The sequence below is a fragment of the Clytia hemisphaerica genome, unplaced genomic scaffold (assembly GCF_902728285.1).
Source record: "Clytia hemisphaerica strain Z4C2 unplaced genomic scaffold, Clytia hemisphaerica genome assembly, whole genome shotgun sequence".
Classification (NCBI taxonomy): Eukaryota; Metazoa; Cnidaria; class Hydrozoa; order Leptothecata; family Clytiidae; genus Clytia; species Clytia hemisphaerica.
Genome location: NW_027104101.1, coordinates 3,770,508 through 3,914,686, shown reverse-complemented (window position 1 = coordinate 3,914,686; position 144,179 = coordinate 3,770,508). Strand labels below are relative to the sequence as shown.

Here is a 144,179-nt window from a genome sequence, read left to right as displayed (position 1 = left end):
ATTGTGCATAGTTTGGACACAGGTTCTAGGTACACCTCTTCCCCTCCCAGCATTTAGGCGACACCTTGTTGCAAAATATTTTAGACCGCTACAAGATGTGAACACGAATTTGCATGAAAGTATCCTTATAGTTTTACTCTACTCTTTTATATACTAAAATTCCTTAATACTGTACTATAAAAAACTAGGTGATATCTGCGTCAGTACGCCCCCTTGTTGTGAGGCTAGAGTCGGGGACAATTGTCGCTTAACCTTTTTCTCGGGTCAGCTTGGGATAAATGGGATAAATCTGACATTGGCACTCACTGGGCTAAGAGGGGGTAGCTGCCATTGACTTTTAAGCCCGAAGGGCTAGAGGCAAAACTTTAACCCTTCTCAGACAAGAGAAATTGAAATCCAAAACGCGAATAGAACGCGCCATAATCACGACGTCGGATTGTATCTAGCGGTTCCTTTGTTTTGGAGGACTACATTTTTTGAAACCAGCGATAGATTTTAATTTCAATCCGGCGTCCTGGATGGGAAATAAGTGGTTTCATTTCCCATCCAGGAGTCTCACCTCTAGCTCTTGAAACTCAATGGTAGTTGCCAATGACAAACAATAGAATAATGACGAAAGAACTTACAACCCATATTGAAGGTAAAAGAAAAATCATTTTCAAATCTTTTGGATATATTCTTTGTATTTGAACCTAAAAGAAATAGATTGGTGATGAATGAATGAAAACTTAACCAAAAGAACCAACCAAATCATATATACTTCGAACTAATCACATGCAGTTGCGTCCCAACGAAAGATGTCATGGATCTTATGGGAATCATATAACAAGTGCATTGAATGAAAATGACACGGTTAAGTAAAAATCATCAGGAAGAGGCAGGGAGTGGGGTAATCAGGATTTCAGTGTTTACCGCTAAAGAGCCAACTCAGCTCACTATCCAATTTCGGTCGGTAAACGAGTGCAATTAGTGGATCAAGTGAAAAAATCCTACTACAGGCCCTTGGATTAGCAACTGTAGCTTTTATATTTAAGTTAGGGAAATGGCTAATCGATTGATTTCATTGCTTACCGCTAGTGATGTGCCGAGGATACCACCGGAGAAGGTGCACGTGCCCCACAACCCGAACATCGTTGTCTTCTGTGATGGGAGGTACCATCCTGATAGCGCTTTGATGCAATTTCCCCATAGTAAAGCCTTTGAAAAGAAAGAAAACTCGTCAGTTCAGTAAAATTATGTCAATTAGTTTGGCAATGTCAATGAACTATCTCTCTAACTATTAATGATCTAGAATTCATGTTTTGAATTTCGAGATTGTAGTAGGGGGGAATTTGTTCGTTTTTTTGAGGTACAGAAATCACCTATACTTGCAATATATCTCTAATCTTAATTTTTTTGAGAGCTTTCCAAAAATATACAAGAGGTCTTCGTTTTCTCAAGCTAAAATAAATGTTCATTAATTTTTGACCCTATAATTTTTGCCTGAGACGGTCATATTTCTCCGAAAATCACACCAAAGTGTCCGAAAAAAATTGGAACCTAAGTTATTTTGATTCCCCTACCCCTTAGCTTTCCAAAAAGTATAACAAGTGCTTTGACTAAAACAATCGAGCGATTTTACAAATTGCCCTCTACTAGAGAGTAACCAATAAAATTAGGGAATTCGTTGTAGTGGAAGGACTTTGTGAAGTTAACCAGTATTGCGTTTCCTAACCAGGTAGATATTCAATTGACATTGGTATAGGCTTTAATTCACATCTCTTATAAGCCACATGTCTTATAAGCAGTGGCAGACGACAAAATCAAATTTTCGAATCAAGCCTTACTTTGGGTAAAACGGGGGTAATACATGAGCATTAAAGTTATATATGACATAGTTTATGAAGGTGTTCACAAGCTAAAACCCAGTTTACAGGCTGAAATATTTACAGTTTGGACTTATAGATCCTACTTTGACAAGAAAAGACCAGGGCTGTAAGGTAAAATTATATTATCGATTTTAACAGACTCATGCTTGACAACGTGGATTTTCTTTTTAAAAAAACTAGAGCGTAGAGGTTCATTCGAAATAATAAATCCAAGAGTAATCTGGTATGAAATAGAAATAGAAATGAACTTCTAACCTGGAAAGCGCCATTCATGAACAATAGAACGCCATAAGTAATCGGTGAAGACCACCATCCAAAACTCATCTGATGAAAAAAGAAGAAAAAGCTTTAAGGCTAGATCGTCAGGTTAGTGATAGATGCTTTTTATTTGTAAGGTAGAAAAAAAACAAAACGGCAATCCAGAGGAAGGGTTGTGTAACGTCACGCTCATTTTTGACTGGATAACGCCAGGAAGGAAGTAGGAGCGCCGTGACCCATGCACCACCGCCCATAGAGGCGGTTCAATCGGGCATAGACTTTTTGGAGCTTTAAGGCTATAAGTCTCCAGGTTTATGATAGAGTCTTTCTTATTTGTAAGGTAGAAAAACTACTTGTTTGCTACGAAACAGATATGTGGCTACTTACAAATAAAGAGGAATGAAAGACAACTTTCGCACACACTTTACGCATCAAAGGTGATTTCTGACAGAAAGGCTATAATCCAAAACAATGTTTTAACCTCAGGATTGACAGCAATCCTCCAAGAATTATTTGTATAAATGCTTAGGAAGGTTCGAAATTTCTAACGAAGAGTAGTGTATCTTTATAAGGAAATAAGGTGTACTAAATGTAGATGTAGATTATATATATAAGGAATAAATTTTGAAACCCCAACACAGATCCACCACTGACAGGATATCAAGAGTTCTTACCACTGATCTTTATGATCCCTGGACCAAGGTATACCTACCATCTTTGATCGGAGTTATTTTGAAAGTGATATCCGCAAAAAAAACCATTGTAGTATTAAACTTTCGCCTAACTACAAAGGCGTTACAGCTACTATGGAAGCAAAGTAGATTTAGCGCTCTCGATGCGGATACCACTTTCAAAAAAACTCCGATCAAAATATTTTGCTTGGCTGGCATTGAGTAACTGCCTCCAGTGTCTAAATAAAGCTTATTGGTTCTTACCATGGAGATGCCGAGACCAATCATGGACGTTGTCAGTACCAATCGGCTACCGTATTTATCGCCCAAATTCCCCAGTAACATCTATGGAAAGAAAAAATGGCTTTCTGTGTATATTGATGACTTCATAGCATGCAAATTTTTATAATTTTCTTTGAAATTTTGCCATTCCAAAAGTTAAATTTAAAGAAAAAAACAACAAAGTTTTATTTTAAAATCTTTATTTTTATAATTTGTTTTAAATATCTCGAAATAATAATTAGAGCACAAAATCTTGACAAAATCAGAATAAATGATAATTAATGATAAACCGGTAGGCCAATATGCAACCAACAAGACCTATGAGGCCACGTCATTATCATTCGAAAACGAACGAAAAAAAATTCGGAGGCGATACTTTTTTCTTAGTTTCAATAAACATAATATAACCTTTGACTTTGAAGTTACGTAATGAAACTACCTAATGTCACCCCTGTCTCAGTGACCCAGTGGAACTTTCTTCCACATAAGGTTAAAAAACAAACTCACCGATACCAATGCATATGGTAGAAGGAAACACGAGTCAAGCCATCCAAGATCTGCTTTCGTCAAACCATTTAATGCTTCTAAATCAGACTTGATCTAGAGCGAGAGGAGATGAGACAATATAACAGACAATAGCGAAACTTAAAGGAAGTTGGCTGATCTAAGAAAATTTCGGAAATTACTCCGAAGCAGCAGCGTGGTGGGTTGACCAAAGTTGGGGTAAACTGGGGAGGTTGATCTTTCAAAAATAGGTATTTTGGCGCCCTTATATTGAGAAAAATATTTTTTTTAATTATGGAAGATTTTTCCTTTTTTGGGTAAAACACCTAATTTGGGTGAAAAATATCTGAAAGCAGGACGCCAAAATTAGAGGCCCAGAGGCGCCTTTGAGTGCTCTTTTCTTCCAACGTCATTCACGAATCACCTCCCTTGCCATCAACCTACTGAGCGATGGGTATGGTATTGTATTGCTACAGCCTTCCTTTCCCCGATAGTACAGACACGTTCAAAAATGGTGTACAATAAATATGTAGAACAAAAGCAAACTTTGTAAAATTTCTTACCACTCCGAGGGGTTTACGTAGCAGATACGCAGACGCGTACACAACCCACGTGACAGAGAAGATGAGGATTTGCTTATTTGTATTGATGTTGGTTGCCATGGTAACACGAAACGGCAGACGACGACATTGAACCAACCTTAGCAACCGTGACAATCCTGTAAAATGTGAAAACATTACACCATTATCTTAAAATTCATAATATTTACCACTTTTATCATATTCCTTTATATACTGCTTACTAAAGTGTATCCAGTTTTAAAATCCACTAGCCCGCCATGATGCTTTCGGTTTTACGTTTGAATTTCGAACGTTTGAATTTCAAAACATTTGAATCCCGTTATTGATACAGAAGCGAAAGCAAAATGGCGGATTATTTGGCTCTAAAATTATTCGCGGTTCTTTTTACTGTTTTCCAATTGCTGATAACTAGTTAAAACCTGGTAAATAGAATATGCTGATATATAATTTAAGGTTTTATTTTTACATAATAATGTTTCATATCAGACACGTATTTCATATCAGGACAGTGCCTGTCTATTATTATATTATGCTGATAATAATTCCCTTTTTCTGACCAATCTTGCTCCACATCCGTGACAATCCAATGGGAAAAAGCTTATGAATTAAAATTGATGAGGAAGCAAACGATATCACTCTTATTTAAAAACAAAACCGTTAACTTTTTGCTTTTGAGAGATGCTCATCAAAAATGAACCCCTGTTTTGTGACATTTTTGATACCATCCACTATTTTGCTCATAGAATGAGGCCATCATGCGGCTTACATGTCAAAATACATCCATGATTAGTTGAATAATTTATCTGCCTGTTTCAAAAAGCACGGAAAGGCCGAAAAGACCAGTATAGATTATCAGCTCCCCGTGCGTGTTCGAGTTCCTTCCTACATGTAAGTGTTCGAGATCACGAGCTAAAGAACTCTCGACTTAAGTAAAATTCCAATGAAGTATAGTGTCCTTCAGGGTCTCTCCCCCCGTGCCTAGAATGAGAATTTCCCATTCCCCCTACCTCCAAAAATTTCCCTATCAAGCATAAAAAGCTGTAATTTGATGAATTTAACGCTTATTGTTTTCCCTAAAGGCCGGTGTCCACTTTCGCGCGAAGCGCGCGAAACTTTTCATGTTATTTGTAACGTCATTGGTTGAATGAAAAAAGAAGCAATTCCATTGGTCAAAATTGACGTAACGGTTGAAAAAAGTTAAACTTCCTTCAACTTTTTTTTTGTTCGCGCGAAACTTTTTTATGACGTAATCTTTTCTTCAGGCAAAAACGGTTAAGAAAAACTTCTTTCGCGCGCTTCACACGAAAGTGGACACCGGCCTTAAGGTAGTTTTAATTCAAGAATAAATGGAAAGGATGGTGGTCTTTAAACCGTGATACTGCTGGTTGAAATAATTGAAAGACCAGCTTTTTTCAATTTTTAATTGATTTTGGCGAGTTCCCCACAATGCCCCTACAATCAAAATATTCTATCCCCCCCCCCCTTCTTCGTCTTTCCCCACCCTCGCTTCAAAAAAAGTTTTCTCTCTCTCCCCATTCGTCCTTTTTGGACTCAAAACCCACCCCCCTGAATCCAGGGGGACTTTTTTTAAGCTTCGATGAGACGAAAATCCTAAATTGAAAGAATTTTGAGCATTCTATGCAAGTGCACAAAGTAGTGCACTATTTGTTAAGCACACAATTTAGTTTAGTATTGGACTAGTGGTGCCAGGTTAGGGGCGAAATGAAGGTGGACGAGGTTAAAATAAGATGTTTCTTCGAACATATTTCCTTACCATGTTGAGTCTCATTTTGATCCGGCTCCTTTTTACACATCACTTTTTTTATAAAGGTAGAATTAGAATTAGAATGTCCAGTAAAGGGAAATGATTTGAGTAAAGTATGTAGAATCAAATTAGATTCTTCGCAGCGAGGTTAACTAAACTTGAAATTTTCCAGCAACCTGACTAAAAGATTCGAATAACAAGAGTTCGGGATAGCGAAAGTCACCTGTAACTTAAGAGAATTTTTAATCTTAAATGTTATTCCGTTTTTGTCCAGACACACTGAATTTCCACTAGCCTGCTATTTTCAGTTCGCCACGTTGGTTTTACTCTATTTAGTTATCCTCCCCTGGAAAATGTTTGTCTCCATTATCTTATCTTCAATTGTATTTTACAAAACAACCAAAAATATTCACCACTTGCGTATTAAAAAACTTGGAACATCAAAACAAAGTCACTATGAATTAACGAGAAAAGCGGTCAAAAAAAATTTTTTTTTATGTTATGGCTCTTTTAAAAGATTATTGCAACACGAGCGAAATTTTTATTTGTAAGAATTCAGTAAAAGTAATGTTTTTCAATGTAGGAATTCGATCTGTTAGGCCTCTTATGCAATGTTTGACCTGAACAGACACATTGTTGACGCAATATAAGTTTGTAAAAGTTGATGAAAGCTTTTATAAAAAACTGGTAAAGTTCTGTAAAGAAAATCATGAAAGATAAAGGTAACAAGAGCCGGTATATTAATCAAAAACACGCCAAATAAACATTTCTAGGGTATTACAGCATTTTAAATCTAAATGACTTAATAGACTAATCTTAGAGCAGAAGTTTATTGTATCTCTCACTTCGACATTGAGTTCGTTCATCAAAAAATATTAACATAAAACGTCTACCATTTGTGTGACAGAGAAGCAGACTAATCCGGACTGATTCGATTTAATGTTGCCATTGTTTTGGTTCACTCAATCACAAAGCCGTATTTACTGTTGATACAAACTTCAGAGGAAAACTTTCTTCAAAAATTATAAATTATGACAGATTCTCTTGCAGAGGCATGCATGAGATTACCAACATTTTATACAATAATTCTTGCAAAGACCAATGGGGACCCCCTACCGAACTTATCGAAAAGAAATTCATCGCCAGTGAAAAAAGACGCCGAAATTTTATTCATACTGAACTCTCATTTCCGCACTGACCCACTAAAATTCAATGCTGTAATCAAGAACATTTGATACCAATATGCATTTACATTGAACATTTTGATCCTTCCCACTGGACTAAAAGTCTGCACGGATATCGAGAAACAGTGGTCAAAAAAATTCTGAACACTAAGTGTATTCATAAAATACATCAGCCTCGATAAACTGATTCAAAAATCCCAGCAAAACTTTCAAATTTTTACAATGGTTCTGTTCCTTCGAGATTTTCAAAGAATTTCAAGAATTACTCAACTTACTCATTAAAAAAAATCTTCAATGTCTTGAAAAGAAAGGAGGATTCTAAAGATTAAAGACAATATTTGGCGATAAGACTGAGAAAAGTAGTTCCGATTGTAAGTAAGATTATTTTTTATCTGCTGATTCAAAATTCTCATACTTATCCAGTGTTTATGTTTAGGGCCTGAAAAAAGTCTTCATCAAGATCACGAATCACGAGTTTTTGACCACACAAATAGAGAGAGTCACATGGCAAAGCAAACAGAGATTCGTTTACTGTTCTTATAAAACATTTTTGGATCGGATTTGATTGACATGATATGAAAAATAGGTCCAACGTAAACAAGATAGAAGACGCGAGACTTTTTTTTAAGTGAAGTAAACAACATATATTACTACAATCAAGGTCATAATATTTGAGAAAAAAGGGAAATCCACCGGGAAGTTTTTGAACCACAATCGATTTGTAAGTGCTCTAAAGTAGGTTGGAAGTGTAGAGTTTTAACTCTGAGTTTTAACATGAGACTTAAGACTTAGGACCTTAGGATCTCAGGATCCAAAAGTTCAAAACTAGTCCAATAAGATTCAGAATATAGCCTGGAAGTCTGCCAACCCCTCCCAAATTGAAATATTCGATTAAATTAAAAAGATAGCCAAAAATCGACTTTCTCGCCAGAACTTTAAATCTTGAAAAACGTTAAAATAGCCAAAATTCTCAATATATTATGACCTTGATTGTAGATTTATACACTTCCACAAATCTTGTCTTACACAGTTTCTTATAGAAATAAAATATAAAAGAACAAGTCAAGAACAAATCAAGAACAACTCAAGAACTTAAAGCATTTTTATAAAGTTTATTTTTTTCCGTAGCATTTTAATCACTTTTTCATAAAACATGGTCTTTCAATTCCCAAAAGAGAATCAAAGTTTTCCTTAGAGAGACAAACGCATCAAAATAATTATGTGTCGTTATGGCGTTTCAAGTTGCAAGAAAGAAGCGAAAAACATCCTATGTATGAAAAATTGAATGTTGACACCAGAAATTTTCAACTTTTAACCTTAATGAAACCACCGATCCACAACGGGCCTCCAAAAGATTTTTATACCAATGTGAGGTCGAGACTCTCAAGTCTAATATATTTCAATTTTAGCACTTCTCAGAAAATTGTCAGAAAGATATTTTCAACTTAAATTTCAGTATCACTTTAGGCCTTTTGTTTAATTCTTCTTGTCTAATGTTTTTTTGTCACAACAGATTCAATACATGTATCCGTTAAGTATTTTCGCTTTTATTTTCAAATTTTCGACGAGTAAAAGTACAAAAGGATAAAGGTAAAGGACTTTTTAGAAATGAGATTATTAATCATTTTTTCAAAATCAGAGATTCTCATGGGGCGGCCGGCATGACAGTTGTCCTTTGCGTACATAGCTTGTTCCACGATTGTTTCCTTAAACAATGGGAAGACAATACTTCGCATAAACAACTTCGTTCTCCACCGTTTCATGCGTTGTTCATCCAGTATATATAATAAATTCATGGTCCAACAATGTAAATTTGGAACTGCAAAAATAGCTCAAAAAGTGAAGAATTCTTGATGAATATTATTGAGCCATTCCATTTTATATCCATACAAGGGATGGACAAACATTTCAAGGGGGTAAGCCGAAGAGAATTTCCAGGGGGTCTAAGGAAGGGTTTTTTCGTTTTTCCAGGGGGTATAAAAACGTTAAATATTTCCGAGGGCTTTTTTTCCAAATTTTGCTATTTTCCAAAGGGTATATACACATTTTCAAGAATTCGTTTTTGGTTTGAAAGGGTTCGTCCGACCCCCTCCCTAGATGGATATTAAATGAAACAACCCATTTGACTTCTTCTAAGCTTTCTTTTCAAAATAGTTATGCTTATCAAAACTCGAGTAGACATTGAAGATCTGTTACGACCAAAACGTAACAAATTTCTTAAGGGAAGAAACTTAACACTTACTAAAAGGGTTCATCTTCTTAATGAAAACCAAAAACGCTGACATAAGCATAATTCAATATCCTAATTAAGAACGTTCACAAAAATACAGCTCTTTAAATTCAATAAAATGGATCACAAACAGCTTCTGTTCTTGATTTGTCACGTGAAATGTAAGGTAAGTTTGAGTTATTCAAAAATACAACTACTTCATTTCAACTTTAAAGCATGAGAGCACATCATTGAATAAATCTACACAACTTTCTGCAAAACAAGCAATCATCTTTCAGTCTAAGGCTATAATTACTAAAGAAGTTTAATGCAGTTAAAGCTAATTGTCTTCAAGATAGCATAGATTATGATTATGATTTGCTAATGTTTTAATTTCGTAACGAGTGACTTCATTTACTTAGTAATTAGAGACAATCTATGCACTGACTCCATGAGGCTCTTAGCTGATCCGAATAATATTTCGTCAATTCGTTTCGATGCACTTTAACGTCATAGCAGGTCATAGTGTTTGAAAGGGAAATATTGAGTTGTAAAGAGGACTCTCAAACAGATTGAACTCCTTTGATACACACTGAAACAAACGTTGATGCCAGTGTCGGTTTTAATTGGTTGGAAAATATTAGAAAGAGACAGCAAAAGTTTTTTTTGGCTAATGAAAACAATTTCAAACGTATAAGGTAGATAACTTTGTATTTTCAATGAACGAAGGTACTTGTTTGTACTTGTTTCAAAGGTTTAGTTGAAAAATTCAACACTGATAACAATGTTGCAGCGTTTTCACATCAATGCTTTGCTTCATTGAACAGAGGACGTTGCAAATTTAAACTCCTTTCCCTTGTTTTTTTTTTTTTGTTTATTAGAATAATTCCATAAGAACTGTGAAGCTTAGAAACGCCAAAAAGTAGGAACAACTTGAGAACAATGCTGGGTATGGACGAGCGAAGTTTTACAGGTCAAACTGGAAACAACCAGGAATAAAGTCTTGAACACCACATGTTTACCCTAAAGTAAGAACACGTTTTTTTTTTATTAGAACTCCTAAAATTTGGCTGAGCCTGGAGGTGCTTATTTTGTTAGCAATTTTCAGCCTAAAATGTTCTTAAATCCGTTCTTAATTTTTCAGACTACTTTAAATCGACAATACCATGCAAAATAAAGAGGTATTGGTAAAATTTGGACAATATTTGACTCTCGATTTTATAAAATCCATCCCTAAGTTCGGTTAAAGCTGCTTGAAAAGAGGAAAAAATTGTAGTTTCTTGTAATTTTTTTCCAAACTGAGGCTGGGCATGTTCTTACAATGTTCTTAGTTTTTCGACGAATTTCAGCCTCAATGTTCTTATAAATTGGGTTCTAATAAAAAAAAAAAACGTGAATATGATAAGAACAATTTGAGGCTCAAAGTGCCAATAAGAGAAGAACAGTCGTTGCTCAACAAAGATTTTTTGGTTCTTATAAAAAAAACGGAACAGGTCAGCACCATATTATTCAATGGGAACCAAACAAAACGAACACCCATCGATACGCTCAGAAGAGATACATACAGAATTGGTAACACTGATGTCGGATAGATTCGTTTGGTGAAGAAGATGGTTGGCCGGCTACGGTAAATAGTAAAAACAAAAAATGAATATCCAGCTCTTCCCTAGTAAGGTGTAGCTTTAGTTTGTAAGTTTGAAACAGTGAGAAGATATTATAAATATTTATAAAATGTAAAATATAGTAACATCAGGAAGAAAGAGTCAAACTAAAGATAGTGTTAACTTAACAACCAGAAAATTCTTGATATTGCAAATACATACTCGTTTCTGATAAACTCATATTAATGCTTTTTGGCACTTCCATTTTGTAGTGGCAAAATGTGAATGAAACCGTGAGAATTAGTGAAAAATTATTAAGGAACTAATTTACTGAGTAGGTGCGAAAGAATTATTGAACCTCTTTTAGTAAGTGCCATGGAAACTATTGTTTGTCCGAGGCAAATGAAACCCTTTTATAACAAAATAATATAGGTATGATGATACAGTTTTTTTATAAAAACAAACTATATAAGAACATAAGGCTTCGATGCCCCAAATGTTAAGAACATTTTAAGGCTTAAAGCTCAAAAAGTTAAGAACATCCTAAGGTTTCAAAAATTTTGGATGTTCTTATAAAAAAAACGTGTAGGCTAATCTTTATTTAGATTTTAAGTTTCGAGATTGAGCCACATCAACTTTCGTAATTATGTAACAACCCTTTTTATTCAACATCATTTTAAGATTTGAAAGTCTTTTAATTAATCTAAACTTATCTATAAAACTGCTACTTGTTTCTGCTCTGAAAGCAGTCAAAATAAGAAGTCAGTTGCAATAGATTTTTTCTTAATTTTGAACATTTATATAAATATCGATAGGTCGATTTTTAACGTTTTTGAGCACTTTTAGATTCAAGTAACTTTTTTATTTAATTGAGCATAACTTTTGATCTAATGAATCGAATTTAATAAATGATTCATCAAAATTTAAGTTTATCTTTCTTCTTTCCAATGAAATGGGAACGGTTTTTTAAACATTTTTAGATTTCGAGAAAATTAATCTTAAAGAGAAAAACTTTTTTGTGGCGCACCCGGTATGTTAGCTATTGAAATGAGTTTTGAATTGTGATTTCGAATGTGATGAGCGTAAAATAATTTGATAAATTCTTACTAATATACTAATGGTCTTTAGAATGGAGTTTTTTGGCACCTAGAATGGAGGTTTTGTTGAAAGAAGCTCACTGACTAAAGAGAAGTCAAAAATAGAAACTATTGACATTTTCTCAATGGCTGATAAATATAGTAGCTGATTGTAATGAAAATTTTAATTTTTATGATTTTTTAAGATGCAAAGTTAAAATTGAAAATTCAGAAATTTAATAAAACCGATTATTTACATATTGACGCCATTATAATCAATATTTAAAGAATTTTTTTTCCAAAAAAGCCTATGAAATTTAGCTATGGAGTATGATGTGAAAACTTTCAGACGAATGCTCAAGTCAATTCAAAGTAGTACGAGTTTAAAGTACATAGTTTTCCCCTCATCTTTTACACTGAAATAGGTAAGTTTTGCCGTTTCTGTTGACTCTGCAAAGATTTATTGATTTCTTGATGATTTTCTTCGTCAAACTAGCCAACTTGGATGGTACGAAGAGATTTCAGTGATAATTTTAAGAGTTCATAGCTATATTTTTCATTCAAAAGATTGGAAGATTGAAATATTTGGTTTTCCTGTTAGCTGTTGAGTGTAGAAAGTTAACCCAATCTTTAGGACTTATTTTCAATAATAAAGGTGCTTGAGCTAGATGATTGAGATTTTTGGTTGATTTTTGTGGTCGATTTTTTAGTGAAACGCAAATAATTAACCAAATATATATATCATATGCCACAAAAAACATATTCTATGATAAAAAAGAATCATCAAATGAAACAAAAATTATCATATTAAAACAAATCTACAGGTCAGAATCCTCGTTTAATTGACGACCTCCGTTCTTTTATCAGTGATTTAGAGAATTAAAACATAAAATTTCATCTAACAAAATAAAAAATAAAATACCTTTTCTGGAACCAGGGAGAATCTCAATTTTTTATTCTTTCCAGGAAACAAGAAGATGAAGAAGGATATTTTTACTCTTTATTTTTTGTCTCTTTTGTCTAAAAAGAAGTAAATAATTTGTGATAGAACATGTTTATTAGACAGATCAACCTAGCTAGTTACTAGCAAATTCCTAGAAAACTTACCATAATCTTACAAATGGATTTCCAGGCTTCAAGATTGTAATAAATATTGGTTCGCCTGCAAATAACGGTATTATACAACCAAATTCAAAAGGACCCTACACCTTCCTAGTGAATGAGTCTATAATTTCTCCATAGCGTCAGCCCCCCCTGCTGGTTTGGGGGGTTACACCCTAAATTTTTCCCAAAAGAGGAGGGGGCTGGAAGTACACCACTTTTTTGGGGCGACCTATGTACTTGGGGGGAGCTAAAATCTCATCACTTAACGTGGGGGCTAAAATAATTCAGCTTAATAGTTGGCTTCAATTACTCAAATTGAAGCTCATGAATCTGAAAAATTTTTGCCTGCGGCCCAATATTTTTGTAGAAAGTGTGCAAAATTATTTATCTTAAACTTAGAACTGAACGCAATTTACATTGGAATAACCTTTTTTTACTGGATCAATTTTTTGAAAGTGTCTAGGGTCAAAAGTCCTGGGGGCTAACGAAAAATTCATAAATCTTTGGGGGGACTTAAAATTCAGGGGGGGCCTAGTTTTTGCCTGGGACCTAAACCCAGGCTGACGCTATGTTCTCTCAGTTATTACACCACATTAAAAGTTGTGCTTATTAAAGAATGAAGGGAATATCATTTATGCCAATGCATTGGTTGTAAAATACCTTATCAGTAGAAAATTTGTCAGTAAAAAGTTACCAAAAAATCGATTTAGAAAATCGATTTATTACAGACAAATATTTTAACAGCAAATCTTTTGTCGACCAATATTATTCTACTTAACCAGATTATATGTTCTTTCACCACTTTGAAATCTAAGAGTTCATGTCAAACTTGGATTTTGAAAATCTAAAATTTTGTGGCCCTAACTTGGCCAGAACATATTCGGGCCAAAAGAATGTTTTGCTATTTTGGCCTGAACATGAACTGAAAATATATAATGTATTATTATTGTGCCATAAACTGGCTTGTTTGCAGCGTCCAAGGTCATAGGGTCCCCTGCCAAGTTAGCAACCAATCCTACTTTGCGACCGAGTGTCTTTAAACCCAGAAATATTATACAAACAGATATAAACACAAATTTCTGAAGAGTTTCTTTTAGTAAGTTGGTCTAATGTGGACATCCCTCTACTTCTAATTCCGACACCCATCTTTAGAGATGGGATTATAGGGGAGGTCTAAATCTCTGATTGAAACTTTGTTCCTTCAATTAGTGGGGGAAAAACACCTTTTTCAATCAGTGATTTTGACCTTCCTATTTTGCTACTTCTGAAAAGGGTGTCAGAATTAAATAAGGGATGTTAAACCAACTTATGGTATCTTCCTTGACCTATACCATGTGTGAAAACATTTTAAGGTAGCCTGTGGACATAAAAATGCGGTTGGTTTGAAACGCAGGGCACAGGATGCAGGACACAGGACCCAGGAGACACGAGACAAGACGCAGGTCAGTGCTGACAGGTCAGGTTTAATTGCTATAAAACATAAAGAAAATGTTTGAAAAACACTTGTAATCGTTAGAAATATCATTCTGAAGGTAATTTATTGATCTAGTAGAACCTTTTTAGAGCTCAAAATCTATCCACATGCTAACCACCATGCTAACCGTGTGCTTTTCCCTTCCGTGCCGTGTATAACACGGACCTGTAATACTTGAATATACATCAATCACACATTGAAGACCTCACATTGTGATCAAAACATTTGAGTCAATTAAAGGCACAGTCTGCTTAAACTTACTTTGTTTGCTACATCTTCTAGGCAAAAACAGTAAAAAAAGACACAAACATATTTTTTTATGAGCAATGCTGTAATGATTTTTTCTTACTGAGGCTGCGCACAGGAACTCGCCATGCAGACTGCCACTTTCAAAAAAAAACAAAAGAAACTTTGGAAAAATATGGCTTTTCTCTTTCAAGCACAATCGCCTTACAGTCTAATACTGAGGGTAGATACAACGGTTGGGAATGATCTAGGCACTTGTCACTTTGCAAAGTTTTTATTCTAAGGAAAACCATTCAAACTCAGACTTGTCACGGAAAGACGTTTCGTTTATGAACCCCCACCCTCTTCAAATAACGTTGATGTGGCAATCAAACTTACTCTCGAGATACTCAACCCTTCTTCATCACTTGCTGTAAATATTCCATTGCTCTTTCGTCAGCCATCTTAATTTTTGCTACCGCTTGCATAGTTTACATTTAAACAAGTGATACTTTTATGGACCTACCTGGTTATGCATTTAACACATATTTATAATTGATATCTACTTGACGTGACCATTAAACAATCATTCAGAACACAAACAGTGACGATCTATTAAAATTAGTCATTTGTTTCTTATAAAAAAAACATTTAGAAACTAAAATTTCATGCTCTTGAAATATCTTTCATATTCAAGGCTTCGTGAGCAAAAAGACATCCATCTCGTCAAAAAATTGACCAATTTGGCTAAGAACATTAATTTATGCTTATTAATAGTGATTCTTCTATAGATAAAGATGCGTTTTTTGAGCTGAAAAATCCTCTTTTTACAAAAATCTGCTTGAGCCATCTTTTACCTAATTTCATGCAAAAAATCAGAAACAAGTGATACTTTGATAGACCTACCTGGATTATGCATTTAACACGTTTATAATTGATATCTACGTGACGTGACCATTAAACAATCATTCAGAACACACATAGTGACGATCTATTAAAATTAGTCGTTTGTTTCTTATAAAAAAACGTTTGGAAACCAAAATTTCATGCTCTTGAAATGTTCTTTCATATTCAAGACTTCGTGAGCAAAAAAACATCTCCAAAAAATTGAGTAATTTGGCTAAGAACATTGATATATGTTTATTAATAGTGATTCTTATTGATAAAGATGCTTCTTTGAGCTGAAAAATTCGTTTTTATCAAAAGTCTGCTTGAGCCATCTTTTATCTACTTTCATACAAAAAATCAGAAAAAAAACAATGGTCCAATATTTCACTAAGTCCAAAAAACCCTTTTATGGCCGTTTTTTAGCTGAACTATACCCCAAAATTTTTTTCTCCAAAAATCGGGCTCCGTCACATTGAGGGTTTATAATTATGCATCTTTATGCAAAAAATCGTAGAAAATGAAAGAGCCAATCAATCTAATACCTAAGTAATTGATAATGTGCTTATAAAAAAATATCAAATTTGGCCAGTTTTTCAATAAAAACATGCCAAACAACCAAAATTTCCTGTCTAAACACTCGTGAGAAAAGAAAAACATCTATCTCATAAAAAAATTGAGTAATTTGACTAAGAACATTGATGTATGCTTATTAATAGTGATTCTTATAGATAAACATGCGTTTCTTGAGCCATCAAAATTTTTTTGCAAAAATCTGCTCAAGCCATCTTTTACCTATGATGGTACCCTACTTTTATGCAAAAAATTTGAAAAAATTAATGATCTAATTTTTCACAAAGTCCAAAAAACCTGTTTTTTAACCGTTTTTTGGCCCAAATTTGCCCAAAAACATTTTTTTTCGAAAATCGGGTTCTGTCACATTCAAGGGTTTATAGTTATGCATCTTTGTGTAACAAATCATAAAGAATGAAAGAGCCAATCTCGAGAAAAGCCAATACCTAAGTAATTGATAATGTGCTTATAAAAAAATATCGAATTCGGCCAGTTTTTCTATAAAAACACGCCAAGCAACCCAAATTTCCTGTCTAAACACACATATTCTTCAAAAGTAAGTCCTCTTGAGCAGAAAAAACATCTATCTCATAAAAAAATTGAGTAATTTGACTAAGAACATTGATGTATGCTTATTAATAGTGATTCTTATAGATAAACATGCGTTTTTTGAGCCAACAAAATTATTTTGCAAAAATCTGCTTGAGCCATCTTATACCTATGATGGTACCCTACTTTCGTGCAAAAAATCAGAAAAAATTAATGATCCAATTTTTCACAAAGTCCAAAAAACCCGTTTTTTAGCCGTTTTTTGGCCCAAATTTGCCCCAAAACATTTTTTTTCGAAAATCGGGCTCTGTCACATTCAAGGGTTTATAGTTATGCATCTTTGTGTAAAAAATCATAAAGAATGAAAGAGCCAATCTCGAGAAAAGCCAATACCTAAGTAATTGATAATGTGCTTATAAAAAAATATCGAATTTGGCCAGTTTTTCTATAAAAACACGCCAAGCAACCCAAATTTCCTGACTAAACACACATATTCTTCAAAAGTAAGCCCTCTTAAGCAGAAAAAACATCTATCTCATAAAAAAATTGAGTAATTTGACTAAGAACATCGATGTATGCTTATTAATAGCGATTCTTATAGATAAACATGCGTTTTTTGGGCCAACAAAATTTTTTTGCAAAAATCTGCTTGAACCATCTTATACCTATGATGGTACCCTACTTTTGTGCAAAAAATCAGAAAAAATTAATGATCCAATTTTTCACAAAGTCCAATAAACCCGTTTTTTAGCCGTTTTTTGGCCCAAATTTGCCCCCCAAAATTTTTTTTCGAAAATCGGGCTCCGTCACATTTTGGGCATTGCCATTTTGCATCATTGTGCAAAAAATCAGAAAAAACTAATGAGCCAATCTCGAGAAAAGCTGGTAACTAACGGACGGACAGACGGACAAAGGTTAATTTATAGGACCTCCACCGGGGTAGGTCCAAAAATAACGGAGATAATATCTAAACTTTTTCACTCAAATTCCTTTTTCACTCAAAGTTATTTTCTCCATAATATGAAGCATTTAGAAAAAACTGGCCGTCTGCAAAAATTAGTGGACTGTGCAGGCCGTCAAACAAAGAGAACCCGAGGCATAAACTTTTGGCCGTTTGTTGACATTTTTCGTGGCAAGTTTGAGTTTTGATGGCTCCCTTAAGAAGGTGTTGCCTCAAACAAAAAAACAAATCAAACATGAAGAGCGTGTTAATAAAAGTTGTCTAAACATTGGTCGAAAAGGATTTAGCAATGTTCGTAGCAATGTAGTGTATCTGATTTCTTGTCCGCGATGTCATTCGCGCTATGTTGGACAAACTGTCCAGCATTTAACTACACACTTCAACATAAAAGGAGCCCAGTGGGAAAACACTTCCAAAATTGTAATGAGGAGCTAACAATTGATAACATTTCAATCATTGCTACGTCATCAAAGGACTAACATCATCTAATGACCCTTGAGGCGCTAATAATCAAAGACCTCAAACACAAAAGACGGCTAGTTCGAAACGCAGGTTCAGGTTTCAGGTTACAGGTTCAGGTTTCAGGTTACAGGTTAAGTCTTTTTTATGGAAATTTCAAAAATAAAATATCCTAACGTGTAGAGTGGAGTTTTGCTGTTTCGACAAATATAGATTATTCTATAATTGTTAGTTACTACCCAGGGTAGTTAAATACTAAAAAGGGTGGTATCTATGTGTTAAATGTTGAAAAAAGTTTAGTACCTGGGTACCGCCAACTGCTCCAACTTGGGACGAGGGTAAGCAACATGGGACTTGTTGATATCTGGTCTGTATTTTCACTTACTATAAAATCGAAAGAGAAATCGTGTATTTTCTAATACGTAGTTCATTAATTAAACTCAAATCTGGAATGGAATGGCCATCCAATGTTGCGTAAGATAGTATTGAATTATCATACAAAGTAAAATGTCTGTTTTTATTTTGAAACGCATTCAATTTACTGACTTAATATTCATTTTACAGACTGGTGTTTCTAATCCGAAGTTCACGCACTGTGGATCCCCTGATCGAATCCGACCCGGTTCGGGTCAAAGTCCCAATTTTTTACCAGGTTTTGATATTTTATGTTTTTTTGGGTGTAGATTCCAAAAAAAGTGGTCCGAAGTCCTGAAAAGTTCATGGGAAGGCTTTACAGGGGGGTCAGAACTCGTACCAGACCAGCTTGGAGTCCCCGGTGGGATGGAAAGCAGTGAGACGTTTCTACAACTCGTGAACCACTTGTTACTGACATACCCCTTCAGCCAATTGAAAAAAATACTCTTAGGGGTCCCTATTGAGCTCTGCGCCAAGCCAAGCTAGCAAAGGAATGACATTGCTGAGAATTAACTCTAGTACATGGCTTGAAGTTGGCCCAGTGGTACAAGGTGTTGGGTTCACGCACCAGGGATCCCCGGATCGAATCGGGTTAAGGTCACCTTTAAAATTTTTATCCAGCTTTTGATATTTCATGTTTTTTGGGTGTAGATTCTGAAAAAATAGGTCCAAAGTCCTGAAAAATTGACAGAAGGGCGCTACGGGACCGTAAAGGACCTGTACGAGACAGTAAATGACCCCCTCGGCAAGGGGGAAAGCATGCCAAATTTCATCACTCCACTGTCACCGGTCGCCGGGCTGCGCAAGGTACACTGCAGGACGTCCCGTACGAAAGATTGCTGGGCCGCGTACAGCGTTTTTAGCCGGTCAATTTTCTCTTTTATCACCCACAAGAGGTATACCAGAAATATATACAGAAGAAAACTATATAGTAGGGGGAATTTTGTTCGATTTTTTGGAATCGCTTGACTGTTTTGTTAGAAGCACTTGTTATACATTTTTGGAAAGCTAAGGGGTAGGGGAATCGAAATTACTATGTTTCCAATTTTTTTTCGGACATTTTGGTGTGATTTTCGGACAAATATGACGGTCTCAGGCAAAAATCATAGGGCTAAAAATTAATGAAAATTTTAGCTCGAGAAAACAGAGACCTGTTGTATATTTTTGGAAAGCTCTCAAAAAATTAAGATTAGAGATTTATTGCAAGTATAGGTGATTTCTGTACCTAACTCAAGATATTTACCCTTGAAAACCGTGTTTTTCAGCCAGAAACAGCTATTTTGTCCAGTTTTTGCGCTTTTTGAAGCTCAATATCTTGAGTTAGGTACTGAAATCACCTATACTTGCAATATATCTCTAATCCTAATATTTTGAGAGCTTTCCAAAAATATACAACAGGTCTCCGTGTTCTCGAGCTAAAATTTTCATTTTTTTTTAGCCCTATGATTTTTGCCTGAGACCGTCATATTTGTCCGAAAATCACACCAAAGTGTCCGAAAAAAAATTGGAAACATAGTAATTTCGATTCCCCTACCCCTTAGCTTTCCAAAAATGTATAACAAGTGCTTCTAACAAAACAGTCGAGCGATTTTACAAAATGCCCTCTACTAATATACATGTTAGAAAAAAAACATACACAGAAAAGAGAAAAATAAATAAGAATTTTTTTTTATCTGTTCTGCAAATTTCAAGTCGAAATGATATATCTGGTCTGGCAATTATTCCGTTTTAACCTGTAACCTGAAAACTGAACCTGTAACCTGAAAACTGAACCTGTAACCTGAAACCTGAACCTGCGTTTCGAACTAGCCGCACAAAAGATGAATATAAAAGTTGTACTGTTAACTGCTCTAACTTGGGACTATCTGACAAAACATGGGGCGGCAATTCAACCACCATTTCACCAAACCTCCAAAGTCATTTGATTTGAGTTAATGAACCATGGCTCCGACTGGGGTTCTAGGTCCCCCCCCCCCGCCAAATTTAGGTCTCCCCTGAGAACAAGGTCCCCCCAGTCTGATAAAATTTTAGGTCCCAGTATAGGGGAAAAATTTTATGGCATTCACAAAGCTCTATTTACATGTGTGCGCACTCTTAGAGAATCCAATAGAATGTCTTCATTTTTGCATTTTATGGATCAGATCACACTTTTAAATGAAAACATAAAGGTTTAGAGAAATTAAAAACCAACAGTAAAGAAAAATATTTAAGAAGTATTATTTAGCCCCCAGAGTTACATAAACTAATGCAGGTCCCCCACAAGATAGAGGTCCCCCATAAGATAGAGCTCCCCCCACCTGTCGGGAAAAACAAGCAGCTCCCACCTCTTATATGGCAAATTTTAGGTGTAGCTCCCCCCGCTCAGGCGGGGGGGGGGGTTATGCGAGCCATGTGAACAGCTTATTAATAAAGATTACACGATTTCTCTTTTGCACCAAAACCGAATAGGCTTTGAAATCGAAATATGAAAAAAATCCGTAGTGGAACACTCACACGTATGTCTGGAATGAAGAAGAACAAATTATTGGCAAAACGATGGAGCATTTTGACGTCACTTGCATGGCAAGTTACACACTTGTTATTTATTATTATTAATCCCATCGGGCGATATAGGCGGTTAGGCGGTTAGGCGGCGGGCGTTCTCTAAATCTCCAATCAGCGTTCGGTCGTTTTGAATGAAAACAAAAAGTTAAAAAGGGCGTCATATCCGTGAAAGTGTTATCGTGACATGTTATGACAGAAAAAGTATGATTGATAAACTTGGTGGAGTTGACGGTAAGAAATTTTATGTTCTCAACCTCAAAACAAAAACCAAGATACCGTAAGTTGGTCTATAAAATATAGACATCCCTCGTCTAAGGGGTCACTCACAAATCCATTTTAGGTTAGAAGAAAGTCAATAGACGTTATACGGGTGGGTGGGTTAAAGGTCTTTGACGTTTTTCAGAAACATCAATTTTTCATTCCATGCCAAATATTGCTTCTTGCCATGTTTTTGTTTGATCGCTCCGTTTGTTTTGAAAACCAAAACAAACGGCCCGATGTTTATGTCTTTTCTTTGTTTGACGGCCCGAACTGCCCTTGAACTTTTGCAGATGGCCGTTCTTTCTGTTGCTACATACTACGGAGATAATTAATTACGGGAATTTTGTGAACAAGTTCAGAAATTATCTCTGTTTCTTTTTTTTTCAAATATAAACTATGCGAGCCGTAGTGAAAATCAAGATGGCTGACGAAACAGCGATGAAGGCAGTTTTTATCGATTTTCGGGGATATCAAGATGTTTGACGTTTTTGGGTGTGGGTGGGTGGGTCAGCTTTTAAAACGTCACTTGACATTCTTCTAACCTAAAATCGATTTGTGAGTGACCCCTAATTCGACGGTTAACCTAACAGTCAGGCACATCCTGGCAAATGAACGGGGTATTTTTCACTTGCGATTGGTGGCAAATGCAAGGGGTTGAAAACAAAAGTGATGTAATACCACTGAATAACCCCACGCAATTGAACCGGGTTGGAAATATTTTGCTTCATTTCAAAGAACTGCATAGATGAAATTTTTTTTCCATGGGTCAATTTTGTCTTTGAAGATTGAAGAAACTTATAACGAAAAAATAAAGTTCCCAGTTTTCTTCCTTTTTTCCCATTTTCAGTTTGAAATTCATTTTTATTCATTTTCACGCTTTTACCTGAGACGTCCTATCTCATTTACACTGGGTGACGAATACCCCATGCAAATGCTCACCCCGTTCATTTGCCAGGATGTGCCTGACTGCCTAATCCGACACCCTTCTTTAGAGAAAGGAATGATATGAAAGCTTGAATCACTGATTGAAAAAGAATTATTCCTCTCTGACCACTAAGCAAAGAAAAACAGTTTCAACCTTTATATCAATTTCAGCTGATAAAAAGGGTGTCGGAATTAGAGGAGGGGTGTCGAGGGTTGGTCTAAAAAGCAGGGTAGCCAATTGGGGTAGCCAATTGGGCTAGGTTGTGGGGTACCTAAATATTTTACAGACCAGAATAGAAATACCGAAAATGAATGCATAGAACCACATTTTACTGACCAGGGAGCACGAATCTGATTGATACTTAGATTGATCATGTATGATTACAAAGATAAACAAAGATATAAATTACCACGTGTTAATGCACGAGGAGTAAGAAATAGAGCTTCATTATAATAGAGCTATTTCAAAAGACTTTTTGTACCTATTATAAGCTGCCATATTAAAAAATTTTGAAATGAATTAATTGTTTGAAACATCTAAACATGATATAAATTAAACAATAGATTCAATAACAAAGGATTGTTAAGATATGACAAGATTAGAGATCATATGGCCCAAAGGCGATTCCAAAAATATTATCATCGAATTACAGCTTCACGGAAATAACAATTAAAAACATAAATAAAATCTGAATCTAAAACATTAAAAACTGTTTTGTATATATTTTTTATTCGGGTCTGTAAATTTTCAAACAAAGCCACGAAGGAAGACAAAATGGCGCCAGGTCTCTTGAGAAGTAACGAAGTTCAGTACCTTTGGAAAAAAGGCTATTGTGGCTGAAGTTCGAAAGGAATCTTAAATTTTATTACATGGAATCATTAACAAGATGTTGTATAGTTATTTCCACATGAAAACAGGTTTCAGATTTCAAAAGTTTAGGCAAAAAGAGGTACCCCATAACCTAGCCCAATTGGCTACCCCATTGGCTACCCTCCTTTTTAGACCAACCCGGGTGTCGACATTAGACTAGCTAGGCCGTCATCGAAAAATTGTTCTATTCGCGTCACCCGCCCGCATCAAATTTTCCGCTCGGAAAAAAATCTGGGAAAAGCAATTTGTTCTTTTAAAGTATAGATTTTTTCTCAATTGCTCTGACGACCATCGAAAAATTGTTTTGCTCGCGTTACCACCCGCCCCTGAGTTACTTGGATGATGTAAAAAACCTGGGAATGTTTTTGACCGCCCGTCCGCCCTGCATGCATTTTTAACACCCGTTGCACAGCCCCTTACCTGTCTTTTTAATCATGACAGATTCAAAAACATTAAGTAAAGAGTTGTTAACATTCCTTCATTTTACTATCTAATCTGTCTAATGACTGGTCACTGCCCAGAGATCACCACACCAGCGAACCCAGCAGCAGAACATATCACACCATTTTTCGTTCATTACATTTGGATAGTCGGGCTCGACTGTAAAACATCATATAAATAAGTAGAGGAAATACCTTATGTACTATATTTTGCCATATTTAGTTACAATCAGAGCCGACATCAAAGGATTGATATTTTGCTGACTAAGCAGTAATTTTTGTTCGGACCATTGACAAGAAGCCCGACGAGCTAGAGTCATGGAGGTATAAAGAAACAGGAGAAGTATGCTACACGTTTTTTTTTTTATTAGAACCTAGTTTATAAGAACATATAGGCTGAAATTCGTCGAAAAATTAAGAACATCTTAAGAACATGCCCAGCCTCAGTTTGGAAAAAAATTACAAGAAACTAAAATTTTTTCCTCTTTTTAAGCAGTTTTAACCGAATTTAGGGGTGGATCTTCAAAAGTCGAGAGTCGAATATTGTCCAAATTTTGCTACATTTAAGTCCTCTTTATTTTGTATCATATTGTCGATTTAGAGTAGTCTGAAAAATTAAGAACGCATTTAAGAACATTTTAGGCTGAAAATTGCTAAAGAAAATAAGCACATCCAGGCTCAGCCAAATTTTAGGTGTTCTAATAAAAAAAAAACGTGTATTGTAACCAAGCTCGCCCTACGATTAAAAAAATTACGATGTATGCATGCTCATAATCTCATATATCGTGCATTCTTAATGAGCTCTTTTATCCATAGGTGAAATCCTATTGGCTCATTTAAGCTTTAGAAATTAGATGAGACGAGATTCATTGTTTCTGACATCAGTGTAAGAAAATATTTGGACTAAAAAAAGGCCTGTAAACTTGGCAATCCTTCATCAAATGATAAGATTTTTCGATCAATGTTTTCCTTAAGGTGAACTCTATTGCTTGATACTTTCCTCCAAAATTCTCCAGCGACTTTATGTCTACACATTGAGTCTGAAATCGTGTGTGCTTATAAAGAACTTTTCATTTTCTGGCTTGAGAAAATATCTTTTCAAAACAAAATTGAACGGATAGCGAAATGGAACATAAACTTGCTTCGTGGACGAATTTTTATCTAATTTTCGTATATTAAAACACGAGAATCTTCAATACTGATTATTAGAATGTTCATAGCAAACTTGAGTTCTACTAAAAAGTCTTATTTCATCGGGCGAGCTTAGAATTTCTTTTGATACATTTTATAAAAGAAATCAAAAGACTTTAACGACCAATTACCGACACATTCAACTCCTGTTTTTCTTTATACCTCTATGCTAGAGTTAAGAATCTCTAATCTTTTATTTCCCGGGCAAGAAAAAGTGAAGCCACTTTATTTCCCATACGGTAGTCTCGAGTCTAGCCCTACGGGCTTGGAAGTTGATGGTTCGGACCGGAAGAAATCCGACTCGACGCTTTGTTGGTTAAATGTTTACTTTTCCTGTAAGCGCAACGTTTATAATTAAGCATATACAGGCTCAGTTTTTGATACCTAAACAATGGCGCTCTATTGTTTAAGAACAATGCATTGAATAATGCTGAGCATACTTTAGGTTAGACGATCCTATCGTCTACACAAGATCACTAAAAAGGGAATAGTTTAGGAGAGGCGTGATAAATTCGGGTGGAGTAAGCAGTGGCGGAGATGTTTACAGTTATCCAAAACTCTACCGCCACTTTTTTCCCGTAAACCGCCCTGACGACCTAACTCTTTCTCGCATTTACTTTAAACGGACGATAGCATCGTCTAACTTTAGGTGTACAAACTTTCGCGAGCAGAAACTTTCGCTAGGAGAAAAATCGCGAAATTCACGACATTTACTTTCGCGAATTTAACGGATTTTCGCGAGCATAAATTTTCGCGAATTAAGACGTAAAATTGAGAATTTTCACATGAAAAAATGGCTTAGAGTTAGAAGGACAAAAATATTTGAGTTGGCTTGAAACATTTTCCCATTTGATTTATTAGTCTTTTAGCCGACTGAAAAGTGCCATAAAAGTTACATTTTATTCAAAGTTTGAAGTTTTACAGATTTTCTATTTTCTCAAGAATTTTTCGCGAGCATAAACTTTTGCGAATGGCTCTTCCGAGAATTTTTAAAGACATTTACTTTCCCGAAAAGGGCCAAAATTCGCGAAAATCGTAGTAATCAACGTATAAAATCGCGTCAAATAAGTTTCTACTCGCAAAAGTTTGTACGCCTAAAGAAGTATAAGCCCGAAGGGCTAGAATCGAATCTTACCAAAGCTTATACTTCACTTCATTGCGCGAGCCTGATTTGACCCCCTCCAGCGGACTTCGAAATTAGATTGCAAAACATCTGGATATGCAATAATAAGCAGATATTCAATAGGTAAAAGTTGGTTATTGAGATTTATTAACCCGAGGTGATGAATATTCAACGAGGCGAAGCCGAGTTGAATATCAACACCGAGGATAGCAAGAGTAAAAACATGCAAAAATTAATGACATCAAAAAAATTTGAATAATAAAAAAGTTGCCATGTGATATCGTTAATTATCAAACGGCTGTTTTTGCATACAGGTATAATAAAGAGCGACGGGTATGTCGGGTTTTCTGTGGTTTGTCAATTGAAACTCGTTAAATGAACAGAGCCATTAAAATTAACGCTGTTTTAAAATCAGATTTAAGGTTCAGATAGGTTTCTTACAAACAAAAGAAAATCAGTTACGAAGTACATTTCTTGAAATACACCTTGTCTTTTTGGCCCAGCGCTATAGCGAAGGGGCCTTTCAAGAGGAACTTTCCGTGTGTCTGTCCTGTCCTGTCTGTCCGCAGTCCGTGCCGTGTTCTGTTTTTCTGTCCTCTCTCACTCCTGTCCGTGCCATGGTTGCTCTTTTGGTGCGATTCAATCGGGGGCATTCGCATAAAATTTAATCGATTTGCTCGGGTCGTCTTAGGCTGCGTGCTGTAAAGAATACCGAGTTTATCGATTCTACTGCGGCCGTGGGTTTATTTGCTCCGAACGGAATCCAAGATGGCGCCTGAGAATCACATTTTGGTTGTCGGTCAATGTTTTGATTTCTTTATGGACCTTGAGACTTATAAAGGAAAGTTTACTGTTTCAAATGTTTTTCAATTAGTTAAGTGTAGCTCTGACTTGCACCCACAGAAGTGGATGCTAATACTTATTGACCTAAAAGCTTTTAAAGACTATTTTGAAAGTTGCATTTTTTACACTGATTTTGCTTGAGGGTTTTCATCGATGTTTTCTCATTATTGTTCAAAATGAAGGTTCAAACACCAACCAGACTATTACAGGTATGTTCTCTTATGTAATGTTTACTACTCTTTTGCTATCTCCTTGATGATTAAGAGGAATCAGGCATTTTATCAGAATAATTATTTAACTTTTAACGTGTGCGAAATGTGTGTTCAGGCTTTTATATTCGACAAAAAAATTTATTCAAACAGCAAGAGGTTGACTAGAATAGCCTCTATTTGTATTGTATTGGATATTTTGATACTTTTTCTGCATAAAATTATTGTGAAATTTTATATTTGTTGAGCTTTTTTAAAGGAGTCTCGATCATGCTCAGTTTTTTTAGTTTACATCACCAGACAGTGTCAATCGAACGAATTGAACGCAATCGAATAATTGCAATTCGATTGTCGATCGCAATCAAACTCATCGTACATAATCGTAATCGAACGAAATCGAAGATTAATCCAATGTCATTGACAATCAATCGAAACCAATCGAACATAGTCAACAATCAATCATACTAATTTAACCTTACTCGAACGCAATCGAATACCATGAGATTTGGTAACTTGCATCAGTGGAGGCTAACATGCATGGCCCTCAAATGAAAGACCTGGCTGGTCATTAAAATACAACTACGCAGCTCCGCTCGCAGCTCTACTCTACCATTTTTGTTTTGATTTAACTTTGTATTTTGATGACCAGTCAGGTGTTTCATTTGAGAGCTATGCATGTTAGCCTCCACTGATGCAAGTTACCCAATCGCACGGCATTACCCAGGAATCTGCCGTTCGATTCAGATTCGATTACGTTCGACAATCGAACCGCAATTATTCGATCGCGTTCGATTACGTTTGATTGGTTTGATTGCGATTTTTGTTCGAAGTTGTTCGATTGACACCGTCTGGACATTAGTACATACCAGAGGACATAATTAATCAAAATTTTCAAAGGTTGCTGCACTAAAATTGTGAGTATTCGATTAAGTTCCACTTAAACTTTGACAACAGGAAATGTTCGACAAATTCGACCAAAACTCTGTTCAACAAAGTTTGACAACAAGAAATGTTTGACAAATTCGACAAAAATTCCGTTCAACAAAGTTGAAAACCAAACAAATTCTTTCAACGGTCACACTCTTTAAGAGAAAACGCAAGTTCAGTAATATGGTTTTTATATTAGTAAGTGAGGACAGCGATAAATTCAAATTTCCCACAGTAAATTTTTTGTACAATACTGTATACCGTGAAGTCGGGTAACTTGCATCAGTGGAGGCTAACATGCATAGCAAAGTGAAATCAAAACAAAAATGGTAGAGTAGAGCTGTGAGCGAAGCTGCATAGTTCATTTGTTTTGAAATTTTGCTGCTTTGATTGGTCAGTCATTTGAGGGCTATGCATGACCATGTTAGCCTTCACTGATGCAAGTTACCCGATCTCACGGTAGGGGTAGGAGTTTGTAATTTCAAATTTTTGCAGCGGCTTGGTAGCACATGCCGGGCTCAGAATCACTGACAATTAACTTTGGTTTTCGAGCCGGGCTCAAATCTACTGTTTTGAAAAAGTTGTCGCAAGGCATTTTGAGCATTCTCCATGTTGCAGCTTGTATTGCGGTTTTGTCTGATTTTGCAAGTTTCTTTTGCCTGTTTCTCCTGGTAAAATTGAACTAAAAAGCTCAAATTTTGTACCAGCATATCATAATGATTAAAAAAATAAACAATAAGGACATTTTAGATACATTTATCTAAGAAAATTAAGCCATTTCAGTCCAAAACAGTCAAAAGGGCTTATCAGCACCACCCTGTCAGACACCATCTTGAAATAGCCTCATTTTGGGAAAAACACTTAATGAATTATGATCTGCATCTCAAAGTGAGTCACTGTATAAAATTTCAGCCAATAACTCCAAATTGTTCAGTTTTTATGGACATTTTTATGTACAAATTTTGCATTTTTTGAGTGCTGCTGTTGAGGTTGCAGCCGCTGTGGTTGCAGGAAAAATTTTTCGAGGCTAGTTTCTTTTTAATTTTACTTTTTATCATTTGTTTTTGCTCCCTTTAGTTAGAGCTTTAACACAATCATGTTTGTTAAAGATTTTTCAAAAGTTTTATTTTTACATAAATAAGTGTTCCCGTTTCATGTTAGACACATGTTTCATATCAGTTTGTTATATTGTGCTAATATAAGCAAAGAAATGTTTTTCTCTTCCTCTTTCTGACCAATCTTGCTCCACATTCGTGCCAATTCAATATAAAAAAGCTTGTAAATTAAAATTGATGATTTTAAGCAAACTTTATCACTCTTATTTAGAAACAAAACTTTTAATGCTGGGCCTTCACGCCCTTGGGCTTCTTGTTTCTTTATAATGAGGTGCTGACAAAATATTTTTTCTTTACATCTATTTTTCAAAGTCATAAAATACCTTCAAATCACAGAAAATGAAAAAGAAACACCGCTGAAGAAAATATATTGATCCTACAAAGTCTTTTCTAAAAAGTGCCAAATCAGCCGCACTCGAATAAGTGGAACTTAAAGAAGATTTGAAGATTTGAATTTGCTGAAAACTTTAATCGAGTCCAATAACATTGAATGTATCTCGTAAAAATGGCCTCAAAACAATAGATTGAAAAAAGATTTTTCATGATGCATTCTTCAGAACGTAAGTAAAAGAACATAAAATTTAATTAATTAATTATCCTAAGTGACACAAATCGTAATTATAAGTAGAATATTTCAAAATACATCTGTATATCATTAAAAACTTGCAAAACAACCATATGGTCAACCATCAGGCATCGAACGACCAGTTTAGAAACAAGTTGACATTCGTACCATCATTCGAGCGCACGGGCGGGCGAGCGCTCAGTAACCATGATATGGAAGTTTCAAGGCTAGAAGGGTTTATCCCCACTATCATCTAGTGCAAACATAACTTAAGAGAGATAACGATATCTCTTTAATAACATAGCAAAGGTTCCAAACAAAATCGGCTTTCTCGTGATTCATTAACCCATTGTTAAAAGTGGAAGAAAAAGGAACAAATTGCTATGCTATGTTTGCACTTCTAGATGACAGCGGGCTTAACCTCAGCAGCCTGTGACGGCAGGGTCCTCAGCCTTTGTTTTGTCCAAAGTTGTGAAGATCTAGATAAGGAAATCAAATGAATAAAATCAATTGCAAAGATTCGTTAGGAATGACCTTTTATCGCGTCAAGGCGGGACAACGATCATTCATAAACAATAACCACCTGTATAACTGTGACGTGAGAAGGATGAAATAATTGTATAAGTTCCCTTAAGGTATCTACTTTAAGTTTAAGAAAAATAAGGAAGAAAATCCATTACACCGAACTCCGATTCACTAGAGAAAATTAACGTCTCAAAAACTTTTCTCTGGTCAAAAGAGCCGAAATGAATGGCCAGGTTGAAATAAAGGAAGATACTGACCTCAGCATTTGTTGGATGTATTCCAATCAGGTCATCAAAATGTTCTTTTGTTGCACCTAAAAAAGAAGGGAAATGAGGTAATTAATAAAGATTCAGATATCATAGACAGCTCCAGGATTTTCAGGCTTTACTCTTGATCTATAGGCACTGCTATAGGCGGCCACTAGAAGCCCCCACCGGGAATCGCATATTATTAGGTTTAAACATAATAGAAAACTTTCACAAAATATGTTTATCAATAGCTTAGGTTTCGAGCAGTGCTCATATCCCGAAGAGTACGAGTTTTACGCTCGAAACGAAGAAAGATATGATGTAGCCTATGTCGACTTTTGAGCATATTACACCTCCACTTCTAATGTTCATAAAGTTAATAAAGATTTACCTGTTTTGAAAGCCAGTGCGAATCCTTGAATCATTTCACCAGCGTTGGGGCCAACTACGTGCATACCAATAACACGTTCCTATGGTTACAAAAAGAAATTTGTCAAAATAAGAAATTCAAAGAAAGATTATATAACTCTATAAAAGTCTACTCGCTATAAGTGTGTACACTCTCTTTTGCTAACATCTTGAAACCAGGTCAACGTAATTAGGAAATTTACCTAGAGAGTGGTTTGCACACGGTAACAAGAAAGAATTCACACTTTAAAGAGAATGGGTTTTACGAGTCTTTGCTTTTGATCCATACTAACCATAGAGTTACAATTGGTATTTTCTATTTCTGTTTCAATTTGTTGGTAAAGCACAAGAAGTATTTTAACTTTTGTTTTAGTAAGAGTAACCTCTCAGGTGCTTAATAAACACCCTCCTCCCGTTTATTAGACCTCATCCCGTTTATTATCTGAAAAAGCTAATTAAAATTCAGAAAACGCGTGTCAAACTAAAAATCAAAAACATTCAAACAGAGCGAGAAATCATTTTCACCAACTTAACGCAACAAGGACAAAAGTTGAACCAACAAAACAAAACAGCGACAAACCTTAAAACCAACAACAATAACAAAATAAAAACAAAGAACCAAAAAGTAACAACCCACAAAAAAACAATCTTACAATAGACAAACAATCAATATAAATCTACAAATTTAGCGGAGAGAAAACCGGTAAGTGAATTTAAAGAAAGTTGAGAAATAAATGGAAAGCGGATAGATGAAGACCAAAGTCTGGCATCAGGTGTGGCCATGAGTAAGCTTGCCCTGCTACTCTAGAGTCACCTCATCCCGTTTATTAGACCCCCGTCCGTTTATTAGGTATTAAGTACCTGAATGAGTTAGGACATTTCGATTTGAAAATCTAGCTTCCGAAAACTTGCGTCTTATCTGGCACCTACATAAAGACTACGGTTGTTATTAAACAAATGTCTGAGTATAGGAGCAGAGCAATTTTAATTTCACAACAAATTTTACATCATCTGTTTTGTTGCAGATCAGCTTTGCATAACATCCATTATCAAGTCTGTGTGCTACTGTTGCTTCAAGAGGGGTGAAGTTGGAATGGTAGGTGGTGACGTTCTCGTCTCCGTATTTCTTGATGGCATCTTCTTCTGAAAGACCGCAAGCTCCGTATTCCAAAGGTGTGAAAACTGTCGTTGCTACGTTCTCGTAGTCACACTGAAAAGAAAAAGTGATGAGAAAAGCTGTTTTATATTTTTTTGTGTCAGGGATTCGTAAGCTTTCTACGCAATTATCCAAACAAATTACTAATTTTGTGGAAGGTGCATGATTTCTTAAACAGAAGTATCGAAGTATTCTGCCAAAACAAAACAAACAAGCAACATGCTGAATGGACCTACCTGATGATGAAAGCTAGATAATAGGGCAATAAGGAGAAAAATGAAAACAATCATTCAGATGATATAGCGTTTTGCGAAAATGCATAAAACATTAAATTTATCATTGATTGTTGATGGGGGAAGAGGAAAGGGGAGTACGGAAAATAGAAATAGAAAGTTCATCTTTCATCAGTGCTCAAAATTTCATAAAAAAATATTAAGAACAGCTTGAGAAATTCAAGAAATACTGTCTTTCCGGCGAAAATAGGTTGTTCCGGCGATTTTTGAATAGTTCCAGCTTTTCAAAGATCAATTTTTTTGAAAATTGAAACATGCTTGATGGTGGGCATTGCTATTAATAATGTTTTTGAATGAAAAAACAACCAATTATAAGAAAAAATTCAATGAAAATCCAGAAAAACGGCGATTTCCGGCATATTTCCGGCATTTTCGCCCGAAAAAAAAATGTTTTTCGAAAATCGGGCTCCGTCACATTTTAGGCATTGCCATTTTGCATCATTGTATAAAATCAGAAAAGAATAATGAGTCAACATTGAGAAAAGCTATATTTTCTTATTTGGTTAAAGGGAATTTCCCCAAAATACGAAAATCCGTTTTTAAGGAGAATAAGAATTTTCCGGGAAAAACCACTTCAGCCATTCTTTAGAGAATCATGCCCTCCATCTTTGTACAAAAAATCAGAAAAAAGTAATAACAGGATTTTGCACAAAGTCCAAAAAACCCTATTTTTAAGGAGTTTTTGGGCCAAATTTGCCCAAACATATTTTTTTTTTGAAAATCGAGCTCCGTCACATTTTAGGCATTGCCAATTTGCATCATTGTGTAAAAAATCAGAAAAAACTAATGGGTTAACATTGAGAAAAGCTATATTTTCTTATTTGGTTAAAGGGAATTTCCCCAAAATACGAAAATCCGTTTTTTAAGCCGAATAAGAATTTTCCGGGAAAAACCACTTCAGCCATTCTTTAGAGAATCTTGCCCTCCATTTTTGTACAAAAAATCAGAATAAAGTAATGACAGGATTTTGCACAAAGTCCAAAAAACCCTATTTTTAGGTAGTTTTTGGCCCAAATTTGCCCAAATAAATTTTTTCGCAAAAATCGGGCTCCGTCACATTTTGGACATTACCATTTTGCATCAATGTGCCAAAAATCAAGAAAAACTAATGAGCCAATCCTGAGAAAAGCTGGTAACAGACGGACGAACAAACGGACGAACGAACGGACATCGGTTAATTTATACACCGGGGTAGGTCCAAAAAGGGATAGAGAACTCAGGAGAATTAAATTATATGTAAATCAAATTCTATCACCTTTTTTTTTAAACAAAACACCGAAATCGAAAGATACCCCTCCCTCTAATGATGAAAAAGAGCGGTACCCATACCTTCTTCTGAGCACCAGCGAAGATTCTTTTAGCAAGCAATCGGCCAGCTTGGATAGCAACTGGTGTCAGTTCAGGCTTTCCTTCAGCCAAATCACCAATACAATAAATGTTGTCCACATTCGTTCGATCGGCGTTGTCCGTGATGACAAAGCCACTCCTGGAGATCAAAATCAGAATATCTTTAGTTCATACAGAAATCTCTATACACACGTCTCAAAATCATGAATAAGGGTTGCTCGTTTTGGTCAGCAGATTACCTCACTCGACAGTCCTCAAGACTCATGTTTATGATATGCTTAAGAAGGGTGTGGGCTAAACCATTGATGTATGTTTATTTTTGTAATTTGAGTGACTTATTTGAAGTTCCGTGAAATAAGACATTTAAAGATTTGAGGCAGGTTAGTTTAAAATGCGCCTAGCATACTTTACAAGCTTGTAATACAAACTTTATTTAATGAAAATAAAGACTTGAACGCATGAATAATTCGAACAAGAAAAAACTAAATGCAATTTCATGTCTAATAATAATATTAAAACGTTTAAATCCTTACTTTTCGTGCAACTGTACACCAGCATTTTGTACACCGACGTCATCAATGAGGGGTTTTCTACCCACAGCCAGAACAACAGAATCGTATTCAGCACTTTCGATTTTGTCTTCAGCATTTTTGTAAGTCACACGAACTTTGCCTGGAGTACCTTCTTCCAGTTTCTCAAACTAAAAGAAATAATAAGTATACAAGAGATACTCAGAATCAAACAATCATAGATAATAGGTATTACTATGCATATACTTATCTTTTGTCAAATAAGTTCCCTATTTTTTTATCAATTTTAAGCTAAGGTTTTGTGCAACTGAAAGAAATTTGAAGTGAAACAAATGTTGCGTTTTCAGCGTTTTCTTTTTTTTGAAGTTTGTGGTAAAGCGATCTTTACTTAACCAGACCTTGTTCTTATTCTGTTTCTGTCTCTTTTCATGTTTTCAGGACCTTTTTCTCTTTGTTTTTCCCAATCAACCTTAGCAGAGTCTTTCTTTACCCCTTCATTTTTTCCATAGTTTAGAGGCAATAATTACCTTAACGATGTTATAACCTTTGAGGAACTTGATTCCTTCTTGTTCCATATAGTCACCAATACGGTTGGCCATTTCTTGGTCAAAACCTGAAAGGGAGAATAGCAAAATGAAGCACAATTAGTTCAAAGAATTCTTTTTCAAACTCATTAAATTTAATTGAAACTACACCTCTGGTCACTGAGCATCTTGCTAGAATTTTTCGCAGTATACAGGATGAAATTTTCTGTTTACCTCTAAGTAAGATTGATCTGACCATGACAGTTGTGTCGTAACCCAAGCCATGCAAGAAACCCGCACACTCCAATGAGATGTATGAAGCTCCAATGAATAGAGTTTTCCCGGGTGCATAAGGAAGTGAGAAGATATCATCACTGAAAAGAGAAAAAGGAAAAAAGTAGGTTTCTAGCTTTTGAATGCTTAGTGCGTAGAGCTGTCTCTAACTTTCCCACAAAGCTGTCTGCTGTAATCATCTTTAAAAGAATATTAGTATTGTGTTAAAGTTTTATTGGTCAATCTCCTTCTCCTGCTCTTACTCCTGCTCTTGCTCTTGCTCCTGCTCCTGCTCCTGCTCCTGCTCCTGCTCCTGCTCCTGCTCCTGCCCCTGCTCCTGCCCCTGCTCCTGCCCCTGCTCCTGCCCCTGCTCCTGCCCCTGCTCCTGCCCCTGCCATGTTCTTAGACAGCCATCCAGGTTGCGTATAGACCCCATGAAAACAATTGAAAGACTTGCTAGATTACTGCAGGGTCTGTTCCCATTAAAATATAAACAAGATTGATAAAATAATTAGTAAAAAGCGCATACCTAGTGATACAACACTCTTTAGCTCCAGGAACATCAGGGTAGATAGGTCGCCCACCAGTAGCTAGAACAATATTTCGTGCAGTAACTGTCTCCTCCTTTCCTGAGCGGTCAACAAGTTTCAATGTGTTTTTGTCCACTAAGGATGCATACTTATTGTAATATTTGACGTTTTGCTGACGTAGTTGAACTTTATAGCCCCAATTCAAGCTTCTGATATGGTCTTGGATAGCTTGGACCATGGTTTCCCAGTTGTGTGTATTTTTCTCTGGTGTACTCCAGCCATAAGCTTTTGCGTCTGTCAAAGATTCGCCTGCAAATAGAAAAGAAAATTGTCTCGTTTTACGTTGGCACTCTTTATCTTTGCAAGGCTGGGCTTAAAAAATTGTTGGTTTGCCGTCACCCGACCCTAGGTGGGTCGGTCGGAATTTTTTTTTATTTTGGCGATTTATGAAATTTTCGTCCATGGAGAGGTTAACAGTTTGTTTACATTTAGGTAATTTTGAATAAAAAACAGAAGTGCTAGCAGGGAATTTACGATTCTTATGCTTGAGACAAACAAGATACGAATTTTGATTTTTTATTGTTTGAAGTTTTTGAAGGAAAAAAAATCTTTTTTAAAATGGCTATAAAATTTTTTGGGTCGGCAGGTTTCGAGGTAGGGTCGGTCGGGTGACGGCAAACCAACAATTTAGTCCAGCCCAATACTATTATTATTGTGATGTTAACTTTGAAGTCTTAAAAATATATTTAGAAAATATCGGAAATGGCTTCTTTACATGCCTGAATTTACTCTAACTATGTATATTTACTTTGAAGAAATACAAGTTTAGGTCGTCCTTTGCAAGGCAAAATAGTTTTTTTCCATAGATTTTAAAAGAAAACAGAAACATTATTTACAATTACTCACCTAAAAGAGCAGCTTGATGCATTAATTTCTTTGGGATGCATCCAACATTTACACATGTTCCACCGATGCCCCATTGACTTCCTTTTGGTGTTGGTTTCACAAAATCTGCTACTGCTACTTTGGCACCATATTTGACAGCTTCCTGAAAGTGCAATGAAAAAATTGAAATATCTTTAAAAAATTGAGGAAAATGCACCTAAACCATTGTGTCATCAATCTATGAAGAGAAAAACAAATGATGTAACTCAAAAGCTTTGCAAATTAGTTCAACTATCCGATCCTGGCTTTTCTTATAATGAATTTGCACTCAGTTAAGGATGTATTCACAAACATAATATAGACCACTACCATCTCTAGACCAACAAAATTTGATTTAAAACAACTCTAAATTTTCTAAGAGGGTTTCCCAAAATTATGATCAACAGTAGGACTTCTAAAGACTTTTGCTCTGATACTTTAGGTGGAAAAGGTAACCTTTGAACAAGCGAGACCACCAGATCCACCACCAACAACAAACAAGTCATAATCATATTCTTTGTCGTCACCAGAAAGAAGTTGTGTCAATCGACCTTCTTTGAATGCTGCTTCAGTGTCACTGGCACCTCCAAGATGTTTGTTGGCGACGAAAACATTTGGTACTGTTTTTTGTCCTGTTTTGGCCAGTAAGGCTTCTTGAATCTCTGCACCATTAGCTGAAAAGAAATAAAATGGATTTGTTTAGCTCCATTTTGGATAGCAGAAGTCGATATTTTCTGTTTAACACATCAAGCAAAAAAAAGCAGTTTCTCTAAACAAGATGTTGAAAAATGTAAAATAAAAGTCCAAACTATGTAAAGAGAAAGTATTGCCTACTTTCTGTGAATCTATTTTTCCAGAAAGTTGAACTTAAAAAGGTTGAATTGATTTTAGTAATTAGTCTCAAACTGTACCTTCCAAATCCAGTTCATAAGCTTTGTATGGTTGGTTTATATTATTGAAAATTTCTTTGACTTTTTTACAAAATGGGCAGTAAGATTTGGACCAAATCATAACTTTATTCTCTTTGTTATGACTTTCCACCAACTGATTTATGGAATCAATTGGCGCCATTTTTATGCCAGTTGTGTGTAAACAGCCAACTAAAACAGCTCTTTTATCTAAAAAATAAAATTATCAAGATAAACATTCCAATTGGAACAATAAAGATGCCTTATTTTTAACAATGTTTTTTCTAATAATGTAGCAATAACAGTAAAAATATTTGTTCTTCAAGTATACAATATTTTAGCAGCATTATATCTACAATAAATCCATAGTGAATATTGCTAATTATAGTATGATTTGATGGAAAATAAGAATAGTGAAAGACAGTTAAGAAGCTCCAATATTCAAGAGTGTCTGAGAAGCATTAATTCGCAAAACATTTTCAACCTTTTCTTTATATTTTGCCAAACATTTTTACAGGGTTCCTTCTTTCACCTTTGTTCTTCTGTTTTCTACTAAGGGCAGTGATTATATCACGTTCTGGATATAAGATGTTATCTCCTACCCCTGGATACTTAAGATCTGCTATTTTTATTAGTTGCCCAGAGAGTAGCATGGGGAAAAAATTTAAGATGCTTGAAATTACTGAAAAACATTTTGCCCTTGAAGCAGGTTGAAAAATAATTTTAGTAAGAGATAGTGACTCTTTTGAGTCTTAAAATAAATTGGGAAAAGCAAAACACTCTTGTTTGTCTGCTCCTTGTTAAAATCGTTTATTTGTTAGTATTGAAAGTTATATTTTTTAAATTATGATTAGTCTTTTATAAACAACACCGCAAAAGAAATATTTCAAACAATATTTACCTAAGAAGTTTCTTCTTGTAGGAAGAGTTTCAAAACATTTGTTGCTACTAGCTTGTAAGCTTGAGAAATGTCGACTTTTTGTGAAAATAGATGGTGAAAGTCTTTGACTGTTGAAAAGACGAAGACTGCTCTTTGCTTCTCTTACTAGGAAAGAGTATTTTATCATTCAAGATATCTTGTATCTACAAAAACAATATATGTGAAATAATAAGTTCTTTGTTTCCAACTTTTCAGACTTGAAAAGATTTCTCAAACAATACCACTATTGTATACGAATAAAATTTGCAAAGCAATCCAAATCTCTATTTGCAAGTTGCGAGCCAAATTCACGAAAAGAGACTAAACACAATAAATCCAATTTTTTTATAATTTCAATTAGAAGAGGCAAAGGTAAAATACCAGCCCACCTTAAAGTTCTAACACAGGCTTATGATTTTGAACCTTAGAATCTCAGGATCTAAAAGCTCAAAAATGTTCCGATAAGGCTGAAGATAAGCTTGGAATCCACTTAACCCCTCCCAAATCAAAAATCTAATGAAACATAGTGAAAGTGCTGAAATCCTAATTCCCCTCCAAGCTTTAAATTCTGAAAACTGTTTAAATACAAAATTGTCAATATATTTTGGCAGTGAAGTGATAAGAAGCATCACAGACTAGTTCAAAAACATACCGTCAGTACGATCAAGACAAGATTTTGACATCAAATCATAGTAGAGCTGACAGTTAGTTGGTCTTAAAGCGGTTGTATTTCTTTGTGTGTTTTAGTCAGAGAGTTGTTGTAATACAATTTTTTGCTCAGAATTTCATGCTCTATCAGATGATACCAATCATTTTCGTTTATTTTGACTTTTGAAAATCAGGTATTTTCTTACCCCTTATTTTCCCTTGCAGTTTTGCCTATGGGGTCACTATTTTGGTCACAAAAAGTTTTCCCGGGCATAATCTGCGTCCTCCCTCTCAAAAATATCTTGTAATATACTGTTCTTTGGAATAGACTAAAAATGATTAGGTTGTAAAAAGATGTCACGGAACCCCAGGCTTGGCCCCCTACTATTTTGTTTATCCCAGGAATTAACAGCATGTGTTTTAAAAGAATGATTTTTGGATTTGCTGGAACATTAGATGAAATAACTAGGGAGGTCAGTTGAAATTTCAAACTCATTTGCAAAATGACAAACCAAGTTTAACGAAAAGCCCTTATCCTCAGAAAAACAAGTTATACATTTATGGACCTACCTGGTTATGTATTTAAAAACACTTATATAATTGATATCTACGTGAGCGTGACCATCAAACAATCATTCAGAACACAAATAGTGATGATCTATTAAAATTAGTCGTTTGTTTCTTATAAAAAGACGTTTAGAAACCAAAATTTTATGCTCTTGAAATATTCTTTCATATTCAAGACTTTGAGAGCAAAAAACATATCCCATCAAAAATTCAGTAATTCTAAGAACATTGATGTATGCTTACTAATAGTGATTCTTATAGATAAAGATGCGTTTTTTGAGCTTTTTTTACAAAAATCTGCTTGAGCCATCTTTTACCTACTTCCATGCAAAAAGTCAGAAAAAAAACAATGATCCAATATCTCAAAGTCCAAAAAACTGTTTTTTAGCCGTTTTTTGGCCCAAATTTGCCCCCCAAATTTTTTTTTCGGAAATTGGGCTCCATCACATTCGAGGGTTTATAGTAATGCATCTTTGTTCAAAAAATCATAAAGAATGAAATACCCAATCTCGAGAAAAGCTAATACCTAAGTAATTGATAATGTGCTTATAAAAAAATATTGAATTTGGCCAGTTTTTCTATAAAAACACGCCAGGCAACCAAAACTTCATGTCTAAACACACAATATTCTTTAAAAGTAAGCCCTCGTGAGCAAAAAAAACATATCTCAAAATTTTTTTGAAAATCGGGCTCTGTCACATTTGAGGGTTCGAGGGTTTATAGTTATGCATCTTTGTGCAAAAAATCAGAAAAAAACTAATGAGCCAACAGGAGTCCATCTCTAGAAGATTGGTAACTAACGAATGGACGAACATACAAGGGTTAATTTATAGGACCTCCACCGGGGTAGGTCCAAAAATGAGGGGTCACTTATCTTTCAACCATTAGTAGTTTTTCAGATATTCAATTTTGAACTTCTATTTTTAAAGATTTCTGTACAAAAGCCTCCTGCCATCTTTCAACATCTCCACGGCACTGAAATCAAAAGTGTTTCACAAAAAAATTCTGCGCTGCAAGTATCGGGCAAGAGTGTTTTTCCATAGCGCGAGCTGTAGACTGGGGTCACCATACCATTAACTCTTCCTTAGCGCTTTCCACCCAAAACTAATTGATTTTTTCAGATTTTAAAAGATATAAAATTTGGAATCGGTGATTGAAAAAAGATTTATCCTCTCTTACCACTAAGCAAAGAAAAATAATTTCAACCTTTTTTTAATATTTCAGCTCTAGAAAAGGGTATCGATTTTAGACGAGGGATGTCGACATTTGACCAAGTTACGGTAGTTGTCCCCGGTGGCTAGCGCTTTTGATTTTTAAAAAAATTTTCAGTTCCATAAACAAGAAGTTTGAAAAAGCGCACCTTTGAGTGCTCATTTTTAAATTTTGAAATTGAAAGACAGTTGGGGAAACCATCCAGGATCCTGCCATTCTATAAGCCTGATAAAACTAAATTACACTTGTAAACTTAAGTTTCTTACTATTTTCTTTCAAAAACAACCAAAAACATTGCTACTTCCCAAAGCTGGAGGCCAAAACGAATTATCTTCCAAGATTATGGCGCCCTTTTGGATCTATTGTTATGGCCATCCATCTAAAATGGTGGAAAGAGTTGCGGAAAGACAAAGGCGCCTGCTGCTTCGAGGGTGGTAACGCCAAAACACCCAATATGATCTTCCAACAAAAGGCGAGTTAGTTACCTTGCGACTTACGTTATACACTCCACCGCAGCGCACAGCGTATGGTGTTTCAGTGAATATCAATAATTATAAGAATATCTTATTCGCTTAAATTCAGTAAACTTTGAGTGCTTCATTGAAGATTAATAAGAAGATAAGAAGATAAAAAATGCGCTGGATAATTTTCATTGTAACAGTTTGAACAATCATTGTTGAAAGTTTGAAAAAGCTTTTCCGACGCAAAAAAAATTTTCAGCCAATTAAAAGCAGTGTGCTCATATTTACTATGTTTGCTACATCGTCTAGGCTAAAAAAAGTGTGAAAAGACACAAACGTCATTTTTTAATGAGTGTTGTTATGATTTTTTTAATTGCGGTCACGTACAGGAACTTGCCAAATGTTCCTAACTGAAGAACGAAACGATATATATGTTGATATTTGTTTTACAAAAGAAAGCTAAATAAATTTTCTTTAAGTTGGAAAAAACACTTATGCTAAACAATGTTTCTTTCCTGGAGTTATGTAAGTTTGAAGATTTTTTTTCAAAAAGAGTTTTGACCTCCCTAAACTAACTCCTTAAAATAAAAAAAGAAACCAGAAAACAAAAGTAAAATCAGCCCGCACTTCAATTCCCGTAATCTTGATACAGGAAGATATAGGACAGTTAGGGAAACCATCCAGGATCCTGCCATTCTATAAGCCAGCAAAAACTAAATGACACTTGTAAACTTAAGCTTCTTACCATTTCCCATCAAAAACAACCAAAAACATTGCTACTTCCCAGAGCCGGAGACCAAAACAAATTATCTTCCAAGATTATGGCTCCCTTTTGGATCTATTGTTAAAAGGCCATCTAAAATGGTGGAAAGAGTTGCGGAAAGACAGACGCTCTCCCTGCTTTGCGGCTGGTAACGCCAAAACGCCCAATATGATCTTCCAACAGAAGGCGAGTTAGTAGCCACGCGAGTTACGTAACGCACTCCACCTCAGAGCACAAGGAAACATTGTTTCAGTGAATATCAATAATTATAAGAATTTCTTAAGGCGGTCATCGAAAAATTGTTCTATTTGCGTCACCCGCCCGCATCAAATTTTCCGCTGATTTTCCGGTGCGTATTTTAAAAAAATCTGGGAAAAGCAATTTGTTCTTTTAAAGTATAGCTTTTTTCTCAATTGCTCTGACGACCATCGAAAAATTGTTTTGCTCGCGTTACCACCCGCCCCTGAGTTACTGGGTGATTAAAAAAACCCGAGAATGTTTTTGACCGCCCGTCCGCCCGCATGCATTTTTAACACCCGTTGTGGCGCGAACAGAGCATTTTTTCGATGACCGCCTAAGTGCTTAACTTCAGTAAACCTCGAGTGGAAGATTAAGAAGGTAAGAAGATAAAAAATGCGCTGGATAATTTTTACTATAAACAGAACACAGAAAACTATGTGCAGGCTAAACAACAGGAATACTTGCTTTAAAACTTAAAACTTAAAACTTATAAAAACATGGTGATAATAAATCATCCTATCCTGTCAGTCTAAACTTAAACTCCTATATCAGGATTAGAAACTAGGCTATTCTTACCTCTTTTATCTTTTCCTTTACAACAATACAATGCTGACAAGTTGACACAGCACATGTGGTGTACATACATGTAGTACATTGACAAGTAATCCCTGAGAGAAGTTTTTATAGAAATCTGCAACAAAAACGAAAGTGGTCTCTTCTACTGATTGCTTCCCAGCGCTCCTTCGCAGCTGTTTATCAAATTTCCACCAATGAGGTTGCCACATTTCAAATGACTCTTCTTTTTGGCACCCGTGGCCTTTCAGTGCCTTGCACGACGGGCGGCTGTAAAATCCCACCCTTCATATATTTGTTTCAATCCATGATCCGTGGCTTACTGTAGGTTTTTTCTCATCTTCAATTTACTGAAGAAAGCGGGAATTTGATGCGAGAGTTGGATTGACAACAAAGTGCCATAAAAAATCATTGAATTAAAAGAAGAACTTAAAATCTTTTAAATATTTTCATTTTGAAGAATAGGTGCAAAAATGTGAAACATAGAAAAGTTTCATTTTTTATTGCATTAATTGAAATGGGGGATTTGGAAAATTTTCTATTTTAGTTTTTTGCACAAACCCCTGTAACTATGGGCGAGGACCCCGTTGCTAAGATGTTGGCTTGAAACCGAAAATGAAACCGCTCAAAACGAAAGTAAAATCAGCCCGTACTCGAAATCCCGTAATCTTGATATACGAGTTTAAGTCTATACTGCCTGTGTACACGTATATATTCTTTCTGCTCTTTCTTAGAAAAATGGCTGATCGTGGATGTAAATGTTGTCACACATAATTGGTCTATTAAAGTGGCGAGAGTCGTCCGGTAGAAATAAAAAAATCACAAGAAGAAGCATAAAAAAGACACAACAACCAATTTATGCAGATTAGAGCACCCTTTTTCCCCTAACATAATGATTCCTATATCTACTTACCTACTATTCTACTAATCTACAAACCTTTTGCCTTAATCCTGCAATCCCATAAGCTGGAGTAAAACTGGATGTCATAACTTAACTCTTTCTTTTTATTGTTGTAAAAGAAAAGCATGATAGCTAGCTATAAACATCTACACATGCATGATGACAATGCAAACAGAACCATGATATATCACACAAAAGAACAATATCAAGATAAGGATAACAGATGATGACACTGCAAAAATGTGAGAGCAATATATGGTGAATCCAGGAAATAAATTTACTTGCTATTCACAAACAAAATGAAAAATGCAGGTGAAGCAATTTTGTGTGTGAAATCACGCTGACAGGACGCCTTGCGCAAAATCAAGAATTTATGGAAAGTTCCTGAAATTACCCGAATATTTCCCCGATTCTTAAGGCGTTACCTGGGCGGTTATGGGCGCCCGAAAAAATTTGCCAAACAAAAAAAGGAAAAAATTGTTCAAATGTTCGCAATATGATGGGGATGGAAATTTTGTGTATATGTAAACTATCCGTAAACTGGATCAGGTCGGGTTAGCGTGGTACATGGATATAACCTCCGGACAGTGAAAGCGACTGTCCCGCTTCACGCCCAACAACAATTTTACAGACCAAAAAATTTTCCGTCACTTTCGACTGTCCCGCTTCATACCCAAGACGGCGATTGTCGACTGTCCCGCTTCGTACCCAAAGTGGAATTATGCCGCACCCTTCCACTGTCCTGCTTCGTACCCAAAGTGGAATTATCCCACACCCTTCCACTGTCCCACTTCGTACCCAAAGCGGGATTGTGCCACACCCTTCCACTGTCCCGCTTCGTACCCAAATTGGAATTGTGCCACACCCTTCCACTGTCCCACTTCGTACCCAAAGCGGGATTGTGCCACACCCTTCCACTGTCCCGCTTCGTACCCAAAGTGGAATTATGCCACACCCTTCCACTGTCCCGCTTCGTACCCTAGCTGGAATAATGCCACACCCTTCCACTGTCCCGCTTCGTACCCAAATTGGAATTGTGCCACATCCCTCCACTGTCCCGCTTCGTACCCAAAGTGGAATTATGCCACACCCTTCCACTGTCCCGCTTCGTACCCAAAGTGGAATTATGCCACACCCCTCCAATGTCCCGCTTCGTACCCAAATTGGAATTGTGCGTCCTGCTTCGTACCCAAAGTGGAATTATCCCACACCCTTCCACTGTCCCACTTCGTACCCAAAGCGGGATTGTGCCACACCCCTCCACTGTCCCGCTTCGTGGCCGAATTAGAATTGGGCCACACCCTTCCATTGTCCCACTTCGTACCCAATCTTGAATCATCATTATTATCATGAACATATAAACGACTGGACTTCTATCTTCCATTGTGTCTTTGAAGCGAGCTTCGTTGCCGTCTGTATTTCAAAATTGGTATAAAAAATCTGACAATATTCCGTCACAATTTCATTTCTTGGAATTACTTAGCTAAAAGGATTCATAGAGTTTTAACATTAATCATGATTCACAAATGAATTATTCTAAATGTTTTAGTAAGTTTGCAATATATTATATCAACATTTTTCAACGCAGAAATGCAAAATTTCAACTACGTGTTTACTTTTTAATCACTTTTGTCACTCCAATAATCAAAAAGATTATGACATGAAAAACATAGTATGCCAAAGTTGAGAGCCTGTGTCACAAGATTATCATTATTTGAATCCCATACTCTCTAAAATTATTCCATACTTTTGAGTCCAAATTTAAGAATATTAGTCGCAATTTCGACAAGCTGATGATGATTTTGCCTCGGTTATCTCATGGTTATCTTTGTCATGATATAGATAAAAGACTTGAGATGAGAAGAACAACAGAGAAGTTTTGACGTTGTTAGCAAGTTATTCCCAAGAGGTATATCATCAAAATTTATTGTTTCATTTTATGACTTTAAAGCTAGCTGTGTTATCTTCAAAAATACAAAGGAGATGGATGTCAAGTAATTTATATGTTCATGTTATTTTAAAGAATACGGTTTCTGATGTTTCTTGACGTTTTGAATTTTGATGTTCACGCAGCTTTTTGAGACGTTTCGTTTCAGAGCGAAACAAACTATAACGTCTGAACATTTCTAAACTTTGTATAGTGGAAGGCCTGTTTCCATCGATCGCGCAAACGTGCACGCTAGGGCAAAATTTCCTAAAATAGCCTATTGACGTCACGAATTAAATTTTCTTGTACACAAAAAGTGTACGCTCTTGTACGCTTTTGTGCTCTTTTCTACGCTGAAAATTTTCAACTTTTTTGAGCGTACAGGAGCGCACATCTCAATTGATAATTTTTCAACCAATCAAGAAAGAGAAAAACTGCTGAGTAAACAAAAAAATGTAAACATACAGATTGTGTATGTTTTTGATGGAAATTAAACATTGATCGCGCGGAGTGTGCGGCCAAATCTATTTTAAGAATTTTGGCCTAGCGTGCACGCTCGCGCGATCGATGGAAACAGGCCTTAAGTCGAATCTCTGTCACTTGAATGTCTCTTAACCTTTCTTCATAACTCGAAATTTCCTTTACTCGAACAAGTTCCCCGCGCATGATCGAGTGATAGGGACTCCATTGTATATCGAAAAAATAGTTGCATTGGACATGGAGGTATAAAGAAAAACAGGAGTTGAATATGTCGGTAATTGGTTGTTAAAGTCTTTTTATTTCTTTTATAAAATGTATCAAAAGAAATTCTAAGCTCACCCGATGAAATAAGACTTTTAAGTAGAACTCAAGTTTGCTCTGAACATTCTAATTATCAGTATTGAAGATTCTAGCCTTTTAATATACGAAAATTAGATAAAACTTCGTCCACGCGAAACAAGTTTCTGTTCCATTTCGTTATCCGTTCAATTTTGTTTTGAAAAGATATTTTTTCAAGCCAGAAAATGAAAAGTCCTTTATAAGCACACACGATTTCAGACTCAATTTGTAGACATAAAGTCGCTGGAGAATTTTGGAGGAAAGTATCAAGCACCTTAAAGAAAACATTGATCAAAAAATCTTATCATTTGATGAAGGATTGCCAAGTTTACAGGTCTTTTTTTAGTACAAATATTTTCTTACTCTGATGTCAGAAACAATGAATCTCGTCTCATTTAATTTCTAAAGCTTAAATGAGCCAATAAAAGATTTCACCTATGGATAAAAGAGCTCATTAAAGATATGAGCATGAATACATCGTAACTTTTTTAATCGTGCGAGCTTGGTTACAATAGTATACTTCTCCTGTTTCTTTTATACCTCCATATAAGGAGTACTCTTTTTGAAAAACGAAAGTTACCATTGCATTGAGGATAATCTAACGTCATTTAGTTGAGGTATTTCGAATTTTAACACGTTCGCTGCCAAATACGAGTATACTCGTATGCTAAAGCTTGGTACTCACTTGTGCGAAAAATCGCGTTAAAGTGCGTCTAAGTGCGCTTAAGTGCGTCGAACACATTTTTGCTTTCTAGTGAGTACGTTTGCTAAACGAAATTAAGCGCACTTAGACACACATATACGCACATGAACGCCTTGATTTTGCTAGGCGCGCTCAAACGCGAATATAAAAAAGTTTCGATATTTCGACGTGATCATCAAAGACACCGCTTGTAAACACTATTCAGTTCTTTTGAATTTGAAGAGAGAGGGGGGTTTTATTGCGTTTAAGTGCGCTTAACTCCTTTTTCACTCTCTTTCATTCAAATCACTTTGCAGTGAGTACATAAATAGCGTTTAAATTAAGTGCGCCTAACTGATAAACGCACTTAGGCGCACTTAGACGCACTTAGATTTTTTGCACAAGTGAGTACTGGGCTTTAAGAGCCTTTGATAAGATAACTTTGATATAAAAACTTTTGCTTTTCTTTCGGATTTTTTTAATCAAAGTGAAATTCTACGTCGATTGGTATAAAATTTCAATTTTAAGGCATTTAAAGCATAATGGAGGCCACAACCCGACTGAGACTTTCGATAAAATTCAAAGAGGACAAATTTTCAATTTCTCAAAAGGTTTAAAATAGCTCTGCGCTCCACCGCAGAGACTTGAAAAACGCACAAAATAACTGCTAACAGTCAACAAAACGTACTCCGCGGTTTTTTACACAAAAAAGGCTACTGAAGCGGATATGAGTAAGTATGCAAGGAGTAAAACGTGCGCAACGCACTCAGTTAAACTTCAGTAGCTTCAAATTATTCAAAGGCCAAATTTTAGCAAATCAAACAAAAAAGCTAGGGCCCAGATCCCAAAAACATTTTTTATAAGAATGAAAAACCCCAGATATTCACCCAAGGAACAAGTGTTCCAAATTTCAGCCAAGTCTGATCGTTTTTGAAGTCTCAAGGCTGCGCCAAGGTTTTTTCTCAGAGAAAGCAGTTTCTCAGTTTCTAGCTCAACTGAAGTTGAGAATTAATATTACTCTAAAGATATCTTCATTTATGACCCATGATCAATTTGCTTACAATTTTCTTTGAGGAGACCCTGCTTCTTCCGTGTTCCATTCAGTTCATAGATAGGTGAATCAGCTAGTCGTAAACTCCGTCAAAAAACCCCCATCGATGTCAGTTGATTATCACCCTGGTGTGTAAGCTGGCTTGTTTTGAATTTTGAGGTTGATATTTTTTTGGCCATCATCTTTGATCACGTGATCAAAATCCACGTCAGAGAATGGTCAATAAAATTGGGAAACTCACTGCGCACTCATTTGGAAGGGCAATGTAACGTTACCCAGCTAAATTAATGTAGACTACTGTAAAAAAAACTGAATTCATAATTCTGCCTGATCAGATCAATCGTCAAAAGTATTAGTTCTCAACTTCAGTTGAGCTAGAATCTCAAAATGTTTGTTTGTGAGTTTGTGAGTTTGTCCACAAACTTTGGGGCAGCGCAGAGAGCGGAATAATTAGTTTAAGGAGCTGAAATTTGGCACACGCACTCCTTATGTTAAAACTTAGGGGCAGTTTTTTCATTTTTTTTAATTTCGCTTTTTTTCGGGAGTTATTCCCATTTTACCGGGATTTTGCGCTTATTTAACGTCATAAAAGTCAAAATAATTTACGTCAAATATTTTTTTTATTTTCTTTTAGATTCATTGACGTAAATGAATTTATTGACGTCAAATATCATTTTTAAATATTTCCCGTTTTCCAAAAGGGAAATATTTGTTAAAACGGGCTTTCTCCATCATAATTTCCCGTGTCAAAACGCCTTCCGTACGCCCTGACTGACGCCCGTTTTTAATTTCACAGCGAAAAATGCATCCAGTGAAGTATAAGTAATGTATCATGATTCAAGTCGACTGATAAACTATATATATAATATATGTTACAAGTTCCTTACGGATTCTCAAGCCCGGTTATAATAAAACTATTACATGTTAGTAGCAGACCCGACTGGCAATTGTTATGTAGCAGGTTGAGTTGAAACATGAGTTTTTTGCTAGAAAGATGCAGTTTGTTTTCAAGTTAAATCTTTAAAATAAATCAAACTGTGTGGGTTTCTTTACTTCCAAACAACCTACCAATAGTTTTGGAACACTCCATAATAAAGGAAGATGGCTGTTCTTGTGGATTGACTTTCTGGTTACCCCATATAAACACGATGTGACATGAAAGTGAAGAGACATGATTTGTTGGTTTTTGTTTGATTTCTTGACTCGTATATCTCATGGCAAATGGGATAGCAAATGACTTTTCATATATTGCTTGGCTCTACATATGATACCTCTAACTTTAAACACCTCCAGAATGTTGAAAAAAGCATTTTATGAGATAAGTTTCGATTGTAATTTTCATGGAAATTTTTAATCGACAGATTTGACTTGGCGTCAGTTTTGTTTGGTTGATAAATCTTTAGTTTCACCATGACCGTTGGATGATTTTCAATAAACTTTTGTTGTTATACACAGTCACTCTACACATGATGACTCCAGCCATGATTGGTATCAGACAGTCAGAATGTTGGAAAAAAAACATTTTACGAGAAATTGTTGATAGAAATTATATTGACTTATTTTTACAATTTTGGTGGTGTGGGTTTTGTTGGTTGATAATGTTTACACCGTGGGATCCTGTTAGGGTATATTGATTGTTGTTTGTTGGAAGATACCGTTTAACAGTCTCGCCATCTCCACCGTAGAGGCGGGAGGTAAAAATGCTCACTTTAGTACTGTGGAAGGTTAGAGAAATGTAAACATTGCCATTTTTTTCCTTCCTTTAAAGAGAATGTTTTAGATGTTTGAACATGATATTAATGACAATTTTATGTATCTCTCCTGAAAATTTCACAAAAATTCACCAAGAGGAAAAGAAGTTATGATGAAAAGGAGTTCTTTACCTACCATTTTTCTCTGCTGGGTTTTCTTATGAGAACTGGCTGTTTACCTACCATTTTTTACGGGGGAGAGTGAAGTTTCTCGTGGTTGCCAAAATCAAAACAATAGAAAATTGTTCATACGCATGCGCAGCCGACACTGTTAAACGGTGTATTGATTACCAAAAAAAAGAGAACCTTTTTTTGATAAATACTTTATTTTTTTCATGAACCGTGTGGATGGTTGACATCTTTCTCTAGTCTTGTAAACCAATGCAGTGTCTGTTTTCAAATCTTGAATTCTCTATACCTACTGAACTAAATAGACCTAAATTATGCATGGCTGTATCATTGTTTTTATGCTGGAGTACATAATTATTCAATATGACTGCCTCTTTAACAAAAGGTCTACTGTTTAAAGCTATTTAAATGCTTTAAAACTTTGAACCACATTTTTTCTTCGTTGCTATTAAAGATAGATGTTTACTTTGTCGTAATGTAAATTTATTGTAAAGTTTTAGTTTTTGAGTTTAGTTCATCTGCAGTAGTATTTTTTCAGTAATCCTTAAATCTTGTGAATAAAGTAACATTTAACCAGACTTATTGCCCTCATTATATTCAAATTTGTATTTTTTTTTAGGACTGATAAGTACATATTTTTAAACACCAAAACAAAGCAAACAACATGCCAGTTCTTTCTGGACAAATATATATGTATACTTTATTATGTGTGCTTTTTTATATATGTCAATAATGACCTTCATTTTTAAGGAAATATTTAGTCGCAATTTTGCGATTCTTGTTTAACTTTTCAAGTGTCAATGCCTTAAATTTTTCTACTTGAATTTTTGCAATTTAGATATTTCATTCCGATTTTTGTTTATTCCTGAAATTGCCTACGACTGAGCCTTCTCTAATCCTGCTAAGTATCCATCTATCTGGGTTTACAATCGAGCCTTCCCTTTGCTGTGAACGATCGCCACGTTGGCTTATCAACCAAGGTTTACAGTTTAGCCCTGCCTTATTCCGAGTAACCATCACTTTTGGATTACAATTTGAAGCCTTCCCTAGTCCTGATTACTCATCACCCTATGGGTTTACGACTTAGCCTTCTCTTATTCCAATCACCATTCACCATGGGTGTAGAATCGGCCTTCTCTTATCCCTAGTACCCATTGCCCTTTTAAAAAAAGTGTTTACAATTGGGCCTTTCACTTTCACACGTATACTGAAGTTGAGCTCAGTGCTTTAGCACGTTACAGTGCCATTATAATAAGAAGTGGAAATTCTAGTTTAGATTTCTAAAATGGTTCTGTGCTATCTCCAACACTAAAATTAGTGGGCTGAAATTTGATAAGTAATTATTAACTGTTTGCATAGCCCTTCGACTTAAAGTTCGAGCATCTTCTCATCACTTCTTTACTAGGGTAAGCATTTATTTTTCTTTGGAGGGGCTGTCTGGTTGGTATTTTACAGACCAGAATGTAAACTTGACTGAAATCATGTTTCGACTGGTTGACTTTTTTCCGCTGAAGGGTGATTTGTCGAAGAAAAGAGATCAGTAACAGAATATATTCGTTCCCGTGAGTATTTGGCACTTTGCAGAACGATCTGTAAAATACACGTTCATCGCCTGCTGGAACTCAGGAAATACTGGAGCTTTTGACTTGAAACTCTTCATAGTCATAAATATTGACCATCTAAGACAGTTTGCAAAATTTTACTGATCGGTCCGTATTCTACCTGAAAGACTCACTCTCAGCATCAACACCAACACCACTCGTCTGATTTTGCTGAAATTTGACCGCAAATGTGTACTATCGATACCTAACACTTGTCAAAATAATAAGTCAATAAAATTTACTAATCAGTCATTGCAGTATCCTAGGGCCGATTTAAGCAAAAAGGGCATATTTGGGCCGTTCTGTAAAATATACGATACCAACAGGTGGCAAAAAATTGATCTTTTGCCCAGAAAAAATATGTCATTTGGAACTACCTTACAAAATTCGAGCAAAAAAAATAAAATGAAACAAGTTAGAGAATACTTTCGGTATTTTCGAGAATGATGACGTCATCAGGTGACAATGGCAATCAATGATGGTAGAATTTTTACCAAAGATGCCAACAACCTCGTTCCCTGCGTATTATCAGCTTTTTGATGCTTACTGATGGCGCAGCGCTACATAATAATATCCTCTGGCGTGTATCAGTAACGTAAATAAAGGTTGGAATACACCGGGACGAGGTTGAGATGCCAAGTCATATTTCGTGCACACTTACAAGATTTAAAGTCAATAGACCTTTTCCTAAATTACGTCACGAACATCACTTGCCTCGTATTCCTCGTATTTCCATGATGATCATATTCCTTGAGACATTAAATGATTTTTTTATGAATAGAAAGTAGTTGTAATAAAATCCGCTGGGGAATAAATTCAAAACGAGGCAAGAGATGTTTGTGACGTAATTTATGAAAATATCTATTGGATAAATATTTCAAAATGTTATCAAAAAATCCACACATGCTCGAAAGGTTAAAACAATGAAAGCAATGTGTTTTTGACGACGGATTGAATTTAGCGTTTTCTTTGTTTTTGAGTGGTATATTTTTTTAAATATACAGGTATATGTACCACAAAACCCACAGGTACCTCAAAACCAACAATTTCATTTCAGGAGTTCTAGAAAAATCTAAAATGTTTTTATCAGCATAACTTTTTAAGATTATGTTGGCATAATAGTTTGTTTATTATTTAAAACAAAATTGAGCATTATTGATTGGGTAAAAGTTTTTTATCAAGATTTAACGCTAGAAATCTAATTTCAAATTTTTGGATTTTTTCCAAAAAATGGTCAGATAAGTCACTTGCTATTGACTAACCTATCAATCTTTCGTTTTCTATTACCTCTAGGCATAACACAAATATAGGAAAAAAGTCCTAAGTGCTGTAAGCAAGTAGCAAAAAAATTTCACTTTCATCCTGGAATTTGTATAAAAACAAGACGAGCCAACTAAGGCCGCACAATTTAGGTAGGATTTAGCAGCATCAAATCCTACGTAGGAAATTCGCTTTTATCCCTTCGGGATTTTACTTCATTTAGTTAAAGGCTTCAACTTTGATTTATGTCAATAAAAACGTTTTTTTATAAGAATACACTTTATAAGAATGTCCATGATAAAAATGGCCAAAAAATTAAGAATAATGCTAAGAATATCACCATCATGGAATTTTGCTACTCAAGCTAAGAATGCCATTTTTAGAGCATTTTCAATTAAAAATTGTCAATTACCCTCAAGTAAGGCTCACTCCTTTCACAAAAATGCCATTTTATGCTTTAGACGTTTGTACTAAATGTTAAATCTAGTCCGAAGTAGGATCCCAACCTAAGAATGCTGTAAGAATATTTTAGGATGATTTTCCCTAAAAAACTAAAAATATCCATGATGAAATGGATTTACACCATTCTTATAAAAAAAAGCGTGTAACCTATTTGCGCATTGACTTTTCTTGGCGTTGAGAAAAAGCCAAATAGTTGACGGGATGTGTTTCGACTATCAGAGAAAGGTCTTGTGATTTGAAAATAACTTGCTCTATCAAAGCAGCTACGAAACCCATTAAATTACAAGTTTGAAAAGCTAGGCACAAGACTCCTGGATGGGAAATAAAGCCAGTTATTTCCCTTTCTATACGCTTGACCCGCGTGGTTTTCACACAAACAAAGGTTTTTTTATCTTTTTTATTCAATTGATACGAAACGGGACAGTGAAAGGGTGTGGCTTAATTCTTGTTTGGGTACGAAGCGGGACAGTGGAAGAGTGTGGCACAATCCCGCTTTGGGTACAAAGTGGGACAGTGGAAGGGTGTGGCATAATTCCACTTTGGGTACGAAGCAGGACAGTGCGGAAGGGTGCGGCATAATTCCACTTTGGGTACGAAGTAGGACAGTGGAAGGGTGTGGGGTAATTCCACTTTGGGTACGAAGTAGGACATTGGAAGGGTGTGGGGTAATTCCACTTTGGGTACGAAGCGGGACAGTGGAAGGGTGTGGCGTAATTCTTGCTTGGGTACGAAGCGGGACAGTGGAAGGGTGTGGCGTAATTCTTGCTTGGGTACGAAGCGGGACAGTGGAGGGGTGTGGCAAAATTCCAATTTGGGTACGTAGCGGGACAGCGGAAGGGTGTGGCATAGTTCAACTTTGGGTACGAAACGGGACAGTGGAAGGGTGTGGCGTAATTCCGATTTGGGTACGAAGCGGGACAGTGGAAGGATGTGGTGTAATTCTTGTTTGGGTACGAAGCGGGACAGTCGACAATCGCCATCTTGGGTATGAAGCGGGACAGTCGAAAGTGACGGAAAATTTTTTGGTCTGTAAAATTGTTGTTGGGTGCGAAGCGGGACAGTCACTTTCACTGTCCGGGTTATACCCATGTACCACGCTAACCCGACCTGATCCACTTTTAAAATTCGTCAGCAAAGTTCCCCTACATTCTAGTTTTCGATATGATATGAAACTAGTGAAATTTGTCTATTTTGTATTTTGAGGCTCGCGCTAGTTAGTACATAGTAGTCATTTTGTATAATAACTATCTGCTGAAAATCGTGTGTTTGCTCACGAAACTGCTTAACTTTCCAAAGCTTTTTTTTTAGCTACCGGCGGTATCGACCCAATCAAGAATCAAAAGAAGAAATGTTGGAGTGTTTGACATATACTTTTCTTGTTTGTTCTCGCTAAAATTGAAAAGTACCAAAAACCTTATTAGCATTTAACAATTCAAGTATCATTGGCACCGCAATTTTAAGTTTTTTAGACTTGTGCAACGTGGTCCAAACTCGAACATACTCCCTTTTTTAAAGATTCTGAATTCTTAATAGAAATTAATAGCACCCAGCAACTCGGGATGAGCTGGAGTTTTTACAAGATACTTCACTAATTGGTCATTCGAAGTGATAGAGATGACGCGTTCTTTAGAAAAAGTAAAAAAATTGTTTTATTACTGGTTAACGACCAACCAAATCAAATAAGAGCTTGTAAAAACTCCAGCTTGTCTCAGCAACTCAGTAAAGGTATATGACGAGTTTGCATCCATTGTCTCGAAAACTCTACTCTTGTCGCGTCGCATCAGTAGAAGTTCGCAGGTTGCAATATTAGGAAGTTGTAGTACTCCCCAAGACAGACTCAAGAGCTCCAAGCAGAAACCAGCAGATTCTAATGGTAATAATTAAAGGATATAACCATGCACGTTGGAGATAAAGAACGTCGTTCAAATTGTGTCAATGTGTCCATCGGAGGGAAGCATAAAATGTTTGACCAAAAATAGAATGGCTATTACTACTAAATAGAACTAATAAACCTAGAAAGTCTTAACAAAAAACCTCAGCTCTCCCTCCTCAAACAAGCACTCTGTAAAAATGCACACTCCTAGCAATCGGTCAGAGTCGTCAGAGTTCAGCAACAAGTTCCATGTATGTATGAGCACGTGGTCTCTAATGATTTCTGTGTTATCAGTTTGTATTAGACAGCAGCGTGGTGAACGATATCAGAATAAAGGATTGAGCGAAGGGACTGGGTTTGAGTTGACACTTTGAGTCTCACAGTTTGTGTTCTCTACTTTGTAACCTGTGAGGACAATCTGAATTGATTTTAACGTGCATTTCTCAAAATGATATGAGAGTATTATCGAAGAGGGGAAGTCATATTATGAAACCCGTTTTCACCTCAAGTGTATCGAAAAATGAAAAAACTATGCAAAAATATGATTATTGTACAATACTAGTGGTCCCAGACATTCCGTCACATGCAGACGACTTTTCTCACTATCCATAATATAAATTCATCCGCTATGATAGAGTAGGAGACATCGTAACATTGCTGGCGAAATAAATGAGCACAGAATAATTCTGTGAAGTGAAGAGAAAATATAAGAATCACTCAAAAGTTGGGCTAAGGTGAGAGATATGCTATTTATTTCTATTCTCTGTTGTTCTTTTCCAAACTATTCCTAAAAATTTACGGCTAAAATCGCTAGCGAAAATCAAAACGCTGCAATAAAAGACTCTAGACACGTACGGTTATTATTATATTATTATATTATTATATAGATTTTTGTTTCCTTGTCCATCAGCTGTTTGTTACCACCTAGTTTATCTCACGAAAAAATCTTAATGCCTAGAATGCCTATACAAAAGAAAGGTAGAACAAATCCTAAAATACCTAACTCTTGTTATCAAATGGTGAAAGTGCAGTTTTTTAGGCCTATGATTTCAAATCAAAGTTTAATTATCTTTTACTATTTCATACCTAATGAAAATAAACAATACTGTTCTTTTTATTGATAATACAACAAAATATTTTAAATTGAATATGCTTAAGATTTTACAGAAAATCAATAAAACCACCATATCAAATTACGATTTACACGTTTTTACTTTCCTTTTAATGGTCATCACCTGAAGGTTGAAAAATAATAGAAATTGATCACAACTTATACCAATATCCTTGTGTGCTGAAGTTGACTTTTATACGAGTATATCTTTGGATTCAAAATAGCCCTTCACAATTAGGCAATTACATAGGATTCGTAGATCTGTTACTTACATGCTATTTTCTAATGCTATTTTCTATTCAACGTACAGTAGGAATGTGCAAAAATAAACAAAAGAACCTAAAGCTTACAGCTTACAGTAACAAAATTGGTGGTATCTAAAGTCAAAACTTCTTATGTACCTCCGTATCCGTAACCTGTCCCATAACCAGAAGTTCTTCGACGCCGTCCACTTCCGGGAGTTCTACGTCTTCGTCGCCTCTGTTTTTCACCTGCTCCTGTGTGACGTCGTCTTCCCGTTCCAGATCGACGGCGTCTTTGCATTGTTGTGCCATCATCTAAACGAACAAAAATATTACGTTTAGGTTTATTAGAATATTTGTGTACACTCACTTAATGTAAGGCCTTGATGATATGATCCTCTTTTGGTTGACTATCGCTAAGTCGAACTCAAACGGGGTAATGTTAAATACAGACAGATTGTACTACCCAGCCGCCACGGACGTTTTTTATATTTTGAAAAAAAATTGCCGTTATCTTTTCAGTCAGCAAAAAGAGTCTGGTACAAAAAAAGAAAAGGTTTTAATACCTGCTGTTGAAAATTGGGCCAGACACGCAAATAAAAGAAGTGCGCAAAGAATGATAGCTGTGATTCTCATCTTGTATCTGTCAGTAGTACTTCCTCCACCAAAATAGTAGCCAAATGACTATGTTTTTGTGCGAGAGTTGAAAATAAAATCTCCTTTTATTGTACAAAACTCAAACCACAAATATCCATTAACCCACAAATAGGTCTTTCACTGACCAAAAATAAATGCGATACTCTTATGATATTTGGATATTAATGGCAGATGTTCTTTTTAGACAAGGCAGAAGAGAATTTCTTTTCATCGGTTCACATTCTCAAATAATGCAGAACGGAGATCCTCCCAATCTCCAAAAACGCTGCTACTTATGTGGCGCGGCCCTTTTTATTTAACTTTTGTTGCCAAGAATAAAGCAAATCTAAGGTCTAGTGTACCATAACTTGCATGGTCACTGAAACCTTTATGACTTTAATGCATTCCACCTCATAAAACAAACTTGCTCTATGTAAGGATAACAGCTCAGTTTTTGACTCGTCAATGTACTCTCTAATGGTCGCTCATACTGAGGATACTTTTGGAGGCTTCATTCGACCAATACGTCTATTTAAAAATGTAGTAATTTTTAATGTTACAAATGCGTAAGGTGGATCTAAAGGACGACCTTTTTTCGATGTCTTCTCGAGAGTAGCGAGTTTATGTATTTGCACTTTTGAGGACGGTAAATTAACTGAAGCAGTTTGGAATAACCCGCAGCCCTGACTCGCAAAATTGAGGATGGTAAGTAAAAGTGTTGATTCAACATCGTCATCAGTCAGGATGTAGAAAAATTACAATTTTACCCTCTCCGTCGCTGAAAAACACACATGCACAAACTTGGTGGTATGTTTCTGCCGGCTGCTTTCGATCTTACACTTTTGTTGCTTGGTATCCATTTGGGTCTGTTTTTAGAAAAATGCTTTCTGAAGTCTGCAATTCCTATTAGAAGAAGAGGCCCCCAAGCGATTTTCGTGATGTTGTGATAGGGACTTTTTTCTAGCATGATTACGTGATTTGGAAATTTCTTTTTCGTGATTGCGTGATCAGAGGTCAAAACGTGATCGTGACTAGAAAGATTTTCTGACCCGTGATGCGTAATTCGGACCCTTCAAAAGTGATGCGTGATTATCCAAATTTTTTGCCGATTATCGTGATCGTGATTAAAGACGAAAAATTGCGTGATAGATATCGTGATTAGACTTACCGATGGGGGGGGGGGCTCCGCCTATAAGGGGAGTAGAAGTATAAAGCCTCTAGTATTTACCCACCCCTATCAAGTTCGTTGTCCCATGCAATCTATGGAATATGGAACATCATAGTCATAGCAAGAGTTGCAAGAAACTTGAAGAAAAAGGGAAAAAAATCGTTGAAAAAAGAAAGAAATGCCCGCGGTGAAAAGTAGTTTCCGCTGTTTTTACTACCCGGTCCAAATTTTTGGATGAAACTGAGGCTAAACAAAAAGAGTAGCACGAGTAGTGAAAGAATTTTTCGATACCTTCCCCTTTGACTGTTTGACTGGCTACAAAATCATATTTTCTGCTCTCGTCATGTCTCATCAAACTGGAATTCAAGGTAAATATTTTATTTGAAAGTTATTCTTTTTTCTATTTATCATTTTTCTGCATTACCCTTGAGAGATTTAAGCCCAAATGAAATCAGAATCGACAGTAGAGAAAAAGATCAAAAGCATGAATGAAAGAAGTGGCAAATAGGCAAATACACAGGAAGCCCTAACCGTAACCAAGAAAGAGATAAATGACTTAGTAAGAAAGCTGAAAAGAAGAAAAGCACCTGATTCTGGAGGATGGAGGAATGAGATGTTGAAAGACAGTTAGGAACATTTGGCGAGTTTCTGTACGCGACCGCGATCTAAAAAATCATAACAACACTCATTAAAAAATGAAGTTCGTGTCTTTTCGCACTTTTTTTAGCCTAGACAATGTAGCAAACATAGTAAATATAAGCACACTGTGCTTTTAATTGGCTGAAGTTTTTTTTTGCGTTGGAAATTTTTTTTCAAACTTTCAGCAATGATTGACCAAACTGTTACAATGGAAATTATCCAGCGCATTTTTTATCTTCTTATCTTCTTAATATTCAATGAAGCACTCAAAGTTTACTGAATTTAAGCACATAAGATATTCTTATAATTATTGATATTCACTAAAAACACCGTTCGTTGTGCGCTGCGGTGGAGTGTATGACGTAACTCGCGCGGTAACTAACTCGCTTTTTGTTGGAAGATCACATTGGGCGTTTTGGCGTTACCATCCTCGAAGCTAGCGGGCGCCCCTGTCTTTCCGCAACTCTTTCCACCATAGACCTTTTTTCAAAGAGGCCACCCTGTTGAATAATTATGTAGTCCAGCAGAAAAACAATGATAAAACCATGCATAATTATTACAATATGCATGATACAGTAATTATGCATGGCTCTATCATTGTTTTTATGGCTGGACTACATAATTATTCAACAGGACGTTCTCTTTGAAAAAAGGTCTATTTTAGATGGCCATAACAATAGATCCAAAAGGGCGCCATAATCTTGGAAGATAATTTGTTTTGGTCTCCAGCTTTGGGAAGTAGCAATGTTTTTGGTTGTTATAGACGGCTTTCCGATCGCTGTTTGTTTACATCCCGCTGCGCATGCGCGAATCTCAAAAACAAATTGGGGGCAAAACATTGCGAGTCGCCGCCATTTTGATAACTCAACACAAGCAAAACGAAGCAAGAAGAAGGACATTTATCTGCAACTTTCAAACTTTAAGATAACAAAAAAACAACAGTTTTATTCAAAACTTGAGTCATGCCTTCATGTTGTGCTTTTGGCTGTACACATAGAAAGTCAACACATCCAGATTTGGTTTTTTATCGTTTTCCAAAAAAAGAAACAACACTCAGACAAAAATGGATACAATCTCTCAAAAGAAAAGATTGGGGAAGTCAAGAGGATTTGGAACATGCAAGACTGTGTAGTGCCCACTTCATTTCAGGTTGGTAAATTACCTTTGCTTATTCTTTTTACTGTTAATTATTTTGGCCATTAAAGTTTCTGCTTGATTTTGACTGAAAATTAGGTGAAAGAAAAAAGACAAATACTGTCTTTTATGCAGTATAATGCTTAATGCTTGCTTAGCATTGTTAGAGTTGAACTAAAATGAAGGCTAGTATAATCAGAATATATCAGCTCATTGAAATATTTCTTTTTTTCTAATCTCAGGGAGAAAATCAAATGACCCAACACATTTTGATTATGTTCCATCAATATTTACCCACACGAAAGTCTCAAATTCTCAACAGCAGATAAAACTTAAACGCCAAGAACGTATCAACAAACGCAGATCTTTGGAAGTACAACCTGAAGAAGAATTTGACAAACACAACACCAATGAAGATCAGTTCCCATCCGAAGAAAATTCAGGTAATTAATTTTTTATTATCGTATCAATGTCCTATTATTATTTATTTGCTCACTCAGCATTTTAAAATTAGAGAATTTTCCTCTCTTTCTCTCACAGCCAGCTGTTTTTCATAATTTTGTTTGTGTTAGGTTTTTGTCTTGTATTGTCTGATTGTATACAAATCTGGAGGGTTCATTTAAGCATATCCTCTTCAATCAAATGAAGTGGCATTGTGGTTTTTATGGTTATACTTATTTGCAAGTTTTAGGGGGATAAAATTGAATTAAAAGAGTGTGTGTTTCATTTTAAAAAGGCTATGATGAGTTTTATACCTACTATAAATATGTTTAAATGATCCTTTTATTTTTAAACTCTTTTTCAGAAATGGAAATGGAACAGTCCCAAGTTGATGTTGCCTCCTTACACGAAAAGATCCGACAGTTAGAAAATGCAAATTTTTTGTTGACTCGAGATAACAACCAATTAAAAGCTGATCTTTCTCACACAAAAGCATCAAAATGACTCCATCCGTAGAATGCAGGAAAGCCAGCGTTTCAAATCCATCATTAAGAAATTAAGAAAGTTATTTTTCAGATATTCGAATATAAAGAATAATCCAAAAATGATTTTATTTTACACTGGCCTTACCAAACCCCTTTTTGAATGGCTCTTAAAGTATGGTCCTAAAAAGATTGTATGTAAGAAGTTGAAGTTGGAGGACCATTTACTATTAATTCTAGTGAAATTGAGAAGAGGGCTAACCAACCAGGATCTTGCATATCGTTTCGGTCTGGGATCGGGAACCGTTTCCAGAATTTTTCGACATTGCATCACCAAACTGGCAGAGTTTTGCGCAACCAACCTGATCTATTGGCCTGAAAAAATGGCTTTGAGAAAAAACCTCCCAAAAGTGTTTAGAGGAAAATTTACCAAATGTGTTGCCATCATTGACTGCACAGAAGTGTTCATTGACCGACCATTTGACTTAAACACAAGAGCAAGGACTTGGTCAAATTACAAAAACACAAACACAATAAAGTACTTTGTGAGTTGTTCACCCACTGGGGCTGTTAATTTTTTATCAAATGGTTGGGGAGGTCGTGTGTCCGACAAAGAAATCACCATAAAATGTGGTTTTTTAGATTATATAGAAAATGGAGACCAAGTCCTTGCTGACAGAGGATTTACCGTTAGTGAGGAAGTTGCCTATCATGGTGGTATATTGATAATTCCGTCCTTTACCAAAGGAAAGAAACAACTTCCAAAAAAGGAGGTTGATTGGGACAGATACATTGCAAGAGTGCGTATTCATATTGAACGTGTTATTGGAAGGATGAGAAAATTTAATCTTATAAATACAAGAATACCACTGACACAGGTTGATTTGCTGGATGAGATAATGGTTTGTATTGCTGGGTTAGTTAATATGAACAAAAAGATAGTTACTTAAAATGTAAATACTGAATCTAAAATGATATAAACTATTATCTATATTGTTTAAAGTCATTGTATATATATAGTATGAATATATATTTACATTTCAATATGTTAGTTTTTCAAAGTTTAAAGTTTTTTATTTTTATTAAATTGTTTTTTAGTGATTTTTATCTTTGGGTTTTTTTTTACCAGCCTTTTTTTCTTGAGACAATCAGGACAAAACCATTTTTTGTCACCACTAGGTTTTCTTGTCAGGTTTACACACGAATAATGAAACCATTCAATTTCACACGAGACTCCATCACACGCAATCATTGGGCAAAAGGTTGGCCTTTTACAAAGGCAAAATAGTTTGTTTAGGTTAACATTATTTGGGTCCATGCTTCTTGTGATCAATTCAGGAAGGATAACTCGAAGGAATACTTGTTCAAGTTTGTTTTTTAATTTTTTGCAAAATTCTTCATCTTTTTTGACACGGATACGTTTAGTCTCAACGCTAGACCATACAAAGAAGTCACAAAAAGATCTTTTCGTTACTAGCATTTGTAATTGCATCTGGAAATAGTAATCATGTTTTTCATTTATTTTTCCATTCTTGATTGGGCCATTTTTTTTCTCAAGATATTTAGTCAGAGTTTGCTTTTCACACATTTTGGGACATTTTATTTCAACGAGACCAGGTCCTTCAGTACAACATTTACACTCAGTCAATCCATCAGGGCTGGCACCTAAATATGGAAATTTTTCATTGATATGCAGACCTGTAGTGGTTGCCTTAAAATCTTCATGTAACAAACTCATCTGCTCAACATAAGATTTGAAAGCTTCAGGCTCAGATTTTTTGCCATATTTAGTGGACTCGTTACCTTCAAATCGGTTGTACTGCATTATTTTGTCAATAGTTGATCTTGCAGGCTTTTCAAACTTGAAGGTGAAAGCCTGATGACAGTTGGAGGATGTAATCCTACCAGCTCGGTACATCTTCCAGGAGTCTGTTTCACTTTGGGTGGTTGTAATATTTTTCAGGTTTTCGTACTGTCTTTTATTTGTAATTTGTACATAGTTTTGATAGGTTTTTTCACATCTTTTTTGTAACTTTTCAGTTGAATAATTTATGCTACAAGGGTCGAAAAAACTTGTTAACAGTTCAGGAATCACATTACCCTCTGACTCGTCAGCAGTATCAGTAGATTCTCCTTCACTTTCTGTCTCAGAATCAAGTTCAATACTAACACATGTAAGAAGAGCTGCCTTTGGAGATATTTGCTTTAGTTCTCGTAGCATATTTTCTTGTGTTTCAGTGCAAAATTTTACTGGGTCAGCTGAAGAAAATCCTGTCAGGGTTCCATTGAAAGGTTCATCAATTTCAGGTGTAGGGTTTGCAATTTTTGGTCTTTTGAACGACATACTTTTCAATGGGGCAGGGTGACATCTCTTTCGTGACTTCTTCCACTGGCATAGGATACTAGTACAGGCTTTTTCTTTGTTAAGATTCAATTCACATCCTTTTTCCAGCTTGAAGAGCATTGCACCGAAATGACTGCATGCACCACCAAGGCTAAAAATTACAAACATTAAAGAATTTAGTTGAATAATTATGTGTATAATGCTTGTCAGAATATTAATTCATTTTGGAGATGCTTCTTCCTTGTGTTAGACTATGAAATGGGGAAAAAGGGGATTTTTTCTAAATTTTATGATAGGCTAAACTTTAACTCACCCGGCCATGCATGTACAGTTTCCAGTTAGAATCCACCCAGTCTTATGAATGACACACCATGTATCATATAATTCTTCCTTTTGCCCTTGGCGTTGACTAGGCAATACCGATGATTTGAGGAAGACGAAGTCAAACGTCTTCTTTTTGGATTTATAGATAAATATATCTTGCACATGTCCGCACACGAAGAAGTTCCAAGCTTCCAATGATTTATAACACCTGATTTTGTCCCTTGTATACTCACTAGGAGTTTCCAATAAGTAAAACACGATGTCTGCATAAGCAATGTCTGGCATTAAAGTTTCATCTTGTTTCCATCGATCATCTTCAATCGAAAAAGGATCAGGCAGCAGTCTCCCGCTATTCAATGTTAGTTTTTTCTTGTATGCTTCTTTGTCTTCGGTTTCAAGATCTTTATAATACGAAGAATAAGACTTTACATCCCATGCAGCCATGTTGATCAGAAGCAGGGATGGAAAGAAATTGAAGATGAAAACATGTGTGTTCATAAAAAAAATTTTCGCGGGGAATCTTTTTAAAGATATATCTATACTACAAGAAAGTATATCACCAAGGTTAAAAAACATGCCCCTACTTGACAGCTTAAATGTTTTGGTTAAGTTGGGTACGAGAAAGCTTCACTGTGTAGATAGACCATTAAGACAAGCAATCTGTCAATCATGGCTAATTCCGCGATTTGATTGGTCTATTATCCAATGTTTACAATCAGAATAGTCTTAACTTCCCATGAATTTTTTTTCCTGTAAACTAAGTTTAGATCTAAAATAGCGAGGCAAATTTTAAAAACAAACTCGTTCGACAGAAAACAGAAAGATGTTAGACATTAGAAGCAGCACACAATAAAATGGTGACTCAATACTTTTGGATTCCTTGAAAGACTTCCTAATTTTTACAGAACTTTACTCTTAGGTGCCAAATAAACGGTCCCCCCCCGCTTGTTAATTTTTCGAAAATTTTCCAACCCCCCCGGACCTTATTAGGACCCCCCCCGTTTATTAATTTTAAATAATATTTTCAGTTGGCTAAAAGAAGTCCCCTTATTTTGCTCCAAAAAGCCTGATTTTAGCCTATATTTACCTTATTTTTGGGTTTTCATAAGTACAATTTCCAACCCCCCCGGCAATTAGGACGGTCCCCCCCGTTTATTGAAATTTCGAAAATTTTCCAACCCCCCCGTTTATTCGAACCCCCCGTTTATTTGGCACCTAAGAGTACCTGGCTCGCGCTGTGATTTGTTTTTATTTTGCCCCCGAAACCGCAAGGGGACTGGTAAGTAAAAACATGTGACGTCACCCCGAACTCGTCTATTGATGGAAAATAGTAAGAAACTTATATTTAAAATTGGCATTTAGTTTGTGCTGGCTTATAGAATGGCAGGATCCTGGATGGTTTCCCTAACTGAAAGAGGGAGAGGTGGTGAGATGATCAAATCACTGAAAATTATATTCAACGAAATCTTCAGGAACATGATTATACCAGAGCAGAGCAGTGGGAAAAAGTAACCGTCAAGTCAATATATAAAAACAAGGGAAAGTAGACAGAAATGAAGAACAGGAGAGGAATTTTTCTGACCAATACGGTCAGCAAAGTGTTTGAGAAAGTACTACTAAGAGCAATTGCACCTAAGAAAATCTGTAAGTGGGATCATTGATGTCTTGGATTTTTTTCTTTTTTAGATATGTTGTGGGGGTTCATGGGTGGAACAAAATTCTAAAATTTGAGCCTCAGAGCTCAAGCCGTTCCTGAGATATCGCATTTTGAAATTTCAAAAATTTTGTCTAAAATACAGACCGGTAATTTACAGACCAGAATTCCAAAATTTTGCACAGATACACAAGACCATAAACATTTTCCAAAAACAAAAACAAAAATTAAAATTGTTTTTCCAAAATAGCGGATATTTGAAGCCAAAGTTTTGAACTGCTTGAAAATACCGGTTGGATTTGATTCTCAGTTATTCCCGGCCCGAGATTCCAAATTGAATTTCTTTTTCAGATCCTGAAAGATTAATCCTTTAACTACCAAATATCAATAAATCAATTTTAAAGATGACCTATATTTTCCGAAAATTCCCTAGCAACACCCTAGCAACAAGGCTTTAACAGGCTACACCATGTACCAGAAGGCTCAAAAACTGGTTTTAATGATTGACAGTCCATTTCTGGACAGTTGTGATCCTAGACTGATCAAATCATTAGAGGATACCTCTATATGCAAAAGATTATTCATAATTTTCACTGCCTGCGATGATATTAAGAGCCATTTTTTTAAGAGTCTTCAGGGTGTGATACCTCATCATCTTGGATTTTGATGAAATTTTGACCAAATGATCTATCACACAAGAAAATAAGACCCTGAAAATTTCACCTTGATATCTCACGTAGTTTTGAAGATACAGCGTCTCAAAGATAGGCTACTAAGCGAAAATTGACCCCTAAATTTCATGAACTCTGGTGACTCCTCAAAATGTCTAAGTCCAAGTGTCGTTATTAGCTTTAGACTGTCCAATATTTCTTGTCCAGAAGATTTAAACATCATTGTTTGCAGTATCTCATAAAATATCACCCTACTAATGTTGCTTAGTTATTTAAGAATCAACAAGTAAGGCTGTTAGTGTACACAAATATAGAGATATTGGACAGTCTAAAAGTTAATCACAACACTGGAACTTAGAAATTTTGCGGTAAAGCGCAAATTATTGTCAAAGTAGGATTTCTGAATGATTCTAAAAAGTTTTTGAATAGGAATTAAGTACTGTTAAACCCATTTAGTTGAAGTAACCTGCTAATATTTAAGAGTAATATTCTCCAAACTGTGAAAGATTGAGGCTTTTCCTGAAAATATAGGCCCTGGAATGGTAGGAAAGGCCAGATGTCAGTCTCGCATTTTTTTACATATTCTGTACTTAAAAATAAAGAAACAGTCATAAAATGTCATCTGTTGATGAAAATGACCTGAAATCTTTTACAGTTGTTCCCTTAATGCCTATGATTAGTTGGCTAGAGAAGATCAACCAATATTTTGACAAAAATTAACCTTTAGAGCCCTTAAGTGGGCCTGATTTAGCATTTTAAGAGGGAAAAAACAACAAAGTTAAGCAAATTTTCAATCAATCATATCTTTAAGAGACTTCAAAAACCCACTGAGATTTTTTGAGGCTATAAACTAGACCTACTAAGGAAGCCTTGCTGAAAGTTTCAAAAATTTTTGTTGTTGCTGCAAAAAGATGCCATCTTGAATTTTGCTCCAGATCTGCCAAAATAGCAATTTTTTCGGCCATTTTTGACAGTTACGCAAATATGGAAATCCTGAAAAATGTTGTTTTTGTGGCCAAAACCCACCAGTAAACCACTCCAGGTCAAAAGTTTGCTTTAAAAAAGTCTTGAGGACTATCAGCAGCCAGCTAAAAGTGCTTCCAAACCCAGATTACGCAGTCTGAAGCCCTCTACAGGAGGTGCTAAAGATTTTCGGGGAAAATTTTGGAGACTCAATTTGATTTTTTCTGATACCCTACAAAAAGTTCTTGAAATCCACTGTATATAAATCAGCTTTCTAATGTATATACTTGAATAAAAATTTTTCTAAATCTGCTCCTCACCAGAGTTCATGAAATTTAGGGGTCAATTTTTGCTTAGTAGCCTATCTTTGAGACGCTGTATCTTCAAAACTAAGTGAGATATCAAGGTGAAATTTTCAGGGTCTTATTTTCTTGTGTGATAGATCATTTGGTCAAAATTTCATCAAAATCCAAGAGGATAAGGTACCACACCCTGAAGACTCTTAAAAAAATGCCTCTTAATATCATCGCAGGCAGTGAAAATTATGAATTTCTTTTGCATATAGAGGCAGGCTGCATCATTTGAAAACTCCAGGTGTGTGGTCAATCACACTCCTAAAGCCTTGATTTTAGTAATTTAGGTGTGTGATAAGGAATGCTATGCACAAATTTCAGTTGTGAAACTAACTTAATGGGGTGTGATTGATCGCACTCCTCAGACATTTTAGGTGTGTGTGGAGGTGTGCGCGTGCTATCGCACGTCTCAAATGATGCAGCCTGTAGAGGAATATCCTCTAATAATTTGATCAGTTTATGATCACAACTGTCCATAAATGGGCTGTCAATCCTTAAAACCAGTTTTTGAGCCTTCCAGTACATGGAGTAGCCTGTTAAAGCCTTGTTGCTAGGGCGTTGCTAGGGAATTTTCGGAAAATATAGGTCATCTTTAAAATTGATTTATTGAGTCAAAAATGAATTCTCTACGACAGATTTTTGATATTTGGTAGTTAAAGGATTGATCTTTCAGGATCTGAAAAAGAAATTCAATTTGGAATCTCGGGCCGGGAATAACTGAGAATCAAATCCAACCGGTATTTTCAAGCAGTTCAAAACTTTGGCTTCAAATATCCGCCATTTTGGAAAAACAATTTTAATTTTTGTTTTTGTTTTTAGAAACTTTTTATGGTCTTGTGTATCTGTGCAAAATTTCATGTCATTTAGACTTACCAATAAGGAGTTATAGCAATTTGGAATTCTGGTCTGTAAATTACCGGTCTGTATTTTAGACAAAATTTTTGAAACTTCAAAATGCTATATCTCGGGAACGGCTTCAACTCTGAGGCTCAAATTTTGGAATTTTGTTCCACCCATGATCCCCCACAACATATCTAAAAAAGAAAAAAATCCAAGACATCAATGATCCCACTTTAGATGATTCAGGGATTTTCTTAGGTGCAATTGCTCTTAACCCTTTGCGTGCCGTTACCTTGTTTTCGTACCCCAATCCATTTGCCGAGGGGTAATTTTTTTTAGTAACCTGATTTGCCGATGTCGTATATATACGACATGCAAATTTTAACTCGTGTTGCCGCATGTCGGATATATACGACAAGGATATTTTATTCCTATTTGCCAATGTTTGACATTTGTATTTGACATTTGTTTTATATATATTTTATGATAGACTAAAATAAACCTGAAATAAATCTTTTGAGCACTTAATATATACTGTCACTATTACTATTTGGATTTTTTTATGTTGGATATATACGACATTGGCAAATAAGAAAACCATTTTCCTAAAAGCTGATTTCTGGGCAATAGAGCTCCCTCTTTTTTAAAGGCCTCGGCAATTAGGTAAAAAAATTTGATGTCGGATATATCCGACAATGGCAAGTAGAGTGAAAATTTGCATGTCGGATGTATACGACATCGGCACGGAAAGGGTTAACAAGGCAGAGTCAAAATTGAATATAAACAAATTCCAGAACGGTGGACAAAAGGAGAGATCAACCAAGGACGACTGGCTAGCACTGATGGTGGTACTAGACAAGAACAGGGAGGTGGGAAGAGACACCTACATTATTTGTGTCGATGCAGAAAAGTGTTTCGACCAACTCTGGCTGGATGATTGTCTAGTAGACCTGAAGGACTGTGGCATGAGAGAGAGAGACCCAACTATTAAAACAGCTAAACCAAAGGGCAAAAATGACGGTTCTGACACCTTGTGGAGAGACCGAAGAATTTCAGGTTGAGGAAGTAGTCAAGCAAGGTACAATATTTGGACCATTGCTGTGCTGCTGCAACACATCAAAGATAGCAGAAATTGGAGAAGACGCAAGAACAGTAGTCAGCCCAAACCTATCTATAGCCCCCTTGACTTACGTAGATGATATTACAGCTGCAGGGACTCCCTCATTGGTTAAGTGTGTTGGGAGAAAGTTGCAAATAATGGAGCATGAACCGCTTCACTTTCAACACGGGAAAAACAAATTACCTGATAATTAAAACCGGAAAGAGGAAAGAGGAGGTTCAAGAGCTGGATATGGATGTCAAAAGAGGAAAAATTGAAAGAGTTACAAGCTACAAAATCTTAGGCAACTGGATCGCAGAAGATGGCAAACTTTCTGAGCAGTTAAAGGAAATTGAAAGACGGAGTTGGGCTATGTTAAATGAGCTGAAAGGAACAGTGAAGGAAGAATGGTTGGGATCAATGTCCACAGATGCAGCACTGCTAGTTTATGAGAGAACAGTCGTCCCAACTCTGATATACAACCTGGAATGCTGGACAAGGATTGACAAAAAAGAGATTGAAGGATTAGAAAAAATCCAAGCGAGAATACTTAAGTCCATACTAAGAATGCCATCATCAACATCTTACTTTGGCATCCTGAAAAAGACTGGGATATGGCCGATTGAAAAGAAGGTGGTCTATCACAGAATGATGCTCTATCAAAACCTTATAACGTCAGCCAAAGACAGATTAGGAAAAGTGGTGATAGAGGACCAGGAATGCAGTGAAACCAGGTGAAACAGCAAAGACCAACAGGGCTCGAAATAACAGTCGGACATCGGACATTGTCCGACCCAATTGCTGAAATGTCCGACCCAAATCGATTCTAGTCGGACATCATGTTCGACCCAATTACTTTAGGTGCCTTCGAAAAATTTGTCAGATGCGTTGTGAAATTTCCAAAAGAAATTGTAATTTACATAGAATTAGTAACTTCTTTATTTACACACAAAAACTCTCAAAGTTGCGATCATTAGTGTTAGATATTCATTTTGTGTGATGCTTTTTCTCAACAAATGAAAGTATGCTTCAAGTAAAAATCATGGGCTTCTGACCATTAATTGACATTTGTTTAGCTTCTTCGTGATCAATGTAAAATTCTATCAGAAGCTTGTATTAGACTTGAAGTATACCCCACATAAAAATCAATCAGACATGTCCGACCCATTTTACTTTAAAAGCCTTAGGACATGTCCGACCCAAATCAATTTTTGATCGGACAGTGTGTCCAACCACCTAAATATCGTTATTTCGAACCCTGGACCAATAATTGGGCATCAGAGACAAGAAGAATTGCTAGAGACATTGGGGTAGACTTGAACACTGCTAAGGAATACAAGAAAGAACTATGGAAGAAAACAATAAAGAGGAAAATTGCTGAGCAGATTGAAAGGGAGTTGGATGAAAAAGAAATGAGAAAGATGAGGCATCAAAGTGGACAAAGGTTTGAAAGAAAAAGTTATCTAAATAAAATGGGAGTAAAGGAAGCTAGTGAAACAATGAGAAGGAGGCTTGAAATGATTGATGTTGGTAGTAACTTTGGAAGGAAGAGAACATGCAGGCTATGTGAGGAGAAAGAAAGCACTGAACACATGATAGCATGTAGAAGTACAACAGCTCTTGCTGAATTGACAGTAGCATGCTTGAAGGAAACGGACGATCTTAACATCATTAGACAAACAAATCAATTTCTAAATCTCCAAATAGAAAAAAGAGACAAAGAGGAAAAACTAAAAGAAACATTGTAAACAAATCAAAAGGAAAAAAAAAGAAACAAATGTCTTGCACCTTATACGTGATTTAGCAGAAGAAGGTGCTTGTTGATGTAACACTGTCAACAAAGAGGACGATTATAAGATTCAAGATTCAAGTTTTTGGACCTTTTGTTTGGTTTGCTTTGGTTTTAGTAAAAGTCTCTACTATAGTATACTATAAAACTGCTTTCCCTCATACAGTCGGAACAACTACATGGAAATGATTGAAAATCCAGATTGAAAATTTCATCACTTTTCTGTTTCCCGTTTTGGTCAGGAAATTTTCATTGTTCTCGAACAGGAAATAGAATTTTGTAAACAAAGCAGATTTTTGTTTCCCGATCGTGAAAAAGTTTCCAAATAGGGAAGTTTTTAATTGGATGGATTTCTTAACTACCTGGTGAAAGGTATTTTCCACCCTCTTTTACAATAGGCATCAGTTATTAACCTTCCACGACCATTTCCGGTTACGCAGAGGTCACATTCCCGATCGGGAAACTGGTTAACTTCCAGATTCGGAAACTCTGTCCATTTCAGAAAGTTTTTCACCTTCCTGTTTGGGAAATATTTCCCGTTAAGGCAATAGTTGCCATTTCTATGTAGTGGTTCCGACTGTCATAAATTTGATCGCTTTGCAATCATCCGCCCGGGGGGGGTGCACTTTGGGACAAAAGAATAAAGGGTATGGGGATGTGCTGCTGGTCCAGTCAGTTAGAAACATCTGGAGAGTTTCTGTAGTTTGAGCTGCAGCCAGAAGTATGACAAGGCTACCAGTGTAGACTTAACTCTTCATTCAAAAATTATGGAAATATTTGGACTACTCTATGCTGCACGCAAGCCGCAAGCACTTAAGCTAAAGTACCGCAAAAGTGGGACAAAAATCAGTTTTTTCAAGTTTGCAAAAAAACGCCACGTGGAAGATCCGCGGATCATCAATGGATAGTATTCAATTATCATTATCCCTTTAATTTCATGCCTGGAACTTTTGCAAAAAAAGGAAAAATACAAAAGTTGTACTTTTTACTGCTCTATTCACATACCGAATTTGAAAGATCTTCTATTTGGCATTTTTTTGCAAACTTCAAAAAACTGATTTTTGTCCCTCCTTTTTATGGGACTTTGGCTTAAGTGCTTGAGTGCAGCATAAGGTACAAAGTCCAAACATGCGTTTCCAATAATTTTTGTATGAAGAGTTGGGTCTAAGAGGAACGAAGAAGTATGATTGATAAACTTGGTGAAGTTATCAAAACAAATTTGTTGTCAATGAGATTTAACAGTAGGTGAAAATACAGGCCAGATATCAACCAGTCCCATGTTTCGACCAATCGTCCCAAGTTAGAGCAGTTGACGGTATTGATGTTTGTAAGTGCACTTTATAGTTTTGATTCCCATTGAAGAACCTTTCTATTAATTTCAGCAGATAAAAAGGGTGTTGAAATTAGAGGAGTGATGTCGGCATTAGACCAAGTTACGATACCAAGTTCTGCACTAGGCTGCACGCATCCCCTCTGATATGATTTGATATAGGGGATGCGTATCGTCTAAAATATTTCTGTCCCAACTTACCCCCGTCTTTTCTTTTTTCTTTTTTGATTATGCGTCATAGCAATACAATGACTTCTTTTTTTCTTTGTTCAATGAATGAAAATTGATAATTATGAAAACAACAGCACAATGACTTCATTTTTTTCTTTCTTTGATTGGATATGACGAAATTATGTAAATTTATGCAAATTTTGGTTACCCCAAATTTGAGGTAACTCTCGGATGAGAATTTCATACACGATACGCATCCCTATAACAAAATAAATTCTGGGGATGCGCGCAGCCTAGTTCTGCACAAGAGTGCATATGAGGGGTGGGGGGTTTGGCAATAGTTTATTGTTCAACTTGGAGAGGGAATGTTTGTAAACATAGAATCTTTTTTCATAGTAGTTATTTTGGGGGGTCGGATTTAGGCAGGGCTGTCGTATTTAGGACCATTCAGGGTAGATTAAATTGAGGACAAATAAAATGAAAGTGAGGCTCCCACGATGTCCTTCCCAACAACTTCCTGGTCGGACAACGACTCTTGAAGGGCGCCACCAGACCCATGACAACTCTCGAAAGTTGACGACCCGACCCACAACAACATTCGAAAGTTGGTTACCCAACCAACGACGACCTGGACCGGCATAATGAGCCAAACCCCCCCCCCCCCTCATAAGCACACCTGATAAATTTTGGTCCGAACAAGGTATAGTTCAAAAAGGCAAAAAATTGCTAAAATTAGCTGCACTCGCGGATAAAATAGTGGAACTCTGCCACAGGGTGGGGTTAAAAATCATCTGCACTTGCACTTGAAAACCTCAAATCTTGTACCTGCACTGGACTTTTTCCGAGTTGTGCACTCGCGATCTTGAGCAAATGTGCAGCATTCTGCAATAATATTTGTGCCTTTTTTACTGTTTTTTGCCTAGAAGCTATAGCAAAAATAGTAAGTATAGTTATAATTATAATTGATTTTAGTGATTCTTTTCTATTCTTTTGATAATCAAAACATTGGAAAGGCCCTCGAACCTTAAGCTTAAGGCATTAAAAACGTATCAAAAAAGCTTTTCTTTCCAGTGTTTTGTAAGCTTGAATTTGATCCTTTTTCGAAAGAGAATTTTTCGAATTTTCCGAATTTTCTTTGTAATTTTACTTTTAATTTAAAGTATGATACTTGATAGCTCAAAGTTAAATTTAGTCTTTCCTCCTTCAAATGGCCAAAAGTTTGGATTTATTTTTTCACAAATTAACTTTAAACTTGTGAACTTTTTTCTAAAACACCCAGTACAAAAATGATACAAAGATGCACCCTTTATTTCTGGGCCCATGGCGTTCTGGTGTCTTGTTTGACTTGTAGCTATAAATAAATATCACAACACCATTCTTAAATCTGTGATTCTAAGGATGTCACTTTCTGAAGACAATGTCATGTTGAGTGATTCACGAACTGATTGATGACACTATGAAAAGTTTATCTGCTTTGTATGTTGCTTTGTTCTGCAACTTATTTGTAAACTTAATAAAAGCTCTTTCGTAATATTTAAAGTCTATTCACGGTAAGTGTGTACTCTTTTTTCTTTTACCTATAACTTTTGAAAGAATTCTTCAATCTTATAAATTTGGTATCATTGGAAAGATATTAGTGAGTGGAACAATTTAAAATAAAAAATCTATAAAAAAAATTCTAAAAATGAGGATGAAAATAAAGAAGAAAAAAATGAAGATCTTGTAAAAAAGTGCTATAACTTTCATTTTCACTGGTTTTTGCTATTCTTTTGGGTCAATCACTTATTAACTTTGTACCATAACTTTATACTGAATAAATATTTCAATGAAATTTTTTCACAGTGATGACCTCCTAAGATCAAAGAATCTCTCACGTCAATCAGATTATAACTTTGTTTGATATATTTTTACTGAATGATTATTTTTGATAAATTTTTTCGCAGTGATGACGTTGCATAATCAAGGATTCACTTCAGTGAAAATGATAGTTATAGCACTTTTCTACAAGATCTTCATTTTTTTCTTCTTTATTTTCATCTTAATTTTTAGAATTCTTTTATAAAGTTTTTTAAATTTCAAATTGTTTCAATTGTTCCACTCACTAATATCTTTCCAATGATACCAAAAATTTATAAAGATTGAAGAATTCCTTCAAAAGTTATAGGCAAAAGAAAAAAGAGTGCACACTTATCGTGAAAAGACTTTAGTATGGTTATGCTATTTGGCTCATTTATATCCCATTTACTTCTTTTCTAAAAGCTAACCTAAAATTTGAATTATTTTTTATTAACTACCAGCTTCAGAAGAGCTAAAGACTTTCTTATCCTCGGCAAAAGATGGAAATTGTCGGCTAATCAAAATTGGTATTGCAAACGGTAATAAACATTCATTTCTTAAGAACATTCATATTTTATAAGAACTAGGCTAGAAATGCCTATATTATTTCAGTTCATGAAATTCTTACCTAACTTTGGACTTTTCAATCAGTTCACCAGGGTTTCAATTATTTTTAGTATTCGCAAAATTGGCATTACAATCAGCTGGATTTACTGATACTAATTTGTAGTCCTTAAAGCAGGTTATTGATACTCTTATTAATTTTCTTCTTTCAGCCCACTCTTTAGGTGCTCCTATTAATTTTGGACACCTTGAGAAAATTGCTGGAGTCTATTCTGTGGATAAATCTTTTGAATAGACACTTGTTTTTCTTTTGTCAGTCCTAAAGTTTCTGGTGGTTAAACAGTTTCAGAGCCCCCAGAGCCTCAACCAAGACAGTTAGGGGTATTTTTAGCTCTCAACTCCCAACCTGGCTTTGGTGCCCTTCAGGTTTCTGGGGAGCTGACACCATTGATCAATCACCAAACAAATTTCATCTTTAATTTTTGTTTTAGAGGAGCTTGTTTTGATCAAAAGTGATGATGTCAGAGGAAGCTGGGAAGAAGGTAAATCACTTGTTAACTTTATTAAAAGATTTACAAGAAGAATTTTTTTGTTTAATACTTTCTGTGATTAACAACAACTGAGTACTGTTGTGCAGTTTTAGTTAGAAAGAATAATCAAAATTAGCCAGTAAAAGAGGCTTTGACATACTAATATCAACACCATATTCTTTTGAAATATTTCAAATTTAGAGGCAAAAAATGCCACAATAATAATGTAGTCATTGATAATTTTCTTAATAAAAATTACTTCTAGATTTTGATGATATTTTGGCAAATTCAGTAGAAGCAAAACAGCCAAGTTATTTATTTTTTCGACTTGACACAAAGAATAATCTTGGATACGAATGGTTGTTTATTGCATACTCACCCGATGATTCCCAGGTATGTGGATAATTAGTTCAACGTCTGTATTTTTTAAGGAAGATTAGTTCATTATTCATTGTTACTTTTATATAAAGGAATGTTTTTTCATGTATTTTTAAAGGAAAATTCTTTGCAAGGGAAATTTACTATGAATTTGACCTGCAAGACCAAATATATTAGATTTTAACCTAATACACATCATAAGTATGATACTAGTCAAACTTAAAAGATTCGAACGGTGCAAAATAATATGGCAAAAAAGATAGGACCTAAGCAGATCTGAGGATGCAAAAGCTTGTGAATGGTCCCAATAGACTGAGAATATAATCTGGAAGCCAGTATACCCTCCCAAATAGAAATATTTGTTTCGCCCAAACGTTTAAATCAGCAAATGCTAAAATACCCAGAAAGGCCACAACATAAGTCTGACCTTGATTGTAGTTACATAATGTACAGTTTCATTAAAAAGTGTTTTATTTGGTGTTACTTGTCCCAAATTTCAGCTTAATTCAAGCTAGCCTTATATAGGGGTACTTTATTTTGTTCATTAATGGGAATGCTTTTGTTTGTTTTCAGGTTAGGGAGAAAATGTTGTATGCTGGAACACGAACCACCATGAAATTGGAGTTTGGTGGAGGCTATATTACTGAAGAAATCTTTGCAACATTAAAAGTATGTAATCCAAAACTTTATATTTGTTTTGTTAAACTTCTACTGTCATTAATAATTATTTTTATCACTATTATTTCAATTTTCATGTTAAATTCTTCTATAAAATGATCTTCAAGAAGGTTAGTTTAAATAAAATCTCTTTGTTAAAGTGAAACTAGTGATAAAATTAAGCCTAAAGCACCGACTTAAGTCGTAACATCTTTTTATTAACCTTTTAGTTTCTGATACCTCTTAATGAGCACTCCTGGCTTTTCAAAAGAAATGAACCTAGGAGAGTTTTTTGCAAGTTTTTATTTTTTTCATATGGATTTAAATTCTCCTAAGAAAAATCTCCTTAAATTTATTAATTTAAATATCCTAGAATAATTGTGTCAATTAAAAGATACCATTGCTTTTTCTATATTTAAATTTTCTAAGTTTGTAATGACTGTCTTTTCTTGCTAGAGTGATGTTACATTGAGAGGGTTCAGAGAGCACAAAGATTTGAAAGCTGCAGACGCTCCAATGACTTACCAAGAAGAAGAATTGAAAGAAGTCAAACAGGTTGGTGACCTTTTTTATGGAGAAATTTACTGGTATAATGCAATAAGTCTTAACGATTCTCCTATTCTTTCTTTCTTCTTTCTACCCATGTCTCGACATCTACGAAACTTAAAGGGATAATCAGATGGTTTGAGATTTTCTGCCTGAAGAAAACTTGTGTCGTTTTGGGTAAAATTACCAAGTTTTTTTGTCTAACTATATTCTTAAGTCGAGATATCACAATTTAAAATTTCTGAAAATGGGTTTCACACGATATTAACGTTGTTAAATACCATTCTTTCTTACTAAAAGCCAAAAACTTGTAACTTAATTATCTCGACATTGGGAAATATTTAGGCAAAAATATTTTGATCTTTGGCTCAGGACAATAGAAGGATTCCACATGCCAAATATCCCAAACCACCTGACTATCCCTTCAATCAAGGGGCGAGTTTCGCCCTGAGTAAAAAAGGCTGATATTAAATCTTATTAAATCTTTCTAACAGATGCATATTAGCGCTGCTGCCACCACCAAAGCCAGCACTCTTCCAGGGGTCAGTTTCCCAATGAGTGAAGAAGCCATCAACGAACTGGTCAGAATCGCCTCCAAAGAAGTCTCCTACGTTCAACTGGTAAACTTATCTCCTCATATCTCCTGATATCAGACCATAATCCCTTCCTTTTAACCCAGGAAAACATTGGTAAAGGACTTTATATACAGTGCTTATTCGTGAACTTAGGGGATGTTTAAAGGGAGTCAAAATTAAAGAGATTACATGGTTACACTTTCGACTGAATTCTTATTCGTCGTCTCCACGAATTGAAGTTGCTTTTTGGACCTACCTCGGAGGTCCTATAAATTAACCCATGTCCGTCCGTTCGTCCCTCCGTCTGTTACCAGCTTTTCTCGAGATTGGCTCATTAGTTTTTTCTGATTTTTGGCACAAAGATGCAAAATGGCAATGCCCAAAATGTGATGGAGCCCAATTTTCGAAAAAAAAAAATTGCCGGAAAAACTGTTTTTTTGGCATTTTCTCGAGATTTTATCATATATACTTTTTTCTGATTTTTTGCTCAAAGATGCGTATTAACAGTGCCCAAAACAAACATGGCCGAGTCCGATTTTTGAGAAAAATTTTTTCCAGCCGAAAATGCCGGTAATATGCCGGTAATCACCGTTTTTCTGGATTTTTTTTCTTATAATTGGTTGTTTTTTCATTCAAAAACATTATTAATAGCAATGCCCACCATCAAGCATGTTTCAATTTTCAAAAAAATTGATTTTTGAAGCCGGAAGTATTCAAAAATCGCCGGAACAACCTATTTTCGCCGGAAAGACAGTATTTCTTGAATTTCTTGAGCTGTACTTTTTTAGGAAATTTTGCACACTGATGCAAAATGACAATAGCTAAAATGTGACAGAGCCCGATTTTCGAAAAACATTTTTTTCCAACCGAAAATGCTGGAAATATGCCGGAAAAACCGGGTTTTTTACATTTTCTCGAATTTTCATCCTTAGTTTTTTCTGATTTTTTTCAGAAAGATGCGTATTCGCAATACTCAAAACATGACCGAGTTTGTTTTTTTGAGAAGACTTCTTTTCCGGCTGAAAATGCCGGAAATATGCCGGTAATAGCCGTTTTTACAGATTCATTTGACATTTTCCTTATTTCTTTGTTTTTTTCACACAAAAACATTATTGATAACAATGCCCACCATTAAGCATTATTCAATTGTCAATAAAACTGATTTTTGCAACCGGAACTTTCTAGTTCTCTCCTCCCTGCTCCCCTTCCCTCTTCCCCCATCAACAATTAATGATAAAATTTAATGTGTTATGCATTTTCGCAAAACGCTATATCGCCTGACTGATTGTTTTCATTTTTCTCCTTATTGCTATCTAGCTTTCATCATCAGGTAGGTCCATTCAGTATGTTGATTGTTCTTAAATGAAAATGATTAAACAGATACAATGTATGCGTGGTTTGTGTATAAAATATATGAAACAAATTAACAGATAATTACTGAATTCATCACTTGCCTGAACTTCAATTTTTGGACCTACCTCCGGGTACCCCGGTGGAGGTTCTATAAATTAACCCATGTCCGTTCGTCCGTTCGTCCGTCCGTCTGTTACCAGCTTTTCTCAGGATTGGCTCATTAGTTTTTTCTGATTTTTTGCACAATGGTGCAAAATGGCAATGCCCAGAACGTGACGGAGCCCGATTTTTGAGAAAAAATTTATTTGGCCAAATTTGGGCCAAAAACTACCTAAAAATAGGATTTTTTGGACTTTGCAAAATCCTGTCATTACTTTTTTCTGATTTTTTGTACAAAGATGGAGGTTAAGATTCTCTAAAGAATGGCTGAAGTGGTTTTTCCCGGAAAATTCTTATTCGCCTTAAAAAACGGATTTTCGTATTTTTGGGGAAATTCCCTTTAACCAAATAAGAAAATATAGCTTTTATCAATGTTGACTCATTATTTTTTTCTGATTTTTTGCACAATGATGCAAAATGGCAATGCCCAAAATGTGACGGAGCCAGATTTTTAAGGAAATTTTTTTGGGGCAAATTTGGGCCAAAAACAGCTTAAAAGGTTTTTTGGGCCTGAATGGTTTAATTGATTTTCGTATTTGGGGAAATTCTATTTTACCATTTTACATTATTCAACACACAATCTTTATTTATCCATTCTGAATTTTTGTACAATTATTGTCACTTTTTTCTTATTTTCATCTGATGTTAATCATTAGGTAGGTCCATTCAGCATGTTGCTTGTTCTATTTTAGTCGATAGATGTTAACAAAGAGATGATCAACCTTGAGAAAACTTGTGATATCGAAACCAGCAAGCTTGCAGGAGAAGTGCCTACTGACAAACCAAGATACCATTTCTTTCTGTTCAAACATACACACGAGGGAGATTATCTGGAATCCATAGGTCAGTCTTCATACTTAAGATGATGAACTTTACTCCTCCAATTCATGAGTAAAATAGAACTTTTTAGGTACTATAGTAGAATACCGGCTGCGGATTTTAGTTGCGCACTTTTAGACCTAAATTTAATAGATAAATCTTGTTGGAAGAAATTTCAAGATTATTGCTTCAGGTCTTTTACCAATTCTTCAAAAAAGGCTCTTGTCAAACAAAGTACCCTTTAAATCAAAAATGTTTTAGTAAGAGTCGATCAAAGAGTTAGTGTTTAACATTATTTTCAATTCCCTTTCAGTTTTCATCTACTCCATGCCTGGTTATGCGTGTTCAGTCAAAGAGAGGATGTTGTATTCCTCGTGTAAAGCCACCCTACTCTCTGGATGTGAAGACGTACTCAAGATGGAGGTCACTAAAAAGGTGAGATTGCTTTCACCTGTAGGGCTATTCCTGAATAATAAATTTACTCCCTATGTTGAAGAGGTCATATTTTCCATCCCTATAAGCGACCCTTATATACTTGGAAAATTAGGGGATCTCTGAAACTTTGCTAAAAATCCAGACGGGTTTGACTCTCCAAAAATTGACCTCTTCAACATAGAAGATACGTCTTATAGCTAGTTAAACGCCGTATCTTTACAATTCCGAAGGAATTCTTTTTTATCAGGTGAGATCGAAAAGTATAATAAGAGGACTAAGTACAGCCAAGAAGAGTCCTTATTTGTGATGTAAACAACTTTTTGGCAAAGATAGACGGAAGTTTTAAGTTAATAATGTCCAAGGTGTTTATTGGGTATTTGGTTTGGTTTCACACATGTTTAAAGAAATATAATTTGTTACTGAAACATTTTTTGTGGCCTACAAAAGATTTAGTTTGTCCGTCGTTATAAAGCTCAATTTGCGGCATATTTGCTGAAACTGGACTGAATAGGAATATAAGTGCTACGTTTTTTTGAGAAGATTATAAACAGTCAAGTCTCGAAAACTCGAAGCAAATCAAATATCTGGGGGGAGTACACTAGGTTTAGATGTCTGCGCAAAGTTCGAAAATCGACACTTTGAGAGATTGAATTTCGAAAATTTTGCCCCTTTTGATGTTTTCATGACCCTTTGAGAGACTTATTTCTCATTCTCTGCCAATTCTTTCTAACTTTGATCCAAATTACGAGGGTTTATGATCCTGTGAGGGATAGGGAGTCGATCTTTGATATTTGGTAACTTTTGGACCCAGTCAGAGACTGAATTTCTAATTTATGGTTTCGTACACCTGTGAGAGTCTAAATAGCTCTCCCCAAAAATCTCTATCACTCGAATTATTTCTGCGTTCCCTTGTACGTATGATGACTTGAATTTATATTTTTAGCTGGAGATATCTGAAGGTAGTGAATTAACGGAAGAATTCTTACAAGACGAACTTCACCCAAAGAAAAATTTACATCGTCCCAAATTCTCAAAACCAAAGCCACCCTCAAGAGGAGCTAAACGAATAATCAAACCGTCTGCTAATGCAGAAAGCTAGAGATATATTTTTGTTTAGTTCATATTTTTATATAGAAGCCACGTAAGGGTAATTCTACAGGATTTTTAAATCTGATACCAATGTTTTGATTAGCAAACATTGGGGTTCATTTCGGATTTCATTCAATTTTAATCATACAAAGGTTTTTCGTGTTTTGGTACGTTATGCATTTTCCGCCATTATAGAAGCAAACTTTAGAAATCTGTAGAGGCGATCTCTTACGCAAATCGAATGTTTGCTTCCATAATGATTGAATTTACTTAACATAACCAAACATCAAAAACCTCTAAGGAAATCTCCTGAAATTCTACTAGAAGGGTCTCCGTTTGTCAACTTATCAAAGAAAGCTTTGTCAGATGAAGGGTAGAACTCTGTGAGGCTGACCTTAGTGTCCGTAATTTAGTGCTTGCTTTTAAATAGCGATCTGATGAATTCATTTAATTTAATGAATATCTTCACCTTTAAAAGCGTCAAAGCTACCGGGTGCGCCACAAAAAAGTTTCTCTCTTTGAGACTAATTTTCTCGAAATCTAAAAATTTTAGAAGAACCACTCCTATATCATTGGAAAGAAGAAAGATAGACTTAAATTTTGATGGGTCATTTATTAAATTCGATTCATTAGATCAAAAGTTATGCTAAATTGAATAAAAAAGTTACTTTCAGAAAGTGCTCGAAAACGGTAAAAATCGACCTATCAAATTTTTACTTTAAATTTGGCAATTGCATTAGCCTTTACATGATTAAGAGCATTTTTCAGTAACAAAACACATAAATTTTGAAACTGAAGGGTCGAAAGGGTTTAAAATCTTCATCAAAATCAATTTAATTTAGTTTCACCGTAATTTTCCTCAAATTTTTGGTTCTAGACTGGATAAAGTCTATGTAAGGCTGGATCTACCTCGAAACCCATATTTGATGTATTTTTATGAATTTTACCAGATTATTTGGCCTTTTTCGACGGATTTTCTTCCTTTCATTGAAATTCAACCTTCCTTTAAATAACAAAAGGTCATTTAGACAGCTAATTATCATTTTTAATGACTATAACGAAAATACTGATATATCATGAAATCATGCTTATGTTTAATTTGATAGGTCGATTTTTAACGTTTTTGAGCATTTTCCGAAAGTAACTTTTTTATTCAATTGAGCTTAACTTTTGATCTAATGAATCAAGTTCAATAAATGGCCCATCAAAATTTAAGTTTATCTTTCTGCTTTCCAATGAAATAGGAATGGTTCTTTTAAAACTTTTAGATTTCGAGAAAATTAGTTTTAAAGAGAGAAACTTTATTGTGGTGCACCCGGTAGTTAAAAACAGAGATGGAATAACTACCCAATGTTAAATTCAGTATTACAAATTATTACACCCGTTATGAATTCCAAACTTGGATTTTAAGATATTCCAGGATAGGTTTTTCCTGGATACATTCTTGACACTTAAATTAATTTATGTATAGAAAATTTACAGAAATAATGTTAAGGAACTTTTCTGAAAATTGTAATTTTTAAAGTAAATTTTGTAATTTTTTGTTTTGTTTGTAGAATTTATTTTTGCTTTTTCGGCCTAATTTTACTTTCATTTTAAAAAGATTTGTTTTCACTGTAACCAAATATTTACACTGATTTCAAGGATTGTTGGTGAAATCGAAGCAAACTTTTTGGTGAGACTTTCAATTTTTAAAACACAAACTATTTTGGGAATACACACAGAGTAAGCTTGTTCTCGCAATTTGTTTTAATTTTAATTTACTTTTTTATTTTTCTGTTGTACAGTAATTTTGTTCTTAATTTTTGAAGTAGATTCCGTTTAATATTGAATAATTTCGTACTAAAAGATTTAAAAAACATTGTTATATCTAAAAGTGAATTTTCCACAATTTTAAACTGCACCTCAAATCAAAGTCCATACCATAGATTTATAAAGCCCAAAGGGCTAGATCAATGAATTATAAGCCCGAAGGGCTAGAAATCAATCTCCTTGGTAGGATTTGAAGCCAACAAATCCTAGTTGCGCGGCCTTGAGCGGATCGCCTGGTTTTTACACAAATGACAGATTGAAACTAAAATTTACCGCTAAATTTCGAAAAAAATATCAATCGTAAACAAAGGGATTGCTAGATTCAATCTGTCGTCAAAAATGCGGCGCATTTTTTAAGGCTTCGCTTTTTCTTGCCTGAGAAAGGTTAGAGATTGAACTCTAGCCCTTCGGGCTTTAAACTCATTGGGCTGGATGGCGTGCATTTGCTGAAAAGTGTGCCGAGGTTAGGTATCTTACCTAAGTCATGTGACATTACAATAGAATTTCGTCGCTTGACCAATAAGAAGCTTTCGCGGGTTTTCGAAAATAATAGCAGCAATATTTTGTTTACGATATTCACTTTCTTTGCTTGGAAGAGCTTAAAGCACGGCATTTAAAAAAATCTATGGTCTGTACTTTTCGATTTTTGAAAAAAGTGATTTTTGAAAAAGAGACTTTTTTACGAGGGGCAAAAAATGGAGAGATTTCTGATTTATTTTTGATTTCTGATTTATTTTTGATTTATTTTTGATTTATGATTTATTTTTGATTTGTTTTTGATTCATGATTTATTTTTGATTTATTTTTGATTTATGATTTATTTTTGATTTATTTTTGATTTATGGTTTATTCATGATTTATTTTTGAATTATTTTTGATTTATCTCTAATTTATGAATAGGAGTAATTTTATGGAAAATTCTTTTCAAATTATAACGAACTGATATAATCAAAATTATTATCAAAAAATTAAAAAAAGTTGAAAAAATTAAAAAAAGTTGAAAAGTTAATTTTTTTTCGAAAGATTTTTGATTTATTTGTGATTTATTTCTGATTTATTTCTGATTTACTTTTGATTTATTGATTTATTTCTGATTTATTTTTGATTTATTGATTTATTTCTGATTTATTTTTGATTTATGATTAATTTCTGATTTATTTTTGATTTATGATTAATTTCTGATTTATTTTTGATTTATAAAATTGTGTACGAGATTTATTCTAGTGATTTGCCCCTCGCTTTTTTACATTTTTTCACTTGAAATCAAAAAAAATCCCTAAAATCTTGAATTTTCCGACCCTTAGATAGACTAGTAAACTAGTCGTTGAAAACAGACCCATATATAAAAAATTCAAGCTCCAAATAAAAAGAATCGAAGAGGTGAGGTTGCGTGTATTTTCTGAATTTCAACGACTAGAAGCTTCTTACCTTGTTTAATTTTACAACCTTTTTTAGGTTTTTGAGAATCCATCCAACTTTTTTGACTAAATGATATTTCATAGTAACATTAAACATGGGAACATATAAATAAATGAGCATTTCCAAAAATGCAACAAACAGAAAGAAAAATAAATGCAATCCCGCACGGGTCAGACATACAGAAATCTGTATGTCTCTCAGCCCTCTCAGTGGCGTGGTGGCAGGGGGGGGCAGGGTAGTCTGAATCGCAGACCTCTACAAAACCGCAGGTAGTATAAAGAAGCACGGATTCGTTAGTGGATGCGAGCAGCCTAGGGCCAGGGGGACCAGCCCCCCCATATTTGCCTTGGCACCTTTTTTAACCTCCACGAGTCCCAGGTAGGGTCGCAAAAACACCAAAACAGAAAAATTAGTCCCTCGTAGGGTGCCTATTTTTGGAAAGTTTGGGGAAAAAGTAGAAAATTTGAGAAAATTTTGGAATTTCAGTCCCATTCAGAGTCACAAATTTCGAGTCCCACGTAGGGTCCATTTTTCGAACCTCAGCGGAGCACCCCCGTCAGTCGACAAGGGTAGTACCTCCCCCGGGCGCTTAATATTCAATTTGTGTTTACATTATTTGATTGACAGTTTTATTATAAGTAATAAGTTTACTAGTCTAACCCTTAGACAGACTCTAAAGGGTAAAAACGACCTTTGTCCGCACATACCCAACACCCAGTTTTGCCTAAGTACCCTCCACCTCTGGTATGAACATCAGATAGATCGTAACTAGTCAATGGACTAGCACGGACTAGAGATTCGTTACTCCGTCTATTTGGGCTTATTCAGTGATTCAGTTTATCACTCTATCTATTATTACTCTGTGCAAACGCGTGATGTGATGGAGGGGCTATAGAATGACTATAATCACTACCTTACCTCTGATGGGACTCGAACCCACAATCCCCGGCTTAGGAGGTCAATGCCTTATCCATTAGGCTACAGAGGCGGTGAGGCAGTGCAATGGTTTATTTCAAATTAATAATTTCTTCATCAAAGAATCAATCAAACGATATAAGAAATGTATTAATGCCGTAGACCATTAGAATTTATGGTTCTATGGTGTAATGGTTAGCACTCCAGACTCTGAATCTGGCGATCCGAGTTCAAGTCTCGGTAGAACCTGAACTCTTTAGGTGGAGGATGCACCAGCCTTTTCGATTCTGTTCTTCTAATCCTGCGGGTTAACCCAGCTGCGACTAGCAGGAGTGGGGTTTGATGCGAGAGAGAAAAGAAAAAATCTTCAAAAAGTTGATTGGCATCTTTGCTAGTCCATAATGGGAGATCAAGTTGCGATCAAAATCTAGAATTTTTCAGGAATCTTTTTTTCTCTGCTACACGCGGTTTATTCACTATACGTTTATTTTGTGAAGAAGCAACTAAAGACTAGAGGGCAGACCAGTATAAAGAAGATAAGTTACAATCATTTTGAACCCCAAATTTCAGGTAGTTTTATTTCTTAAGAGCAGCCGTCTGCCAGATTTTTTTGAAATATCTGTTCTTTTTTTCCGAGTAAACCAGACGTCCGCGCTCGATAGGATCGATCATGGGAACGGCTAGATGACGGATCGATATGTGATCGATGGATTACTTAACGATCCGGATAGAAGATCGATAGAGGATCGATACTCAAGATTTTTTTAAGCTTATGATTAGTTATGGATTATAGGACCCTGCCGACGCACCGGACTTAACGAGCACCGGACACGCGAAAGTCCGGTGTAAAATTAGAATTTTTTTTACCACCGGACAACTTCTACACCGGACTTAAGGAAGTCGGATGTCCGGTGTCGGAGAAGGATATTTTTTCCCACCGGACAATCAAAACAACGGACATGACCAGTCCGGTGCATCCGGTGTTTCTTAATTTTTTGTTTCATAAATGTCCGGCGTCCAAAATTCCCTGTATGCAACACCGGACTGACACCAGACTTATTGCGTCCGGTGTAGCGAGAGGATACTTTTGCCACCGGACAAATACACCGGACAGTCCGGTGCGTCGGCAGGGTCCTTCGATTATTTATATCGATCTATCATCGATCTTTTATCAATCTTGATTTACGATCGATAACAAACCGATTAACGATTGATGACGAATAGATTAACGATCGATGAGGAATCGATTAACGATCGATGACGAATCGATATACTCGATTGAAATACTAGCTCGATAATGGATCAACGAAGGATCAATACTAGCCTGGACACAAGTGTTACGCGTAAGCCAAATCGCGTATTACGAACAACCTCTAAATTGCTGAGTACAGGAGAAAAAAAATCAAAATTCAAAATGGCGGCCAAGCCCACGATGATAACTATCAAAAATCTTTGTTTTTCATTCAGCTATTGCAGCTCAATAAATCAATGAAATAACTTGAAATAAAAAGTAAACAAACCTTGAACCTTTCATGAATCCAAATAAATAAAAGTATTCATCTAAAGTGAAGATTACATTTCAAAATAAAACGATTTCCAAACCAACCTAAAGTCAGTGTCTGCCAACTAAAAACTTCTCTGCGGGGTCACTGACAAGGAGTTACGACTTCAGACTTGAGATTCCAATTCTTGTATAGGCTGCAACTACACTGCCAAATGATCTGTATTACAAAGACTTCCAATTGGGTCCATAAGTTAAGAAAATGAGATTATCTTATAGCACGGGGGTTCTGTTTTTAAAAACAAACTTCAAAATAAAATTGTTAATGAGCTTGTTACTTAAAATATCACTTACTTACATAATTTATGAATGATATAACACCCCTTTCTTAAATAAATGGCCTCTTAAAGTCTTTTATGTTTGCCGCAAGAAGGAAGAAAAATTTAATTTGACCCCCAGTTTTTTTTCTCGTTTTCTAGCCATTTCCCACGTGTTAGTGTAGACACAACTTTAATCCGGGGAAATGAAGCGTTTTCATTGGTCTAAAATCACGGATGGTCACGTGACCAGAATTTTTATCCAGGGAAATGCCGTGGCCGCAATGTTTTGCTTTAGTGAGATTGACCATTTTGTTGTTTAGATTTGAGCGGGCGAAATTTCTGTACAAACCAAAATATGGCTTCGTTGGAATACCGGTTGAAACACTTGTGTGGATATCCAGACCGTAAACTATTTCACTGTCTAGTTTTTTTTAATATTTTGTCTCTGGTTTACGGTCTGGTCGAAGTAACTCGTCTACAGGGATATCTGTCCCTGCATATGCGAGTGTCTCTAATTGGTCAGTACGCGCCCAGTCACTGAGCAGAATTTTCGCGGGGTTTTCGATATTTTTCGATGCGCGCACATAATTTATGGAAAAAGCTGACCTTGCAAAAAAAGATAAACAAATGAAAATGAAAACGCAGGTTCATTTCTAAACAAAATGGCTGATGGAAAGGAGCCTTTTTTATGAATGTGGCTGACGTTTGGATATAGTTTAAAGTAGTTTTGAAAGTTTATTGAGTTTGTAAAAGAGGTTTTATGGTAAGTAATTATGTGTGTCTACCTGGGTTTCCACAGTTTTGAGATTCTGTCAACAAGGGTTTACTCACAGACTGTGTCATTCAAAACTGTATCAGACTTTTTTAGTTGCACCAGACTCTTAAATTTTAGAAACTTTGTATATTGAGGTAAGAGTGTTTTTTTCTGAAATTTTGAGTCTGGATACCCAGGCTAGATCGATACTCAAGACTTTTTAATGGCTGAATCTTCCATCGATCTTCTATCCGGATCGTTAAGTAATCCATCAATCACATATCGATCCGTCATCGAGACGTTCCGATGATCGATCCTATCGAGTGCGGACGTCTGGAGTAAATTATCTAGGAGAGACTTTCCTCAAACACCCAGGTAAAATCCAGGGGTCGCCTTAAATACATCTGTTCTTAAAATCCAGGAGCGCATTTTAAGGAAAAACACATACAATTTTCCAGCGGACAATTTGTTCAAAAAATCCAGGAGCTAAATTGACGACCCACGGCATGGCCCGAACATGTTCGGGCCTGTTCGGACCATGCTCAGGCCACAAAGAAGTATTATTGAATTGGCCCGAACATTTTGTTCGGACCATGTTCGGGCCATCATAGGAATAGTAGAATTTAATTTTATTTACCTTTCCTGGTTTATCATCATCCATTGTTATATGTTAAATATTTTCATTACACAAATTCAAAGTTCCAAATACCAGTTTGATTCACAAAGTTGTATAACAGTACAAAAAACGATCCAGAAAAATTCTGCTTCGAATAGGAGAAGACCACGAGAAAAGGGAACGGGATAAAGAATAAAAAGAAGACCATATTATGTAAGATTCAAATCATTCTTTTTAATAATTTTCCTAACTTAATTGGAAAATAGATGATTAACTTTTATATTTGAACAATATATATTTGAATAAAGATGAAGATTTTTAAATTTGTTTGCTAAAATAAGGAATTTAAAATATAAATATTGGGTCCTGAAATTACATGCGCGATCGTAGCAAGTTTTCGAAAATCTGGCCCGAACATGGTCCGAAACTGTGCGGGTCACGCGCGGCCCACGTGCGGACCATTTTTAAAAAGTATTAATCAAGAGGCCCGAACATGTTCGGGCCTTGCCGTGGGTCGTCTAAATTGTGAAAAACACAACCAGATGCCAGATTTTTTTTTCAAGGAGCTTCATCATGATTTCGTTAAAAGGTCTCATTTTCTAAGAGCATTTTAACTTTCTTAGAGAATAGCTATTATATTTTTCCAGGAGCATAATATTTCTAGAGAACAGATATACCCTAGGATCGTCTAATATCGACACGCGTCTTCTAATTTCGACATAGCTGTAGGCTGGTCTTCGAAATAAAAATCAAACATAAACAAATACATACCAAAGTTATCAATCAATCACTAAATTGTACTCTCCCTATCACAGTGTAGAGCTAAAGCTCTAAAACAGCATCTAATAACATGAAAACCAGAATATGATTCTTCAATGGGAATCAAAACTGTAAAGTGCACTTACAGTAGGGGTCTTCGACAAAAAACTTTCGAATTTTTTATCGGCATTGGGTCGATAAGCTTCAGACCCCCTCCCCCCCCTTGCTCTTATCGGCCAAAATTTTTCAAATCCAACTTTTACATCTTCGAAGACACAATTTCCTCCAATCTCGTCGGCCATCGCCTTCCCACCCGTCATCGTCAAATTTTTGTCTATTTGTGCACCAACATTGAGTTTGTTCATACCCGCATTGATATTGTTAATCAAAACAAAAGTTAAAATGACGGGATGAAGTCGCAACATCGAAGGAAAAGGCAGCGTGCTGGCCAATGAAAAAAGAGTTTTTTATCAAAGATAGTTCAAAACTGTATATACTTTTAAAGCTGCGAATTTGCGTGCAAAGGTGAAAGCAAGTGAAATCATATGCTTTCAGTGGAGTTTGTGGACGAAATCAGAAAGAAATTGGCTGAAAGGATTTTCGTCTCAATACTTGTTTTTTTATCGGCATGTAGTTGGACCCCCCCCCCCCACCCCTTATCAGCCCAATGTCGATAAAAAATTCGAAATTTTTTTGTCGAAGATCCCTTACAAACATAAATTTGTCAGATCTAACAAAATTAATAACCACGCTGTCATCATTGACAATAAAACAAACGATTTTCTGTCAAGAGCCTTGTAAATATTCTAACAACTTCCATCGAAATGATCTACCACAGCTCAGTCTACCATTTTTAGCGCAGTCCGAGGATTGAGCAGAGAACGCTCCCCGAACTCCTGCGCGGGTGAAAAACTTCAATCTGTCAATTATTTTCTCAAGCGAAGAGTACGCGAAGCGATTCTAGCTTTACAATAGTGCGCGGGTCATCAATGGATAGTATTCAATTATCATTACCCCTTTATTTTCATTCCTAGAACTTTGCAAAAAAAAGGAAAAATAGAAAAGTTATATTTTTTACTGCTCTATTCACATACTGAATTTGAAAGATCTTCTATGTGGCGTTTTTTTGCAAACTTCAAAAAACTCATTTTTGTCCCGCCTTTGCGGGACTTTAGGTTAAGTGCTTGAGTGCAGCATAGGATACAAAGTCCAAACATGCGTTTTTATTATGTGACTTGAAGCGTAATAAAGTTGTAAAATTTTAATGATGGGCACGAGAAAGTTACAAGGAAGTTTGCATGCGTTTCGTGTGTTGTGTGAAACTGCTCATAATTTGGCTGCTTTTTTAATTGAAAGGATTGCAATGTTTACCAAATTTCTAGTTTGATGGATGAACTAGTTCGATAAGAATGATACTAAAAATTTCATTCAAGGTTTGTTTTGATTAATTTACAGATCCGGTGTCGAAATTAGAAGACGCATGTCAATATTAGACAATTCTACGGTACATTTTCCAGGAGTCCCTTTTTTTCCCAGATCAGATGATATAATCCAGGATAGGAGAGCCCAGGATACAGAACAGATACTTTAATGGGATAAACTTTCGCGGGGATTAAATTTCGCAGTTGAGCTCATCCGCGAAATTTTAAGATTTCGCGGGGATTAATTTTCGCGGATGAGGAATTTCCTGATTTTTCGCGGGGATTTAATTTTGCGGATTGGGGTACAAAGTAAAATTTTTGAAAAGGGTCAAAACATTGAAATGAAATTTTTCCAGGAAAATTAAGAATTTTTTTTCAAGTAATAAGAGGGTGTTTTGGAATAGGGCGAGGAGATATGTATTACAACTATCAAAAGTTGAATTTGAACTTCCATGGTGCGGAGCTAAATTTTCACAGCCTATTTGGGGGAAGATAAATTCGGGATAAGAAAATTAAATTGAAAATGAATTAGTTTTAGTTTCTCATGTCAAAACTGTTTTTGAAATACAAAGGGGATACAAACAAAATATGAACGTAGTAACTGAATAAAGAAAATAAACGATAAAAATAGAAATTTCCCGGATTGCAAAAAAAATTCAAATTTTTCGTGGAAACTAATTTTCGCGGATGGGCATTTTTCAAATTTCCAATGGGACTTATTTTCGCGGATGACACCCAAATCCGCGAAATCCGCGAAAATTAATCCCTGCGAAAATTTATCCATTAAAGTAATTTTCCAGGAGAAGGAGACTTCAAGAAGAGATATATCATACTTCCTAGCCGGTGGCTGCTCTTCAAGATATAAGAAGAAAATGCATCCTGACTAGCAAAAGTCAGTGTAGCTGGAGCTTCGATATTCCAGGATTAGAAAAAGCTATACCTGTTATCTTTGTTCTTTAAAGAATCAACAAGCCATCAACATTGATAAATTACACATATTTCCTCAGAAACTTTTAAAACTATCTGCCATTATGTCTTTCTTGAAGCTGTTCCGAAATTAACCAATCGGGTTAGGTATCGGAATTCCTATGGGAGTTCTTTCCCGAGAATTGTAAAATAGCTAAGTCGGCAAAAAAACTTTTTCCGGGGGTTTGAAGAATAAACAGAACTGTTATCATTTGTTTTTTATTTAACTATATATTTAAATTTGCGCTCAGAAATACTTAAACAAATAAGTTAATAGTATTCAATATACTATTTGTATCTTTCAGAAAATAAACACTTACAGAATGACATAGTTTATCATTTGGAATACCCCCGTGTTTAGACCATTCTATCGTGGGCGCAAAATAGGGCGGCAACTAAGTAGCACCCTCAGTGCAAGATTGCCGCCTCATCTTTATTCGTCCGCGCGAAAGCGTGAGCTAAACATTTTTTTCTCACGCTCAAGGGGAAAAGGAAAGTGATCGTTATTCTTTGAAGGAAAAATGTCAGAACAAACCCAAAGACCAAAAGATGTATTTTGTTGTTGAGAATCGATCCTGTGAAGATGAAAAGATTTCTGCTATGCTTTTTTTTCGGAACGCTAAAAAACTCTAATTTCAATCTTCCTTAAGGTAAAGAGGTTGCGAGATTTGGGTTAGCGAGGCAAAAATCGCTAAAAAGCTGGTAAAATCGTAATCCTCAATAATTGAAGTTCCAGCCTCACTGAAAGTTTATCTGCATAAGTCTGGACTAGGTTGACGTGTTATAATTGTTTGGGTAGAGAATAATGCGACGACAATGATCTTTCAAATAACTACGAAACAGCTTCGCTGTTGTTAGCTGGGGAAGGTCAGTAAAAAAACAAACCTTAGAGCAATAACAAAAGTAAAAAGAGAGCTAGCGCTTACAGTGTTTTTTGTATATATTGTAGCTGTATTCTTTTTGGTTCAACAGGATTTTTAAATGTGTCTAAATAAGTTTGAGTTTATCGACCCATTCAGTCTAAACTTAAACTCCTACATCAGGATTAGAAACTAGGCTAGTCTTACTTCTTTTATCTTTTCCTTTAATACAACAATACAATGCTGACAAGTTGACACAACACATGTGTACATGTACATTGACAATAATCCCTGAGAGAAGTTTTCTTAGAAATTTGCAACAAAAACGAAAGTGGTCTCTTCTACTGATTGCTTCCCAGGGCTCCTTTGCAGCTGTATATCAAATTTCCACCAATGAGGTTGCCGCATTTCAAACGGCCCTTCTTTTTGGCACCCGTGACCTTTCTGTGCCTTGCACGACGGGCGGCTGTAAAATCCCACCCCTTCATATATTTGTTTCAATTCATGATCCGTGGCTTTAGGTTTTTTCTCATTTTCAATTTACTGAAGAAAGGGGGAATTTGATGCGAGAGTTAGATTGTCAACAAAGTGCCGTAAAAAATCATTGAACTTAAAATCTTAAATATTTTCACTTTGAAGAATAGGTGCAAAAAAGTGAAACATAGAAAAGTTTTATTTTTCATTGCATTATTCAAAATGTGGGATTTGGAAAATTTTCTATGCTTAGTTTTTTGCACAAACCCCTGTAACTATGGGCGAGCACCCAGTTGCTAAGATGTTGGCTTGAAATCGAAAATGAAACCACTGAAAACAATAGTAAAATCAGCCCGTACTCGAAATCCTGTAATCTTGATATACAAGTTTAAGTCTATACTGCTAGTGCAGTGGTATTCATATTGGCAGATTGGGAGTTTATATCATTGTTGTGGGGCTTTCTTTTCTTGGACCATACCTTTGGCTATGTTTGTCGAGAGATTATTTTTCATCATCAGGCAATGTGTAGGATGTTTTTTAAAATTATTTATTCACGATAATATATCTCCCAGGTTTATCAATCTCTACAAAATAATCATGCTTAAGTTGGAAAGCATCCAGTGAGGTCCTTTTTTTAAATATCTGTTTCCCAGGCATAGCCTTCCTGGACAATTTGATTTGTAAATTAAATAAATAATAAATAATAAATAACTAAATTTTTAATCTCAAAGTATCTTCTCTAGAAAATTTGATCTGTTTTCACAATTTTCAGAATTAAAATTTTGATATGTTCTCCCAAGCTTATAAGGAATACAACCCTGCCAACGCACTGGACAGTCTGGTGTTTTTGTCAGGTACATCCTTATATCCTGCGTCGGCAGGGTCATTAAGGAATTGGATATCTGTATCCCTTGGCGAGTTCCTGTATATACGCAGGTGCAATCAAAAAAATCAAAACTGCACTCATAAAAAAATTACGTCTGCATCTTTTTTTCCTGTTTTTTGCCTAGGCGATATAGCGAACATTGTAAGTATTTAAGCAGACTGTGCCTTTAACCTTTAATTGGCTGTAAAAAATTTCTGCGTTGGTAGAAATTTCTCCAACTTTCAACAATGATAGAACAAACCTACGTAAACGAAATTAACCAGCGCATTTTCTATCTTTCTCCTTCATCATCTTCAATGAAGCACTCAAAGTCAAATAGAATTAAGCATATAAGATATTCTTATAACCGGGAAATGCTGTTTGCGCTTTCGTTTCGATGGAGTGCATGACATAACTTGCGTGGCAACATACTTGCTTTCTGTTGGCTGATCATATTGGGCATTTTGGTGTTGTCACCCTCGAACCAGCAGGCGCTTTTATCATTCCGTAACTCCGTTTACCATTTTAAATGAGTCAACAATAGATCCAAAAGGGCGCCCTCATCAAGGAAGATAATTTGCTTTGGTCTTCGCCTTTGGGAAGTAGTAATGTTTTTGGTTGTTTTCGATGGAAAATAGTAAGAAACTAAAGTTTACAAGTGTCATTTAGTTTTTGCCGGCTGATAGAATGGCAGGATCCTGGATGGCTTCCCTAACTGTCTAATCATTTGCAATGTTTCTTTTAAAGTTTTATAGATATGTTGCTGTTGCTATAAATTACACTGCTGTGCTGACTGAATTCTATCATTAATGTTTATTGTTAAGTGTTTATCAATAAAGCCCTTACAGTATTAGCCTGGAGATCCATGCTATATTCTGAAGGCGAAATATATAGCATGGTATGGGCTGACAGGCCTAATTGGAGTTGAGTCCCGAGTGGGATTCGACTTTTCAGACAAAGGATTTTCGTCGACTTTGTACTTAACCATAAATTTATGTCTTTACCTTTTTGGGTTTTCTTTGGAATCGATTCTCTTCCTCTTCTCTTCGTCATTAGGGATCCCTCGTCATTATGCGTTTAAAATAAGTCCATTCTAATTTGCCGGAACCCGATTTCAACGTCATTGTAACACGCCCGGAAAAGTACCATACCGATTTAAATATTTGGAAATGATTGTCCGTGTTTGTAATACTCTCGGGTACCTAATGGCCGTCCCCCCCCCTGCTAATTAATTTTTCGAAAATTTTCCACTACCCATATTAATTCAGTCCCGAATCTAGCCACATATTTAACACGTTCGGGACAGTCCCGAATTCAACCTTTTTGTTATCAAAATCGGGACCGTCCCGAATACCACCTTCTTTGTAAACACTCGAAAACGTATTTTTTTAAAGAAGTCGGAATACTATGTTAGGGCAGTAAGTCCAAATTAGTGTATTCCGCCTTCTTTAGAAACACTCGAAAACGTATTTTTTTAAAGAAGGCGGAATACTATGTTAGGGCAGTAAGTCTATAGTAGTGTATTCCGCCTTCTTTAGAAACATTGGAAAGGGAATTTTTTTAAAGAAGGCGGAATACTATGTAAGGGCAGTAAGTCCATAGTAGTATATTCCGCCTTCTTTAGAAACACTCGAAAACGTATATTTTTAAAGAAGGCGGAATATTACGTTAGTGCAGTAATTCCAAAGTAGTGTATTCCGCCTTCTTTAGAAACACTCGAAAACGTATATTTTTAAAGAAGGCGGAATACTATGTTAGTGCAGTAATTCCAAAGTAGTGTATTCCGCCTTCTTTAGAAACACTCGAAAACGTATATTTTTAAAGAAGGCGGAATACTATGTTAGGGCAGTAAGTCTATAGTAGTATATTCCGCCTTCTTTAGAAACACTCGAAAACGTATATTTCTAAAGAAGGCGGGATACTATGTTAGGGCAGTAAGTCCATAGTAGTGTATTCCGCCTTCTTTAGAAACATTCGAAAGGGAATTTTTTTAAAGAAGGCGGAATACTATGTTAGTGCAGTAAGTCCAAAGTAGTGTGTTCCGCCTTCTTTAGAAACACTCGAAAACGTATTTTTTCAAAGAAGGCGGAATACTATGTTAGTGCAGTAAGTCCAAAGTAGTGTATACCGCCTTCCTTAGAAACACTCGAAAACGTATTTTTTTAAAGAAGGCGGAATACTATGTTAGGGCAGTAAGTCCATAGTAATGTATTACGCCTTCTTTAGAAACATTCGAAAGGGAATTTTTTTATAAAAGGCGGAATACATTGTTTGGATTTTTTGTTCTAATATTTTCGCCTTCTTTAGAAATTTTGAAATAAGGAAAATCGGGACTAAAAATTTCTCGTTGCCTTATATACTTTTACTTGAGTCCCGAATCCAATATGTTCGTAAAGTAAATCGGGACTAAAAATTTCTCGTTGCTATATATACTTTTACTTGAGTCCCGAATGCAACCTTTTCGTAGACCAATTCGGGACCGTCCCGAATCAAACCTTTATATAGACAGATTCGGGACCGTCCCGAAATTTACATTTTCAAGACAAGCTATCATTAGCCCATATAAATAAAGATCTGCCCCACACTTCCCTGATTTTCAAATTCAAGCCGCCATATCCATCTTTTCAGTGACTCAGATATTAAATATGTATTATATATACTTTTACTTGAGTCCCGAATTCAATATGTTCGTAAGGTAAATCGGGACTAAAAGTTTCTCGTTGCTATATATACTTTTACTTGAGTCCCGAATTCAACCTTTTCGTAGACCAATTCGGGACCGTCCCGAATCAAACCTTTATAAAGACAGATTCGGGACCGTCCCGAAATTTACATTTTCAAGACAAGCTATAATTAGCCCGTATAAATAAAGATCTGCCCCACACTTCCCTGATTTTCAAATTCAAGCCGCCATATCCATCTTTTCAGTGACTCAGATATTAAATATGTATTATATATACTTTTACTTGAGTCCCGAATTCAATATGTTCGTAAGGTAAATCGGGACTAAAAGTTTCTCGTTACTATATATACTTTTACTTGAGTCCCGAATTCAACCTTTTCGTAGACCAATTCGGGACCGTCCCGAATCAAACCTTTATATAGACAGATTCGGGACCGTCCCGAAATTTACATTTTCAAGACAAGCTATAATTAGCCCGTATAAATAAAGATCTGCCCCACACTTCCCTGATTTTCAAATTCAAGCCGCCATATCCATCTTTTCAGTGACTCAGATATTAAATATGTATTATATATACTTTTACTTGAGTCCCGAATCCAATATGTTCATAAGGTAAATCGGGACTAAAAGTTTCTCGTTACTATATATATACTTTTACTTGAGTCCCGAATTCAACCATTTCGTTGGCCAAATCGGGAATTTTAATTTAGTCCCGAATCCAAACATTTCGTACGCAAAATCGGGACTGAAGTAAAAGTATATATAGTAACGAGAAACTTTTAGTCCTCGTTTACTATATAATAGTATAAATCAAACCAACGATCAATTTTTTTTTTCATCGATTTCGACTTCCTAACTACGTCGTTCTAGTTCGGGACAGTCCCGAGCGGGACTCAAGTTAAATTAGGCCGGCTGACATTTTGAATTTCTCAGATCCTAATAACGGTTGAAAACACAGCCAATCAAATCCTGTTATTCTTTCACTGGTCGCACTTTCTTAGAGAAAACGCAACTTCCGAAATTTGGTTTTTATTTTAGTAAGGACAGCGCAACAGCGCTAAATTCGAATTTCCCACTGTAAATTTTTGAGGCAGAAAGTCATACCTGTCCTGTATACATCAGATTATAAAAATACAGGACGAGTCTCCTGACTAAGCCCTTATCAGCTCTCATTGCTAATTTTGAATTATTAAGTTTTCAAGGATAAGAGCTCTCTCCAAGGGTGTCAATCATGTGTTCATTTGGATTGAATAGTATCTAGTATTCTCTTAAATATAGTACTTGTCAAGTGTTTTTTGTAGGATCCTTTCTAAGATTTTCACCAGATTTGCCTTCTTTATGGATTGGGTTGATTACAGATTTTTCAGGGTTTCAGGTATTTACACAATATTCAAGCATTTTCTACAAAGAATGGCAAGAGACTATAAGATGGTAATTTTTAAAATTGGTAATTTTTAAAATTGGTGGAACACCAACTGGTCAAGCTGAAGAAACATTACCCCAATAGGATCAAGTCCGTCAATCATATCCTCAAAATCTTTTTTTTTGTCTGTGGGATATCTTTGTGGTGGTTGAACAGATGTTGAAGGAGAAGGATGTTAAGATTAAGATTGTAAGAAGGATACTAAGTCGGCTGGCAAAAAGTTGTTCCACATGGAAATTGCTCATCCTCCTAAGTTCTTCACATGGCTTGGGTTAGCCTGGGTATAGATTTTCAGACATCTGCCGATTATGCCCAACGTTTTTGTTTGATAAAATGACTAGATTGGTTAAGATACTGAATAAATTATACTTATCTTTAGTGTTCTTATGTGCAAGGCTTCAAGAAACCTTAAAGTGATTCTCATATTTACAAGCATTTATATAAGGAGCTGAAAAATATGCTGTTATATGCATTTTTGTTTCTCTACAACTTAGAAACTGCTGCAATTTTAATAATCATTTTTAAAAGTTTTTTTCTGGAAATTTTCTACAAAAATGGTGTCACTGCATTATTGTGATGGTAGGTTATTATCAGAAGTATTGCTCTAGTATTGAATATAAAACAGAAGCATTTTAAATGGCATAATTTTTCATTTCCAGAAGTTGCATTATAAAAATTGCTAAAGATGGGTGAAAAAAGTGTATTTGGTCTCTTGAATGGTTTGGCAAAAAGGTTATATTATGGTGAAAACAACATTACAGACGAATTTCTTCAGACACAACTCTACCCTGATTTAAACCAGGAAGAGTTCAATACAATCCTTTTGAAGTTTGAACAAATCTTGAAAAACATTGCATACTCTAATATGGATCTGCGTCAACTGGATGCCTTTTTGTCGTCGCAAGCCAAAAAGAAACCTGATTTTTTGAGTGAAGGAGACATCACTAGCATTACAAAATTCTGGAAACAAAATAAATCGAAGATACATACAGAGCTTCTAAATCGAAATATGGGAAGACGAGTGACAGCTGTCAAATGGAGAATTGCAGTCACTTCGAAAGGCAGTGAACAACAGGTAGATGAATCTAAAGTAGTTTTTAATATCGAGACACAGGAAGGAGTTTCAGACACAGAATTTGTGCGATTTGAAGCTAATGAAACTGAACTAGACTCAATGGTTAATGAAATAGAAAATATTGAAAAAAGAATTGTAAATTTTGTACAACACTAATGTTTTTTTGGAAGATTCAAAAGAATTGGATTGAATTTTCATTTAAATGTTTTGGTCAATAAATATCTAAAATTAACTTTGAAAGATTTGTTTTTGAAACATAAAAATTAATTAAGTATCTTTTAGAACTGTTTGGACCAATTTTTGATTTATTTTGTTCATTAGCTGCATTACTTTTTGGTAAATTTTTCCAGATAACAAATTTGTACATAATATATTACAAGTAGCATTTTATACATCACAAACCTCTATTTCTTTTTTTTATGATTTTTGATTTTCTTAACAAAGTTATTATAGGTTAAAGGATTCCATTTAATTGAACCAACTTTGCATATAAACAGACTAAAATATCTGATCTTAAAATGAGTGTCTTTGGAACAACAAAAACTTGACTGACTTTTTGTCTCCTCATTGAGCTCATTCAGAATTATTTGTTTCCTCAATTTCTACATTTGAATTAAAAACGTGTTTTTGGAATTTTTCAGAAATTAAATTTTGACTTCAAAAGCTTATAATTTTTGAGCCACTGAAGCTAAAAAAAATTCACTAATTTACGAAAACTTACTTCTGTTTGTCCATGTTAAAAATTTCTTGATTATTTATTTCTATAGTGATTTTAAAATGAAAAATAACAGCAAGAAATGAATGTTTGACCCATGAGATGTGAAGTACAACACAAAACAAAAGACAATGGCATCAGCTTTACGTAATTGTGATCCAGAGCTTCGGAATTATTTGGTTGATCATCATGTACCAGAGCTCTTTGAGGTTTGTTTGCAATGCTTTATGAAATTATTTCTCTTGAAGCCTCTTGCTGATTATCGAAGGGGGGAGGGGTTTGTACTTTTACGGTGTGACGGGATTGGCCCTATTTTAGTAGGGTATTACGGGATTTGACGAAAAAAGAGACGGGAAAACAGTATTTTAAAATCAGACGGCGATGGTATTTAGCCTTATTTTTTGCCATTATGCCAGTATTTTAACCTCTACAAACCAGTGTGACGGTGTTATTATGTTTTTCAATTTTCGGGATTCTGGGATTCAGCAAAAATTTTGATGGGAAAACGGTATTTCGAACCCCTACAACCCCCCCCCCTCGAAGGTTGCAACCTGTTTTAATTGAACAAGCAACATCCAATCAAACAAATTTAGATCAACAGATTTTTTTTTCACTTCAATGTTGTAGGGTTGCTTACCTCAATATTGTGTCAGTTTTACATTATGGGAATGTCATTATTGTATTTCCTTTACAGTATTTAGTTCTGCTCTTTAAAGAGGGTACCTAAAATCTTGAAAATTTTAAGAGCATAATGATTCTTATTCAAAGAAAAATGGTACAAAGTAAAGTAGAAAAATAATTTCGAGAAACTGAAGTTTATTATTTTGACATATTATTGGTTATGTTAAGCTCTGCAGCCAAACCAATTACTGTCAAACCTGTTTTGTTGTTTGAAGTAACATCTTGGTTTTCTAACAATAGGCCTTGATGTGTGCATTAACAGTCAACCAGCCAGAAGATGGCCGCCAATTCATTATAGAATGCATTCTGCAGCTAAAAGAAGATCCCTCTATGCTCCAAGAACTACAATGGTAAGCGCTTTAATCTTAGTCACTGGGGAGGGGTGAGATTTTGCAAAAAGAAAGATCACTCATTCCTCACTTGACTTGTCCAGTGTGTCCTCCTCACCCCTCAACATAGGTATTATTTTTTGAATTTAGTCATGTGTCTTATTAATTGGGGCTGTCCACATAGTACGTACGCACTAAGGGGGGAGGGGGTCTTCTCAAAAGCGTATGCTTGCGTACATGGGGAGGGGAGAGATCAAAGGAAAATGTACGTACGCAGAGAAAAAATTTTCATAGCCTTTTTTTGCTTGAGTTTTTTCGACTTTTACGCTTCTTATACGCATCAAGGAAAAGAAAAAGTTTCTTAATAAACATTGAGTTTCATGTAATGAAATAAAGGTCCGAACCAATTGATTTGTTGAATTTGAAATTTTCTTCAACCGACAGGGGGGGGGTGAATAAAATAGTACGTTATTACCAGGGGATATAGCCATTTGCGTACAGGAAGGGAGGGGGTACTTGATTTTTACTAGTAATAACATGGTTTAGAGACATTGGCCTTCTTCATCATCTTTCTGACATTATCAGATATTTTAATTTACTAAAAGCAATAATACCTTATAGTGAGGTATGTTGGCACAATAGTACTTCAGATGGTGATAGAAGCATGAAATTTGGAACAAATGACCCTTAGAGGGTCTAAAACTTAATTTCAAACAGTAACACCAAATTTTATCACCTGCCAGATGACGTCATCAGGTGACTGGGCAAAAAATTATTTTTTTGAAAATATTAAAAATCTAATGGCCCCAGCGTAAAGATGATGAAATTCTGAGGAAAATTGAGATAGAAAACATGCCTTCAAAATGTTCCTATCAAAAGTTATGAGGGCTGAAAGTTTTTTGATGACGTCACAGGGTTCGAATTAACGTATCGTGTTTCGCGATTCGCGATGCGTTTTTGGAAATGTGCGAAGCAAAAATTCAGAAATTCAACAAAATCGCGATACAACATATCAAAAAATCTTTGAAAAATAATTAGTTGAAATAAATATTTTGAGCCTCCAAGCAAATACAATGGTTATTTGGCTCGTAAATTGGTCTTTAGAGTGGAGAATGCATCGTATATTGACTAAAACGCATCGTGAAACCTAAAAAATTTCGCGCATGCGGCGGGCATAATTAGCTCACTTCGTTCGCACAAAACTGTGATGCACTTTTAAATCGTTAATTCGATCCCTGCGTCATCGTATGCCTTTCCAGGCAAAAGTTAAAAAGCTCATAATTACAATCGAATCCACTTTCCCTTTCGGGTATTTACCTTAAAGGTTTCGCCCTATTTTGGACACATTTCTTTCATCTTCCTAGGGATTTTTAAATTTTTTTATGGAAAATGGCTAATTAATTTTAGCGTTTCCTAGGCAAAATCTCGAGAAATAAAAAAATTTGTTCCCTTAAGGTAGTTTGTTTTAAGTTTTTGTATGATGAAGAGTCCTCATTGGGCTTTTCCAGAAAATTTTTTTTCCCCCCACTGTTGAGGATATTGATTTTTCGAAGTATCGAACCCCGTGTATATCCTACTTTATTAGTAAAGTGGATATCCACTCTTAAAAATATGCTTACCCCTGGATATCGTATTTTTTACTTGAAAAGACACTTTACCCCCTGGATATCCGATATCCTCAACAGGGGGGACACGGACTATTTCTGGAAAAGCCCATTTTCATCATATCATTTTCACACTTTACCAAGGGACACTTTCATTGACGATGACAAGAAACCACTCAATCACATGATGAAGGCGACCACCATGAGATTCTCATTATGTTATGAAGATGAACGATACAGACCAACATATGATATGCTTCGCACTGCTTTCCAATTCTACAATCAATACCTCTTACGTTACTATTATGGGTAAGTTTAAGTATTGAAGAAAACAAGTTATGTATATACACCTATGAACCTCTAAAGTGTGGGAAACTTGCTTACAAAAAGCATATACTACTGTATGTGTAAGCTTGAGAAATCTAGTCCACTTGCTCATAGCTATCTGGTGAAAATTTTTGTCATCTCAATAGCAAATCATCTGATTATCCCACATCTTTTGGTTCAAGGTAATTAAATACCTTTTCATAAATTATCTCCTTTCCTGTACCACCCCTTAACTTTTGACAAAAAATTTTTTTGATGGCGTCACTCGTTATGCCCAAAGTGAGCAAAAACCGGAAATTTCCTTTGTTCTTATAGATATCTATAGTATTCTAACAAAGGCTTTAGAATGTATGTATGTATGTAATAGTTTATTTCAAGTTGACGAACAGGTAGCAACAAAGGCTAATAAAAGTCAACGCTACTTTACAATTTGTAAGGTGATTACAAAAAGCCGACACCGTCAATATAGGTCCGGCAGTTTCTACACGGGCATGATGTAGGCCTCCACTGCTTAATCTTTTCCTTAAAAATACGAAGATCAACTATATCTCTATACTCATCCGGAATTAATTCCCAAACTTTTGGCCCTAAAAATGAAAGTGACTCTGAACCGTGAAAAACAGAGTTTATTTCTCTTGATCTGAAGTAAGGCGTTTTGCGATTTACTTTGATATTTTCATCATGTTTGAAAATTTCTTTAGTTAGATCTGATATGTTATTTTTACATTTGAAAAGTTCTATTGCTAACAACTGAAGATTTTTATGGTGGAATTTGATGGCACCGTCTTTCTCTAAAAGCTGCTCAAAAGTAGATGTATGATCAGAATACACTATCCTCAAACATCTTTCGTGGAGGTGATTTATTTTTTGATCTAGCCTGCGAACATGAAACATCCAGACAAGCGAACAATAATTGAATTGACTTCGAAAGAAGGCATTCATGAGCCTTTGCTTCTTCTTTTGATTTATGTACGGTGCTACCCTCGCAAGTGCACTGATTTTCTGGCTAGCTTTCTTATAAATCGTGTTAATATGTGGCTCAAAAGTCAGACAGTTGTCAAAAGTTAATCCTAGGATCTTGCCTGAGTTGCTGTTAAAGATGCGTTCATTCTGTATAGTAATGAAGATTTCTTTGCTGGTATTGTTAGCTATCAACTCAGACTTGTCTGCATTTCCTTTCATTTGATTTTGGGTTATCCACTCAAAGATGATAGCAGCTCCATTCGAGAGCTCCTCACCAACCTGTTCCCAAGAATCAGCAATCACAAAAGGTGTTGTATCGTCTGCATAATTCAGTACATTTCTATTTTCAAGGAAGTAGAACAAATCTCTCATGTAGATGTTAAATAGTAGCGGCCCTAGAATGGATCCTTGGGGAACACCTACTTTAACATTATGCCAGGTACTGTAATGGTCGCCAATTTTCGTTCTTTGCTTTCTATCTGATAGATAGGCTGCTATGAGACCTAAGGCACTCCTTGAAAATCCGTATGCTTCAAGTTTAGCAATCAATAGTTCGTGCGAGATGCAGTCGAAAGTTTTTGATAAGTCAATGAGTAGCGCTGCAAACTTTTTCTTTTCATCTGTAGCTTTCTTCCAAATTTCAGTCATGACTAAAAGTGGAGTTTGTGTACTCATTCCTTTTCTATATCCAAATTGTCTATTGCTCAAAATGTTGTTAAAGTAGGTTGAGACTTGGGTATGTATGACTTTTTCATAAATTTTTGACAGAACTGGGAGAATACTCACCGGTCTGAAGTTGCCCTTGTCATTCTTTGAACCTTTTCTCTTATACACAGGTGTTATATCAGCAAGTTTCAAAACTTTTTCAAGAAAAAGTTGCCTGAGTCTAAAATGCTTATTTTATCCTAAATATTCAATAAATTACGGTTTAAACGATATATTTGACATAAAAATAAATTTGTATTGGAAAAGTGTAAATTTTTGTGGCACCTTACTGTCAGAAATGTCATCATGCACAAGATGTGAACATTTTTAGGTGTCAAATTTTTTTTATTTTGAAGCTAAATAAAAGTTAGGAATATACAGAAAATTTCATGGTAAAAGCTCTTTTATTTCAGGAGCTATTACCATTAATTTGACCTCCGAACAGAAACAGCCCCCCCCCCTAGGACGAATAGGGTTAAGGGAACTAATATTCGCGGAACTAATTTTTGCGGGAACTAATTTTTTGTGTTTTTGAAAAAAAAATCGAAAATTAGTTCCCTTAAGGTAAGATTCGAGGAATTTAATCGCCTTGGTATGGTTTCAAAGCAAGGTAGTTGTTGCACTCAAGATAATTTATAGAAAGGTCTTTATAATAGAACTCTCATCAATATAAAGTGTCTATTTGGAATCCATGAAAATAATCGTGTGCTCAAGTCAAATCTTGAAAATCTTGAAAATCTTGAAAACCATTCTTGAGGGTTATGTTCACTGCAGCTGTGTTTCAACCTTGATAAGACTGTGTGCTTTTATTCCAGTGGGTTGTACGCTTATTGGCAGTACAAGAAGAACAAACGGATCATGTTGGCTGAGAAGTTGACTTCGGCTGATCGTTACTATGATTTGAAGATTTGCGGACGTTCTTTCAAAGCTTGGCTGGTTAGTTTCACACTATTTTATTTATTTGTCGAATTTGTGAACCAAGTTCTCAAATGCTTTTTTTAATGCTTGTTTTAAGAAATACCGTAACTTGATAACTTGATATTAAGTTTGAGCACCTATTAAAAGGCAATGAATAGCAGAGAATCAGAAGAAAAAAACATTGGAGAACTCGAAGTTTTCCACATGCACCTCCCACCGCCGATCACCTTTCGTTCTTTTCGCTGTACAATCTTAAAATAACTGCAAGAATTTAGACAAGAGTCCTTTATTATATTATATGATGTTGAACTTGAGAAAGACACGTAAGAGGTCGAAATATCGTTAAAGAAAAATGTGTTCCAAATCTATTATCTATTATATGATGTTATACAGGATGCGTTCGAGCTGTGAAGCCGAAATTGGAATCAAAGAATTTACATGTAGTTCGAATTTAGCGCCCTCCTCCCTTACTTAGTCTGAATAGCAGACCTCTACAAAACCACAGGTAGTATAGGTCTGCTTAATGATCTACCAACCGCTTTCCGGTTCGCAAAGGAAATCTTGGCGAGTTAATAATTTGATTGACATTGATGTGCCCGCAAAAACGATCGTTTCGAACGTTTGGAATGGAATGTTTACATTCGAAATTCGAATCCCAGACCAGAAAAACAAAACAGAAAAAAGATAAAAAACAATCTGATGCGCGCATTATGTACAGTCTGTAGATTTATTTTTGACTTTTGCTTTTATAAGATATCTGGTCTGTAAATTTATCAAAACTTTTCCATCAGCTCTTCGGTCGAAGCTCAAAAAATACAAATATGAACACAAAAGTGAAAGAAAACAACCAGAAACACTCCAATCTCTTCAAAGAATTGAAGCTAAGTACCTGAAAAGATACAAAGGCCACACAGTATTAAAAAGTGAAATGCCAAAGCTGAAGAAAAGTTCTTTGTTTGTTTTAGCATTTAAAGGCCCTTGTTGAAAGAACAACAACACTCCCTTTTGTAGAATCATGAAGAAGTAATGTCAGAAATATTCAATATGACCCCCAAAATGTACTGTATATACATAACTAGAATACCTTGAAATAATCTGCAACATATCTGTAGAACTGACAAAACAATTATCTGGAGCCAAAGTGATCAACGAATCCAGTGTGGTAAAAAATTATACACTCATACAATTCCAAATTCAAGCATCAAAATGTAGTTTTATGAAGCAAAATTTTGTTGGTGCACTCAGAAGATACATCAGGGCACTTAAATTCAATAAATCTAATTTCTCATCTTTTACAAAATCTCCACATTAAACAAGAAAGGAGGAAGAAAAACAAGCAAACTTCCTTCCACCTACCTTTTTTTCAAAATCCAAATATATTTTCCAATCTATAATTTGGTGCCTCACAGAAAATTTAAACATTACGTAATGTTATATTTGTAGACACTCGCCAGCTAAAAATGTCTTTAGCCGTATATCGGCTAAAGGCGGCAAATCTCTGGACAAAGGAAATATAGCTTATTAAGCATCCTCTATAAGGAGCACGAATCCGTTAGTGGATGCCAGCAGCCTATCCCTTACTAAGATAAAAAAGTTTAGAAAATTGCGTTTTTTTCTAACAAAGTGTGACCAATAAAAGAATAACAAAATTTGATTAGCTGTGTTTTTGACTGTTATTTTGAGATGGGAAATTTAAACTTGTAGCCCAAACCTAAACCTAATGGTGAAATCCATACATTATAAAAAATAAACCATATCATGAATCTCTAGGCTACTGAAAGACCAACTGTTAACCTTATGATAAAGTCAATTCATTCTTTTTTTTTCACTCAGGGTTGGAAAAGATGGGAGATCGATCGACAGACCACCTTTGTTAACTCTTTGACCAAAATCGTCAATCTTTCACTGAAACGCCTCATCTTCAATCAATGGTCTTCAATTTCCGCCGAATCGCGAAAAACGAGAGAGTATTTCGAGGTAATATAGATAGACCAACAAATTTGAGAATAGTATGGTATTGGAAAATTGAAGGGCATTATTATTCAGACCAACATTACCCCCGTTATCCTATTACCCTATTATCATGTTACCCAATTATCATGTTACCCCATTATCATGTTTCCCCATTATCATGTTACCCCATTATCATGTTACCCCATTATCATGTTACCCCATTATCATGTTTCCCCATTATCATGTTACCCCATTATCATGTTACCCCATTATCATGTTTCCCCATTATCATGTTACCCCATTATCATGTTACCCCATTATCATGTTACCCCATTATCATGTTTCCCCATTATCATGTTACCCCATTATCATGTTTCCCCATTATCATGTTTCCCCATTATCATGTTACCCCATTATCATGTTACCCCATTATCCTATTACCCTGTTATCATGTTACCCCATTATGATATAATATCTTTACTACTCTAACAAGTATTATAAACGACTCAAATCTGTGGGTGAGATTGTCTTGTAGGACTCCTTTCATCTCGAATTGCTTCTTTATCACTGGAATTTTTTCCTCACCCTCCTAAAAGTTATGCTAAAATCTTAAAATTCAAGCCGTTTTTGTAATTTTGATTTTGATGATATAGCACCAGCAAAATGGTCAGGGTTCTTTCTTTAGCTTGATAGAACAATATTTTTCTTAAATTTACTCCAGAAAATCGAGAGAGGCGAGCTCATCGATCCTACCGAAATAAACACGGAAAAGAAAGACCACATATCCGAACTTCCCAAATTGTTGGCTATCCGTATATTTATGTTTTTGGAACTTCCGGACCTGGTGGCTTGTTCGAAAATTTGTCGTTCTTGGAAAGAGATCACTCAAGCTAACATCCTGTGGAGTAGAGTATGTATATTTTGTCGAAACCAGGAATCCAAATAATTAAATTTTGTTTTTTTCTTGTACACTGTATGAAGCTCTCCGTTCTTATCATCGAGCACTCTTTGATGGAATCATCTATCACTTATTGAAATCAGAAATCAAACATGTTATTTTTTCGCATGTAATGATAACACAATTCTGGTTCTTCTTAGTGCTAAAAGTGATTGATGATATCTTCAGAGCTGTTTAAGTTATAAAGAATATAATGGTATCTAAAGATTAAAATGCTTGCCACAAAAAAAAACAATAAACTTTAGGGGTGGATTTTATCGCCAGAACAGATGAACCCTTTTGGTACATGAAAAACTAGCGGACACAAGTAACTGACTAATCTAAAAGAATTTTGGATAAAATTTTCAAAAGAATCAAAATCTTCTGATACTAAAAATCACAATTTTTTCGAATGATTTTTTCATGTAAAACTATAATAGATGAAATAGTTTCCGACTATTATTTTTGCAATGGTTTTGAGCGTACTTTTGCTGAAAAGTGTGCCGTGGTTAGGTAGGAAATCCTACCTAAGTCATGTGACATTACAATAGAATTTCAGCACTTGACCAATCAGAAGCTTCGAGGGTTTTCGAAAACAATAGCAACAATATTTTTTCCGATATTCACTTTTTTTTGCCTACGATGGCTTAAAGCACGACATCTAGCCCTTCGGGCTTTATAAATCTATGGTTTTGAGACCCTCGTATTAAGCAATGACTTTTTATTGTCTTTAATGATGAAGAAAATGTTTTCACATATCACTCGTTTCCATCAGTCAATCTTTTCATTTTTTTGTCTCCAGATCGATTTGGCAAATTCGGACAAAGGTTTGATTACCGGACGGGCAATCGGTATATTGTTGCAGAAATGTCGTCCTTTCATTTGTCACCTCAATATGCGGTCGTGCGATTTCCTGAGCGCTCGAACTTTAACTATGATTGGTAAGATATGGTCTCCTATGTTATATTATCCATAAAGCATGTAAATAAGGTCACACTCAAAAATGACAACGATAAAGGCCGACATAATAATAGTTTGAGAGAAATCCTTAAAAGACTTTTCTTAATTGTCATTGTTTTGAGGATCACAGATTTTTTAAAAGTGGCCTAATTTTTGTTTTCTTTTTTGTTTCTTGGTAAATTGTAACTTTTTCACTTGTCCTGCGGTTTTAAGCAAATTTGTATTTTTATAGTTATAGACGTTGAATGAACCTCTCTTTGGAAAGATTATTTGAAAAATATACATTAAAAGGGAATTAATGATAAAAAGGTTTCTTATTTTAGGTGATTGCAAAAATCTTCAAGATTTGAATCTATCACAATGCAAAGCAGTTTGCGATGACGTCATCAAAGATATCACCGTCGGCTGTCCGTCCCTTCTTTACATCAATCTTTCGGACACGGAAATATCAGACGCTTCTTTGCGACATATATCGAGGTGAGAGACTTTTGGTGTATACCCTCCAGAAGAACAGACTATGTTATTGTCTTAGAAAAATCGCCCTCCAAGAAATAAGCTCTAAGCCAAAGGGAAATTCATGAATGAGTACCCTGTCGTTTTCCTGAGTTTAGTGATTTATTGATTTAGTGAACTCTATTGCGGTGACTTTTTTCTCGACCCCTTCCATTATCAGCTGTATACCCTAAGCATGCAGTGGACCCTCACTATTTCGAACACTAAAGGTCTACAATACGAACTAATTTTCAGTCCCCTTCAAGGGAAAATCTTCCAAAAAACACTCTATAATTCGAATTTCTCCGTAATTCGAACAAATGCTTCCAAAGGCTTCCCGTTCCTATTCAAAATAGCAAGAGTTGACTGAATATATTATTTCGTAATTAAGTAATTTTTCAATTTTTCGAAAACAGATCATAATGTTTTGCCCGGATTTCTTTTCGCTTATATTGGAATTGCGCTACATTCCCCAAACGTTCATCTCCAGGTGAAAAAACATTTCTGAAACATCTTTTGGTTCCGGTTAAATAGTTATTCCGCATTTTCATCGGCAGCACTGACCTTCATATATTCATGGACGATGCTATATCTGCCAGCTTTGATCGAAGTTTTTTTTTGAATTGGTACCCGTAAAAAAGCCATTGCAATATTAAAAATTAACGTCTAACGGCAGGGGGGGCACGCAGTTACTACAAGACATGATGTGTAGTAAGTGCTTTTTCAACACTTTTTTTCAGGACCACCACCCTTTGCAGTTACTACACCTTGGTAGTAACTGTTTTCTGAAAAGATTTCCAGGTACCACCCCTGTTTTTGAGTGATATCATCAAAAACATGCTCGAAATTACCCTAAATTGCGATTATTTTTCAACCTAAAGCCATTTTGTGCTAGATTTTCTTTTATTTTAATTTACTTGGTTAACAGCTGTTGAGAACATTTTAATGATAATTACGGAAAGCATAATTTCAAAGTTGGGTCTGAGAAAAATTTCAATTTTTTTTTCGTCCATTTATAACAAAAATATTTTTTTTAACAAAGAATTTTTTCACAAAAAAATTCATTTTTAGTGAAAAATTTTGAAAGTTCTTTAAAAAGAATTAAAATATAAGCACTTAATACACCAAAAGTGCTAGTTTTAGTGTTTGGCACCACCCCCAAACAGCAGTTACTACACTGTGTAGTAACTGTTTTCATAACTTCTGAATACAGTACCACCACGGTAGTAAGTGTCATACTGTCTTGTAGTAACTGCGTGCCCCCCCCCCTGCTAACGGCGCTACAGCATCAAAAGTTTTGGAGGGAAAGTAGATCTAGTGCTCTCGATGTATTTACACCACTATTGAGTAGTGCTGCCATTAGGGTACCACTATTCAAAAAACTCCGATCAAAGATTTTGTTTAGCTGGGATTGAGAAACTTGGTCCAGTGTATATTAAGGTCAATGATCGACAGTCCATTCGAAGGGTTACATTTGGTTTAGCAGATTTTCGAAATAGTTTTATGGTCCCGAATTTTGGCCATAATTATTGTTTACCACGAATTGGTTAAGCAAAGTCAAAATGTTGTAAATTGCATTATGTTGAGATTTGTGAAAGTGCAAGCTAACAACAGTACTCAATTTTAATTATAACAGAATCTCATACTAGTTTGAGTAAAGAACACGAGATTTAAGTTAATTTCATACTCAAGGTTTCATGTTATCAAGGATGGCTATCTTCAGTGAAATTTCAATGAAGATTTCCATCCTGGATGACATGAAACTTTGACAGCAAAATTGAGAGCATGCGCAGCATCGCAAACAATGTGCTATTCAAAATGACGTGAAAAATTAAATCAACTGACGTCAAATATTTTTTAAATTTAAACAGTAGTGAAACGAAAAACAATCGAGCATCTATCCAGATTTTTCGTTAGACAACAATTGACGCCAGTCGTTAGCAACGTCGCTGTGAAAAATATTTGATATTTTTGCTGATTTTCAGTGAAAATTTAGTTAATTTGTGATAGATGTCTTTGATTAAGGAAGACAAAACGTGCCAGTGCACAAATGAATTATATTTGGTAAGTTTTGATAAAAAATCTTCTTTTCTAAATTTCCAGTCCATTTCCAATCTTTCATTTTAGATCTGAAATCGGATTTTCCTTCACAAGTTCATTTCATTTATCTTTAAATCAATCTTGGAGGTTGTAACCAGTCTTCCAAAGAGATTTTATTGGTATTATTTTCATAATTTATTGCAGCAAATGTCCTCAACTGACGAACTGGAAATGATTAGATATTAATTTCAAATGGAATTAGTTTTATGATAAGTTGGTGATTTTTTTTCAGGTTCAAGAGAACCAACAACTCCGGGAAAGGCTTCTTCGGTTGGAAGCCGAAAACGCCTCCCTGAACAATAAAGTCATTTCAAAAGATGGAGCTTTGAATATTCTTCAAAAGGAAACAAATAGCGCTCGCATCGGAGGAGAACACATAATGGGAGAAGAAATTGCATTATTGCAAAATAAACTTCATTCAAGAGATGCTGCTATCGATTCTCTCCAAAGAGAGGTCAACCAACTCCGTTTACAAGAAGACCGAACATTCAAAGATAAAATCGAATCTTTGGAACAAGAAAACATTTCCAAGGGAATTGCGATCGATTTGTTGAAGAAAGGGATGAAAGAATTACGTGCTGAAAAAGAAAAACAAATCGCAAACCTTCAAACAGAATTCGACAAATGTGAACGGAGCACAAAATATTTCGTCAAAATGCTCCGACAAGTCGAAGAAGAAAAGGAAGATTTGGAACTTCGCATCGAGGATTTGTTGCTCACAACAAAGGAACAAGAGCAACGTGTTAAGAAATCATCACGTCGCATCAGATCGTTGAAAGATAGATTGGCTTTTTATGAGCAAGCAAACGATGAAATGGAAGCGGTCATCAATGCCGAGCGACAAGAAATGTACGCTCTACAAATGGAATACAACGAGCTTGCTGAACAAGTCGACAGCACTCCAATGGAATACGAAGATCTCTTGACTACTAAACAAGTCGACAATAATTTGGCCGACTTAATCAGCCATGAAAGACAAAGAGACTTGCACCACCAAAGCTACTCGCACCAAAGCTACTCACAAACCCGTGCGCCTCAAACTGCAAACAACACCCTGCCAGCCAAGTTCTTTGAAAGCAAATCCAAGCAAGCTATCGGTGTCATTGAACAACATTTCGACCAATTTTTCATGGACTTGGAACAAGGATTGAATGAACTTAAAAGTTCTTTCAACAACAACGACAACAACTCTTCGCAATAAATATTTTGTAAACCTTCTCTTTTCTTTCCAATTTTTGTTTTCTAGTTTAAGATTCCTTCCTTTAGATTCGTGGAAATAATTTCCATTGTTGAATTTTTTGTTTCCATTTGAAAGAGCAAAGTTTTTCAAGCCTCCCAGGAGAAGGAGTATAGTACACAAGTAAAGTTCGACTGAATCTTTATGTGGACAGAAAATTGATCCTACAGACAAAACATGAGATTACAGATAATAGCAAATGATCAAGTTTTAAAAGTTTTTAAGGAATTCAGGAATCTCAAATTTATACCAATAAAAAACTGATTGGGTTCAAAAAAATATCTTCCTTTGACCTCATATGGTTAGTCCATAAAAGATTCAACGAGCTTGCTCGGGTACTAGAACCCTTCTCTTGGTTGAAGTCTTGAAATCCTTTGTTCTTTGAAATGAAAATATGGGATTCCACTGTGGAAATTGTGGCCAGAAATCAAAAATTTTTACCATTTCTCATCTCAATTCTTTTCTCCTTTTCACAAATCTTCTCTTGTTTCTCAAATCGTCTTCCAACGACATCATATATCTTTTTTTAATTTTTTACCCTTCAAATCTCTCCTCCCCGTTCCTAATACTCCTCCTATTCAGACCCTTCCATCACCTTCCACCGGCACTTCTACTTTTGCCACCTCTTTCACATCTCGGCCTCTTGCTTTTATAATCATCATACCCGCTCAACGTTACACTCAATCGATCTCTAAATCACAACCATTCCATTTTAGTGCCCTTCCCCATAACTTTTCTCTTGCCATCTAGAAAGTAAGTTTGTCGACATCTTTCAATTCTTTAAACTTCTTCCTTTCTTGAATTTTCCAATATGAACTTAAAGTCCAGTTTTCTTGTAATTAGTGTATAATATATGAAACCAAAATGTTGTATTTAAAATATTGAAAAACATCAAATTCTATTGTCTCAAATCTTTGCTTATGTTCTCGTATACCCCGTGTCAATTTTTTTCCGAAACTGGAATTACCCATAAGTTTCCGTTTGTCGTCTGTAAAAAAGTATAAAATAGATTCACTTCTAAAATGTTTTGTGTGAGTTCACAAAATCTTGTTACTTAAGTTTTACTCTTCTCGAGGTAGGATACGGGATATACAGTATTGTCATATAGTAAATTCACTTGTAAAATGTTTTGTGTGAGTATCAAAACACTGTTTTTCTTCAAAAAATCAGGTCAATATTCATGGCAATTAACACTCTTCAAGCCATTTCTTCAAAAGTTTAATATTCTCCTTTGGAGTCTCGAATAACCGGGAGTCTACGCCTAATATCTTTTCTCGCATGTCCAATATTTTTGCATATTCAATTCGACTTTGCCTAAAAACTGTTCATTATTCACCGTTGATGATTAGTAATAAGTAATGATATGACATAGAGGGAAATTAGGGATTACTACCCCGAGTCTCGTTTTGAAATACTTTGAAATAGCACGAACGAAGTGAGGATTTTAATTAAGTTTAAAATATATATTGTGTTTAATTTTCACCTTTACAGGAATTGCAATGGTTTACAGTACCTGAACATAGCGCGTTGTGTCAACATCACGAACCGCGGTCTTCATTACCTCTCGAGCGGTAAAGGTTCACAGAAACTTATCTACCTCGACATGTCCGCCTGTGATCAGGTAAGAGTCATCTGTGATATTCTAATGTTTTCTTGATTTTTGGGGTGGCTTAAATCTTTTTGCGATGCTCTTGATGATCTTTTGTTTGTCATTCCCACTTCAGAAATCTTGGCGTTTTTCTTTTGTCATTAATATCAAGCCTCGTGTTCTTAAAAAGACTGTAGGAATGACTTGACCGTGGGTAACCTGATAACAGATAATTTCAGTTTTTGATCAGAATTACGCGATTTTGTTGTCATTCCCAGTCCTCTGTAGCGGTCCTTACAAAATCGAGATTATAGCTTGTTCTTCTGATCGTTTGTTTTCACCTATCCCTTTTAAAAGAAAGACCCATCAGCGTGCTGGGCAGCAATCTTGTTTCATTTGTTGGATATTTCTTTTAGATCACAAGAGAGGGTTTCCGAATGCTAGCCAAAGGATGCGTTCGATTGGACAAGTTGTTGTTGAATGAGATGCATTCCCTGACGGATGAGTGTATAGAGGTTGGTTTTCATCGTTCGTTCGTTCGTGAGTGAGTGAGTGAGTGAGTGAGTGAGTGAGTTAATTTTTTTACAAAAGAGATTGATTACCTGATTACCAAAAAGGTAATAAGAAAACTGAGCAATTAACTTTTGTCTATAATTGATGACTTACGTCTACTCGTCTACCTTGCCATAACAAACATCTCACCACACTTCACCATAGGCATTGATGCAAGATTGCAAGAACTTACGCTACTTGTCCATCCTTCACTCACCCTTACTCACAGATGCTTCCATGAGATACATCGCTTTCTCGAGAAGAATACAGTGTCTCAAGATTGAAAGTATGTGACCTTGTTCTTTTATAGACATTACCTAGTGTATGTATGGGTTCTTTTTTACCTATCCCGGTGGGTGGAGGTCCTTTAAATTAACCGATGTTCGTTCGTTCGTCCGTTCGTCCTGTTACCAGTCTTTCTCGAGATTGGCTTATTAGAGTTTTTTCTGATTTTTTTGCACAGTGATGCAAAGTGGTGATTCCCCAAAAGTGACGGAGCCCGATTTTGGGCAAATTTGGGCCAAAAAGTACTTGAAAATGGGGCTTTTTGGACTTTGTGTGAAATTGGCTCATTAGTTTTTTTGATTTTATGCATAAAGATGGAGGGCAAGGTTTTCTAAAAAGTGGCTGAAGCAGTTTTTTTCGGAAAATTTGTTTTGGCCGTAAGAATCGGATTTTCTTATTTAGGGAAATTCCCTCCTTTGTCACTTTTAGGGAAAAAGAACATTTCTCGCGATTGGATTGATATTTTTTTCTGATTTTTTGCACTTTGATGAAAATGGTAATATACAAAATCTTTTTTTTCAAAAAATATTTTGGCAAATTTGGGCAAAATGTGCCTAAAAATGGGGTTATCTGGACTCTGTGTGCAATTGCTTCATAAGTTTTTTCTAATTTTTGGAATGCTCGCTACACTTTCTTACTCTCAATGCAAGATCTTCTTTTCTTGTGCTAATAGTAAACTAGCCATAACTTTCATTAAAGTGCCACCGCAGCAAAACGAACACATAGAGTTGAATTTGCTTTCAAAAGGAATGGTATTAGCCATGCAGTAATTTTTGACTTCTCATCTGATCTGAGACAAAATTCAGTCTTCAAATGCTAACAAATGTGTCAAGGGAGTGATTTACAGTTTTAGTTTCAAAATAAAGCCCATTGTGTTTTGGCGTCGACTTAGATACTGCTCTCATATGTTATTTCACTAATGTACACGTTTGTTTAGTAAACATAACTATTCAAATACTTTATGATGAGTGATTTTTTTAACATAGGCGGAGCGCTTATAATAACTACTTGTGGTATAAAAAGGGAATTTCCCAAAAAAGGGAATTTCCTAGATTCATTGATTCTCTAGGTATAAGAAAAAGACAAACTGAGCTTTCAAATTGGGTAATCAGAGGCCCGGAATCTTTGAGTTAGAAAACTTCGAGTTAGCAATTTTTCTCACACAAAAAAAATTTGAGTTAACTCGAAAAGGTGAGAACGAAAAATAAATTCCGAGTTAGCTAACTCGAAAAACTTTTTGCGAAAAATAAAATCCGAGTTAATTCTAACTCAAAAATCTTTTTTTGAAAATGAAATATCGAGTTAGAGTTAAGTGACGTCAGTCATAATTTAGCTAACTCGAAAATTCCTATCTTGAAAATTCCTAACTCGAAGTTTTCTAACTCGAAGATTCCGGGCCTCGGATAATCAGATCAATTATTAACTCTGGAAAATTCTTTTGATGATAAAACAATAGACCGGGACACTATTTAAGTGGAACTAAAATACTGAAAAACGCGCTCAAAATTATGAAATGTTTGTCTAACTTTCTTATGCGTGAAGCTATGAATGCCATCCTCGGTCGCCTTAAGCTCCCTGCGATCTGTGGCAAAAAATTGGCTTTCAAAGTAGCTTAACCATTTAATACCTTTTTTTAAGGCAAAAAGCGATTCTTGAAAAATCAATTTAATGAAAGTAGCAAAAAATTGATTCAGTTATTTTGCTTGAGACATATAAAAATTGACTCATGGAATTTTTCCGGAGACAATACAAGAAAATTGTAATGTTCGATGTTATTTGAAAAAATACAAGAATTAAGTTGTTTCCTTGCAAAAAACGAGAAATGTGTTTTATCTATTTTCCTTGGAAAATGCAACAATTTCAGGTAAATTTCCTTGGAAAATACAGGGAAAGGTTTTTTAATGTTCTATTCAATAAACAAGAAAATTATCTTTCATTTGCCTTGGGATATACAAGAAATAATTTACATATTTCTCATAAAAGTAAAAATACACTGGATGTCTCATCAATGAGAGCAAGAGAAGTGAGCTTAATTATCATGGTAAAGAGTAACCAGCGAGAACATTCTTTCAATGCCATTGAGGTCTATAATCAACGAACGGGGTTGCCCAAAGTCTCATTGACATGGTGAATGCAATGAAACTATCTATGGGGTCCCCCAGTGGTTTGCGTGAATGCGTGAATGGGCTTTTTCACTTGCGTGAATGCGTGAAAATTAAAAAAAATTGCGTGAATGCGTGAATTGGAAAGCTTTGCGTGAACAAAAATTGCGTGAATTGCGAAAAGCATACGTGAATGCGTGAATTTGGGATTTTTTTTTTTTTTTGGGGGGGGGGCTCATCTATTGGCCAACAATGGCTGGCTCAAAATGTTCAACGCTATTTAACAAAAGAGATTTCAATGACTTTTATTTCCCTATATCTTGTATATTTTAGTCATCCGTTTGTATTGTTTCTCTGTTGACAGCTCTTCATTTTCAGCCAGTTCACGAAGACTTTCTAAATGAGCTTCGTACATCTTTCTAAACAGTTCAACAGGACCTGCTAATGATTCTTCATAACTACAAAGGAAAGATACATTGCATTCGGTACATTGAAAAGTCTTGACAGCATCAAACTCTTCATTCAAAAGAATTTCTCCTCGGTCCATTCCCAACTGAATGTCAGAACGTATTTCATCAAAGCGTATTGTCAACCAGTTTTCACTCAATTTGTTCATCTTATCCTCATCTAATTTTAACGCAGTAATCTTTTTCCAATCAACAGGATAATCCAAAGATAATCCTTTCATCGTCAGCCACTCTGTTTTGTTCATCGGTGTACGATACTCGTCAGGGAGGTTCTGTAAAGCGTCAAAAGTGTCGATGAGACTCATGAAAGATCTGTAAATGATCCGATTTTTTGTCTCTTTGAGATCAACCAAGCCAAAACATAGGGTTGCTAATTGGTAAATTGATTTTAGTAAACCGACATTTTTTTTGATTTGAAGATTTTCATTTTCATTTTCGTATTCGTGGAAAAGTAATGAAAGAACTGACGTTAGATGCCTCATAGATTCATTAAGAATTTCAACAGTAAACATCAGCTTTAAGTTGACATTAGGGGGTATGTTGTCTCGAAAAAATTTATCTCTCATTTGTGTTGCTTTAAAACTTTGGTGTTCTTGTTCACTTTGAAACCCATGTAACTGCGATTCAAGTGGATGTATTTCTGATAAATTCATTAGATTATCAGTGATCTTGATCTTCTCTAAAATTTCTTTGACCTTCTCAATTTTAAAAGGATCCAATTTTTGCGGATTGTTCAAGACGTTTTGACTGGGTATGAAATAGTTTGGAAGCTTCATCTCCGAGAAAGCTCTTAACAAACCATCGACGACAAGTTGCAGTAATCCTATAATATCTCTTTCATCGAAATCAGGTTTTTCTTCGTAAAGCCACATTAAAACGGTTTTGATGTGATAACTTTTCAATGGACTTTCATAATATTGTGGTACTTTTTTTCTTGACATTTTTAAATTTAGTTCGTTCAAAGGGTGAAAGGGTTCATCGTGGAATTTTTTGAATAGATTTTTCATTATCAAATATGCTTTTCGCCAGAGTAATGGTAAATTCAAAAATATTTCTTTTTCGACCAATGAAAATGACAATCTCCATTCAACCATAGGGTTTTGACTTTCGGGATGACTTTTCGGTATCAGGAATAACGGAATTTCTAAAAATGTAGTTGGTAGATCTTTTATCTACAAAGGCAAAAATACTGGCGACCAATAAAAATCTAAGAAAGCTAAGAAAGCAAACGTAACAATGTACTTTTAAAATACCTTATCGCGAATTCAGAAACAGTTAGCTATTTAATTCAAAAGTTATTACCATTTTTCTCTTCACTACAGTCTATATTGAGACGGCGGACTTTATTCCATAACAGAATTAAAACATTAAGTTAAAACTCGGGTTTCATGCTTTTGATTCAATGGATTATTTTACTTAAATAGAAAGCAATATGAAGAAATATTTACTTGTATAATTTTCGACGTTTCGATTCCTGTCTATTAACTTTTGCTCAATCTCTGTCGGCCATTGTTTCAAACGCAGTGCAATGACTTTATCTTTTGTTGCTGATGGTATGGATGGACTTGGAACTCCTGTAGTATTCACGCTCAACTTTTTGGCTGCTTGTTCCCTCAAGCTGGCTTTTCCTTTGCCAACTTTGTCGAAATTGAAATAAATCTCATTAGACTTTGAGTCGGACTCGTTGATCTCTAGGATATGATAAAGTGCTCTTTGAAGGAAAACTGGGTATATAAACCCACCATTGTTATCTTCGATTTGGTAAAATCCATCATACTTCGTCTTTGTGTAATAAAAAGCTTTAGCTCTACTGTCTACTATACTACCAGGTTCATCATTTAATGTTTTCCATAATATTTTTTGAAAATAACCAAAATAAGTGTTAAGTTTTTTTCGGACAACTGCTGGTCCTATTTCGTATATATAATCACTGTCAGAGCCATATGTATTCAAATTTTCACTGACACTCCCACTTACATATGCCTTGATAACTATAGGGAAATGTAAGTGACTCGGTGGAAATTGATCGTCGAAATGTTGGATGACGTCTTTTGATTCCTCATCAACTAGAAATGTCGAGAGGTGCTTAAACTCACAATCAAATATTTCAACCAAAGCATTTAAAGCTGCGTATTCTTTCCTCCTCTCTTCCATTTCAATTTATCATATCGGTTCAGATTTACCATCTATGAAAAGCTCTTTTCACTACCCGTTGACTTTCATCTTTAATATTTTTCAGTTTCCATGGTCACCTCAACGTCTATCTGTTTTTTTCCCCTATGAAAAGAGTATGAATAATTCATAATTTTTAGCTATAAGAATCACTATTTTATAAGCATAGATTTATGTTCTTACCTAAATCACTCATTTTTGGACCTACCTCCGGATAGGTATAAATTGACCCATGTCCGTTCGTTCGTTCGTTCGTCCGTCTGTTACCAGCTTTTCTCAGGATTGGCTCATTAGTTTTTTTCTGATTTTTTGCACAATGATGCAAAATGGTAATGCCCAGAACGTGACGGAGCCCGATTTTTGAGAAAAAATTTATTTGGGCAAATTTGGGCCAAAAATTACCTAAAAATAGGGTTTTTTGGACTTTGTGCAAAATCCTGTCATTACTTTTTTCTGATTTTTTGTACAAAGATGGAGGGCAAGATTCTCTAAATAATGGCTGAAGTGGCTTTTCCTGGAAAATTCTTATTCGCCTTAAAAAACTGATTTTCGTATTTTTGGGGAAATTCCCTTTAACCAAATAAGAAAATATAGCTTTTCTCAATGTTGACTCATAATTTTTTTCTGATTTTTTGCACAATGATGCAAAATGGCAATGCCCAAAATGTGACGGAGCCAGAGGTTTAAGGAAAATTTTTTTGGGCAAATTTGGGCCAAAAACAGCTTAAAAGATTTTTTGGGCCTGAATGGTTTAAGTGATTTTCGTATTTGGGGAAATTCCTTTTTACCATTTTACATTATTCAACACACAAGCTTTATTTTTCCATTCTGAATTTTTGTACAATTATTGTCACTTTTTTCTTATTTTCATCTGATGTTAATCATTAGGTAGGTCCATTCAGCATGTTGCTTGTTGCTATTGAAATTGAGTTGCTAAAATGTTTTTTTATAAGAACTGGGCCAAATTCTTAATTTATTTATAAGCACATTGAAAAAAAAAACATTTTTACTGGCCTGAAGAGCTTACAAATTGTCATATTCCGCTGAAATACAGTGTACTTTTTGATTTGATGAATTTTTAGAGGTCTACTTTTCATTATATGGAAATTTTGTTTGTTTTTTTCAACTTTTTTATAGGCACATGCTTTGAAATTTGGCAAAAATATGCCCAGTAATTTCTGTTTTTCTCGAGGTTTTATCACTATCATTCAAAAAATGAATTTCTAGATATAAAGGAATCACTATTTAGAAGCATAGATCACAAATATTCTTCTATCTTATAAATAAATAAATTATCTTTTTACCCAAACAAACCTTATCATTTCTCATTTTGACCAGTTATGTCTTATGTGTTTCATTGTTTTAATGTTCATCATTGATTAGTTTTGATAACCAGGTAGGTCCATAAAAGTATCACTTGTTTCTTCTGTGACGGTGATGATCCCTTTCTATTTGTCTAGATCCTGATTGACTGAGGACGACGGTAAATCAGCACTTTACCATCCTCGATTATTTCTTATGCCAAAGATATCCTAGTCGCCGCCTCAATTTATTTTTTTTTTTCGATGCGATCTGCCTTGTTGTTACTTACTTGAATCTTGAAATACTGGACAGAAATTCTATTTTTATTACTAGCCAGTATCTCGACCGCCAACCAATCTAATTAAATATTTCCTTTGAGAAGGAAATATTTGATATTTGTTAAAACGGGCATTTTCCTTTTCCAAGGTTTAGAAAAAGTCATTTTCGTGAATTTTTACATGACATTCTCTTTTTAAATCGAGCTCCGGTGGAAAAAACAGTAGAGTGTGCTTTGTCCAAGACGGAAGACGTCATTTCTTCAAGACACGTGGGAGGAAATATCCCTACGGTGCTCTATTCTCCTTGCCGATCGGGAAACGTCGCCCGGTTCGGAAGCGTATTGTTAATCGGAACATACTGCTTTCTAACCATCAAATAAAAGATGGCGGCAAAAAATAGACAACAACTGTTGCTCTTTCGCTATTTTTCTTTGGTTTTTATGCTTTCATGAGTTGAATTGGATCATGATTTTTGTACGATTGTCACAAGGAAAGGTCGATGATGAACTTTTCTTATTATTCCTTTCTGGATTTGATGTTTGGTTTACATTCTGTTGGTTTAGAATGAGAGATATAGCTAAACGCTATATTTTCTGACTGATTGTTTTCATTTTTCTCCTTATTGCTATCTAATTTTCATCATCAGGTAGGTCCATCCAGCATCTAGCTTGTCTATTTTCTTTTTGCATTCTGTTGGAAATTATGAAATTTTTTCCCTGTTTTAAAAGTTTTTTGCTTTTTGGCATGTATTTCAAAAAATATAACTCCAAAAGTTACTTTGATTTTTACCTTTTTACCAATATTTTATATATGAAAGTATATGCAAAATATTTAATCTCCTTTTGAATTTATAAAATTTCCTTTGGTTTTCTTACTGTAAAATATTCTCCTTTTTGTCATTCTTTCATTTCAGATATTTGCCCTTTTTGGCTAAAATTTCTGGCAATAAGTGCTTAAAATAATCATGATATAATTATGCACTATCCCAAGGGCTTTTGATGTGTTCAACAACAATCTACTCGGTGGGTGCGACGCTGGGTGACGGCTAGTATAATTACTAAAAACCAACTAAAGTCCACCTAACGAAAATTAATCCGCCTCTTTGCGGCTCTTGTTACTGTTATACATTTGGTGATCATTTAAAAGATTTCTGTCGTCTGGTACAGGCTAGCCACATAGACATTCTCGTATCTCCTTTTAATTTCTCAGGCAACTCAAGAATGACGGATGCTTCCATCAAACTGTTGGTGAAAAATTGTTCTGAACTTCGTTATCTCTACTTTGTGGACATCCAACGAGCAACTGATATGTCTTTGAAAGCACTCAGTCAATGTCGAAGTCTTGGTGTCCTCAATCTTGCTGATTGCGTACGGTAAGCTCCTTAGTTCAAACGATACGGTTTCATTTATGGCCAAATTGACAGTTCAAACATCCAACTCAGTTAGTTGGAACATATTTTCTCCCTCTGGTTGTCCGCTATTAAAAGACATAATTTTCTTATACAGCATTTTTAATGAAAAAGAGAACAACTATCTCCCCTTCTGCGCCGCGGGAGCGCAAATTTTGAGCTACTCTTTTGTCAATTTTGCTTAGTCAGCATAAAGGTGCGCCTCCTTTCTATATCATGAGAAGAATATCTTCAAGAATTGATTCAATCATACAATCTACCGCCATTGATTTTCAGAGTGTCCGATACGGGCGTCCGGTACATCGTGGAAGGTTTACCAGGGAGTAAGATTCGAGAGTTGAATTTGACGAATTGTATACGCGTCAGTGATGTATCGCTACTTCGCATCTCTCAAAGGTATGTGCTTTCGCCATCTATCTACATATTTAGGTTGCATCAGGCCCGAAGGCCCATTCTTGCTACATATAAATATACAATAATAGTCATATAAAAACCTTTATTACGATTGATTGGACTAAAATAAACAAATAAAAGAAAGCCTGAGAGGGTGCTGAGCATATAAGGTAAATGTAAAAGTTAGGTATTCGTATTCTGACGAAAATTGTGTTTTCAGACTGAAATCTTGGATTAAGATACGTCTTTTCGACCGTAGTCGCGCGGTCAGGCGCGTGCCACTTGATTATTTAATTATCCCCCTAAACTCGATCCAATCCTTTTTTGACACATTTTTCTATTGTCTATAGGTGCGAAAAAAGGACTGGGACGATTTTAGTGGGATAAAGCGGACAACAAAATGCCCGCGCGGCAATTGTATTAAAGCCAAGGTTAAGATTGAACCTTATAATAATAACTTATAGCCAGGGTATTTTTCGTGTTCAGAAGTTGCGAGTTGCTACTTTCGAATTGGGAAGTTGGTGAGATATTATGAAGTCTACGGCAGCCGAAAGTTTAAAAATTTAGTTAATGCGGCTCAAAAGTACAAATTTCAAATTAGCCAGTACTAAACATATTAATAGCTTTTAAGACCCTGAAAATGGTAAGGTGCTGGCTAGCAAAGCCAAAATAAGTAGTACTGCTATGTCATCGTCATTGACTGACAACGTGACACGTTTTTATAAAGATATTGACAGAATCTTTAAATGCAACGATCGTTAAAGAAATTCCCCGAAAAATAATTGTCATACTGCAAGTGATGCTTATTGTAAATATAATAAAGCTTTGCAGGTTTGCAGGCCAACGTGAAGACACATGGGCCTCTATAAACCGCTCATACTTTTTACAATGATCTTTTTGAAATAAAGTTTTTTTCGCGGGCTCCCCCGGACTTTCCATTTTGTGTTGTCTCCCTTGATTTTAGCATTCATTTTTTCCGCTTCCTTACACCATTCTTTGATTATTTGTCTTTCATTTTTGGTCGAATCCTCTGTCACTCGGTAAGGGAAGCCTTTTTCTTTCGTTATTGCTTGCAACACTGTGTTCTTGTCCTCTTTGTTCGTAAATGTGACTTTGATTGGTCGGTATCTCGCTTTATCTTCTCTTTCTTTCGTAAATTTCCCGATCCGCTGCATCTCGGAAATCTTTATATTCCTCGAGTTTTCAAAAAAAGAAAAAAAGTTGACAAAAAAAAAAGAAAAAAGTTTTCAAATCAAAAAAAGAAAAAAAGTCGGCAAAAAAGTCAGCAAAAAAAGAAAAAAAGTCGACAAAAAAGAAAAAAAGTCGGCAAAAAAAGAAAAAAAGTCGGCAAAAAAGAAAATTAGGATGTCCCTTCTCGGCTTCCGTAGTATCAAATGTAGATTTTGTAGTTTGTAGTAAATAATAAGCAAAAATCAAACAAATAAACAAAAAATTCAAAATTGATTAAAATAAAATGAGAAATACTTACAAATTTAATCCCCGCGAAAATTTATCCCATTAAAGTAGATTTAACATTTAGTACATACGTCTCAAGCATAAAATGGCATTTTTGTGAAAGATGCGAGCCCTACTTACAGTAGGGGTAATTGACCATTTATAATTGAAATGCTATAAAAATGGCATTCATTCTTAAGGCCGGCGCAAATGAAGCCAACATTCAAACCAACATTTTTTGTTAAATGTTGCGTCAAATGTTGCAAGAACGAATGACGTCACAAACTTTGGAATGTTGCATGAAAAGTCATTTGAGGTGAACGTCCAACATTTTCATTTTCATTTTCATTTTCTTTGCCATAATGGCGGCAACGGTGGAAGACTTCACGGCAATTGTGCTCTTGAGTGAGCTGGTTGACTCTGATGATGAGAAAATTTTGAATGTTGGCTTCATTTGCGCCGGCCTTTAGCTTGAGTAGCAAAATTCCATGATGATGATATTCTTAGCATTATTCTTAATATTTTGGCCATTTTTATCATGGACATTCTTATAAAGTGTACTCTTATATAAAAAAAGCGTGTACACATTTTTTTTTTAAGAAACTAGTTTTACCAAGCAGCCTCAATGTTTCTTAAGAAATCGGTTTTTTGAGCCTTAAATGTTTCTTAAATGTTTCTAAACTTTTTGACATAATCAGCCTGTATATAATTTTATTTTCATGCAAAGAAAAAAAACATTTGTTTTTATCGGAAGGTTCTTAAAAAATCCGAATTAAAAAATGTTATTTTCTCATTCCAAGCCTCAGCATGTTTCTTAGATATTTCTTAGTTTTTAGGCATTCTGAGCCTCATGTTTCTTGAAAGTGTGTTTCTTAAAAAAAAAAACGTGTATCTCATGTATCTAATCCTAGACTAGTGTTTTTTGTGACAATTATAAATTTTGAAGGTATTCTCTAGTTTTTCTGCGGAGGAGAAAGAGAGAAAGTGAGGTGAATTCTGTTTTGGTTCGCAACAGTAATTGTAATTTAATAAAGATTGGTATTGTATTGATTTCAGTCAGTAGTTTAAGGTTTTAGCTTTTGGACGCTCTAATATTTTTAAGTCGCTGTTTCTTGTGGAATAATAATGAGCGAGTGTTTTGTATTCTAATGTGATTTGTGTTGGAGTGTTCATTCACTACGTTCACTACGTTCGGGCTATTTTGAAATGTTTTCAATGAACCTCGGGGTTATTAATCCCAAATCACCCTCTAAACCATGTTATTACTAGTACTAATGACACAGCTAAGTCTTACTAATTCGAACTTGATTGGTTCGAGTTACAAAGAGAAAATAAGTTGGGTTCCTGAGAAGTTCGAACTAGCAAGAGTTCAAGAGTCCAATATCTGAGATATTGAATTATTTCATCAGCTTTCTCAACCTTTTGGTCTTTTATGCAGATGCTTCTCCTTGATGTACGCGAACTTCAGTTATTGTGAGCATGTCACTGATGCCGGTATCGAACTCATTGCTGTTCTGCCCTCCCTCACCTCACTGGATGTGTCCGGATGCAATATCACCGACACCGGCGTCGTTGCCCTGGGTAACAATTCAAAGATACGCGACTTGATGTTGTCGGAGTGTTGCAGTGTGACGGATGTTGGGTTGCAAAAACTCTTCCCGAATATCAAAGGGCTTGAGAACCTCGACATCTCCCACCTGAATGTGAGTTTTCTTTTTTTTCAGTTTTCAAATATAGAAATTTTCTTTATTTCGCACTAAAATAAATGGTCAATATAATGGGCTTAGAAGGATTGCAGGTCTTTAGCTCTCCTTTAAGATTCAACCTGGTTTTTACTCCAATTTAATAAGTGACCCCCCGTTTCTTAACTTCTGATTCTAATTTCAGCCCGACTAATGTGTTGCTTTTTGCCCGTATCGCTTGTTCAAATCCCCTTGTTCATTATGTACCGGAGAAAATATTGTATTGGAATGTAAAGCTTGCTCTGTTTCGATTTCATTTTCAGCAACTTTCCGATCAAACCTTGAAATCGTTAGCATTTTGTTGTCGAAGAATGCGATGTTTAAATGTTGCTGGCTGTCCTCAGGTTAGTGTCATTCATTGTATGGAGAAAAGTAAAGCATTTTCGGTCGATGCCGATTTTGATGTTTTATTCTTTGGAGTTTTTTTTTAGATTCACTCAAAACACTGTTTCGAACTCGAATGTAGAATCTTATTATGTTCGAATTACAGAGAGAGACGGAGATTCGAATTAAAGAGTTTCAAATCAGTGAGAGTGCACAGTATTCTTGTGGAAGTTACTGTAAACATTTTCAATTATCTTTAGTTGACTGACCAAGGAATCCAATATTTATCAGGAGTTTGTCAATTCATCGAAAGACTGGATGCATCAGCTTGCTTCAAACTAACGTAATTATGCAATTTTCATCCTTGACACTTTCGAATTTGGTAGAATTTAGGGCTCAAGTCCTGATCAATCTTTCAAAACTTGATATTTCGTATACACCAATTCACTTAAATTTTAGACGGTCGATTAAGTCAATTCAAAACAAAGCTCGTTATCTTCCAACCTTTTTGAAGTAAAGATTGTTTGATTGCTTCTGCATATGTTTTTAGACTCAAATCAAATGTGAACGAATCAAAAATAGAAAGTTGGTCGTCTAAAAAAAACTTAATGTACCTTAAAGGAAGAAATTTTGGCGGGAAGAAAATTTGGCGGATTTGGCGGATTTGACTGAAATCCGCCAAATTAAGTTCCCGCCAAAATTTCCTTTTTCCGCCATCCGCCAAATTAAACATTTTGAAAAAATGATCTCTTTTAAGGTGTTTTTGCTATTTTTTCGCTGTTTTGACGCCATCTTAAGGTTAAATTTTTAAGCGACCGCCAAATTAAATTCCCGCCAAATTAAGTTTTTTCGTCCATCCGCCAAAATAAATTCCCTCTGAAAAAACTTTTTTGGTCATCCACCAAATTAAATTCCCGCCAAAATTTCTTCCTTTAAGGTACTTCAATTAGGCGATAAAGTTATCACTATTCTTTACACCAATCTCATTCTGTTCTGTTTCAGTGATCGCAGCTTACGTTTCTTACGCAAGGGATGTGTCAACATCAAACTTTTGATGCTTCTCTACTGCAAGAATATTTCAAAGTAAGTTTTTGCTCGCTCACAAGATTTTCCCAACGTTACTTTGATCGTTTGATCACTTTGACCCGTTTGCTGAATCCAATCTTTCTGATTTTTATGTTGGCGATGGCTTCAGCAACGGATTAGGTTGATAGGAGAGACCTAACACAGTTTTCTGTGCTCGTATTTTGATTTGCTTTAGAGCCCTGGAGAAAGCAATTATTTTATGCGTATTGTTATCTGGCTCTCTTGCCAACAGTATAGCAGAAAAGAGTCAGAGTCGTTTTTTTTTGGCTTAATTAAATCAGTAGTCAAAGCAAGGTTTTCATCTGAGACGGAGAATGGATTTTATACAGCAAATTAGCAGATATTCCTGAAACTTTGGTGAATTATGCAGAATTTTGAAATAGAAAAGCCACTTTATATACTATGCTGAGACGGAAATCCGTGTGAGAAGGAAGAACTTTTAACACTGTTAAATGCAATTCTGTTTTACACGAGATTTTTTGTTCTAATTGAGTTCAAGTTAGGGTGGTGAATAAGATCTTTTAGATGTTCATAATTTTCTTCTCTCTTTCTGTCATTTAAGGATTGCAGTCACAAAATATCAATATCGAATCCGAGGGAAGATTTTCCATTCATCTGAAGAAACTTTCGTTTACCTCGGTAACCACGTGACATCGTAAACAACCAATCAATTCTCGAGAAGCCAAGGAAACAAACAAAAACACTTTACCTCGAAATATTGAGGATAACAAAAACAGCATTCAAAACTTTGTGGGTTGTTGATAACTTAAGTGGATTAATCAGTCTTTTGGTATTGTATTGAATATCCGTCCAAAAGTGAGATATTGGGAAATCTCTAAAAATGATGATTTCTGAAACAGTTGGCAAAAATGATTTTGTGGTTTTACTTGGGGTCATAGAATAAGGATATTTCATACCAAAGATATTGATCTCTGATGAAAGGTAATTTGGGTAGGGTGTAATAATTTTAAACTGTAAATATTAAATAATAATCTGTATATAATAATTTTAACGAAAAGTGTGAAAAATTTAAAATATTTTTGAGATGTTGTTTTTGAAAAAGAGTGAAATATATTTTTATAATATATTATTGGTTTTAATTTGTTTCAAAATATTCAAGCTAGAACATACCAACAGTAAACGCTTTTTATTCCAATTTTACTTATCATAAGAAGCAAACGGCTGGTTGGTTGCTTTGGGAATAAAATGATTAATTTCGCGTGTACTTCTCGTGGGAATACTTAAGATGATGCTGAATGAAACAAAGCTCGCTATAATATGCACATTACGAGTATTTGGCAAAAAAAACTTCTTACAAACGAAGAAAGAGAGTTAAAGAATAAGAAGAAGAATTCGTGATTTGAATCAGGAATATTGTTTTTCCAAGATCATAAATAATAATAGTAATATCTGTACATTGTCATATGAAAAAAAAATAATAAAAATCTTTCTACATGTTATAAAAAGCCCTATTATTCGTACTATCTCCTTTCTAATACTGTAATTATGAAAGTTATTCAGACAGAATAATCTAGGGGAGGCAAATTAGGTGCGTAGGCAACATACAAAACCCTTATTTAATTTGACTTTTCTTGATCGAGCTGAAACACCACAACACACGGTACTAATCTTCATTTTACTATTCATTTCACGACTCCGTGTACCGATCACGAAAATTGGTACTATTACGACGTCAACTTATTTCCAGAGGCTTATTTTCAAGTTACATATTAGTGATAATAATAGTTCTTTCCATTTCTGGAATCTTTATTTCTGGGATTTTGTTGAACTGAAACACCCTTTTTTTTAACTGTACGTAAGTTTTTTTCAGGGTTCCACAGGAGACAAGTCAGACCAGGCGCGTTAAATTCAGTCATTCTCTCTCAGTGACGCGTTTAATTGTTTGTTGCCATTTCACAATTGAAATTCATATGAAAACGCTCTCTAAATAAATGATAAATCGAACAAAATCTCTCCTTGAATTCCACCCGTCCGTAGTTCCACCTCACCGCATTCTTCTCTTCTTAATAACAGCGGAACAGTCCGGACAATACCATTTTCCTTTGGGTGCATCCGTTAAACCAACGCAACCGTAATGGAACCACTCGATGGGACACTAAGAATGAGAATGAAAAATAAGTTCGATACATTGCTTTATAAAGCATAGAGACATACAGCTTACTGTAAATAGCACAATTTTAAAGCTACATACATGTTTTTTCTTTTATAAGCATTGCACTTGTAAGCATATCTAGGCTCAGATATGGGGAAAAATTAAGCATATGGCAAGCATTACTTGAGCCTACGAAAAATGTTTTTTTCCTGATTTTGGGTTTTTTGGCAGGAATTTTACGGATTTTCAGTATTTCCCTAAATTTATGCTTTAGATTTAAGCATCCCCTCAAGCATTTTCAGCCTTATTAAGCTTTTGACCTAAGCATCTCTGAGCCTGTTTTCGGATTTTTGTATGCTTATAAAAAAAAACATGTAATCTTTGAAAGTTCGTCGATAGTTTGGAGGGCTATTATACGCAAAAAGTAAAGATGTCAAGAGAACTCAAGACAGAAGTCAAGTTTGAAAGCAAAAACTCGAACAGAATGTCAGGGTGGGTGTAGAATAACAAAGCCCAATATCCGCGACAATGGACAAACCAAAAAATATTAGGGTACATAATAATATTAATCTTACGGAAGGGTTGTCACAGCCAACCATTTCGCCATACGAGACCTTTGAGAAAAAAAAGATAAGTGATACTTGAAAATTGTATATGAATCCCTAATTCTATAGGTTTCCAATTTAAACACCTCGACTCGACTAGATTTAATTCTTGATATTCATGGCGTCATCATTTATACGGAAACATACGAAAAACAGCGGGCGTTTGCACCAGTTTCATTGTTTAAATTTAAAACTGGTGGAAAACGCCCGGTGTTTTTCGGGTGTTTTTGTATAAAAGATTACGTCATGAATATCAAGAATATACTCTCGGGTGCCTAATAAACGTACATGTACGTTTATTAATTTTGACAAAGATTTTCCTCAATTTCAAGTCCCTACTTGTACTTCTGAGGCTAAATACCCTTCTTTGACTATGAAGGTTTTATCTATTCGTCAAATGAAAGCAGAATACCCATTATTTACCCCCTAACCTAAACCTGAAAAGACCCTTCAATTAGATTTTTATGCCTCCATTTTCAACCCTGTATGTTTATTTGTTACTGTACGTTTATCAGGAACTCGAGAGTAGGTGGGGACATTTTATCGTCACCTTCTAGTGATCGTGACTAAATCACACCTAAGTCATGGTGGACGGCGGAGAAAATGTTGAATAAATATTAAGTTAAAATAATCTACCTGGTTACAAAGACAATAAGTGGGCTCGTTGGGGTCAGGTACCCAATCAATGGCAGCATTTTCGTTGAACGGTTTATCTTGACCCTGACCTGCAATTCCTTTATGTCCCCTAGAAAATAGAAATTAAATGATACTTTTTATACTTTCGGTGGTATATTAATGAAAAATTGCAAAGTCCCAAGAAGTGTTTACTCTTCCAGAGTAAGAACATGTAAATGGAAAACCCGTTAAAAGGACAGGTGTAAGTTTATTTTAAATGTTGAGCAGTTTTTGGTGGTACTTTTTACACGTAGCAAGAGTGGAAGGTCTACAACTATCAGCACTTTCTGTGTAGCAGACGTGAATCCACTGGAAAGAATTCGCCGTAAAATAATTTCAGGTAAGAAAAAGACCCCGATATTTCATCTTAGAGAAATGAACACTTATCCCTAAACATTAGAGAATCAATCTGCAAAAGTATCGAGAAATTTTAACCACCCATTTGAATTAAGAGTTGTTTCATCCAATCGGGATTTAGCTCCTTAACTTTATACCCGTCAGTCGTAAAATTTTCAGCGGTCTGAGAAAGTGGTGTGTATTTTAAACAACAAAAAAACTGAAACAAAATTTGTTGATATGAAAATGAACAAACCTTCTTCCTTTCTGGGGCACACGACTATTGGCGGCCGCGGATGCCGCGTTCTGTTTATGCAGAGATTGCGATGCACTTGATGACGTCATGAAGGAGGAGCTTCCGGTGACGTCAACGAAAGATGCTGAGGTTGCAGAATTTGTTGATGAAGCAGATGAAGTGGATTTGTTTGAAGAAGAGGAGAGAAGACCGCTCATCGATAAACTGTTCCCTGTAAGGAAGAAATACGAACAAGACATTACGAGAATGGTAAAGCAAGCAAAAAAAAGTTCCCTCAGCTTTTCCTATCTTTTGTTGATTAGTATTACTTTCCCATTCTAGCTTGATGCAAACCATTTAACGTTTGCCTGGAAAACTAAGAGAGATTTACAAAGCTACCAAAATCTATTTTGCGAATGAGTTTGAAACCAGCATACGGATTAGATTTCGTGATTCAACATCCTCGCGCGACAAGTCAAGATTTATTTCCGCAAAAAATTCAAAACGTCAATCTCGCAAAAGTTAATCAAACAAAAGCAAAAGACATACCTAGCTGTTCGGCTTTCTTTTGAGCAGCATTCATGGCTTTCAGGCTGGCTTGTGCTGTTCGCCCTTGTTCCTTTGGGTTGGTGGAGGTGATTAAAGATTTGTTGGTTAACAAAGTTTTCGATGGAACTTGTTGACCTGGTAAAATAATGACGGCGTTATGAAACAATAAGGTATTTCACAAACAAATCAAAAATTTAAGAAAGCGAAATAAAGTGATATAAAGGACGTGTACTTTGCAAACTTCTTATTAAGAAATTCAACATGGTTGGAAGAAAATATAGACTGACCCCTTGAGAGTCCATAAGAAAATAGGATGGTTACATCGATGTTCCCATAATATATCAAGGACAAGAGTTTTCCAACAAGCTTCCAAAACTAACAGCTCATTCCGAATTTTAACTGAAAGAATTTCAGAATCACGCTAACTTACTGATAGTTTTCTGACTTTGTGATGATGAGGGTTGAGAATTTGATTTGGTTGGTGGATAACTTGCACCGAGAGGGTTATTATAAGATGTGGTCGTTCCACCGAACAATTTATCGGTCAATCCGTTTGATAGACAAGCTGTTGTTAAACGTTCCACATCACCAAATTTTCTCTCTGCAACGTGAGAAAATGAGATTCTAAAAATTTTCTTTTGTCTAATTAATGAACAAGATTAGTTATACCAACTAAAATGATAAATTTAGAAAAATTCTTACAGGAAGTCTGTTAAGAACTGAGGCTAGATCAATCCAAAAGATTTGTAGTCTAGTCAGTCGATTATTTTTGAAAGTTAAAAAAATGATATTGAGCCTCTAGACACAATGGATATTCAAAGCAAGAAAGAAGGAATTGCATTATGGTTAGAGCTGAATCCATTTTGAACACCAAGATTTGAAATAGGACTTTGGCTTTTGTCGACCCTCTTTTATGGCAATGTCAGATGACTTACTCAAAGGTTCTCCGGTCGTGTTGCTGAAAGTTGAATTGTAAAGCAAGTCCAATGTGCGCTCTTCAGCCCCAACCACTGACCCTGAAAATCAATAAAAATTTAAGTATGACAATTTTAAACATGGTAATAATGAAGATTTCCTGTAGATTTAATTTAGCGAATCTGCTAAAAATTATTTGAAAGGGGCTCTATAAAAGGTCAAAAATGGATTCTGATGGATCTTACACTGAAAATCTGACTTTTTTAATATGAGATTTCTCGTGCATTAACTTTCGCGAGTCGGCTGGAATCAGCGATCTCTCGCGATCCCGCACTTTTGCAAAAGTGACAAAAATCGATAAAAACAACAAAATTCCAAATAGGGTAATGATGAATGAAAATACTTCTTTCAAGGATTTCTGTGATGCCGGAACAATCTGCTTCTAATTCCATTTTGAAACGACTGAGTTCTTGATCAAGCTTTCTTAAATGTCGATCGACCTAAAATAATATTCAGTCAGATCATCAACAAAAAAAACAGTGTACAAAGTGATTAGTTTAAAGCGAACATCTTTAGCAATAAGTGTGGTGTTGCGAAAGGTACGAAAACAGAAAATGAAATTGAAGAATGTTCCATTCTTAAAAAAAAAGTAGTTTTCCTGTGTCTTTGAATAGTTTGAAATGTCATGCTTATGGGTGAAAGGAGATACGGCGGAGTCTCTTTTACTTGAACCTCTATAACTCGAATGCCTCCTTAAACTTTTTACGGTCCCTTCAGTAACCAATGCCTTTTAAACCTTACTCCATAACTCAAAATTTCCTCAACTTGAACAAATTTGTGTTCCACGTGCGTGCGAGTTATGGAGACCCCACTGTATCATGTTCTTATTGAATCAAGATTTACCAGGTCATATATTTGTGATGCCATAGAGACTTTCTCATCCGCATTATCCAAAGCTTGTTTGTAACTTTGATGAATGTTTTTATAATCCTCTTCCACTTGATCTGGCTTTGATTTGCGAGCCTCCGTGAAAAAACGACGCACTCTTGAATCCAATGTATCAATATTATCTAAAACAAATTTATTAAAACGAAGTCAGTTTTGCAACTAGCTTTTGTGAATGGATGGAGATTTGGGATCAATGGGTCCTCTTACTGGCAAGACTGAAACGAGGCATTTGCCTCTCAAATGGGCAGGTTTCTGTCTACAGATGCAACACTGTGCAAAGTAGTTCAATTAAGTAAAACTCGAAGATTATTTTTCATCTAGGGCATTTAAAAACTTGCTATTTCGCAATTGTAATTCTCAAAGTATTGCACATGAAAAAGGAGAAAAATTATTCAAAACGGATAATTACGTGTAAATGTATGAAAAGTGAAATGAAATACAAAAGCAATATAATAAATACTTTGAACTTTCAAATCCAGTTCTCTCATATCTGTGAAACGATCTCGCAGATCTTGTGGTAGTTGTTCAATTACTAAAAAAATGCAATAGTTAAAGTTAAGGTTGGCATAGTTTGGTGTATATAGTACTTAGTACATAATACCGGAAAACATTAAAAGTTTTATTTTTACATCAAGTGTTCCCGTTTCATATCAGGACAGTGTCTGCCTATTGTTATATTGTGCTGATAGAAGCAAAAAATGTTTTTTTCCTCTTTCTGACCAATCTTGCTCCACATCCGTGTCAATTCAATGTAAAAAGCTTGTAAATTAAAATTGACGAGTAAGCTAACGCTATCAGTGTCACTCTCATTTAAAAACAAAGCCTTTTAAGTCTAGATATAGAAATCAAAAATCACAAAAATTGACAAAATACTTCTTACATTCAATGTAGTCCTCTAGATACAACATCTTCTACAACATACAATTATTATTCTATTATTATTTTTGATTTTGTCTAAAGAATGAGAATATTGTCATTATAACATTGGAGCTTTGGGGGTTGACAGAAAACTTCAGTTACATCAGTTTAATCTGTATTAAGGGAGCGAGAGGTGTTGTTGGGTTAAAAGTAAGCAGGGGAGGTTGATGCCCAGAACCACGTCCTACACAAGAGGCCTCTGTATGGAACCGAACACATCCGATTGAGAGGAATGGAAAACCTCAATAACACAACTCACTCCCTGACCTCAGGACAAGTGGTAGATGCTGAAGCACATACCAACAAACTGATGATCAGTCCACTTCACATCAAGGCTGTTTAGCAGACAAGTGTTTATACACCCCTGCCTCTGTGACCCAGTGGGATCAACCCCACTGGCCACCCCAGTGAAATTTTTTTCCAAAAATGGCTCATTTTTCAGCCCCACTGGACAAATCACTCACCCCACTGGAATGTTGTAGTAAAAAAAACACCCCATTGAAAATGATAAAAAGTTTACACTTGCCCCACTCGAAATGCCCTTATTTTAACATACCCCAGTAGAACTTTTCTTTCAAAAAATCACCCACTAGAATTTTCTCCTTCGCCTTCTTTAAAGGTGAAATATCCAAAAAAAGCCAAAAAAATCTGCTCGCTTCGCTCGCTCGCCAACAAATGTTCCACTTCAATACATTAACTGTATTTAACCCGACTTCTATGGTTATTGTCATGAACGTAGAAAATGCCAAACGAGAGAGGTTGAAAATCAAAGATTTCTCTGTCAGTGCAAACCACAGTTCTACTTGTACTTTTCTTTCTTGAAAGCTAGGTTATAGCCTGAAAGATTTTCGAGAGGCTTTCTCACAAAAAGAAAAGACCTTAGTAGCATGTTAAGAAGCAGATTTTTACTAGCAAGCACTAAACCAAAAGTTAGCCAGCACCTTCTATCGTTAAAACACAATAAAATTAAGCGGTCTACAGACCGCTAACCACACAGGCTAACCAAAATTTAGCTCATGAAAAAAAATTCTTTCTCACCCCAGTGAATGTCAAGGAAATTTTCGCCACCCCACTCAATATTTGAAAGAATATTTTTCACCCCAGTGAATTTCAGGTTTTTTGATTCTCACCCCACTGGGTATTCAACACCCACTGGGGCACAGAGACAGGAAAGAGCACTATGTCAAAATCAGACTAATCAGGCTAAAGCTTAACTCCTTTCTGACACATAAACTACTGACAAAAGCCTCCCAACGTCAAATGACAAACTAGCTCAAAATCCAGCTGGGACCAAATTAAAAAAGTCAGACTTTCCAAACCCTCTCAGCCATATAAAATAGGTAGCCTGAATTGTAGATGACTTGCTGTTCAGTTCTGACTCATATTCAATTAAATTGTCCCATCACCAAATACAACAACAAATTCATGTACTGAGCACTGTTATGTTCAAAGGATCAGATATGTGCGTCAGATCCTGGCACAATCTTGGCAACTGTAGGGTGTAATGGTGTAATCAGTGTAAAATAATGAAATCACAATTTTTTTTCTGGCGATTTGACTAACATAGAAGTGCCCCTTTCTTATTTAGCCATATATTTCAATTAGCGCTATAAAATGCTAAAAATAACTGTGTGAATAGTATTCAATACTATTTTTATTTTTAGGAAAATAAAAACTTAAAAAATGAGATGGCTTATCATTGTCACACCTTGAAGATGATTTTCAGTAAAAAGAACAGTTTTTTCAAATCGGGCCGTGAGCTTAAGGGTAGCCTGGGTATCCAGACTCAAAATTTCAGAAAAAAACACTCTTACCTCAACATACAAAGTTTCTAAAAATTTTAGAGTCTGGTGCAACTAAAAAAGTCTGATACAGTTTGTTTGATACTGCCTGTGAGTGAACCCTTGTTGACAGACTATCAAAACTTTGGAAACCCAGGCGGACACACATAATTACTTACCATAAAACCTCTTTTACAAACTCAAAAGCCTTTCAAAACTACTTTAAACTACATCCAAACGTCAGCCACATTCATAAAGACTCCTTTCCATCAGCCATTTTGTTTAGAAATGAACCTGTATTTTCATTTTCATTTGTTTATCTTTTTTTGCAATGTCAGCTTTTTCCATAAATTATGCGCGCGCATGGAAAAATATCGAAAACCCCGCAAAAATTCTGCTCAGTGACTGGGCACGTACTGACCAATTAGAGACACCCGCATATGCAGGGACAGATATCCCTGCAGACGAGTTACTTGGACCAGACCGTAAACCAGAGACAAAATATTTAAAAAAACTAGATGGTGAAATAGTTTACGGTCTGGATATCCAGGCTAGCTTAAGGGTAAACCAAAAAAGAATGTTCCTGCACTGAAAGGAGCAGACCGTAAAATAACAACTAATCCTGCCAAAATCCTTGAGATATGGAAGCAATACTTCAAAAGCCATTTGAACATTGAGTTCCCACAAGATGAACAAACACGTGGCATGTTAGTTAACGACTCCCTCCTCTCCATACCAAGGACAACGAGATTTCAATATTCGCTGCACAAATAAACAACAAAGCTGCTGAGAACTGACAGCATCACACCAAAGGTTCTGAAAGCAGGAGGCACAGTAATTGATATACTGAAGATTATTTTTGATAAAATCCTGAACTGAACAGATACCCCAACCTAGTTTGCCCAAATTATTGTTATGCCAAAGACGACAGAGAAAGCCCAGCCAGCTACCGAGCTATTACCCTTCTTTCCTTTCGAAATTTTTTCATCTTCATACGATTGATTCTCAACCACAAAATACATCTTTTGGTCAATGGTTTTTTTTCTGACGTTCTTCCTTCAAAGAATATTAATCACTTTCTTTTTTCTCTTTAGTGCGCGAGAACGCAAGCTAATCGTTTTTTTCGAAGGCAAATAGAGATGAGGCGGTAATCATGGCCGAGGACGCTACTTAGTTCCGCCTTATTATACGCCCACGAAAGAATGATCCAAATACGGGGGTGCTACAATTATAAACTATCTCAATTTGCAAGTGTTTATTTTCTGAATTATACAAATAGTATGATTATTTACTTATTCATTTTAAGCATGTGATAGCGTAAATTTAAATATATTATAGCTAAATAATTTTTCCTCAAACCCATGGGAAAATTTTTTTGCCGACTTAGGCAAGTACTTTTTTATTTTCTGGTTTACGGACATTTGGAGATGATCTTTTGGAGCGGAGGATGGAAAAAAATAAAAATAAAATTGTTGTTTTCAAACTTTAATGTTGGAGAAAATAAAATGTGTTTTGAGGAAACTTACATACACAGCAGAAAATCAAAGAAAGTTTTTCAGCTGGAAAATTGTGTTGAGCGCCATTGGAGGAAGCATATTGGGAAAAAGAGATAACTGTTTTTATACCCTTTTATCTTCCTTTCCTGCTCTTATAAAATGAAGTTTTCTAAAAAAATCCATTTCATGGCAGATTAAACAGAATCGGAAGTGCAAAAATAAATAAAATTTCTATGAATTTTTATTTTATTTTCATTTTATTTTTGCAAAAAACGTCGGCGATTCCATAAACCAAAAAATAAAAAAGTAATTGCCTTAGCTATTTACAAATCTCGGAAAATAACTCCGATAGGAACAGGAATTCAGATACATAACCCGTAATCCTGGAATATCGAAGTTCCAGCTGCACTGATGGAGAATGATGCCCCAAATCAGTGTCAACAAAACAGAAATTGAACTGATCAAGAACATTGTACGAGAAGTCTCAGTGTGCTGTAAACGTTTATTGAAAGCTGACTGATTGGTTTGAAGTGTAAATAGGTGTGAGACAAGGTTGCTAGCTATCCCCAACACTGTTCAACCTATTCCTAGAGTTTGTAATGTATGAACTCAAAGTCCTACAAGATCAATGATCAATTGTGCATGATGTTCCCTATGCTGATGATTCCACCTCTATAGCAGCCGTCTTTGAGAAACTACAGCTCTCAACAAACCAACATCAGGAGACCTGCTTTAGGTGGATGTAAAGCTTTAGGAAAATGTAAAGCTATAACGCCAAGTCATTTTAATTGACAACAACAATGTTGATCAGTTAGTCATACTAGCGTCCCGCCGAAATGTGTATCAAAGATTAATGCTGTGACAGCGCTATACTGTTTACTTTCAAAAGGAAAAAATGTGCCGCAAAACTTCTAAAGGGATTAATGAAAAAATAAACCGGCATTTTTTAATGAAATTAACATTTTCATAATAAACTACATGAGGAATTACCTAAATTTTCAGCCAAGCCAACCTTGAAAACTAATTTGAAGAACAACTTCTCAAGAAAAATATGTACGGGGGAGAAAACACCCGACCTAGATCTGCGTATCTTTGGAGGATAGGCTATTTTCCGAAAATTTTGCCCAACCTCAAACACTGATCCATTTACATGTGTGGAATTATTTTTGCTTTAGCGTGTAATCAAGGCCTTTAAGAAATCGAAGTGCTATCTTGAGAATTGAATAACAAATTTTGGTTTGTCTATAGCTGGCTGCTGCACGTTGGTAATGCATATTTTTGTGCAGTCGAAGATAGAGTAAAATTAGTTTCTCCACGATCTTGCACTTTTTTATAAAATAGTAGGGCGTATGGGTACGATAACAAGTTGTAGTCAGGCTTCAAGAGATCTGAGTCTGAGCACACATGCTGAGAATAGACATGAATGGGTTTAAAGATGGTACCGTGAGTGGTCATAAATCTGACAGCCCTGCCTAAATCCGATGGTTCTTTCAAAGATACAAACTAAAATAAAAACAATCCTTTCGCTGTGACACAATGAAGATACAAAGTGTCAACTAAACTGAGCTTCTTAATAAATACAAAACATAATTTTCTATTACAAAATTGTTAATGTTTTAAACACGAGCAATCGATTCAGAATAATAATGGAGGTAATCTCACACTTTATGATCACATTAATAATTGATATCTTGACATTATTATAGCCATCTTGTTGGATGTTTTATTTCGAGAGTTATTGCAATAGTTTATTGTTCAACTTGGAGAGGGAATGTTTGTAAACATTGAATTTTTTTCCATTTCAGTTATTTGGGGGGTCGGATTTAGGCAGGGCTGTCAGATTTAGGACCACTCATGGTAGATCTTTTCCAAAATATCATCTCAGGTCGAGGGCTCTGAACATTAACCTTACTACATCCATCTTCTTTCTTTCCATGTTTTCATGACGCTTTTGTGGAACTCAAAATTTTCCTGCAGAATCTCGACGAAAAATCAACAAATTTTCATTAAAATTCACTAATATTTCGGGTTTTTCCCGCTTGGGAGCTGTGCCACGATGTCATCCAAGCCAGACGACGGAGCTGATCGGCTGCTGGTCTGTACACCACAACAATGCACTATTGATATTTGCTCTATTGATCAAGATAAAGAGCGGCTGACTTGTGTTAAATGTAAGCGAAGCGTTCACTATAGATGTACAATGCTTCCAGCATACCAAATTCAACAATTTATAGACAAGTCCAAAAGTACCCACTACCGTTACACTTGCCAAAACTGCGTCGAAGTTAAGCCAGCACTCCGCACCCTCATCCCAGCTAGACGACCCCAATCATCCCTCAAACTTGAACAGGAGGTTGAGAGCCTAAGAAGAGAGCTACAAGCATGTAAGGGGATTCTGAAACAGAACGAGGTTGACAGAGTTACAATGGTAACTCAAGAGAAAGAGCTTACAACAAAGAAAAACTTAACAAAGATCCTGGTTTCCATTCTATCGAGTATGTTGAACAAAAATTCGAAGAAAAACTCGAATCACTAAAACCATCCATTAAAGAGATGATCCAACAAACAATCAAATCAGAATGCAAATTAATTACAGAGAAAACATACGCATCTGTGACCTCTTCCAACGTCACCAATCTTGTCACCCCAAATCAAGAATCACTGAAGGAAGTCATTAAAGATGCATGGCGTGAGAAGGGTGCAGAAGAAGATGATAAAAGAAAGCGTGCACCAAATGTTATTGTTCATGGTCTACCAGAAAAGAACGATGAAGAGGACAAAGCTTAGGCATCAGACTTCATCAAGGATACTCATGCACGAGCTGACATACAGCTTGTTAGAAGGTTGGGAGTATCAAAGGAAAATAAGAAGCGTCCCTTGTTAATCTCACTCAAAGACAGAACGGAAAAGTGGAGTGTTATTGGAAACTTGACAAGTCTTAAAGGACTTCAAAACTACAAAGGAATCAGTGTCACTGAAGACCTGACACCCACACAAAGGAGAAAATATAAAGTACTATCAGATAAAGCAAAGAAACTTAACTCCGAAAAGCAATCTCAATCAGAAATTTATCGAGTAAGAGGAGATTCAAAAAACGGTTTCGAAGTAAAGAAGCTGAGAATCACAAAACAACAATAAAAACATATCAAAACAAACAAGCACCAAATATCAACGAAAGAAAACCCACCATAAGAACAATTCCTGAATTAAGAATCCTATACACCAATGCAGATCAATTTACGCAAGTAAAGAAACGAGAGTTGAACAGAATACAAAACGATGAAAAGCCGCACTTAATTACAATTTGTGAAGTTAAACCAAAACATGGTAAAGTATGGACAATGCACGAATACGAAATGAAAGAATATAAAGTCGTTAGCTCCACTAATATTGATAACAAAAAAGGTCGAGGAATCGTCATACTGGCACACTTAACCATTGACCATCTTGTTGCTGACATCAAGAGTCCAGTTGATTTTGAAGAAACTTGTATTATTGAGATTCGTCTGGCAAAACAAGAAAAACTTGTGTTTGCATGTATATACTGAAGTCCTACGAAACAAGCCGACTCGGATAACAACAATTCTATGTTGAATAGTTTGCTGAAGACATTGAGTCAGGACAAGAGGTACTCTCACAAATGTTTTGTGGGAGATTTCAACCTACCAACGATAAATTGGGAAAGCTGGACCTCACCCCACATTGAGGATAGTAAAGAAGAAAAATTCCTAGATGCACTACGCAATTCATTTCTTTACCAACATGTAAAAGAATCAACAAGATGTAGAGGAATGGACGAGCCGTCTCTAGTAGACCTCATCCTAACCAGCGAATATAACCAAATCAATAACCTCAAATACCTCAGTCCACTAGGACTGGGTGACCACAGTGTGCCCGTCTTCGACTTCAAGTGTCGTGCCGAACAGAAGCCAAGTTGCCAGAAATATGCCTACAGTTCAGCTGATTTCCAGGAGATGCGATACTTTCTTGAGGCCGAAAAATGGACTCAAAATTTCATCGCAAAATCGAACGATAAGACCGTATGTGAGCTCTGGGAACATTTCAAAGGGGATCTTACCGATTTGAGAAACAGATTCGTGCCTTTAAAAGAAGTTGGAAATTCCTATTGGAAGTGTAAAGGAATTGTTCCGTTGGGAGAAGAAATCCGTAATGAAATCAGAACTAAGAAGCGACTGCATAGGAAGTGGGTCAATTCTTCAGACGCGGAAAAAGTCTTCAATAGAACACAATATGTTTCATCACGTAACCGAGTCAACAGCATGATCAGGCAAGTGCGTAGAAGTTATGAACCCAACATCAGTAGATCAGCAAAGAATAACCCAAAGCGTTTCTGGTCACACGTTAGAAATCAACTGAAATCAACTAGCCGCGTGACATCTCTACTGGAGTCCGAAGATGACAAGAAATCGATAAAGCATGAAGATGTGGAGAAAGCCAATATTCTGCAGAAGCAATTTTGCAGTGTATTTACACATGAACCTGAAGGAGAACTACCTCCATTTGAGAAGAAAACAGAATCGATGATTAATATTCTTGAAGTTTCCCAAGAAACAGTAATAAAACAGATCAAACAGCTAGATGCAAATAAATCGTTCGGACCTGATGAGCTACATCCGTCAATGCTGAAAGAACTGATTGACTTTGTAGCAGAACCATTGAAGATCATTATGAACAAGACATTAGAAGAGAGCGTTCTGCCTGAAGACTGGAAGATGGCACATGTCACACCAATATACAAAAACAAGGGTGCACACAATCTGGTAATAAACTACAGACCTGTCAGCCTGACATCGATAATATGCAAAATGATGGAATCAGTATTACGTAAAGTAATGATTGATCACCTTGTTCGAGAGAATCTTCTCTCAGACAAGTAATATGGCTTCATTGGCAAAAGATCAACAGTTACGCAACTACTATATTATATCGACCTTTGCTGCGAATCAATGTCAGAAGGAAAAGTAGTTGACTGTGTCTACTTTGATTTTGCAAAAGATACAGTTCCTCACAGGAGGTTGATAAAGAAACTAGAATGTTACGGGATCAGCGGAAACCTGTTAAAATGGATTATAGCGCCGCAAGCAACTAGTCAAGGTTAACTCAGCTAAATCAACTACTGACCATGTGATAAGTGGAATTCCTCAAGGAAGCGTACT

The 144,179-nt window shown here is 35.6% G+C and overlaps 9 protein-coding genes and 2 non-coding genes across 12 annotated transcripts in view; 5 read left to right on the top strand and 6 right to left on the bottom strand.

Annotated features, from left to right (window-relative positions):
- LOC136813136 (uncharacterized) overlaps positions 1-13,015 on the bottom strand; it is a 16,440-nt gene extending 3,425 nt beyond the window's left edge. The window contains exons 1-7 of one of the 2 annotated variants that reach the window (XM_067069667.1): positions 12,922-13,015; positions 4,147-4,301; positions 3,587-3,679; positions 3,062-3,142; positions 2,124-2,192; positions 1,072-1,197; positions 627-692 (exon numbers count right to left, since the gene is read on the bottom strand). In XM_067069667.1, the coding sequence (XP_066925768.1) occupies positions 627-692; positions 1,072-1,197; positions 2,124-2,192; positions 3,062-3,142; positions 3,587-3,679; positions 4,147-4,245 (534 nt within the window). In that variant the 5' untranslated portion in view covers positions 4,246-4,301; positions 12,922-13,015. Of the gene's footprint in view, positions 1-626; positions 693-1,071; positions 1,198-2,123; positions 2,193-3,061; positions 3,143-3,586; positions 3,680-4,146; positions 4,302-5,938; positions 6,023-12,921 lie in introns of those variants that run through there. The other variant, XM_067069665.1, reaches the window with a different exon arrangement.
- A 16,296-nt stretch (positions 13,016-29,311) lies between these two features.
- LOC136813135 (thioredoxin reductase 1, cytoplasmic-like) lies at positions 29,312-38,423 on the bottom strand. Its single transcript, XM_067069664.1, has 13 exons — positions 38,224-38,423; positions 37,326-37,532; positions 36,871-37,088; positions 36,397-36,538; positions 35,490-35,799; positions 34,922-35,061; positions 34,691-34,776; positions 34,167-34,333; positions 33,616-33,772; positions 31,844-32,047; positions 30,821-30,899; positions 30,439-30,494; positions 29,312-30,135 (listed from the first exon to the last, which is right to left on the bottom strand). The coding sequence occupies exons 1-13, from the start codon at positions 38,387-38,389 to the stop codon at positions 30,079-30,081; spliced, it is 1,989 nt and encodes a 662-aa protein (XP_066925765.1). The 5' UTR covers positions 38,390-38,423; the 3' UTR covers positions 29,312-30,078.
- Positions 38,424-58,560: 20,137 nt separating this feature from the next.
- On the top strand, positions 58,561-82,068 carry LOC136813134 (twinfilin-1-like). The gene is made up of 10 exons (XM_067069663.1): positions 58,561-58,686; positions 74,850-74,927; positions 75,444-75,494; positions 75,748-75,875; positions 76,434-76,529; positions 76,974-77,072; positions 77,558-77,683; positions 79,843-79,993; positions 80,283-80,404; positions 81,348-82,068. Exons 1-10 carry the CDS (start codon positions 58,662-58,664, stop codon positions 81,501-81,503), a joined length of 1,032 nt encoding a protein of 343 aa, XP_066925764.1. The 5' UTR covers positions 58,561-58,661; the 3' UTR covers positions 81,504-82,068.
- Positions 62,078-64,126, bottom strand: LOC136812944 (uncharacterized). The gene is made up of 2 exons (XM_067069452.1): positions 63,672-64,126; positions 62,078-63,509 (listed from the first exon to the last, which is right to left on the bottom strand). Exons 1-2 carry the CDS (start codon positions 64,124-64,126, stop codon positions 62,078-62,080), a joined length of 1,887 nt encoding a protein of 628 aa, XP_066925553.1.
- Positions 82,069-85,639: 3,571 nt separating the features above from the next.
- On the bottom strand, positions 85,640-85,712 carry Trnar-ccu (transfer RNA arginine (anticodon CCU)). The gene has a single exon. It is a non-coding gene; the product is annotated as a tRNA-Arg (tRNA).
- A 104-nt stretch (positions 85,713-85,816) lies between these two features.
- On the top strand, positions 85,817-85,888 carry Trnaq-cug (transfer RNA glutamine (anticodon CUG)). The gene has a single exon. It is a non-coding gene; the product is annotated as a tRNA-Gln (tRNA).
- A 12,971-nt stretch (positions 85,889-98,859) lies between these two features.
- On the top strand, positions 98,860-99,761 carry LOC136813131 (COMM domain-containing protein 1-like). The gene has a single exon (XM_067069660.1). It carries the CDS (start codon positions 98,967-98,969, stop codon positions 99,510-99,512), a length of 546 nt encoding a protein of 181 aa, XP_066925761.1. The 5' UTR covers positions 98,860-98,966; the 3' UTR covers positions 99,513-99,761.
- Positions 99,762-100,121: 360 nt separating this feature from the next.
- LOC136813127 (F-box and leucine-rich repeat protein 13-like) lies at positions 100,122-129,561 on the top strand. The gene is made up of 18 exons (XM_067069656.1): positions 100,122-100,280; positions 100,993-101,102; positions 102,830-102,994; positions 105,496-105,616; positions 107,432-107,575; positions 108,273-108,461; positions 109,291-109,429; positions 109,772-109,925; positions 114,769-114,898; positions 115,282-115,380; positions 115,583-115,703; positions 123,233-123,395; positions 123,708-123,827; positions 126,718-126,982; positions 127,285-127,365; positions 127,606-127,688; positions 128,348-128,428; positions 128,994-129,561. The coding sequence occupies exons 1-18, from the start codon at positions 100,203-100,205 to the stop codon at positions 129,088-129,090; spliced, it is 2,340 nt and encodes a 779-aa protein (XP_066925757.1). The 5' UTR covers positions 100,122-100,202; the 3' UTR covers positions 129,091-129,561.
- On the top strand, positions 111,800-114,133 carry LOC136813130 (centrosomal protein of 83 kDa-like). Its single transcript, XM_067069659.1, has 2 exons — positions 111,800-112,004; positions 112,273-114,133. Exons 1-2 carry the CDS (start codon positions 111,951-111,953, stop codon positions 113,239-113,241), a joined length of 1,023 nt encoding a protein of 340 aa, XP_066925760.1. The 5' UTR covers positions 111,800-111,950; the 3' UTR covers positions 113,242-114,133.
- On the bottom strand, positions 118,058-120,503 carry LOC136813128 (uncharacterized). Its single transcript, XM_067069657.1, has 2 exons — positions 119,720-120,503; positions 118,058-119,415 (listed from the first exon to the last, which is right to left on the bottom strand). Exons 1-2 carry the CDS (start codon positions 120,423-120,425, stop codon positions 118,118-118,120), a joined length of 2,004 nt encoding a protein of 667 aa, XP_066925758.1. The 5' UTR covers positions 120,426-120,503; the 3' UTR covers positions 118,058-118,117.
- Positions 129,562-129,790: 229 nt separating the features above from the next.
- Positions 129,791-135,769, bottom strand: LOC136813129 (inhibitor of growth protein 3-like). The gene is made up of 11 exons (XM_067069658.1): positions 135,688-135,769; positions 135,268-135,339; positions 134,763-134,929; positions 134,263-134,359; positions 133,880-133,960; positions 133,375-133,545; positions 132,945-133,079; positions 132,417-132,627; positions 131,786-131,894; positions 131,120-131,158; positions 129,791-130,547 (listed from the first exon to the last, which is right to left on the bottom strand). Exons 1-11 carry the CDS (start codon positions 135,713-135,715, stop codon positions 130,437-130,439), a joined length of 1,221 nt encoding a protein of 406 aa, XP_066925759.1. The 5' UTR covers positions 135,716-135,769; the 3' UTR covers positions 129,791-130,436.
- Between the last annotated feature and the right edge of the window lie 8,410 nt (positions 135,770-144,179).

Excerpts from the sequence above, each read along its gene's own strand:
- LOC136813128 (XM_067069657.1), bottom strand. The coding sequence starts at position 120,425 with ATGGAAGAGAGGAGGAAAGAATACGCAGCTTTAAATGCTTTGGTTGAA. Across the intron at positions 119,416-119,719 it reads AAACGTCGAAAATTATACAA|AAATTCCGTTATTCCTGATA; the intron begins GTAAATATTTCT and ends CTACATTTTTAG.
- LOC136813129 (XM_067069658.1), bottom strand. The coding sequence starts at position 135,715 with ATGTTGTATCTAGAGGACTACATTGAAT. Across the intron at positions 133,080-133,374 it reads ACAAAGTCAGAAAACTATCA|GTCAACAAGTTCCATCGAAA; the intron begins GTAAGTTAGCGT and ends TTATTTTACCAG. Across the intron at positions 132,628-132,944 it reads AAAGAAAGCCGAACAGCTAG|GGAACAGTTTATCGATGAGC; the intron begins GTATGTCTTTTG and ends TCTTCCTTACAG.
- LOC136813127 (XM_067069656.1), top strand. The coding sequence starts at position 100,203 with ATGGCATCAGCTTTACGTAATTGTGATCCAGAGCTTCGGAATTATTTG. Across the intron at positions 109,430-109,771 it reads TCGAACTTTAACTATGATTG|GTGATTGCAAAAATCTTCAA; the intron begins GTAAGATATGGT and ends TTCTTATTTTAG. Across the intron at positions 109,926-114,768 it reads TCTTTGCGACATATATCGAG|GAATTGCAATGGTTTACAGT; the intron begins GTGAGAGACTTT and ends TCACCTTTACAG.
- LOC136813130 (XM_067069659.1), top strand. The coding sequence starts at position 111,951 with ATGTCTTTGATTAAGGAAGACAAAACGTGCCAGTGCACAAATGAATTA. Across the intron at positions 112,005-112,272 it reads GCACAAATGAATTATATTTG|GTTCAAGAGAACCAACAACT; the intron begins GTAAGTTTTGAT and ends ATTTTTTTTCAG.
- LOC136812944 (XM_067069452.1), bottom strand. The coding sequence starts at position 64,126 with ATGGCTGCATGGGATGTAAAGTCTTATTCTTCGTATTATAAAGATCTT. Across the intron at positions 63,510-63,671 it reads AACTGTACATGCATGGCCGG|CCTTGGTGGTGCATGCAGTC; the intron begins GTGAGTTAAAGT and ends TGTAATTTTTAG.
- LOC136813134 (XM_067069663.1), top strand. The coding sequence starts at position 58,662 with ATGTCTCATCAAACTGGAATTCAAG. Across the intron at positions 74,928-75,443 it reads CAAAATTGGTATTGCAAACG|AGGAGCTTGTTTTGATCAAA; the intron begins GTAATAAACATT and ends TTTTTGTTTTAG. Across the intron at positions 80,405-81,347 it reads AGATGGAGGTCACTAAAAAG|CTGGAGATATCTGAAGGTAG; the intron begins GTGAGATTGCTT and ends TTATATTTTTAG.
- LOC136813131 (XM_067069660.1), top strand. The coding sequence starts at position 98,967 with ATGGGTGAAAAAAGTGTATTTGGTCTCTTGAATGGTTTGGCAAAAAGG.
- LOC136813135 (XM_067069664.1), bottom strand. The coding sequence starts at position 38,389 with ATGATAAAATACTCTTTCCTAGTAAGAGAAGCAAAGAGCAGTCTTCGT. Across the intron at positions 37,089-37,325 it reads TTATGAACTGGATTTGGAAG|CTAATGGTGCAGAGATTCAA; the intron begins GTACAGTTTGAG and ends ATTTCTTTTCAG. Across the intron at positions 34,777-34,921 it reads CAGATCAATCTTACTTAGAG|GTTTTGACCAAGAAATGGCC; the intron begins GTAAACAGAAAA and ends TCTCCCTTTCAG.